Source organism: Bufo gargarizans, chromosome 1 (genome assembly GCF_014858855.1).
Source record: "Bufo gargarizans isolate SCDJY-AF-19 chromosome 1, ASM1485885v1, whole genome shotgun sequence".
Classification (NCBI taxonomy): Eukaryota; Metazoa; Chordata; class Amphibia; order Anura; family Bufonidae; genus Bufo; species Bufo gargarizans.
Genome location: NC_058080.1, coordinates 3,691,303 through 3,835,481, shown reverse-complemented (window position 1 = coordinate 3,835,481; position 144,179 = coordinate 3,691,303). Strand labels below are relative to the sequence as shown.

The following is a 144,179-nucleotide window of genomic DNA, read 5'->3' as shown; positions in this document are numbered from 1 at the left end:
GGCAGGAGGGGTGGCCAGAAAATTAATGCAGGGGGCGGGGAGGGGGCGGACCGCATGCCAATCAGGGCAGGAGGAAGGACATGAGCGCCGGCTGGGAACAGATCAGCGAGGCACAGATCGGGGTAGGGGGGGGACCACAGAGGGGCACCAAAGGCTTGAAGGATCGGGGGGGGGGGGGGGCATGAGGAACACTATCGGCTTTCAGGCTCTGATCTGCAGAGCGCAGATCAGAGTCTGAAACCGGCATTTTTTCACTGCCGCGATCCGATTGGTTAGTCTGCACAGACTAACCAATCGGATCGATTGCCGGCAAGGGGCCACTCCGATTGGTCCCTTGCCGGCATTACTACACTGTATGCTGTCCGTGACAGCATACAGGGCAGGGGCAGAAGCTTTAATCCAAGCGCTTTGCAGCGCTTGGATTAAAGAGCTGCCAGAACGTATATATACGTGGTAGCTGCACGGGGTATGTGCAGCTATCACGTATATATACAGATTGCGGTCGTGAAAGGGTTAAACTAATAACACACAAAGAATTAAATGTTACCATGTTTTTATTGAACACACCATGTAAACATTCACAGTGCAGGTGGAAAAAGTATGTGAACCCTTGGATTTAATAACTGGTTGAACCTCCTTTGGCAGCAATAACTTATACCAAACGTTTCCTGTAGTTGCAGATCAGACGTGCACAACTGTCAGGAGTAATTCTTGACCATTCCTCTTTACAGAACTGTTTCAGTTCAGCAATATTCTTGGGATGTCTGGTGTGAATCGCTTTCTTGAGGTCATGCCACAGCATCTCAATCGGGTTGAGGTCAGGACTCTGACTGGGCCACTCCAACAGGCGTATTTTCTTCTGTTTATGCCATTCTGTTGATTTACTTCAATGCTTTGGGTCATTGTCCTGTTGCAAAATCCATCTTCTGTTGAGCTTCAGCTGGTGGACAGATGGCCTTAAGTTCTCCTGCAAAATGTCTTGATAAACTTGGGAATTCATTTTTCCTTCCATGATAGCAATCCGTCCAGGCCCTGACGCAGCAAAGCAGCTGCAAACCATGATACCTCCACCACCATACTTCACAGTTGGGATGAGGTTTTGATATTGGTGTGCTGTGCCTCTTTTTCTCCACACATAGGGCCAGATTTATCATTAGCTCAAGTCAGAATAATGGAGTGAAAAAGTCGCGAATTTTTGCGCAATCGCTTAAACTGCGCAAAAATTTGCGACTTTTTTCTGCTCTGCACTATGCTCGTCAGTTTTCTGAAAGTGGGCGTGTTTTCTTATGTAAATTAATCTCTAGACAGATTTACTATTGGGACTATTTAAAAAGTCGCAAAAAAGTTGCAATTTCACTCCAGTGAGGACCATGCTTATCTTATGAGACTTTTTAATAGAACATGTGACTTTTTCATAAAAACGTGTGACTTTTTCATAAAAACGTGCGACTTTTGTAAAGCTGCTTACTGACGGATAAACTGCTACCGCCAAACCACATTTATTACAGTCTTAAAGGGCCGATCATAAATCTGGCTTGGCTAAAACTGACTTTAGCCATATGTTAAAGTGAAGTGAGCTGTCAGAGTCGTGATAAATCTGGCCCATAGTGTTGTGTGTTTCTTCCAAACAACTCAACTTTGGTTTCATCTGTCCACAGAATATTTTGCCAGTACTGTTGTGGAACATCCAAGTTCTCTTGTGCAAACTGTAAACGTGCAGCAATTTTTTTTGGGACAGCAGTGGCTTCTTCAGTGTTAGCCTCCCATGAAATCCATTCTTGTTTAGTGTTTTACGCATCGTAGATTCGCTAACAGGGATGTTAGCATATGCCAGATACTTTTGTAAGTCTTTAGCTGACAGTCTAGGATTCTTCTTCACCTCATTGAGCAGTCTGTGCTCATCTTTACAGGACGGCCACTCCTAGGGAGAGTAGCAGCAGTGCTGAAATTTCTCTATTTATAGACAATTTGTCTTACCGTGGACTGATGAACAGCAAGGCTTTTGGAGATACCTTTATAACCCTTTCCAGCTTTATGCAAGTCAACAATTCTTAATCATAGGTCTTCTGAGAGCTTTTGTGCGAGGCATCATTCACATCAGGCAATGCGTCTTGTGAAAAGCAAACCCAGAACTGGTGTGTGTTCTTTATAGGGCAGGGCAGCTTTAACCAACACCTCCAATCTCATCTCATTGATTGGACTCCAGTTGGCTGACACCTTACTCCAATTAGCTCTTGGAGATGTCATTAGTCTAGGGGTTCACATACTTTTTCCACCTGCACTGTGAATGTTTACATGGTGTGTTCAATAAAAACATGGTAACATTTATTTCTTTGTGTGTTATTAGTTTAAGCAGACTGTGATTGTCTATTGTTGTGACTTAGATGAAGATCAGATCACATTTTATGACCAACTTGTGCAGAAATCCATATAATTCCAAAGGGTTCACATACTTTTTCTTGCAACTGTATATAGAAAAGAAATTAATCGCACATCCAGCTGCTATGCTGTGATCTCATCCCGGCTACTTTTAGCAGAAAACAGCACTTTATAGCGCATGTGTACTGCCTCCTATGCTACATGCTAAATGAGGCATTGGTGTACATTTTGATCAAAAGGCATAAGCTCACTCACCACGCCAAAGTTGCCTCTATAAGTGGGTCCTACTCTAAAATTGGTGCGGCGCTGCACGGCGACCACCGACGCTGTGGCGCCAATCCAGCAGGTGGTGGGACCCAGCAGTCAAACAGCACCCCTACTGCCCAATTATGCCATACCTAGCACTGGGCCCCACCAACCCACCAGAAAAACTGCACAGTGGCCCCCGTGCAGTACCGCACCATGTGAACAGTTGTCAAAGCTCACCTTACCTGAAGCTCTCAGGAACTCCAACTGACAGCATGGTAGGTTAATTTAATCCTCATGCAAAATACCTTGCTAATTAAAATCACCAGGCCGAGTGGAAGGAGTGCTGATCCAGGGACGGAATCTCTATCTCTATGTATATATATTAAAAATAAGAGAATCGCTCATCCAGCTGCTATGCTTTGATCTAATCCCTGCTACTTTTAGCAGAATACAGCACTAAATAGCGCATGTGTACCGCCTCCTATGCTACATGCTAAATGAGGCATTAGTGTACATTTTGATCAAAAGGCACAGCGTCGGTGGTCGCCGTGCAGGACACACTCATAGAAGCAACCTTGGCGTGGTGAGTGGGCTTATGCCTTTTGATTAAAATGTACACTAATGCCTCATTTAGCATGTAGCATAGGGGGCGGTACACATGCGCTATTTAGTGCTGTTTTCTGCCAAATTAGCAGGGATTATATCATAGCATAGCAGCTGGATGTGCGATTCTTTTGTTTTCTTTTTTGTATATTCTTATGGCTCTATGTTATGCCATTTCTTTATTATTTCTACTAGAAGTTATGGGCTCTTTCACACTTGCGTTCTTTTCTTCCGGCATAGAGTTCCGTCGTCGGGGCTCTATGCCGGAAGAATCCTGATCAGTTTTATCCTAATGCATTCTGAATGGAGAGAAATCCATTCCGGAACGGAACGTTTTTTGGCCGGAGAAAATACCGCAGCATGCTGCGCTTTTTGCTCCGGCCCAAAATCCTGAACACTTGCCGCAAGGCCAGATCCGGAATTAATGCCCATTAATCCGGATCCGGCCTTATCTGTAACTTGTAAAGCAATTGTGTGTTTGTTTATCCTAGTTTCTCCATGATTTCCTTATTGTTTTTCAAAGACTATGGGCAAGATTTATGATTAGCTCAAGTCAGAATAATGGAGTGAAAAAGTCTCAAATAAATGCGCAAACGCTAAAACTGCGCACAAATTTGCAACTTTTTTCTGCTTTGCACTATGCTCGCTAGTTTTCTGAAAGTGGGCGTGTTTTCTTATGTAAATGAATCTCTAGACAGATTTACTATTGGGACTATTTAACCGCCTCTGGACCGCCTAACGCAGATCTGCGGTCCGGAGGCGGCAGCTGTGCGCTCAACGACGCATATACGCGTCATCTCGCGAGACGCGAGATTTCCTGTGAACGCGCGCACACAGGCGCGCGCGTTCACAGGATCGGAAGGTAAGCGAGTGGATCTCCAGCCTACCAGCGGCGATCATTCGCTGGCAGGCTGGAGATGCGATTTTTTTAACCCCTAACAGGTATATTAGACGCTGTTTTGATAACAGCGTCTAATATACCTGCTACCTGGTCCTCTGGTGGTCCCTTTTGTTTGGATCGACCACCAGAGGACACAGGTAGCTGTGTAAAGTACCACAAAACACCACTACACTACACTACACTACACCCCCCCCGTCACTTATTAACCCCTTATGAACCCCTGATCACCCATGATCACCCCTTATAAACTCCCTGATCACCCCCCTGTCATTGATCACCCCCCCTGTAAGGCTCCATTCAGACGTCCGTATGAATTTTACGGATCCATGGATACATGGATCGGATCCGCAAAACACATACGGACGTCTGAATGGAGCCTTACAGGGGGGTGATCAATGACAAGGGGGTGATCACGCATATAGACTTCCTGATCACTTCCCTGTCATTGATCACCCCCCTGTAAGGCTCCATTCAGACGTCCGTATGATTTTTACGGATCCAGGGATACATGGATCGGATCCGCAAAACACATACGGACGTCTGAATGGAGCCTTACAGGGGGGTGATCAATGACAAGGGGGTGATCACGCATATAGACTTCCTGATCACTTCCCTGTCATTGATCACCCCCCTGTAAGGCTCCATTCAGACGTCCGTATGATTTTTACGGATCCACGGATACATGGATCGGATCCGCAAAACACATACGGACGTCTGAATGGAGCCTTACAGGGGGGTGATCAATGACAAGGGGGTGATCACCCATATAGACTTCCTGATAACCCCCCTGTCATTGATAACCCCCCTGTCATTGATCACCCCCCTGTCATGCTCCATTCAGACGTCCGTATGCGTTTTGCGGATCCGATCCATGTATCCGTGGATCCGTAAAAATCATACAGACGTCTGAATGGAGCCTTACAGGGGGGTGATCAATGACAGGGGGGTGATCACCCCATATAGACTCCCTGATCACCCCCCTGTCATTGATCACCCCCTGTAAGGCTCCATTCAGACATTTTTTTTGGCCCAAGTTAGCGGAAATTGTCTTTTTTTCTTTCTTACCAAGTCTCATATTGCACTAACTTGTGTCAAAAAATAAAATCTCACATGAACTCACCATACCCCTCACGGAATCCAAATGCGTAAAAATTTTTAGACATTTATATTCCAGACTTCTTCTCACGCTTTAGGGCCCCTAAAAGGCCAGGGCAGTATAAATACCCCACATGTGACCCCATTTCGGAAAGAAGACACCCCAAGGTATTCCGTGAGGGGCATATTGAGTCCATGAAAGATTGAAATTTTTGTCCCAAGTTAGCGGAAAGGGAGACTTTGTGAGAAAATACAAAAAAAATCAATTTCCGCTAACTTGTGCCAAAAAAAATAAATTCTATGAACTCGCCATGCCCTTCATTGAATACCTTGGGGTGTCTTCTTTCCAAAATGGGGTCACATGTGGGGTATTTATACTGCCCTGGAATTTTAGGGGCCCGAAAGTGTGAGAAGAAGTCTGGGATCGAAATGTCTAAAAATGCCCTCCTAAAAGGAATTTGGGCCGCTTTGCGCATCTAGGCTGCAAAAAAGTGTCACACATGTGGTATCGCCGTACTCAGGAGAAGTTGGGCAATGTGTTTTGGGGTGTCATTTTACATATACCCATGCTGGGTGAGATAAATATCTTGGTCAAATGCCAACTTTGTAAAAAAAAATGGGAAAAGTTGTCTTTTGGCAAGATATTTCTCTCACCCAGCATGGGTATATGTAAAATGACACCCCAAAATACATTCCCCAACTTCTCCTGAGTACGGTGATACCACATGTGTGACACTTTTTTGCCGCCTAGGTGGGCAAAGGGGCACACATTCCAAAGAGCACCTTTAGGATTTCACAGGTAATTTTTTACACATTTTTATTTCAAACTACTTTGCACACATTAGGGCCCCTAGAATGCCAGGGCAGTATAAATACCCCACAAGTGACCCCATTTTGGAAAGAAGACACCCCAAGGTATTCCGTGAGGGGCATGGCGAGTTCCTCGAATTTTTTATTTTTTGTCACAAGTTAGCGGAAAATTATGATTTTTTTTTTTCTAACAAAGTCTCATATTCCACTAACTTGTGACAAAAAATTAAAAATTCTAGGAACTCGCCATGCCCCTCACAGAATACCTTGGGGTGTCTTCTTTCCAAAATGGGGGCACTTGTGGGGTGGTTATACCGCCCTGGCATTCTAGGGGCCCTAATGTGTGCGAAGTAGTTTGAAATCAAAATCTGTAAAAAATGGCCGGTGAAATCCTAAAGGTGCTCTTTGGAATGTGTGCCCCTTTGCCCACCTAAGCTGCAGAAAAGTGTCACACATCTGGTATTGCCGTACTCAGGAGAAGTTGGGCAATGTGTTTTGGGGTGTCATTTTACATATACCCATGCTGGGTGAGATAAATATCTTGGTCAAATGCCAACTTTGTATAAAAAAAAATGGGAAAAGTTGTCTTTTGCCAAGATATTTCTCTCACCCAGCATGGGTATATGTAAAATGACACCCCAAAACACATTCCTCAACTTCTCCTGAGTACGGCGATACCAGATGTGTGACACTTTTTTGCAGCCTAGGTGGGCAAAGGGGCACACATTCCAAAGAGCACCTTTCGGATTTCACCGGTCATTTTTTACACATTTTGATTTCAAACTACTTACCACACATTAGGGCCCCTAGAATGCCAGGGCAGTATAACTACCCCACAAGTGACCCCATTTTGGAAAGAAGACACCCCAAGGTTTTTTGTGATGGGCATAGTGAGTTCATGGAAGTTTTTATTTTTTGTCACAAGTTAGTGGAATATGAGACTTTGTGAGAAAAAAAAAGAAAAAAAATCATAATTTTCCACTAACTTGTGACAAAAAATAAAAAGTTCTATGAACTCACTATGCCCATCAGTGAATACCTTAGGGTGTCTACTTTCCGAAATGGGGTCATTTGTGGGGTGTTTGTAGAACCTCAGGAAACATGACAGGTGCTCAGAAAGTCAGAGCTGCTTCAAAAAGCGGAAATTCACATTTTTTGTACCATAGTTTGTAAACGCTATGGGCCAGATTTATCATTAGCTCAAGTCAGAATAATGGAGTGAAAAAGTCGCAAATTTTTGCGCAATCACTAAAACTGCGCAAAAATTTGAGACTTTTTTCTGCTCTGCACTATGCTCGCCAGTTTTCTGAAAGTGGGCGTGTTTTCTTATGTAAATTAATCTCTAGACAGATTTACTATTGAGACTATTTAAAAAGTCGCAAAAAATTGCGAGATTTCACTCCAGTGAGGACCATGCTTATCTTATGAGACTTTTTAATAGAACATGCGACTTTTTCGGAAAGATGTGCGACTTTTGTAAAGCTGCTTACTGACGGATAAACTGCTACCGTCAAACCACATTTATTACAGTCTTAAAGGGCCGTTCATAAATCTGACTTGGCTAAAACTGACTTTAGCCATATGTGAAAGTGGAGTGAGCTGTCAGAGTCATGATAAATCTGGCTTTAAATGAGTTTTTCAGAGACAGCACACCAATGTAGTTTGCAATTCAATCTTTATTTACCAGTGGTATATTCTCAAGTTATTTAATGACATTTATTGCTGTCTGCAACGTTTCGGGCCCATTTGGTGCCCTTTGTCAAGCTGATTGACCGGTCCTCATGTTTCCACGGCGTGCGGTCGTGGAAACATGAGGACCGGTCAATCAGCTTGACAAAGGGCACCAAATGGGCCCGAAACGTTGCAGACAGCAATAAATGTCATTAAATAACTTGAGAATATACCACTGGTAAATAAAGATTGAATTGCAAACTACATTGGTGTGCTGTCTCTGAAAAACTCATTTAAAGCTATAATCTCACTCCGCGGGTGGAAGGAGGTAACAGGAGACGTGCACCCACAAAAGCCATTCAAGACGTGTGCTGAGGTGTCAGTACGACTAACATGATAAATCTGGCCCTATAACTTTTACCCAAACCATTTTTTTTTACCCAAACATTTTTTTTTTTATCAAAGACATGTAGAACAATAAATTTAGCGAAAAATTTATATATGGATGTAGTTTTTTTTTGCAAAATTTTACAACTGAAAGTGAAAAATGTCATTTTTTTGCAAAAAAATCGTTAAATTTCGATTAATAACAAAAAAAGTAAAAATGTCAGCAGCAATGAAATACCACCAAATGAAAGCTCTATTAGTGAGAAGAAAAGGAGGTAAAATTCATTTGGGTGGTAAGTTGCATGACCGAGCAATAAACAGTGAAAGTAGTGTAGTGCAGAAGTGTAAAAAGTGGCCTGGTCATTAAAGGGGTTTCAGCTAGCGAGGTTGAAGTGGGTAAAAAGTCGCAAAAAAATGCGCAATTTCACTCCAGTGAGGACCATGCTTATCTTATGAGACTTTTTAATAGAACATGCGACTTTTTCATAAAAACGTGCGACTTTTTCGTAAAGATGTGCGACTTTTGCAAAGCTGCTTACTGACGGATAAACTGCTATCGTCAAACCACATTTATTAGTCCTAAAGGGCCGATCATAAATCTGACTTGGCTAAAACTGATTTTAGCCATATGTGAAAGTGGAGTGAGCTGTCAGAGTAATGATAAATCTGGCCCTATATGTCTCTCCTTGGCAGCCTGGAAAATACATTTTTGAATTAGGCTAATCACCCAAGAATAGCCGATTATCAGATTGCCAGAGCCACTAGAATATCAAAAAGTGAGCTCCTATAATACAGACCAAAACAAGAAAATCCTTGGTTGACTTTGGTCATCACCTACTGTTCACATCTGAAGATGCTGAGGCAAGCTGCATGGAAAATTAAAAAAAGATGACCATTTAAAATATGCACATCCAAACCCCCTCTTCTGTGTTACAGGCACCTCCTAATTGGAGAAACAGTCAGGAGCTCACTGCCCTCTCCAACAATAACAGGAACATTTCCCTCCAACAAAAAAAGATGTCCATACATAATGACGACAGATGAGATAAAGATTCCCAAGACACATCAGGACTACAAGATCCCAGCTACTTTCACCTGCACCACAACAAATGTGGTCTATGCATGATCTGTACAAAATGTCCTGCTGGAGGCCAGGGTCAAACTGGGGTTCCTTGGGCCCACCAATGGAAATTATTTTTGAGGCCCAAGCCCCAAATGATCAATACAGTCTAATAGGTCTAGATTTAAAGAAATAGATCCTAGTTGCAAGTTATTGGCTTCAAAGGCAGCTCCAAGTTATTTTTTTCTCCTGGACCTTTAAGATCCACAGTAGTAACAGAGCCTGGGCCCACCAGAGGATCCTCTAATGGGCCAATTCAATCCTGTTGAGGCCTTTATGTACTGTAGGTCAAATAGGACAGGAGCTTAGGCTACTTTCACACTTGCGTTCGGAGCGGATCCGTCTGGTATTTATACAGACGGATCCGCTCCTATAATGCAAACGATGGTATCCGTTCAGACGGAACCGTCTGCATTATATTTTACTAAAAAAGTCTAGGTACAATTTGTATTCAGACGGATCCGTCCAGACTTTACATTGAAAGTCAATGGGGGGCGGATCCGTTTGAAAAATGCACCATATTGTGTCACCTTCAAACGGATCCGCCCCCATTGACTTCCATTGTGACTCTGGACGGATCCGTTTGCCTCCGCACGGCCAGGCGGACACAGCGTTCGGGTGTCTGCCTGCTGAGCGGAGTGGAGGACAGACGGTGCCAGACTGATGCATTCTGTTCGGGGCCGCTTGTGAGAGCCTTCAAACGGAACTCACAAGCGGAACCCCGAACGCTAGTGTGAAAGTAGCCCAAGAACAAGAATGAATGCTCATAATCATACAATAAAATAACCTATGCCAAAACATTTTGTAGCCCTGACTAAAACAGTACACACATTAAAGTTTTAGTAGAAAAGGGTCATTTCAAATCTCTGAGACTGGAGGGTCTAGGATTACAAATAAATGATCTCCCTCAGAAAAGGGATGAATGTTATGCATGGATTTATGTCTTTCAACATCACTTAAGGCATATACCCCTCAGACCTGCTGGGGGCATCACAACTGTAGGCCAGATCTCAATCAAAGGGGAATTAAACTTCACACTCCTGTGACACAGCGAGAGGTTGTGTCTGGCAAGGCAGGTATTTTCCTCCCAGCCTGTGCGGCTGGGCTGGTTTCCAGCCAGGTGAGGTCAAATACCAGACCGGAGTTTAAGTACCGTTCCGGGTTTTGGCAGCATCTGGCTGTCCTTAAATAGGCAGCTGGACTCAGCAGAGAGGTCTCTGTTTTGGGGATCTGAGGCTTTGTGCCGTGCTGGAGGGCTGAGAGCTGCACGCTGGAGTAACAGGCCCCCTAAAGGCTGCTGTGGACTACTGGGGGCAGAACTGCTAGCAAGGTGACTTGTGTTATATGAACTTTCCATTGTGTGTGAATTAACAGTAAGACTGCAAAGTTACGTGCTGTTTTGTGCAATTGCCTCAAGTGTGAATAAACACTGTTTTGAGTTAAGAACTTGTATTTTGCCTCTGTACTGCGCCCACTTACCCTATCTACCAGAGCAAAACCCCGCACTCCTTATCTATGACCTGCTCAAATATTTACTGCTACAAATGTGTACTCCTCATACTCATAGTTCTGTATCATCACTTGTGTAACAGCGGCTGCTGTATGCCGCTGTTCTCCCGCTTATCGCCGTGCTCCAGGGCGCCGCGCTCAGATGTGACCTGTGGCCGGTGCTTTCCATTTCACCGCTGAGGTCTGGGTTATGTTCTGTAGGTGTCATTGCTTTTGAGGATTCCGCTCCTCAGCTTCTACTCTGCCCTGGACACAGCTGGAGTTCGGCTGGTTTCATCTTACACTGCTCTAAGGGCCGAGCACATCACTCCCTGGGCTGTGTGAGTTAGGTCAGGTGACCTCGCTGACCAACCCTGGCTCTCCTGCAGGTATTTAAGTGGCTCAGCCCCCTTCCCAGCTTACTCAGTGTCAAGGTCCTGGTGTTTGGTTCCTGATACTCTCGTGTGCTCATCTATACTTCGTCCCTGGACTCTGCTTATCGTCTGAGCCCTGCCTGATTGCTTGCTTTTGACTCTCCTGTTGTCGATCTGGATTTCCTGACGTACCTGTGCCGCCTGCCCTAACTAACTGCCTGTCTGACCACGTCTCTGCCTCATCATTCGGTCCTGCACCATTGCTCCTGGTAACCTCTCTGCCCACCTGACTACACTTGTACTTCTGATACTTACTCAGGTACCTCCTGGACCGCCTGGAGCAGCTGCCACTGACTCGGGATTGCTCTGGAGTAGCCCCTGGCAACTACCCTAACGGCTCAAGTCTATCCTCCCCATCAGAGGCTCTAGTGAAAACCAGGTAGTCGGCGGCGGTTATATGTGATGAAAGCGTTTAGTGGCCTATTTCAGTACAAACATAAAAATGCATTCTCAGTTCACATCGGCGGTGGTTATGTGTTGATAGCATGGCTGGGATTCAGCATGGTGGCAACAGTGGGAGGTCGGGAGCTAAACATACCCGGGGTAGAGTAAACGCAGGGAGAGAAGAAAGCACGGCGGCACTGCCTCCACTATTGTAGCTAAAGGTATCCGAATCAGCGTGCTTGCGGTGTATAAATATCCAATCGGTGGTGCTCAGCAGAAGTAGCCAACAAGCAGGAATGCACGAGAGGGAGAGAAGAAAGCAACAAAGTTGCGGCACTCACCAGGATACAAAAAGCCAGTCTTTATTGAAGCTTCCTTAGAAGTGGATACATCGGGGGTCCAGGGGCGGACACAGTGTTGCAGCGGCGACGGCCGTTTCGCGCGCAAGATCGCGCTTCCTCAGGCCGCTCAATACGTCATGACGCCAAGGCGTCCTTTTATAGGGGCGGGCAGAGGACGGCCGACGCCGTCACCCACAGCTGCGCGCTCCTGGATACAAATGACATATTTAAAAACATGCGTACAGCGATAATCAGGTGCGAATATAATCAGCTAAAGGTACAAAAATTAAAACATGCAATAGTTCATATCATGCATGATCATGGATAAACGGTATGGACATTATTAGAGGATAATGTGTACAAAATTCTATGAATGACAAAATAGTACATGATGTTGGGACTGCAGCCGGTTATTGAGTACATATAGGCACGTTTTGTTAAATCAGAAACGGTTGGCCTGTCTGAATCGTAGCGAGATGTGAATAAACCGGGACTAACGGACACCTGTCCTATTTCGTGCAGCGCTTGTCAACATGTATCAAATTGCGCTAGACAGGCATCAATCACAGGAAGACAGACATGTCATTCCTGTCATTCATGCCTGCTGGGCCCATGGCGTCCGTCTGCATGATCCACCTTGCCTCCCTCTGCAGGAGTAGGCGATGCCGGTCACCCCCGCGAGCGATGGGACCGACATGCTCCACCCCGGCAAAGGAGAGGCACCGAGGATGTGCACCGTGGGCATTGCGGACATGGTCCATGAGGCGCGGACTGCCTCTGCCCGAGCGTATGGAGCCAACATGCTCACGAATACGCTCAAACAGAGGACGAATCGTCTTACCTATATAAAAACGCCCACAGGGACAAAAAACCACGTACACTACATACGATGTGCGGCAGTTGATGAACTCCCGCACTGTGTGTGTTACCCCCCCCCCCCCCAGGAGTAGATGTTTGCTACAAGTGTTAAGTGAACAGAAAGAGCAGTGACCGCATCTAAAGTTGCCCTTGGGCTTCCCTAGCCAGGTCTCGCCCTTGGGTGTCGAAAAGACACTCCTGACGAGTTTATTTTTGAGTGTAGGGCATCTCCTGAATGCGATCAGAGGTCTTTCGTCCGTTATACTGTTAAGAGAAGGATCTCCTCTTAGGAGGTCCCAATTTTGGTTGATCACCTGTTTGACTGTGTCTGCGGCAGTGCTATAAAGGAAAGAGAATGCAAATCGTGATTGCGTGGTGTTTGTATCTTTCTCTCTGAGTAGAGAGGTACGATTGAGTTTAGCGGCTTTACGAAAGGCCGCTGAAACACCATTCGACGGATAACCCCTATCCAAAAGCCTGTTGCGAAGTTCTCCAGCCTGCCTAAAGAAACCTTCATCGGTGTCATTAATTCTGCGGAGTCGGACAAACTGTCCGTAAGGAACCGCACGCTTCACTGAGGGTGGATGAAAGCTGGTCTGGTGGAGGAGGGAGTTAGTTGCAGTGGGTTTACGATGGCCACTGGTGTGTATCCTGCCTTCTTTTACGTCGACCCGCACATCCAGGAAGTCCAGAGACTCACCACCAAAATTGATGGTGAACCTCATGTTCATCTGGTTATGTGCGTTAAGATGGTCGACAAATGCGTGACACAACTCCTCACTCCCCCGCCAGACCAGAAAGATATCATCCACATACCTCAGGAATGAATGAATGTGGCATAGATAGGGGTTATCCGTCGAAAAGATGTAGGTCTCCTTGAATACCGCCAGGTACAGGTTTGCAAATGTGCACGAAACGGGAGTGCCCATTGCAGTACCTAGTACCTGGCGGTACCAGAGACCATCAAATTGGAAGACATTGTTGCTGAGTACCAGGTCCAGGGCCTCAACAACAAAGTCGATAAACGCAACACTCTTGTTGGTTTTGCGCAGCACCGTCTTGATAGCGCGGAGACCCAAATCATGGGGGATGCGAGTATATAAGCTCTCGACATCCAAGGAAACCAGGTGAAACCCCTCCTGCCATTCAAGGTCATTGAGCGCACTAAGGAAATCACCCGTGTCCTTCAGATAAGTCGGAGTGCTGCGCAACAGAGGTCTGAGGAGCCAATCTATATAGCCGAACAGGGGCTCTGTCACTAGGATGGCCTGGGGGACGGGTCAGTGATTTATGAACTTTTGGTACAAAGTACCACGTGGGAATTTTGGGAAAGGAAGGAATGAGTCGTTCTTTCATATTGTTTGGTAAAAAGCCGCTAAAAATATAGCGGTTAATTAACGCAAACAATTTGGATGATATACCAGGTATGGGATCCCCTCTAAGCCTAGAGTATACCATGTTATCTCCCAATTGCCGATGTGCCTCTTCCAAGTAGTACTTCCTGGGCATCAGGACCACGTTCCCTCCCTTGTCGGCCGGCTTAATGACCATATTGGTCTGCTTACTCAACCACGAAAGAGCTCGAGATTCCTCCGGCGTTAAGCTGGAAGGTGCTGCAGGATATACCAGCGCACGGATTTCTCTTAGCACTCGTTTGTGGAAGAGATCTATAGCAGATCCGGCCGGCATGGGAGGAAGGAAGGTGGACCTGATGCCCCCCGTGTACCTCTTTACAGAATCAACTGCGGCCGCGGGCTCCTCTGGTTCTGTGTTAGACAAGTGTACGTATGTAGTGTACGTGGTTTTTTGTCGCTGTGGGCGTTTTTATATAGGTAAGACGATTCGTCCTCTGTTTGAGCGTATTCGTGAGCATGTTGGCTCCATACGCTCGGGCAGAGGCAGTCCGCGCCTCATGGATCATGTCCGCAATGCCCACGGTGCACATCCTCGGTGCCTCTCCTTTGCCGGGGTGGAGCATGTCGGTCCCATCGCTCGCGGGGGTGACCGGCATCGCCTACTCCTGCAGAGGGAGGCAAGGTGGATCATGCAGACGGACGCCATGGGCCCAGCAGGCATGAATGACAGGAATGACATGTCTGTCTTCCTGTGATTGATGCCTGTCTAGCGCAATTTGATACATGTTGACAAGCGCTGCACGAAATAGGACAGGTGTCCGTTAGTCCCGGTTTATTCACATCTCGCTACGATTCAGACAGGCCAACCGTTTCTGATTTAACAAAACGTGCCTATATGTACTCAATAACCGGCTGCAGTCCCAACATCATGTACTATTTTGTCATTCATAGAATTTTGTACACATTATCCTCTAATAATGTCCATACCGTTTATCCATGATCATGCATGATATGAACTATTGCATGTTTTAATTTTTGTACCTTTAGCTGATTATATTCGCACCTGATTATCGCTGTACGCATGTTTTTAAATATGTCATTTGTATCCAGGAGCGCGCAGCTGTGGGTGACGGCGTCGGCCGTCCTCTGCCCGCCCCTATAAAAGGACGCCTTGGCGTCATGACGTATTGAGCGGCCTGAGGAAGCGCGATCTTGCACGCGAAACGGCCGTCGCCGCTGCAACACTGTGTCCGCCCCTGGACCCCCGATGTATCCACTTCTAAGGAAGCTTCAATAAAGACTGGCTTTTTGTATCCTGGTGAGTGCCGCAACTTTGTTGCTTTCTTCTCTCCCTCTCATACCCGGGGTAGAGCACCTGCTTCGCAGCAGCCTACCTACCCGGGAAGTAGTGGTGCAGGGGTTCACAGAAGTAGCGGTGGTAGCAGTCAGTGTGGGGGTTATGTGGTAAAATCTTTATTGAAATATTTAGGTCGAAAAACTAAATGTATTCAGCAGTCAGCGATGCGGTGGTTAAACCTCCATGATAAATCTGCAGCGTGGAGGCCCCGTGTGGCTTCTACACACTTTCAAAATAATCCTTCAGCGGATCAAATAGATGCCGGATGACCGGGACACTCCATGACCTTCCCAGGAGCTCCTGTCTGGAGCAGCGGTTTATTTCTGAGACGTCCGTATAGTGCTGGGGGAATCCGAAGACCGTTTCCATCTACTTGCTCTATTATATGTGGTAAAATCTTTATTGAAGTATTTTGGTGTGTGAGGAATATGGATTAATATTTACTGTCAGCCATGTCCTCACACCCCCATTTGCTGACAGATAGCAGAGGTAGTGAACTCCACAGGAGGGCCCTGGTTCAAAGCCCCAGCCCTGATTGTCATTTGATTCATCTTTTGGCATGTTCATCAGTGTACATGCAAAATAAGTTCCCACCCCCCCCCCCCAGCCATCTGATTATCAGCTGGCAAGGAAGAAAGCCCCAGGTGTCCAGGCTTCAAGGAGGCCCCAGGTGGAGAAGGTCACACCTTAATCAACCAGTTTGGAGTCAAGCTAAATCCTGCAGGAAAAGCCCCCAGCAGGAGGAATCAGCCCTTGCCAGGATCAAGGATACCTTCCAGACATGTTGGCACCTAAATTTCATAAGGAGTTATGAATCGCCCGGCTATCGCAGGCGCAAACCGGATACATATTTGTGTCCTGGTGGCCACGATGTACGTGCTCATGGGCTTTGTTTGATGGGGGCATGCCAGGGAAAGAAGATATCCATATCTCCCCACAGAAACCAAATACTGGTACCATGTTTTGGACTCTAGTTGTAGCTGGAACCCAGGCGGATCAATTGGGCCCTGAACCATCTTCCTGCAACATTCTGGTCTAGGGCTATGAGCCCTATGGGTCATTTGCTCCCAGCACCAGAGAAGGAGGGATCTCCCTGCACTTACTATTATCCCTGGGCGCCGCTCCGGTCTCTTCATATGTTCGGCTCAACTGGGTGGAGCCTGCCGGCGTCTCCTTCTACCAGGCTGGAGAGCTGGCCAATCGCAGCGCTCAGCTCATAGCCTGAGAGGTTTTATTCTCTCTCAGGCTATGAGCTGAGCGCTGCGATTGGCCAGCGCTCCAGCTTGGGAGAAGGAGACGCCGACAGGCTCCACTCAGTTGAGCCGAACATATGAAGATACCGGAGCCTATACTGGGAGAACAGAGCGGCGCTCAGGGATAATAGTAAGTGCAGGGAGATCCCTGGGCACCGCTCTCCATGTCTGTATACTTAGTTTAGATTTTTTATTCTAGTGAAAGGTCCTCTTTAAGGAGAGGATTGTGGAACATCTAAAATCCCATGGATTGAAAGAAGAAAAACAGCATGGGTTTACTTCAGGGAGATAATGTCAAACTAATATTATAGATTTTTTTTTTGATTGGGTGACTAAAATAATAGATGGTGGAGGTGAAGTAGACATCGCTTATCTGGACCTTAGTAAGGCTTTTGACACTGTCCCACATAGAAGGCTTATCAATAAATTGCAGTCTTTGCGCGTGGGCTCCCATATTGTTGAATGGATTAGGCAGTGGCTGACGGACAGACAACAGAGGGTTGTAGTTAATGGAGTATATTCAGACCATGGTCTTGTTACCAGTGGGGTACCTCAGGGATCTGTTCTGGGACCCATATTGTTTAATATCTTTATCTTATCAGCGAAATTGCAGAAGGCCTCGATGGTAAGGTGTGTCTTTTTGCTGATGACACAAAGATTTGTAACAGGGTTGATGTTTCTGGAGGATTTAGGAAAACTAGAGGAATGGTCAAAAATCTGGCAACTAAAATGTAATGTTGATAAGTAGAGATGAGCGAACTTCTGTTTTAAGTTCGGCGTCTAAAGTTCGGGTTTGGATTAGCGGAGAATCCCGATCTGGAACCGGATATGGATTCCGACTTCCGTTGTGGTCCGTGGTAGCGGAATCAATAATCGGCCATTATTGATTCCGCTACCACGGACCACAACGGAAGTCGGAATCCATATCCGGTTCCAGATCGGGATTCTCCGCTAATCCAAACCCGAACTTTAGACGCCGAACTTAAAACAGAGGTTCGCTCATCTCTATTGATAAGTGCAAGATAATGCACCTGGGGCGTAAAAAAACAAAACAAGAGCAGAATATAAAATCAGTGATACAATCCTAACCTCAGTATCTGAGGAAAGGGATTTAGGGGTCATTATTTCAGAAGACTTAAAGGTAGGCAGACAATGTCATAGAGCAGCAGGAAATGCTAGCAGAATGCTTGGATGTATAGGGAGAGGCATTACCAGTAGAAAGAGGGAGGTGCTCATGCCTCTCTACAGAGCACTAGTGAGACCTCATTTGGAGTATTGTGCGCAGTACTGGAGACCATATCTCCAGAAGGATATTGATACTTTGGCGAGAGTTCTGAGAAGAGCTACTAAACTGGTACATGGATTGCAGGATAAAACTTACCAGGAAAGATTAAAGGACCTTAACATGTATAGCTTGGAAGAAAGACGAGACAAAGGGGATATGATAGAAACTGCTAAATACATAAAGGGAATCAACAAGGTAAAAGAGGAGAGAATATTTAAAAGAAGAAAAACTGCTACAAGAGGACATAGTTTTAAATTAGAGGGGGAAAGGTTTAAAAGTAATATCAGGAAGTATTACTTTACTGAGAGAGTAGTGGATGCATGGAATAGCCTTCCTGCAGAAGTGGTAGCTGCAAATACAGTGGAGGAGTTTAAGCATGCATGGGATAGGCATAAGGCCATCCTTCATATAAGATAGGGCCAGGGGCTATTCATAGTATTCAGTATATTGGGCAGACTAGATGGGCCAAATGGTTCTTATCTGCTGACACATTCTATGTTTCTATGTGCAGTTATATAAGCAAAAGATCGCTATATGCTAATAGTACTAAAAAATCAACATCCGTTGACTGTGGCACATGTGACCGTTGCAGCCAATCACGGTGACCTGCTCCTCCTGCGTCGTATCTGGTGCACATGGGGGGTGGAACTGTAGGATTCAGCGGTGGGGATCATGTAAGCATCGCCCCCACCCTGGGTCGGGCCGGTCTGGGCCACTATTTTAGTATTGGATAACTCCTTTAATAAAAGAAAATGACTTTTATTCAGGTTCAGACTCCTCTTTCCCCTGCCTCCTGCACTGATCACTCAATCTGAATTCATTTGTAAAATCCATCTTGAGAGAAGCCGAGAGGAGCTTGATTTCAGATGCTGCCTATAGAGACCTAAGAAGTGGGGAGCAGATTCAGAGGTATATACAGAGACGTTGCAGCAGTTTCTACTGTTTTAGTATGTCACCTTAGTGCTGGGTTCACAGCTATGCTGATCGGTGATGCTGCTGCTTTATCTGACTGTGTCATACGGAGACCCAGGGGAGCACGATTTCCTCTTCCACGCGTGCTGTTTATGGGAGACATCACAGCAGCTAGTCTCCTCCCGCAAAGTCAGGAAAAACTGACAATTAGAGACGGAGCCTGCAGAGGGGAGAACGGGTAATAAATGTAGAATACATATAAGAAAGTGTTATTCTTTATGTATTCACACAACACAGCTTATTCTGACCAGTCACCTTAAAGGGACTGTGCAGCCAGTACATACTGATGATCTATCCTCAGGATAGGTCATCAATATCAGATCTGACTCCGATGACCCCCACCAATTAGCTGTTTGAAGAGTAGTGCTGTGGCCTCTTCACATCTAAATCGTAGCAGCGGTGCAGTGTAACTACAACTGGTGGACCCTTTCAAGCGAATGGGAAGATCAGTTGTATTACACTGCACCGTCACACAAGCAATGAGGCCTCTTCAAACAGCTGACTGGCGTGGCTCCCAGATATCAGACCCCCACCAATCTACAATGCATAGAAAAAAAAAGGTGTTAATTGGGGGTTGGGTGGGGTTAGCTGAAAACGGTGGGTTCGGTGGGGAGTCTAAGGTGGATTTAGCAATTGTCCCATTGGAGGGTAAGAGTAGGGAGTGCCAACACAGCCATGAGCAATACTCTCTCCGAGCACAAGGCCGGAACAAGTCAGGTCAGGTGGGGACAGCTCAATTAGTGGGGTCAGCAGTACCACAGTGCAGCACACAATACCAACCCAGCAGAACCAAATACCACAGTACAACACAAAATACCAACCCAGCAGAACCAAATACCACAGTGCAGCACACAATACCACCCCAGCAGAACCAAATACCACAGTGCAGCACACAATACCAGTCCAGCAGAACCAAATACAGTACAGCACACAATACCAATCCAGCAAGACCAAATACCACAATGCTGCACACAACACCAACCCAGCAGAACCAAATAACATAGTGCAGCACACATTCAGTCCGTCACAATACTGTAAAAAACAATTTCCCAAACCCTGGTTCGGTTCCAAGTGGTACCTTGGAACCGAACCAGAGTTCAGGAAATGTTTTTTACAGTGTAAATCAATTTCTGAAGTTATGCGAAGTCTCGCGAGACTTCGCAAAGTAATAACTTCGGCTCACCAGGAGCCAATACATTCTAATACTGTACGGAGCGCTCGTTCTGTACAGTATTAAAACAAAGTTTTATGTGACTCGACTTCGGATGTTTCATCGGAAGTCGATTCGCTCATCCCTATTAATATCTCAGAACACCCCTTTAACCCCTTCCCAACATCAGAGTTATGTTTTTATTATTTTTTTAACCCTCAATTGACATTATACTTAGCATTCTCTATTGAAAAATGCTATTATTTTCCATTATAACCATGTTATAATGGAAAATAATAAAATCTACAGAACACCAAACCCAAACTTCAGTAAAGAAGTCTGGGTGCCACATTCAGTTTTTACTCATGCGCATGCAAAACGCATTGCACTCGCGCGGAAAAAACTGAACATCGGAACGCAATCGCAGACAAAACTGACTGCAATTGCGTGCCTACTTGCGCAAGTTTTCTGCTATGCACCCTGAAGGCATCTGGCCCTCACCCGCGATGCCCGTGTGAAGGGGCCTTAGTGTATTACTCTGTGTAATACACTAACAGGCAATGCATTACAATACAGATGTTGCAGAGGGCATTACAGCATTGCAGAGGGGATCAGACCTTCAAAAGTTGAAGTCCCAGAGTGGAACAGAAATAAAGTAAAAAAAAAATGTGTTTTTAATAAAAAAAAATAAAGTTTCAAGTAAAAAAAGAAAAAAAATGCCCTTTCCCGTGAAAAAACGCGTCAGTAACGACCGGCTCTATAAATATATCACATGATCCAACCCATCCGATAAACACTATAAAAAAAATTAAGTGCAACACCAAGTGATCAAAAAGGCATATGTCCCACAAAAAGATACCAATAAAACAGTCACCTCATCCCGCAAAAATTAGCCCCTACATAAGAAAACCGCTCAAAAAATAACTATAGCTCTCAGAACATGGAGACATTAAAACATTTTTTAGTTTCAAAAATGCTATTATTGTGTTAAAGTGAAATAAATAAAAAATTTGACATATTAGGCATCGCCGCGTCTGTAACAACCAGCTCTATGAAAATATCACATGACCTAACCCCTCAGCTGAACACCGTAAAAAAAATTAAAAATAGTGCCAAAAAAGCAATTTTTTGTCACCTAACATCACATAAAGTGCAACACCAAGCGATCAAAAAGGTGTACGGCCCCCAAAATAGTACCAATTAGTCACCTCATCCCTCAAAAAAATGAGGCCCTACCTAAGACAATCGGTCAAAAAATTTAAAAAAGCTCTCAGACTATAGAGACAAAAATGCTATTATTGTGTAAAACTTTAATAAATAAGAAAAAGTATACATATTAGGTATTGCCACGTCCGTAACAATCTGCTCTATAAAAATATCACCTGGCCTAACCCCTCAGGTAAACGCTGTAAAAATAAATAAATTAAAACTGTGCCAAAATTACCAATGTTTTGTGTTATAATGAATGATCAAAAAAATCATATGTACCCCAAAATAGTACCAATAAAACTGGCCCCTTATCCCCTAGTTTTCAAAATGGGGTCACTTTTTTGGGAGTTTATACTTTAAGGGTGCATCAGGGGGGCTTCAAATGGGACATGTTGTCTAAAAACCAGTCCAGAAAAATCTGCCTTCTGCGTCCTGCCGTGTGCCCTTAGATCAGTTTACGACCACATATGGGGTGTTTCTGTAAACTGCAGAATCAGGGTAATAAATATTATGTTTTGTTTTGCTGTTAACTCTAAATGTGTTAAAGAAAAAAAAATTATAAAATGGAAAATCTGCCAAAAAAGTGCAATTTAGAAATTTAATCTCCATTTTCCTTTAATTCTTGTGGAACGCCTAAAGGGTTAACAAAGTTTGTAAAATCAGTTTTGCGTAACTTGAGGGGTGTAGTTTCTACAATGGGGTCATTTATGGGGGGTTTCCACTATGTAAGCCCTACAAAGTGACTTCAGACCTGAACTGGTCCTTAAAAAGTGGGTTTTGGAAATTTTCTTAAAAATTTTAAGAATTGCTTCTAAACTTCTAAGCCTTCTAACGTCATAAAATTACATTTCAAAAATGATGCCAACATAAAGTAGACATATGGGGAATGTTAAGTAATGAATATTTTATTAGGTATGACTCTCTGTTCTAAAAGCAGAGAAATTTAAATTTTGAAAATTGGCAATTTTTCCAAATTTTGGGTAAATTTGGGATTTTTTCATAAAGAAAGGTGAAATATATTGATTCAAATTTATGACTACCATGAAGTACAATGTGTCAGGAGAAAACAATCTCTGAATGGCTTTGATAAATAAAAGTGTTCCAAAGTTATTACCACGTAAAGTGACGCATGTCAGACTTGCAAAATTAGGCCTGGGCTGGAGGGCGAAAACTGGCCCGGGGTAGAAGGGGTTAATTAACGCTTGGAGCATCAGATGGCTATGTACCTGGCTGGCGACTGATCAGGGCTCGGGTGGCCCCCTGCACATCGGCCCACCCGGATCTTTCCCTGTAGGGTCTATGGCCAGGCTGCTCCCGGCTGTCTGATACACACTGATGGTATTTTGACACAGTGCGAATGAGCAAATAGGCAAAATATAAGTAAAATTACAAAACAAATGAAAATACTTATCCATGTGTACCTGACGTCATGACTACATGGTCACAGGCCGCGTCGTAGCCGTAACTCCCCATATGTGTCACAAACCGGAGCAATGAAATTTACATGGAGAGATTACCGTACACAGAAGTCTTTATTTTGCTCATGTTTTTGCCAAAAATATTTTTAAAAATTGTTTAACCACTTCAACCCCGCTAGCTGAAACCCCCTTAATGACCAGGCCACTTTTTACACTTCTGCACTACACTACTTTCACCGTTTATTGCTCGGTCATGCAACTTACCACCCAAATGAATTTTACCTCCTTTTCACTTTCACTTTCAGCTGTAAAATTTTGCAAAAAAAATGACATCCATATATAAATTTTTCGCTAAATTTATTGTTCTACATGTCTTTGATAAAAAAAAAATGTTTGGACAAAAAAGATGATAATTACTCTTACCGGTAATTGGATTTTCCGCATAGCCTCCACAACGGCACTTCAGCAGGAGGGTACCCCGCCCCCAGGGACAGGAAACGACGTAGAAAGCAGAAGTTTAAATGCCTCCTCCCCATTACCTTCTCCAGTAAATACCAAAGGAACCAGGATGATGCTGAAGAAGTAACCTTTTATTTGTAGGGAGATATACATCAAGTTATAATAGACAAAAAAAAAAGTAAAGACATTAATGGGTGGGAAAAAACCCAGTGCCGTTGTGGAGGCTATACAGAAAATGCAATTACCGGTAAGAGTAATTATCATCTTTTACGTACGCCTCCCACAACAGGCACTTTCAGCAGGAGGAATAACAAAGGAATCCATTAGGGGAGGGACTGCCGCTGACAGGACTTTACGTCCGAACGACAAATCCGAATTGGACTGAACGTCCAACCTATAGTGGTTAAAAAAGGTGGAAGGATTTGCCCATGTAGCAGGCCTGGCAGATCTGTGACAAGGAGGCAGGAGGCAGATTCTGCCTAGGAGGTAGGAGATCTGCTCTGGTTGAATGGGCTGTTAGACCCCTCTGGAGGAGTAAGACCCTTAACTGTATAGGCCATTGCAATGGTCATTCTTATCCAGCGGGCTATAGTAATTTTTTAATGCTGCCTGCCCCCTATTTTGGCCTGCATACTGGACCAGAAGACGGTCGGACTTTCGCAGTCCCTTGGTGGCTTCCAGATAGCCAAGAATACATCTACGTACATCTAGATGGTGGAAACATTCTTCCCTCGAGACTTCGCCCCTGCGCAGAAGGAAGGTAAGGAAATCTCCTGTTGGCAGTGGAATTTAGAGAAAACATTCGGTAAGAAGGAGGGTTCATGTCTCAAAACAATCCTATCATCAAGGATGGTTAGATATGGAGGTCTGTATGATAGAGCGTGGATCTCCCCCACTCTCCTGGCTGATGTGATAGCTATGAGAAAAGCGGATTTAAAGGACAGCAACCTGAGGGGGATTGACTCAAGAGGTTCAAAGGGATGGTCCATAAGGACGGAAAGGACCAAATTAAGGTCCCAAGGCGGAATCGTAGATCTAATAACTGGGTGAAGTCTGCTGGCTCCCTTTATGAACCTCTTGACCACATCCAAATCCGCCAATCTCATATCCAAGAAGGCACTAAGGGCTGAAATCTGGACTTTAATTGTACTGACACGAAGACCTTTCCCTAGCCCTTTCTGAAGGAAGTCCAGGATTACCCTCATATCTGGGGGAAGAGTGGGATTCCAGGATTCCTTGGCAAATGAAAGGAAGGCTCTCCAAGTTCTCCAGTAGATATTGGAAGTTACTTGCTTCCTGCTAGAGAGCAATGTAGAAATAACTGCATCCGAGAAGCCCTTGGACTTCATAAATGGAGCGCTCAAATTCCAAGCTGTCAATTTTAGTTGACTGATTGCTGGATGCCAGGCTGGGCCCTGATGGAGGAGGTCCGGAGACTGAGGAAGGGTCCAGAAGTCCCCCTTGGAGAGGTTCAGAAGGAGGGAGAACCAAGGCCTTTTGGGCCAGTATGGAGCCACTAGGATGACATGGGCTCGTTCCTCTATTATCTTTGCCAGAACCTTTGGTATAAGCTGGAAAGGAGGGAACGCATATAGCAGACCCAAAGGCCATGGACCCGCTAAGGCATCCACTCTCACCGGATGGTCCCTCGCCGAAAGGGAATAGAAAAGGTCCACCTGTTTGTTCTTCTGGGAAGCAAAGAGGTCTATTCTTGGGACTCCCCATCTGCTGCAGACGTTCTGGAACACTGCTTTTTTGAGGCTCCATTCCCCTGGCCAAATTCTCTTCCTGCTCAGGAAGTCTGCTAGTGTGTTCTCGCCCCCCTTTAGATGGACCGCGGTTATAGACTGAATGTTTTCCTCTGCCCAAAAAAAGATCCGAGATGCTATCCGACAAAGGGAACTGCTTCTTGTGCCCCCCTGCTTGTTGAGATATACCACCGTGGTGGAGTTGTCGGAGAGGACTTTTACATTTTGTCCGCGGATGATTGGAGCCAGGGCTTTTAGGGCCAGAAATACAGTCAGAAGTTCTTTGGCGTTTGAAGAAAGGGGAAGGGTCTCTGCGTCCCAGGATCCCTGCAACAACTGACCCTGACAATGGGCTCCCCAGCCTCCCCCGCTTGCGTCTGTTGTTACTACAGTTTGATTGAAGAGTCTCCAAGGGACCCCCTTGACTAGGTTTCTCTCGTTCAGCCACCACTGCAAGGAGAGTCTGACCCTTGGAGGTAAGGTAACTCTTTTTTCTAGGGAGAAGACGCTTTTGTTCCACTTTTTTAGTAGGAATTCCTGAAGAAGTCTCCCGTGAGCCTGGGCCCATCTCACCGCGGGAATCGTCGATGTCATGAGTCCCAGAATCTTCATAATCCTCCGGAACGTGACTTTCGTCTGGCTTGAAAAGACAGAAATTCTTAACCTGATGTCCCGGACTTTTTGTTCTGGAAAAAAAAAGGTCATTTGGGTGGAATCCAGAAGAATACCCAAAAAGATAATCTTTTGGCTGGGTGATAGATTTGACTTTTCTAGATTTAGTTTCCAACCTAGCGACGTTAAGGTCTCCAGGACGAACTTCACCTGTAGCTGCAGTTGAGTCAGGGAGGCTGCTGTAATGAGAAAATCGTCCAAATAGGGTATGAAGCTTATCCCCTTCTGGTGAAAAAAGGCTGAAATTTCTGCAATGATCTTTGTGAACACTCTGGGTGCAGAGGCCAGGCCAAAGGGTAACACCTGAAACTGGAGATGGCGCAGACGCTCCCCTTGAAAAATGGTGAAACGCAGTTATTTTTGATGTTTCTGACGAATCGGAACATGGTAATATGCGTCCGCCAGGTCGAGCGCTACCATGGAGCAGCCCTGGGTTAAAAGGTTCACTGTAGATTTTACTGTCTCCATCTTGAACCTTTTGTATTTTATGTATTTGTTGAGGCACTTTAGATTGATAATTGCTCTGAACGAGCCATTGGGTTTTTTTATGAGAAAAATTGGGGAATAGAATCCCCTTCTTTCCTGGTCTGCTGGAACTGGAACCACTGCTCTTTTTTCTAACAAAAGGGAAATCTGAGACTCTAAAAGATTGTGATCTGATTTTAACCTTTTGTTCAAAACAAATCTGTCTGGGGGGAGAGTGCAAAATTCCAGCTGGTATCCCTGACGGATTACATCTAGGACCCAGGCTGAATTTGAGATTTTTTCCCAAACAAGGACAAACTCCTTCAATCTCCCCCCCACCGGACTGCTGGCGTCATTGGGAGGACTGTTTTGTAGATTTATCCTGATTAAAGAGGAAATTTCTACCTCTCCCCTTTGAGGACTGCCAAGAGCTAGAGGGATCCTTTTTCCTACGGTCCTGTCTACCCTTTCTTTGGGGGCGAAAGGAACGACGCTGTTGGAAGAACCTGGACTCTGGTGGAAAGCCCTTTTTTCTATCAGAGGCCTTTTCCAGAATGTCATCTAAGACAGAACCGAAAAGACGATCTCCTTCACAAGGGATACTGCAGAGTTTATTTTTAGAAGCAGTATCACCTGACCAAGAGCGTAACCAGACTGATCTCCTTGCCGTATTAGAAAGAGCCGCTGACCTAGCTGATAACTTTACCAGGTCGGCAGAAGCGTCTGCCAGGAAATTAGAGGCCTGTTTCAAAATCGGCAAGGAGGCCAGGAGATCCTCTCTGGGGGTGTCAGAGACAAGGTGTTCCTCCAGCTGGGAGAGCCACAGAGACAGAGATCTAGCAGTATAGGTAGCAGCTATGCTAGGCCTCAACATGGCGGTATTGGATTCCCAAGCCTTTTTAAGTACGGATTCAAATTTTTTATCCATAGTGTCCTTTAATAAGCCGACGTCTTCAAAGGGTAAGGCTGCCTTTTTAGAAATTCGGGCAACAGGGGCGTCAACCCTTGGAGTTTTATCCCAAAGAGCCGAATCTTCCTCGCTAAAGGGATATTTTCTTTTAAAGATTTTTGAAGTACCAGCCCTTTTCTCTGGGTCCTTCCATTCATCCCGTATAAACTTACGGATCCTGTCATGGATCGGGAACACTCTCCTCTTCCTATCACCCAGCCCTTTGAAGATCTGATTTTGGACCGACTGTGACTGTCTAGTTTCTTCAATATTAAGAGTTAATCTTATTGCTTTCAAGAGGGCGTCAGAGTCCTCTACTGAGCATAACGGACCACTGACTTCTTCATCAGAGGAGGATCCTGAGGCAGACGAATCATTAATATCGTCGTCCTCCATATCCCATTCTATCTGGGGCTCCGAAACCATTTTAGAGGTGGAGGGTTTTTGGGAAAGGGATGCCATTTTTGATTCCACTGCTGAGCTCACTTCTTCTCTTATAATGGATCGTAAATTCTCCACAAGAGAAGGGGATTCCTCAATCATTATTTTGTCCGTACATTTCTGGCAGATACGTTTTTTACTCTGTGCTGCCAGAAGCTTTTTGCAAATAGCACATTTTCTTTTCTGTGCAGATTCCCCACTCCTTCCGGATTCTCTATTCTGAAAGAACAAAGAAAAGAGCAGGGGCTCCTTTTTATTATAGGGGAAGGAGTGGGGCAACCGTCACCAGGATAAACCCTCAGGTGATAGAGTAAAATAAAATCACTCCGGAGGAGGAGGCTTACTGGACTGGGGGCCTTAGGGGCATCAGAAGGCTTCTCCTGCTCCACTGCTGCTCTGCTGCCGCTAATTTGAATCATTTCCTGGTCACCTGACCTGCCGGCGCGTCACATGGCCCAGCCGGGGTCACGTGACCGGATCTCGCGAGATCTCGGCCCAGAGATCCCACGCGCCTTCTGGCCCTGCAAGCGGCTTCTTCCTGAGCCGGTGTACCGTCCGGGGCTGCCTAAAGTGAGGACTTATGCCGGAAGCAAGCGGTGGGAGCCGTATCTCGCACCCAGCGTCCGCCGCTCTGCCACAGCCCTCCTGCAAAGCAGGGAATACTCACCGCAGGCTGGGCGCATGGAACTTCGGCAGGAGGGAGCCTGCCCGCTTTCCACTCATCCCAAGGGACAGGAAACGACTGGAGAAGGTAATGGGGAGGAGGCATTTAAACTTCTGCTTTCTACGTCGTTTCCTGTCCCTGGGGGCGGGGTACCCTCCTGCTGAAGTGCCGTTGTGGGAGGCGTACGGAAAAAAATGGTTTGGGTAAAAGTTATAGCGTTTACAAACTATGGTACAAAAATGAATTTCCGCTTTTTGAAACAGCTCTGACTTTCTGAGCACCTGTCATGATTCCTGAGGTTCTACAATGCCCAAACAGTAGAAAAACCCCACAAATGACCCCATTTCGGAAAGTAGACACCCTAAGGTATTCGCTGATGGGCATAGTAAGTTCATAGAACTTTTTAATGATGATTTTTTATATATTTTTTTTCCTTACAAAGTCTCATATTCCACTAACTTGCGACAAAAAATAAAAAATTCTAGGAACTCGCCATGCCCCTCACGGAATACCTTGGGGTGTCTTCTTTCCAAAATGGGGTCACTTGTGGCGTAGTTATACTGCCCTGGCAATTTAGGGGCCCATATGTATGAGAAGTAGTTTGCAATCGAAATCTGTAAAAAATGACCGGTGAAATCCAAAAGGTGCACTTTGGAATGTGGGTCCCTTTGCCCACCTAGGCTGCAAAAAAGTGTCACACATCTGGTATCGCCGTACTCAGGAGAAGTTGGGCAATGTGTTTTGGGGTGTCATTTTACATATACCCATGCTGGGTGAGAGAAATATCTTGGTCAAATGCCAACTTTGTATAAAAATTTTTTTATACAAAGTTGTCATTTGCCAAGATATTTTTTCTCACCCAGCATGGGTATATGTAAAATGACACCCCAAAACACATTCCCCAACTTCTCATGAGTACGGCGATACCAGATGTGTGACACTTTTTTGCAGCCAAGGTGGGCAAAGAGGCACATATTCCAAAGTGCACCTTTCGGATTTCGCAGGACCATTTTTTACACATTTTGATTGCAAAGTACTTCTCACACATTTGGGCCCCTAAATTGCCAGGGCAGTATAACTACGCCACAAGTGACCCCATTTTGGAAAGAATACACCCCAAGGTATTCCGTGAGGGGCATAGGCGAGTTCCTAGAATTTTTTATTTTTTGTCACAAGTTAGCGGAAAATGATTTATTTATTTTATTTTTTTTCCTTACAAAGTCTCATATTCCACTAACTTGCGACAAAAAAAAAAAATTCTAGGAACTCGCCGTGCCCCTCACGGAATACCTTGGGGTGTCTTCTTTCCAAAATGGGGTCACTTGTGGCGTAGTTATACTGCCCTGGCAATTTAGGGGCCCAAATGTGTGAGAAGTACTTTGCAATCAAAATGTGTAAAAATTGCCTGCGAAATCCGAAAGGTGCACTTTGGAATATGTGCCCCTTTGCCCACCTTGGCTGCAAAAAAGTGTCACACATCTGGTATCGCTGTACTCAGGAGAAGTTGGAGAATGTGTTTTGGGGTGTCATTTTACATATACCCATGCTGGGTGAGAGAAATATCTTGGCAAAAGACAACTTTTCCAATTTTTTTTATACAAAGTTGGCATTTGACCAAGATATTTATCTCACCCAGCATGGGTATATGTAAAATGACACCCCAAAACACATTCCCCAACTTCTCCTGAGTACGGCGATACCAGATGTGTGACACTTTTGCGCATCTAGGCTGCAAAGTGCCCAAATTACCTTTTAGGAGGGCATTTTTAGACATTTGGATCCCAGACTTCTTCTCACGCTTTAGGGCCCCTAAAAAGCCAGGGCAGTATAAATACCCCACATGTGACCCCACTTTGGAAAGAAGACACCCCAAGGTATTCAATGAGGGGCATGGCGAGTTCATAGAAATGTATTTTTTTGGCATAAGTTAGCGGAAATTATTTTTTTTTTTTTTTTCTCACAAAGTCTCACTTTCCTGCTAACTTAGGACAAAAATGTAAATCTTTCATGGACTCAATATGCCCCTCAGCGAATACCTTGGGGTGTCTTCTTTCCAAAATGGGGTCAGTTGTGGGGTGTCTGTACTGCCCTGGCATTTGAGGGTCTCCGCAATCATTACATGTATGGCCAGCATTAGGAGTTTCTGCTATTCTCCTTATATTGAGCATACAGGTAATGAGATTTTTTTTTTCCGTTCAGCCTCTGGGCTGAAAGAAAAAAATGAACGGCACAGATTTCTTCATTCGCATCGATCAATGTGGATGAAAAAATCTCTGTCCAAAAAAAAAAAGGAGGGGAAAGGCGTCTGCCAGGACATAGGAGCTCCGCCCAACATCCATACCCACTTAGCTCGTATGCCCTGGCAAACCAGATTTCTCCATTCACATCAATCGATGTGGATGAATAAATCATTGCCGGGATTTTTTTTTTGTACATACAAAATGTTTGCCAAAGCATAGGAATGCCGCCTCATCCTCAGCTCGTATGCCTCGGCAAACGTATCTGTTACTGCAGAGTAGAAATCTCGTCTTGCAGCGCCGCATACACCGACTTGCGTGTAATCTGACAGCAGCGCAATGCTTCTGTCAGAATGCACATCAGTGCTGCAGCTAGTCGATCGGTTGGTCCACCTGGAAGGTAAAAAAAAAAAAAAAAAGAAAAAGAAAAAACCAGGCCACAACACAATAATTTTATTAACTTTGGAACAGAACATATAAACTTTAACTTTTTGAACTGAACATTAACCTTTTTGCTTACTGGTGTTTTTTTGTTTTTTTTTACCTTTATAGGACAAACCTCTCCTTCCCCATGGGACAATGTGCAAAGCGCAAATCGCCCAAAGATGTGGCAAAGTACATTATGCACTTTATCCCAGGTGAAAGGAGACGTTTGCAGCAGCTGTATGTGAATGGGCCCTAATAGCCCTGTGTGCCTGTCCTGGTGAGATGTGATCCCTATGCTAAGTGTACCTGTGTGTGGTACTTCCGGAAACACTCTCCAAAGCATAGGGCAGGGTGGTCAGGACAGTCAGGACAGAAATAGCGGGTGTCACGCCTTATTCCACTCCTGCTACAGACGCGACATCTTTTTTGGGGTGACGGTCGGTTTGAAGTACCAGGAACGACATTGGGGAAATGTGTAGACGGCTAACTACACTGGTGGATGGGGCCACGGAACCTCCTGGATACAGGAGGTTCTCGATGATCTCTTCCTGAAATTTGAGGAAGGATCCAGTTCTCCCAGCCTACTGTAGAGAACAAAACTATTATATACAGCCAATTGAATTAAATATACAGACACCTTCTTATACCAGCGTCTGGTTCTGCGGGAAACTAAATACGGAGACAACATCTCGTCATTGAAGTCCACCCCTCCCATGTGAAGGTTATAGTCGTGGACTGAGAGGGGCTTTTCAATGACACGGGTTGCTCGCTCAATTTGTATTGTCGTGTCTGCGTGAATGGAGGAGAGCATGTAAACGTCACGCTTGTCTCTCCATTTCACCGTGAGCAGTTCTTCGTTACACAGTGCGGCCCTCTGCCCCCTTGCAAGATGGGTGCTAACGAGCCGTTGGGGGAAGCCCGTGTGACTAGTTCGCGCGGTACCACAGGCGCCAATCCGTTCTAGAAACAAATGCCTAAAGAGGGCCACACTTGTGTAGAAATTGTCCACATAAAGATGGTACCCCTTGCCGAATAAGGGTGACACCAAGTCCCAGACTATCTTCCCACTGCTCCCCAGGTAGTCAGGGCAACCGACCGGCTCCAGGGTCTGATCTTTTCCCTCATAGACATGAAATTTGTGGGTATAGCCTGTGGCCCTTTCACAGAGCTTATACAATTTGACCACATACCGGGCGCGCTTGCTTGGGATGTATTGTTTGAAGCCAAGGCGCCCGGTAAAATGTATCAGGGACTTGTCTACGCAGATGTTTTGCTCTGGGGTATACAAATCTGCAAATTTCAGCTTGAAATGGTCTATGAGGGGCCGAATTTTGTGGAGCCGGTCAAAAGCAGGGTGGCCTCTGGGACGGGAGGTGCTGTTATCAATAAAGTGCAGGAAACGCAGGATGGTCCTCAAATCGTGTCCTGGACATAGCAGCAGAGAACATGGGCATGTGATGAATTGGGTTCGTGGACCAATATGATTGCAATTCATGCTTTTTAGTTAGACCCATGTTGAGGAGAAGGCCCAAAAAAATTTAATTTTGGAAACTTGGACTGGTTTCCACCGGAAAGGCTGGGCATAAAGCTTCCCGGGTTAGCGGTTATAAATTGTGTGGCATACCGGTTTGTTCTCTGCCACAACTAAGTCTAAGAGCTCCGCAGTCAAGAACAGCTCAAAAAATCCCAGGGCCGAACCGATCTGAGCTGTCTCAACCCGAACTCCAGACTGGGCGGTGAAAGGGAAAACTACAGGTGCGGCTGAAGTTGGGGACTGCCAATCAGGGTTTGCCAGCACCTCTGGGATTCTAGGGCCTCCCATTCCTCATCCGACTGGGTCAGAAGCCTGTAGGCCTCTTCAGAAGAATACCCCCTGTTTGACATTTGGGCAACTAAATTTAGGAGTATTCCCTGAGACTACCCAAGAAAAAAAGCAAGCCTGTCTTACAAATGGGAGGCTAGCGAAGTACCGGAGGCCGCTGCGGTTGATAAAAAATAGTTGATTGTGCAGTGATCAAAAAAAATAAAAAATGTTGTCACTGCGGCGGGGCGGGCGTGGGTGAACGCATGTGTGGGCGACCGATCAGGCCTGATCGGGCAAACACTGCGTTTTTGGGTGGAGGGTGAGCTAAGATGACACTAATACTATTATAGATCTGACCGTGATCAGTTTTGATCACTTACAGATACTATAAAAGTACAAATGCTGATTAGCGATACGCTAATCAGCGAATCAGTGACTGCGGTGCGGTAGGCTGGGCGCTAACCGATCCCTAAACTACCTAACCAAGGGGCCTAAACTATCCCTAAAACCTAACAGTCAATACCAGTGAAAAAAAAAAAGTGACAGTTTACACTGATCACTTTTTTCACTTTCACTAGTGATTGACAGGGGCGATCAAAGGGTTAATTGGGGTGCAGGGGGGTGATCTGGGGCTAGTATGAGGTGTTTGGTGTACTCACTGTGATGCCTGCTCCTCTGCTGGATCCAACAGACGAAAAGGACCAGCAGAGGAGCAGGCAGCCATATAACAGATCATATTTACTAATATGATCTGTTATCTGGCTTCTCATTGGATTTTTTAAAAATCAGCAACCTGCCAGCAACGATCATTGGCTGGCAGGTTGCTGACGTGACCCCCTTTAACTTTTGCCGGCCCGCGATGCGCAAGAGCGGGCCGGAAAAGCGCGTCAGCTCGCGTCTCGCGAGATGACGCGTATATGTGTGACTCTGTGCAGCGCTGCCACCTCCGGAACGCGAATCTGCGTTAGGCGGTCCGGAGGTGGTTAAAGTTGACAGAAGCAGACAGGGGTGCTCCTCCAATGAGGCCATCGCCTGGGGCAGCAGAAGGGCCATGGGCTGAAGGGGTTGGTTATGAAACTGGCATTGGGGAGGGAGGGCGCCATTTCGGTTTTCTCCTCAGGCAGCTGAAAGACTAGGTGCACCCATGGAGGCAGGTACTTGAAGGGGCGAACACAGTGGTACACAGGTTGTCACACAAAGTCTATCCTCTGCATGACTGAACTCAGTGCAGTTTACTGTCCAGCCTACATAGTAATAAGCAGAGCTCATATTTACAATGGTAACAAGCAGCGCACTTTGTCGCCCCCTCCGACCACGCTGCTGGTGACAGCTCGACCTGCCAATCACGCGTGAGCCCGCCCCCCCAGGAAGAAGCCCGTGTCAATCAGCGCCGCTGGCCACGCCCCTCCCCCGTGTGCCTGTGCGAGGAGTGAATTGTAAGTGACGAGCGGTGACGTCAGACGCAGATGGGAAAAGGGAACCGACAGAATGGCTGCCCAGTGCCGGAGCCCTCGGTGCACGGCGGAGAAGAAGGGATTCCGGCGGGAACTCGACTCCTGGCGGCACCGGCTGATTCACTGTGTAGGTGAGGGACATGTGTGCGTGTGGCTGCGCGTATTGTGTGCCTGACAGCGGCAGGGGCGGGCCGCTGAGGAGTGACAGGGGCACTGACAGGAGCGAACAAACCTCTTAGTTGTGGCCTGTGGCCGTGCGCTGGTAGTCACCCCGCGGCGGGCTGTGCCTGGAGGGCGGCTGCGGGGTGACAGGCGTGTGGCCGGCAGGCAGGACGGCGCTGCTGCTATTGTCAGGGGATAATCTCCTGTCCTCCCCCTCACTAAGTACACTGCAGGAGAGCGTCCGGTGCTCCCCCCGGGGGATGGAACGGTCCTGCGAGACCGTTGCTGTACATGGCTCCATAAGTTGTACTCCTGGCCAGTACCACGGTCAGCGGGAGGGCGCCCGCCGCTCCCCTCAGGTGCGGGGCAGCGCTGTCCGGTCACACTTGCCGTATATTCTGAACCCTGTACCGGAAGAAAGCGCCCAGTGCCGAACTCGCCCCCCTCCTCCTCACAGGGGGTTGGCACGGTCCAGTCAGGCCGTTACTGTATGTTCCTGCTGTAACTTCCGCGCTGCGAGCTGCTTCCTGCAACTTCTGCCCCGCAGCCCCAGCCTGGAGGTGAGGAGGAGCACGAGGTCTGGAGGAGGCTGTATGCACCTGTGCCCCCTACCGGTGATAATATATCGTACCTGTGCCTCAGCATTATACCCGTACCCCTCCCCGGAGTAATATATCACACCTGTGCCCCCCCGAGTAATATATCATACCTGTGCTGCGCCCCCCCCCTCCCGGAGAAATATATCACACCTGTGCACCCCCTCCTCCCTGGAGTAATATATCACACCTGTGCCTCCCCCCCAGTAATATCATACCTGTGCCTCCTGCTGGTGATACAATATTGTAGCTGTGACCCCCCCACCCACGTAGTAATGTATCATACCTGTGCCGCCCCCCCCCTGTGGTAATATATCACACCTGTAAAGCCCCCCCCACAGTAATATATCATATGTACCCCCTGGAGTAATATATCATACCTGTGCTTGTGCTTAGATACAGTTGTATCCCTCTGCTGAGCCGGCCCTGTCATGTGGAGGAGTCGTGTTCATTATTAGAGGGATTGTCAGGCTACTTTGTCTTTCATTATCCTATGTACATAGGTAAATACGTGACGGGTGTGGGATATGCGCCTCCTGTAATGTGGGATGAGCTCCTCCTCTTATCCAGGATCCTGTGTGGGATGAGCGCCTCCTCTTATCCAGGATCCTGTGTGGGATGAGCGCCTCCTCTTATCCAGGGTCCTCTCCACGGTTGGGATGAGCGCCTCCTCTTATCCAGGGTCCTGTGTGGGATGAGCGCCTCCTCTTATCCAGGGTCCTGTGTGGGATGAGCGCCTCCTCTTATCCAGGGTCCTGTGTGGGATGAGCGCCTCCTCTTATCCAGGGTCCTGTGTGGGATGAGCGCCTCCTCTTATCCAGGGTCCTGTGTGGGATGAGCGCCTCCTCTTATCCAGGGTCCTGTGTGGGATGAGCGCCTCCTCTTATCCAGGGTCCTCTCCACGGTTGGGATGAGCGCCTCCTCTTATCCAGGGTCCTCTCCGGGGTGTGTAGTCAGAATTGTCCAGCATGTGGTCCCTACAATACCCACAGTAGACCGTCGCTGCCTTCTACTACATCCGATAGTCCTACGAGTCTGAAATATTGTCCCAGGACATAAGATGCGTCCCGTGTGACCAGGGTCACCTGCGTGTTTACAGGGTTTGTACAGAATCTCCGTCTGCCTCCAGGATTACCACAGCTGATGGTGACCCCCCCCTCCCCGTCCTGTGTCCATGCCCCATATGTAGGCCTAGAACCTGTACCTCTCTAATTTAGGCCTTATGCACAGAACCGTTTTCGGGTCCGCATCCGAGCCGCAGTTTTTGCTGCTCAGGTGCGGACCCATTCACTTCAATGGGGCCACAAAAGATGCGGACAGCACTCTGTGTGCTGTCCGCATCCGTTGCTCCGTTCCGTGGCCCCGCAAAATTTCTTCTTGCAGATCCGCGGTTTGTGGACTGCAAAAAACCTAACGGTCGTGTGCATGAGGCCTTAGTGTGTATCTTGTAGCTTTGGTACGGGGTGTTCTTTATGTATGTGCTGGTCCATAGTCTGCCCCTGCGAAGCACAGTCCTCATCCCGGGGATCTCTGGTGCAGATGATATACCACATGTTGCACCTTCGTGATGTTTTTGTCAGAGGCGACCTGTGTCCCGGATCTGGAAATATTACGACCCCACCCAGTGTAATAATAGCAGGGAGGTAGTGGAAGACGCTTGGAAGTAGTAGAACGTGTTGATTCTGAGGCACGCTGCCTCGCAGCTGGCTCTATGCCCGCTCTGTCATCGGGCACGCCACTCCGTTGTGTATAAGCTTTTTGACTTGTCACTGGGGGATTGGGGTTATTGCGTTAAATTCTTAATTGCTCTGAACGGTTGCATCATCTCGCGTCTCGGAGCTTAGATGGACATGTACTTTAAGTGTAGAGAAGACACACCTCCCCCTGTTAAGCCTTCGGTTACCAGCAGCAGCAGCTCTCCATTGCGTCTGCAGGAGGAGGGGGGTATAGGTCGGGGACCCCCTCTGGCGGCTGAACTAGCCCATGCTTAACCCCTTGTATACTGCTTCGGTGCAATCACCCCTTTTTTTTTTTATTTATTTTTTTCCCCTGTGCCGCATGCCTTTGGAGAAGGGAGCATCTAAGCACTTTCCGAGCCTCGTCTCACATGTGAGTAAGGAGCCTTGCTCTAACGTTGCAGATTCCTCCTCGTTAATCCGCATACCTTGGGACTGCTGAACGAGTCCCTCGCAGGCGCGTGGCTAGAAGATAATTAAACATAGGAGAATCCATTTATTTATTATTTTTTGGACGGGGGAGGGGAGTCCCATTGTTTCTTCAGCTCTCTGCCTGCCATAAAAGACAGACCGGTTCGGGGATGACTGATGTCACTGATCCTGTCGAAATGATATTGACGCTTGGAACAGATCATAGGAAATGGTTTAATTGCAATGATAGGGTCGTTGCTGTAAGGGCTTAGACTGTGCCGCAGGTACTGGCCCCCCCGTGACCCGGTCCTGTAGAACGCACTAATAAACTCGCATCCGTGTGGCTCGCATAGTTTTAGGTGACGGAGCTCCGTGCGTCAAGGGGTTAACAGTTCATGGTTAATGACAGGAGAGTCCTGGAATAACCTTATAAGGACTCTAATCATCTCTTAATGGACTAAAATAGTCCTCCTTTAGTCCCAATGTTTCTCGGTAGCTTATACAATTAGGCCGTATGTGGCTTTGACTCTCCTCTGCCAGAGTTCTGAGTGCAAATGATCTCAAGTCTTGTGCAAGAAAGCATCGAGTACGAAGAGGAAGTAAGTAGTCTGAAAGTAGTGGCATGCAGCACTGGGGTCCTAGGTTGGGGTCCGACCAAGGACAACATCCTCATGGAGTTTGTATGTTGTCCCCTCCTGGACATCCCCTTCAATGTCCACTTTTGGACATCACTCTGTGATCTCGGCAACGGTCACATGGATGATAGATCTTCTCAGTGCTTCCGTGTGAGTGCACAGACCGAGGGGAGATGTACCTGGGCTAACACGGGACCTCACTTCTTTTCCTTTTGACAGCCATGCCAGTGTTACTCTGTGCTGGTCGTTACTCACAGAAAGTTCTCTTCTTTCATGTCCAAAGCAAAATGCAGAACTTGTTGGTTTTCAGTTACAGGAGAGCAGTGCATTGTGGGGTCCAGAGGTCGCGCTACATTTTTTTCCAGAAGCGTAAAAATACTCCCCTTGCCATATTTGAAAGTTGAAGTAATTTTAAATGCATAACACGTAGCCTGCACTTGTTCACATCTGCGTTTGGAGCCTCCGTCACAGATTTAGTTTAAAAGACTGGACATAAAAATCCTTACATGCAGGACTTTTTTAGTCTGGTAAAAAGAGGATCCCATACAGAAACTGAACGGATCCCATCGTAGTCATTGGAGTCTGTTCAGCTCGGTTGCTGTCAGTTAGGCCGGGTTCACATCATGTTTTGCTCATATGTTTAACGTACTTGAAAAAACTTGTACTATAACAGATGCCATAGAGTTCCAGTGTACTTGTAAATGTATTTAATTTTTTTTTGGGGGGGGGGGGGGGCTTTACAGAATGGGAAGATGATTTCCCATCCTGCAAAAAAGTCTACATTAGCATATGTGTGTGTGTGTGTTTGTTTTGTTTTACAATGCAACTCTATGGTGATGAGTACCACTGTGTGGCATTTGTCTGAGGTGTCCAGAACAACAGAAATAAATAGTGGTGGTGTGAATGGGGCCTAAGAGGTGGGTATGCAGGGAACCATTACTGGTCTAATATGAAGCAATTATGGCGAAGTGATAAAGTCCAGTCCAATATGGTGGATCTTCCCTGTACTTTATCACTTGGCTATAATAGCCTGCTGTGCATACATCACACGCTGGGCTACATACATCACACATATGGATACACTGCTGCACTTTCACCTTGTGGTGCGGGTCAGACTGGATGTCCGAGCTCCCCTGCAGTGGTCCAGCACTCCATTCCTCTTTAGCTCCACTCCATGTTTGCTGGTGCAGCGCTGCCCCTGCTCTCCTCATACATCGGGAGCCGGCCCCTCCTCCTTTCAGCTCCCGCCGGCTTCCCCTTCTGCCAGTCTCTGTATCGCTCCGGCGCCCCGCCCAAATTTACCAATAGCAAAGCTCCTTACTGTATGGAGCTTTGCTATTGGTTATTTCAGGCACAGGCAGCATCGCTGCGCTGCCTGTGCCGTTCCCTGTGCTGCTGAATGTAGGGGAAAAGTCTCTAAGGCGTATTGGTACGCCTAAGAGTACTTTCACACTTGTGGCAAAGGATTCCGGCAGGCAGTTCCGTAGTCAATCCGGACGCAAATGCATGCATTTGTGAGACGGATGCGGATCCATCTCACAAATGCATTGCAATACCGGATCATTCTGGTTGTCATCTGGAAAAACTGATCCGGTATTTATTACTTTCTAATTTTTAAAGGTCTGCGCATGCGCAGACTGCAAAACCGGAACACTTGGGGCAGGATCCGGCATTAATGCATTTCAATGGAAATTAATGCTGGATCCGGCATTCCGGCAAGTGTTCAGGATTTTTGGCTGGAGAGAAAACTGCAGCATGCTGCGGTATTTTCTCCGGCCAAAAAACGTAAGGGGGACTGAACTGATGCATCCTGAACGGTGGCAGAGGATTCCGAAGTGCTGCCCTACACACAGTCTGCTCCGCACTGTGCTGCCGTGGCTGAGCGCAGGAGGTGCGATGACGTCACTATATCCCGCCTACTTGTGCTGAACTTGGGACAGCAAAAAAAAATAGTGAAGCAGGGATCTGGCGTCTCTCTGCTTCATATTCAACTGTATCTGTGCCCTGGGGGACAGATCCATTTTCAGTTGCACCATATTGTCAGTGAAAAACGGATCCGTCCCCATTGACTTGCATTGTAAGTCTAGACGGATCTGTTAGGCTCCGCATAGTCAGAATGTCACCAAAACGCTGCAAGTTGCGTTTTAGTGACCGTCTAAAAAACGCAACGGAGACCAAACGCAGCCAAATCGATGCATTCTGAACGGATCCTTATCCATTCAGAATGCATTGGGGCTTAGCTGATCGGTTTTGGGCCGCTTGTGGAAGCCCTGAAAACAGATCTCACAAGTGGACCCAGAAACACCAGTGTGAAAGTAGCCTTATTTGTTTGGGCGCCTCACCTCCCCAAAATATGTAATAAAAATCTGAAAGTCTTGTGTAGCCCAAAATGGTACCTATTAAAGCTTCAGCTCACTGTGCTAAAACAAACCCGCAGTATCTTTCTCCAAAACTCTGTATCACCGTGATACTACTGGCCCACAGAATAAAATGAACATGGCGAATGCAGTCAAAACAATGGAAGAATTGCCCCAACCCACACACACATTCCACGCACAAATAATTTTTAACAGTTTCTTAATCTTAATTATGTGGGATATTAAATGGTGCATTAAAAATATCTGGCCACTTGTCAGTCCATCAACTCACACAGCCTGTGTCGACAGCAAAATAAATAAGTGATGTCATTTTGCAGAACATGTCAGTGATTTCCATAAGTAATTGTGAGCTCGTACCAGGTGCGGCTCTAAACACAGAACAGGAGCACATGTTTCCGTTATTCCTTCTCTATGTAGCCTCCTCTCCTGGCTTTGGCTCACAGTCACTGATCAAGCACGGATGTTGAATTCGGCGATCGCTCGGTATGCAGTAAGCCCCCTCTAGTGGAGGTGTATTTGCCGCAGGGCTCCAGGCTAAAAAAAGAATCATTTTGTCACCTTTTGACTCCTGATATTTTCAGTCACGTTTACAACGATTTTAGTCATACTCTAAAGCCTTAGGGGGTATAAATGTGATAATATGGAGTCCACACTGAAGACTACCCCCCCCTCTCTCTTTTACCCAGAGTAGAGCGTAGAATATCTAGCGGGTTAGTGGTCGCCTATTTACTTAAATAGTGTAATCATACAGTACTGGAGGGATGTGTCTGATCATGGCTTCCCCTAGCAAATGGGTTAAAATAGCTGAAAGCCCTAATTGTCCCTCCCGTGGAATGTATAAAGCGTGCCGCTAAAAGCCTCCTTTACTGCACAGTAAATCCTGGAAATCTTCATGTAAAAGTTCCTGGAAAAGAGAAATTGTGCTTATTTTTACATCCGAGCCATTGTCCGTGACTCACTCTGTTATCCAAAATAGATTCTGACCCATTGCAAGCATAGGGGGTCGTTAAAGGGGTTATCCCATGACTAATGGGAAAAATGAAAATCGGACATTATATAGTATATGGCAACTTCTTTCTAAGAAACATAGAACCAGCTAGGGTTGGGCAATATCAAAAATATGCCCACGATAACCATATTAAGAAATGTATCACAATAACAATATTTATCGCAATAAATACCTATTTAGAAGAAAAAAAAACACTTGGAGCCACAAGGGGACGTTATATACTGTATGGGGGGGCAGCCCCAAGGGGACGTTGTATACTGTATGGGGGGGCAGCCGCAAGGGGACGTTGTATACTGTATAGGGTGGGGCAGCCGCAAGGGGACGTTGTATACTGTATGGGGGGGGGGGGGCAGCCGCAAGGGGACGTTGTATACTGTATAGGGGGGGGGGGCAGCCGCAAGGGGACGTTGTATACTGTATAGGGGGGCAGCCGCAAGGGGACGTTGTATACTGTATGGGGGGGCAGCCGCAAGGGGACGTTGTATACTGTATGGGGGGGCAGCCGCAAGGGGACGTTGTATACTGTATGGGGGGGCAGCCGCAAGGGGACGTTGTATACTGTATGGGGGGAGGGGGGGCAGCCGCAAGGGGAAGTTGTATACTGTATGGGGGGAGGGGGGGCAGCCGCAAGGGGAAGTTGTATACTGTATGGGGGGAGGGGGGGCAGCCGCAAGGGGACGTTGTATACTGTATGGGGGGAGGGGGGGCAGCCGCAAGGGGACGTTGTATACTGTATGGGGACACCAGGAGACATTATACTGTCTGGACTTAGGAACTATACTGTAAGGGGGCCACAAGGTGACATTATACTGTGTGGGACAACAATTTGTAACCCCTCTGCCATCAGTATATCGTCTTGTGGCCCCATACAGTAATGTCGTCTTGTTGCTCCTGTATGGGGGCAACAGGGAGACATTATAGTTTATCAAGTGCCATCACCATGTGCAGGGCAAGGGCCGCTGATGACATGGACAGTACAACCTTTATTTCTGACACCTGGGCCGTTAGGGTCTCTCACTCCTCTTCCCCCACCTTGGCTTGGACACGGACTGCTGACTGACTTCGCGCGCCACGCTCCTGAGCTCGGCTGGTGAGCGGAGACTTGAATATTGGAGCAAGTAATATGTACGGTACGCATATGCACAATGCAGGGGCGGGCTGACAGATTTAGGAGCATATGACCTCTCCTATGACGTCACAAAATACTGTGGTTATTTGGAAACAGCGGTATCGCCATATCGCTGTTTCTTAATACGGCGGTATATCGTTGACACTGGTTTACCGCTCAACCCTAGAACTAGCCCTGTACCTCGCATGGATCCAGAGATCTCCCCATTCATTGCTCTGCTAGATTTATATCAAGCTGACAGCTCAAGAGCAGTGTTCCCTGTAAGCTGCGCGGGCGCGCGGCCGCGCAGCTTCCTTTATGCCTCCGCTCAGCACCTCTGCTGGCCCGCTCACTGCTGCTGCCCGGACTTTATGTAAGGGGCTCGGGGCCTGTCTGTGCAATTTATTTTTATAACGCCTACAGTGCGATTGGCCGGCTGCGCTACCGGCCCAGTGCGCACATTAAGTAACCCATACCCTCTCCGGTGCTGCGCCTGCGCCACCAGCTGTGACTCGGCACTGAGGTCACAGGTCTCGCAGGATCACGCGGGATGACTGAATGGCGGGATGACTGAATGGCGCGGCGCCGGAGAGGGTATGACGGGATTGTTCTGACAGATGAGTGGAGCAGAGTAGGTATTTTTATTTATGTATGCACACACACCGGCTTCATAGGGAGGGGGGGGGGGGGGCACGCCGCACTTGAATTCAGAAAAGGGAGCCCACGCCGGCCATATGAGGGCAGGCCCACTGGCAGCAAATCCTTCATTATCATGGAATATATACAGAGATGGAGAGAGGGGCAAAATAATGAAATATATACAGAGAGGTGCAGTGTAGGGACACCGTGTAGGGCATGGATGTCAAACTCATGGCCCTCCAGATGTTGCAAAACTACAACTCCCATCATTCCCTGATAGCTGTAGTATGCCCAGGCATGATGGGAGTTGTAGTTTTGCAACAACTGGAGGGCCACGAGTTTGACATCCCTGGTGTAGGGGTTATACTGTTTATTGTACAGCATGGCACAGGGGTTATATTGTCATTTGCTGTACAGTATACTGTACATTATAATCCCTGTACCATGCCGTACAATATACAGTATAGTTCATACACCGTGCCGTACAATATACAGTATAGTTCATACACTATACCGTACAATATACAGTATAGCTCATACACTATGCCGTACAATATACAGTATACCACCTACACTGGGGGATTATTGTGTATATTGTACGGCATGGTGTATGAATTATAATGTATATTATACGTCATGGTGTATGGATTATATTGTGCAGCACGGTGTATGAACTAATGAACTATACTGTTCATTATCATGATTAAGGACCAGCATGTAAATGTCCGAAATGCATAGATTTGACTGCCCTGCATATGTGGAAGTTTTAATACCGCTGTGAATAAAGTATTCCCTGCTATCAAGAGCTGGATTTTCTCTCTTTTCTTCATGAACTATACTGTATATTGTACGGCATGGTGTATGGATTATAACGTACATCGTACAGCATGGTGTAGGGATTATAACGTACATCGTACAGCATGGTGTAGGGATTATAATGTACATCATATTGCATGGTTTTGGGGTTATATTGTATATTGTACAGCATGGTGCATGAACTATACTGTATATTGTACGGCACTGTGTATGAACTATACTATATATTGTACGGCATGGTGCAGCGGTTACACTGTATTGTACGGCATGGTGCAGCGGTTACACTGTATTGTACGGCATGGTGCAGAGGTTACACTGTATTGTACGGCATGGTGCAGAGGTTACACTGTATGCTCTTTGATGTGACACTTATCTTAGGTTTTCCTAGCGCCCACCTTTGATGGCGCTGTGCCCAGCTCTGAGCCGACCCCGCTCAGCAGCTGCCAAGGCTTAGAGGGAACACTGCTCAAGAGGAGTGTCTGTTCTGCTGCAGCTCAGGGGGCGTGCCCATGTTCCACCTATCGCAGCTCAGGGGGCGTGCCCATGTTCCACCTATCGCAGCTCAGGGGGCGTGCCCATGTTCCACCTATCACGGCTCAGGGGGCGTGCCCATGTTCCACCTATCACGGCTCAGGGGGCGTGCCCATGTTCCACCTATCACGGCTCAGGGGGCGTGCCCATGTTCCACCTATCACGGCTCAGGGGGCGTGCCCATGTTCCACCTATCACGGCTCAGGGGGCGTGCCCATGTTCCACCTATCACGGCTCAGGGGGCGTGCCCATGTTCCACCTATCACGGCTCAGGGGGCGTGCCCATGTTCCACCTATCACGGCTCAGGGGGCGTGCCCATGTTCCACCTATCACGGCTCAGGGGGCGTGCCCATGTTCCACCTATCACGGCTCAGGAGGCAGTTGAAGGATGAATTAGAAAACAAAAAACGACCCCGGTATCCCAAAGGGAAGCAGGACAGTGCCCGCACAATGTGACCACAAGGGGCACCCGTGGAAAGTAACTCGGTACAAGCTCCCGAGTACAATGGCAGAAGAACAGAAAAAATGGAGCTCAAAGTACCAAAGAATAAAAATATTTTATTGAAGCATGATTAAAAATACACATAAATATGATGCTGTAAACAGGATACATGAGAGCAAATGGAAAGGAAAAATGCGCCACCCTGGGAGGGCACACAGGTCACAAGTACATAAATATATGACAGTCATAGAGAAGTACTTGGTACCATGACCGATCTATGAGTGACGTACATACAAGAAATAATAAGTAAAGCGGTGAGTGAAGGTCAGTTAGGGACCAACCACGGCAGACAACCTGGTGTGTTGAACAAAAAGCTGCAGAGTAATGGATGGAAAGTAATCGAACAGCCAAAATAAAGTAATATAATTGAAGACCAGGTGGAGTAAATCACCAGGGTCAAAAGGCCGCGGAGGTATGCCCTAAAACCAGAACTCGCCTAAAGCGGACAGTGTGTGAAACAACCCAGGATGGCGCTATCCCAACGCGCGTTTCGGCGTGCCTTCGTCAGGGGGTGAGTTGAAGGATGAAACTGAGCATGTGCGGCAATCTCAGTGAGCAGGACAAAGAAATAAGAAAACAAACAGCAGGTGGTGCTATACAGATACATTTTATTTAATTACATGCAATTACAAAATAATTCAGATCCAAGTGCTGCTTTTAAGGCCTCATGCACACAACTGTGCAGTTTTTTGCGGTCTGCAAACCGCGGATCCACAAAAATGCCTTCCGCAATTTGTGGAACGGGCGACCCATTGTAGAAATGCCTATTCTTATCCGCAAAATGGACAAGAATAGGACATGCTATATTTTTTTTAATTTTTTTTTGTGGGGCCACGGAACGGTGCAACGGATGTGGACAGCACACGGAGTGTTTTGTGGCCCCATTGATGTGAATAAGTTAGCACCTGAGCCGCAAAAAAAGGGGCTCTGATGCGGACCGCAACAACGGTCGTGTGCATGAGGCCTAAAACTGCAAAAGGGACAACCCCTTTAATCAAACTGGTGTAAAGTAGAAGTGGCTTAGTTGCCCATAGCAACCAGATTCCACCACTTTTTTTTTTTTTCCAAAGGAGCTGTCTAAAATGAAAGGATGAATCTGATTGGTTGCTATGGGTAACTAAGCCACTTCTGCTTTGCACCAGTTTGATAAATCACCCCCATGGTCCTTTAATACGTTCCTTATCTGTGAGATAGGTGCCCCAGGATACGGATTAAAATGTCTTTTTAAATTGGTGTCGTGAATGTAGAAAACAGATTTACCCATCATCTATTCAAATTATTAAAAAATGTCCTTTAAGGCTAGGGTACAACTACACTGCCGTTTTTTATAATGACAGTCAATGGTGTCGCACTGCGATGCAACAGTCACACAAATCCAACTTGGATGGATTTTTTGTGGCTGTCGTGTCGCATCATGTCAGTGTGACACCATTGACTCATTATAGAAAATGTTGCACGACCTTTCTGCAACACGTGTCACCGTGTAGCCCTAGCTTAAAGGATATAATGTAGAGAAACCTTTGCACTGAGTTAATTTTTATTTTATTTTATTGCCGATTTGCTTCTGAAATGTGAAGTGGCTTTCTAAATAGACTTCATGAAAATGTATGTCATCAGAGCTTCATTAAGACTTGGATTTTTTTGTTTCTTCTCATATAAGGAGATGTTTTGGGCAAGGTTTTGTGGAGCCCGGACAAGACCGTGACTTCTGTGTTAAGGTCCTTTTTCACAGACTGATTATCTGACACCTGATGGGAAAGGAAGCAGAGGCTCCCCGTGGCAATCCTCTGCGCTGTGTGGGGACAAGCGAACGAATCAGCGATCGCTTGTCTCCATAGAAAATCATGGTTCCTGGACAGCGGATTGCTGTTCATATACTGCGATCTGCTGTATATATTCATCCGTGTAATATGACCCTTAGAGGAAACGGCAGGGAAGGAGAGGATGTTGTAGTGTGGGGCTGGATTACCCCCTTAATTCCGCACATGTACGGCATTATACGCCTGCAGTTGCATGGAGCAGATTGCTGCTGTGAGCCCGCTGTATTCAACCTCTGATACCACGTTCAATGCTGATTGCGGCATCTGTGAGGAAAAGCAGAGGGATTCAGATCCCTCTGCCTTCCAGTTGGAGCCTCGCAGTGAAATCACGGGGCTACGATCGGTTACCATGCTAGCCTGGACGCTTCTGAATCCTTCCAGGACTGCCGTGGTAAGCTCCCTGCTGCGCTGTGCACAAGACCAAGCTTAGCAAGGAGCATGTCAGAATCCTATTCGCAGTAATAGATCTCTATTAGGGTAAGTGGGACAAAGGATAAACAGATTCTAGCCTGCTAAGGGGGCTAATGGTTAAAGGGGTTCTCCAAGAGTATAAAATGTCCCCTCATGTGCCGGGCACCCCACATGGAATATCCTTACTCCAGTCTCCGCGCCGCTCCTGGTCCCCGCACCGCCGCTGCTGCTTCTCCCTGCACATATATTCCTGTGAGGTGCCCGGCACATGATGGGACATTTTACTCCTGGAGAACCCGTTTAATAAATAAAAAGTAAAAAAAAAAAAGCCAAAATATTAAGTTTAAATCAATTTTACATACAAAAATATATAAACAATAAAAAAATAAACCTATTAGGTATCGCCACGTCCGAAAATGTCTGAGCTATTAAAATTAAAATTTAAATTTGTGCGGTGAATGCCATAACGAAAAAAAAATAAAAAAACGCTCAATTTATATACAGGTCCTTTTCAAAAAATTAGCATATTGTGATAAAGTTCATTATTTTCTGTAATGTACTGATAAACATTAGACTTTCATATATTTTAGATTCATTACACACCAACTGAAGTAGTTCAAGCCTTTTATTGTTTTAATATTGATGATTTTGGCATACAGCTCATGAAAACCCAAAATTCCTATCTCAAAAAATTAGCATATCATGAAAAGGTTCTCTAAACGAGCTATTAACCTAATCATCTGAATCAACTTATTAACTCTAAACACCTGCAAAAGATTCCTGAGGCTTTTAAAAACTCCCAGCCTGGTTCATTACTCAAAACCGCAATCATGGGTAAGACTGCCGACCTGACTGCTGTCCAGAAGGCCATCATTGACACCCTCAAGCAAGAGGGTAAGACACAGAAAGAAATTTCTGAACGAATAGGCTGTTCCCAGAGTGCTGTATCAAGGCACCTCAGTGGGAAGTCTGTGGGAAGGAAAAAGTGTGGCAGAAAACGCTGCACAACGAGAAGAGGTGACCGGACCCTGAGGAAGATTGTGGAGAAGGACCGATTCCAGACCTTGGGGGACCTGCGGAAACAGTGGACTGAGTCTGGAGTAGAAACATCCAGAGCCACCGTGTACAGGCGTGTGCAGGAAATGGGCTACAGGTGCCGCATTCCCTAGGTCAAGCCACTTTTGAACCAGAAACAGCGGCAGAAGCGCCTGACCTGGGCTACAGAGAAGCAGCACTGGACTGTTGCATGTCATTCGGAAATCAAGGTGCCAGAGTCTGGAGGAAGACTGGGGAGAGGGAAATGCCAAAATGCCTGAAGTCCAGTGTCAAGTCCCCACAGTCAGTGATGGTCTGGGGTGTCATGTCAGCTGCTGGTGTTGGTCCACTGTGTTTTATCAAGGGCAGGGTCAATGCAGCTAGCTATCAGGAGATTTTGGAGCACTTCATGCTTCCATCTGCTGAAAAGCTTTATGGAGATGAAGATTTCATTTTTTAGCACGACCTGGCACCTGCTCACAGTGCCAAAACCACTGGTAAATGGTTTACTGACCATGGTATTACTGTGCTCAATTGGCCTGCCAACTCTCCTGACCTGAACCCCATAGAGAATCTGTGGGATATTGGGAAGAGAAAGTTGAGAGACGCAAGACCCAACACTCTGGATGAGCTTAAGGCCGCTATCGAAGCATCCTGGGCCTCCATAACACCTCAGCAGTGCCACAGGCTGATTGCCTCCATGCCACGCCGCATTGAAGCAGTCATTTCTGCAAAAGGATTCCCGACCAAGTATTGAGTGCATAACTGAACATAATTATTTGAAGGTTGACTTTTTTTGTATTAAAAACACTTTTCTTTTATTGGTCGGATGAAATATGCTAATTTTTTGAGATAGGAGATTTGGGTTTTCATGAGCTGTATGCCAAAATCATCAATATTAAAACAATAAAAGGCTTGAACTACTTCAGTTGGTGTGTAATGAATCTAAAATATATGAAAGTCTAATGTTTATCAGTACATTACAGAAAATAATGAACTTTATCACAATATGCTAATTTTTTTAAAAGGACCTGTATAGGATAGGTCCTCAGTATCTGATTGGTGGGGGTCTGACACCAGGGACCCCTGCTGGTTGAGAAAGCAGCGGCACTCCTTCTCCCTGCTCACTAAGCACAGCACCGTACATTGTATAGCAGCAGTGCTTGGTATCCCACTCGGCCCCATTCACTTCTATGGAGCTGAGCTGCACCTAGGCCATGTGAATGATTACCATGTTTTCACTGGCCTCAGAAAATCTGCAAGAAGGCCATGGTGCTCACAGGAGCTCCAGTGCCTTCTCAAACAGCTGATCAGCGGGGGTCCCGGGTGTCAGACCCCCACTGATCAGATCCAGAGGATAGGTCATCAGTATTAAAATCTCGGAAAATCCCTTTAAGCATCCAAACCTTCATGGAGGCAGATCAGGATTGAAGCTGTGCTGATACATGAGAGCTAGTGAAGCCACCAGCATTCTGGAAGCAGACCTCACATCAGAGTGAAAAGTGCAATGCGTTTGGTTGCATTTTTGCTAAGACCTGTTAATTTCATTGCAAAAAGTAGAACATTTTATATTCTGCAGCGCAATCTTGTGTTAAAAATACAGCCATTTAAAAAAAAAAATCATTATTTCCTCTACACCTGTTTTTGGCATGGAAAATTTTCAAATCCATGGAATTTGCAACTTTGAGTTGCAATTGGCATTTTACACCGCCCTTGCCAATTTTACAAAAAAGGGGCATGGCAAGGGTGGAACGTGGGAGAGGCCATCAACCCCAGCTCATTAATCGTTACGCCAAAAACATTTCAGCCCTGAGCTGCCATAGATTTTTTTCCAGTGTGCGGAAGATGCAAATGAGCCTCTAGGAGCGATGGGGGGGCCTTGCTGTTATACCTGGAGGCCCGGCTCTCTGCAACTCCTGCACCCTCTCCACTTTGACAGGGGCAGACATGTTTACACTGCCTGGTCAATCAAAGAGGAGAGGGGGTAGGGCGTCAGCAGAGCTTCTAGGTGTAACGGTAACGCCCCTGTTGCTCCTAAAAGAGGGTCCTTTGCATACGGTATATTAAAAGCACATTTTTCTTAGCAATGCGGGCACATACGAATATTACTGGCGCAATATGTCCTTAAAAATCATGCGGGCATAAAGGGATCCATAAGATTTCGGGATATAGAACATGTACGGATGTCCCCAATAGGACGGGACATTGATAATCTGCTGATACGTAGAGGAGCGCAGTGGATGTTCACGCTCCAATCTGTCAAGCCCCTAGGACTTAATGATTACATCTCCTATACCTGCTTTCTATGGATCATCATGTGTGTAAAAACAGGCCCCTCTTGATGATCCTTATTGAATATGATCTCTCACTATTTTAAATACCTTTTATATTGTGACACTTCATAGGAGTGTCTTATTAAGTAAGAGAAGCGGGATCTTTCTTTTTTGAAAAAGGGCTTGCTGTACTGATTTCACTTCCCGAGGAGGCTGAATAAGAAACTGTGTTGCCCAGGATATGACAATAATTAAAACCGCCTTTGATCACTATGTAAACGCACAACGCAGGGTATATGTTGCTATAGAAGAGGCGGCGGTGTGGGAGGAGGGCAGACGCGCCTCCACTACGATAGGATGACTGCCATAGAGGCCAGGCCCAGGGGGTGGCATGAGGCGGTTGCGTCACGGCTGACATAGGGCCATAGGCTCTAGCTGCACGCACGCCATCGGAGGCGTGCAGCGTTCAAGCTACTTTTTGTTATTTTGATGATGAGCATCTTTAGCTTAAAGTGCTCCTGAGGAAACGCGGGTGTGATCCTGTAGTAGAAACACGTCGAGCCAAAGCAATTAATATGCATTAGGAGGGTAGGACATGGGGCATGTGGAGGGTGTATATTTAAGGAACCTTCTGTCTATTTATGTTTGTGAACGGCGATTCCCCCACTGTATTCAAAAGTGCCTGTAACAGTGAGCGGAGTTTGAGGCTCACCAGGCACGAGGGTGCAGTTCCGCTTCCAATGCCGGTGTAACAGGGGGAGCACTGTCTCGTATAGAAAGGTCTGCACAGCTGAGCGAGACTCTATGCTCATTAGATCTATTAGAAGGTTGCCCAGGCTCACCTGCATTGGGATTAGAAATGTCCCTATAGATGCACAACCCAGCTCTATCTTTAAAATGATGGTCGAAAAATACGGTTTTGAGCAACCATTTATTTGTTGCACATCAGCAAACATCTTAGGCCCCTTTCACACAAGAGAGTATTCCTTTTGGGTGCAATGCTTGATGCAAACGCATTGTGCCCGCACTGAATCCGGACCCATTCAGTTTATATTAACCCCCACATATAAAAATTAGACTTAAGCCTCATGCACACGTCCGTGGAACACGGACCGTGTGATACCGGCCTGGATTTCTTCTGAGTGCAGGAGCGCACGGCGTCATTGGTTGATATGACGCCGTGCGCTCCTGCACTCAGAAAAAAATCTAGGCCGGTATCACACGGTCTGTGTTCCACGGACGTGTGCATGAGGCTTTAGGCTGCATGCACACGACCGTTGTGTGTTTTGCGGTCCAATTGCAGATTTGCAAAACGTGGATAGCGTCCGTGTGCGTTCCGCAATTTGCCGCCCTATTGAAGTGAATGGGTCTGCATCCGATCCGCCAAAACTGCGGCTCGGATGCAGACCAAAACGGCCATGTGCATGAGGCCTAACACAGACTTCTTCAAGTGCACATGTAACAGGTTAGCCAGTTTCATAGGCACAAATCTGCTGATGGATGCCTTTTAACCTGTTGGGGACACATGACGTACCGGTACGTCATGTGTATTTCTGATCGCCGCAACCAGCGGTGATCGGAACTGGGTGTCTGCTGGGTGACACTATGGTAATGGATCATGTGATGAGCGCAGTGACGTCACCACAGGTCCTTTTCCTCACAGATGAAGGCAGAAGAGAAGCCGGGCTCCGCAAACAATTGGATTAGGTGAGTTAAATTATTTTTTATTTTCTTTTTTTAACCCCTCCAGCTAGGGTTGGACGATATCCAAAATATTCCCACGATAACGATATTAAGAAATTTATCGTGATAACGATGTATATCGCGATAAATGCCCATTTAGAAGAAAAAAACACTTGGGGCCACAAGGAGACGTTATACTGTATGGGGGCAGCCACAAGGAGACGTTATACTGTATGGGGGCAGCCACAAGGAGACGTTATACTGTATGGGGGCAGCCACAAGGAGACGTTATACTGTATGGGGGCAGCCACAAGGAGACGTTATACTGTATGGGGGCAGCCACAAGGAGACGTTATACTGTATGGGGGCAGCCACAAGGAGACGTTATACTGTATGGGGGCAGCTAGGCAGCCACAGGGTCCCCCTCCCCCTCCCATCATTGGTGGCAGTGGGGCCCCCCTCCCTCCCCAGTATTAATCATTGGAGGCCACAGGGTCGTCCCCCCATTATTGGTGCCAGTGGGCTCCTCCCTCCCCAGTATTAATCATTGGAGGCCACAGGGTCGTCCCCCATCATTGGTGGCAGCAGCAGTTCTGATCGTAGTCCCATCAGTGTAATGCTGGGGCTCCGATCGGTTACCATGGCAGCCAGGAAGCTACTGAAGCCCTGGCTGCCATGGTATGTTAGTGAGCAGCATTATACTCACGTGGGCCGTGGCCGCTGGGCGCTCCTTCTTCTCATAGGTCTGTGCGGTGCATTGCTAATGCTTATACCATTAGCAATGCACCGCACAGACCTATGAGAAGGAGCGCCCAGCGGCCATGGCGCACGTGAGTATAATGCTGCTCACTGACATACCATGGCAGCCAGGGCTTCAGTAGCTTCCTGGCTGCCATGGTAACCGATCGGAGCCCCAGCATTACACTGCTGGGACTACGATCAGAACTGCCCACTGCCACCAATGCAGAGACTTAAGAACATTCCCGGCACCCGACCTCTGAGAGGACGCTGTGATCACCTGAGGGGTTAATTGCGCGGATCACAGCGTCCTCTGAGGTCGGGTGCCCGGAATGCGAGTCACAGAATTCCTTCCCTCCCTCACGCTGGCTGAATTGTAAATGTGCTGTACGGTTCATGCTGGGGCGGGCGGACGCAGATTTAGAAGCGGTCAGCGCACATGACCGCTTCTATGACGTCACAAAATACCGCGGTATTTAGGAAACGGCGATATCGCCATATCGCCGTTTTTTTAATACCGCGGTATATCGTGATACCGGTATATCGCCCAACCCTACCTCCAGCCCTATTTTACTAAAAAAAACTTAAAAAAAACTGACTCTTAAACTATAGAGATACTAAAATGTTTTTCTTTTTTCTTTTTTTTCTTTCTTTCAAAAAGGATAATAGTGTAAAACCGAAAAAAATTTACAAAAGTTGAATCTGCTCTATAAAAATACCCCATGACCTAACCCCTCAGATGAACACTGTAAAAAAAAAAAAAAAAAAAAACTGTGCCAAAACAGCTATTTTCTGGCAAGTTTTCCATTTGAATCCGTTATTTCCAGTAACAAAGCAAGGGTTTACATCCAAACAAAACTTAATATTTATTACCCTGATTCTGCAGTTTACTGAAACACCCCATATGTGGTCGTAAACTGCTGTTATGACCAAACGGCAGGGTGCAGAAGGAAAGGAACGCCGTATGGTTTCTGAAAGGCAGATTTTGATGGCCCTTTTTTTTGGCACCATGTCCCATTAGAAGAACCCCTGATGCCCCCCTAGAGTAGAAACTCCATAAAAGTGACCCTATCTAAGAAACTATACCCCTCAAGGTATTCAAAACTGGTGTTCCTCACAGTTTATGGCAAATGGAGATGAATTTTCAGAATTTCTATTTTTGGTAACCTTTCCTCACAAAAATGTAATATTGAGCAACCAAAAATCATATGTACCCTAAAAATTGTCCCAACAAAACTGCCACCTTACCCCGTAGTTTCCAAAATGGGGTCACTTTTATGGAGTTTTACTCTAGGGGTGCATCAGGGGGGCTTTAAATGGGACATGGTGTAAATAAACCAGTCCAGCAAAATCTGCCTTCCAAAAACCACACGGCGCACCTTTCCCTCTACGCCCTACTGTGTGCCCGCAAACTACAGAATCTGCAAACTACAGAATATGGGCAATAAATAGTTTTGTTTGGCTGTTAACCCTTGCGTTGTTACTGGAAAAATGAATTAAAATTCCCCAAACAATCGAAATTCTGAAATGTTATCTCCGTTGCCATTAACTCTTGTGGAACACCTAAACGGTTAATGACATTTGTAAAATCACTTTTGAATATCTTGAGGGGTGTAGTTTCTAGAATTGGGTCATTTTTGGGTGGTTTCTATTATGCAAGCCTCACAAAGTGACTTCAGGACTGAACTAGTCCTTAAAGTGGGTTTTTGAAAATTTCAAGATTTGCTTCTAAACTTCTAAGCCTTGTAACTTCCCCAAAAAATGTCATTCCCAAAATGGTCCAAACATATGGCGAATGTAAAGTAATAACTATTTTTGGAGGTATTATAGAAGTAGAGAACTAGAAACTTGGAAATTTGGTAAATTTTGAATATATATATATATATATATATATATATATATATATATATATATATATATATATATATATATATATTTTTATAAACAAAAAATAATTTTTTTTTAATTCCCTTTTACCAGTGTTGTGAAGTACAACATGTGACGAAAAAACATCTCAGAATGGCCTGGATAATTAAAAGCGTTTTAAATATATTCACACATAAAGTGACATTGGTCAGATTTGCAAAAAATGGCCTGGTCAGTAAGGTGAAATATGGCCGTGTCCTTAACCCTGGTTTCACACCTAAGCGTTTTGCAAACGCGCGTTTTTATGCGTGATTTTGTAGCGCGTTTTTATGCACGTTTTTTGTAATAGTAAACGCGCGTTTGACGCGCGTTTGGGTGATTGACAGCAGTGTTGTCCAAAGAGTCTATGGCCCAAACGCGCGTCAAACGCGCCAAAAAAAGCTCCTGTACTTGTTTGAGCGTCGGGCGTTTTACAGCGCGTTCAAACGCGCTGTAAAACGCGAAAATGTGAACCAGCCCCATAGGGAAGCATTGGTTTTCATGTGTTGCGCGTTTTACAGCGCGTAGGAACGCGCTGTAAAACGCTCAAGTGTGAACTTACGCTGGGTTCACACCTAGGCATTTCTCAAACGCGCGTTTCTATGCGCGTTTTTGTCGCGCGTTTTATGCGCGTTTTTTTTTAATAGTGAACGCGCGTTTGACGCGCGTTTGGGTGATTGACAGCAGTGTTGTCCAAAGAGTCTATGGCCCAAACGCGCCAAAAAAATCTCCTGTACTTGTTTGAGCGTCGGGCGTTTTACAGCGCGATCGTACGCGCTGTAAAACGCCCAGGTGTGAACCCTTCCCATAGGGAATCATTGGTTCTTGCCTGTTGTGCGTTTTACAGCGCGTAGGAACGCGCTGTAAAACGCTCAGGTGTGAACCCAGCGTTAGGGTAACGCTGGGTTCACACCTAGGCGTTTCTCAAACGCGCGTTTCTATGCGCGTTTTTGTCGCGCGTTTTTATGCGCGTTTTTTTTAAATAGTGAACGCGCGTTTGGGTGATTGACAGCAGTGTTGTCCAAAGAGTCTATGGCCCAAACGCGCGTCAAACGCGCCAAAAAAAGCTCCTGTACTTGTTTGAGCGTCGGGCGTTTTACAGCGCGATCGTACGCGCTGTAAAACGCCCAGGTGTGAACCATTCCCATAGGGAATCATTGGTTTCTCTGTGTTGAGCGTTTTACAGCGCGTAGGAACGCGCTGTAAAACGCTCAGGTGTGAACCCAGCGTTAGGGATTAAATGGTGCTGTTTTAAAATTTAAAAAAATACCACTCATCCTGCAAAAAATAAGTCCTCATATGGCTATCTGCTCAGAAAAAAAGTTATGGCTTTTGGAATGTTTCCCATGTCTGAGACCAGGATGGAGGAGTAAAGGGTTAGAAAACGGATAAGTGGGAGAGCAGATGGAGACAAGTGATTGGGTTTAACGCCTGTATTATACGGTTTGAACTCCAGTCCTATACATGTGTTGGATATACTCTAAGTTATGTTTGGGTATAAATATACAGTACGTGTGGATATAGATTTGGTTTGTATTTATTGTAAGGGGTTGTAATGTTTTTTTTTTTTTGTTTTTTTTATCATGATGCATGTTTTTCTAATAATTTGTCCAAACACTTTTTTTTTTTTTTTTTTAATACCAGTTAGGAGGGTGGTATATTTGTTCAGTTAGCACATAACATGGGATCCTTCCATAGGCCGTACCATCGAACTCACAGAAGGAAGCAGCATTTTTCACTGGACCGTATATTAGAGAATTGTGTAGCTTCCTGTTCTATAAATGGATGGAAAAAAGGAAGCACCTTGATGCAGAAAATGACACACATGCTCTGATGAGGTTCACTTTACCATATCTTTTGCACATTTGCCGACTAGATGACTTTTTAAGAAAGCCTAATACCAAGCCAAAAACCTATCTTCATGTGAAAAAATAAAAATAAGAGCAAATTGAAAACCGAAGTAGCCAAATGGGTATCTTTATTTTGCGCTCATCTTGGTACTTTCAAACTAGCGTTTTTCTTTTCTGGCACTGAGTTCCGTCAAAAAGGCTCAATGCCGGAAAACTGATTGGGTGTATCCCCATGAATTCTGAATGGAGAGCAATCTGTTCAGTCATTTTGACTGATCAGGCAAAATATGAAACCGCAGCATGCTACTGTTTTCTCTCTGGCCAAAAAAACTGAAGACTTGCTTGAATGCCAGATCCTGCATTTTTTTTTCCATAGGAATGTATTAGTGCTGGATCCGGTATTCAAAATGCCGGATCCGTCCTTCTCGCAGACCAAAAAAAGGTGAAAAAAATAAATGCTGGATGACACCGGAAAGACGGATCTGGCATTTCAATGCATTTTTATGACTGATCAGAATCCTGATCAGTCTTACAAATGCCATCAGTTGGCATACGTTTTGCCAGATCCAGGCAGTTCTGGCAACGGAACTGCTTGCCGGATCACTCTGCCGCAAGTGTGAAAGTAGCCTTAGTTTAGTCCCTATGTCAGCTGTGTCCCCTGTGGAGGGCTGGTTAAGGCAGATATTTGGTACTAAAATGGTTTAATCAAGGTGGCGCCCCCGAAAACGTTTGAAAATAAATGGTTTTAACCACTTTACTGTTCTGCCCCAGCTGAGCTTAGGGAGAAAGTGGAGGGGGGAGGGCTGCTTTAGCTGCTGATATCAGAAATGACAGCTAAAGTCCAAGCTAAACAGGAGATATTATTGTTAGAAGTGGGGAATAATTGCGGGTAAAACCTGATTTTACTTTCACTTTCAGATGCATTTACAGCATCCTGATTTCTAACAGTGACATCTTCCCCTGTACTGAAGATATTGCTGTGAAATAATACAAAGCCCATATCTCTAGCTGGTAGCAAACCAGAGATCTGGGCAGATAAAGCAACCCCTCCCTGTCTGGAGGACGGAGCAGTTGCAGAGCTGACAGGCTGCAGTAGGAAAAGAAAAATAGTAAAAAAAAAAAAAATATATACAGAAATGTGAAATTTGAATCAATGTAACGAACCACATAATTACTTCTACCACACAGTGAACACCATAAAAAAATTCCACAAAATAATGTAAAAATTGCAGTTTTTTTTTACTTTCCCCCTAAAAATAAAAAGTTATTTAATACACTATATATCCCAAAAATGGTTCCTAAAAAAAAAAAAACGAAAAAAAACAACTAATCTTGCAAAATATTTTTTTTTTTAAATTAAAAAGGTATGACTGCTATCGCTATGGGATTAAAATGCAATAGTGTCCTTTTTGAGTTGTGTGCCAACAAGATTTACTGCAGACACACATTAAAAATCTACAATAAAAGTGATATTTTTGGTAGGGTTTTTCCAATTTTAAAGAGGACCTGTCACCTCTCCTAACATGCCTGTTTTATTAGCTTCATGCATTTCCCATGTAATAATGATTCTATAGCATCTATTCTACGGCTCTATTGTGCAATTCCTTTATTATTTCTACTAGAAGTTATGAATGAATTGCTAGCAGTCTGCAGTAAGGGTACAGAGGGGAGGTAACCAGTAGGGGGTGCGTACCTGCACCGACTCGCTCTATACAGTCAGTGCTGCCATTGTCAGACTGCAGGTACACCCGTGCCCCCCCCCCCCTCAACTTGTTACCACCTCTCTGTACCCTTACTGCAGACTGCTAGCAATTAATTCATGCCTTCTAGTAGAAATAATAAAGGGATGGCACAACATAGAGCCATAAGAATAGATGCTCCAGAATTTTTATTACTTTGTGAATGCAGGAAGCTATTACAACAGAAATGTCAGGAGCGGCAACCTGTGGAGATGGATCCGGCACTGCCGGATGCTAACTGATACCCGCCAGCCCTATTGATTTACTTTTTGCAGTTTCTGAAATGGAACAATGGAGTGGTTAACGTGTTACTGCAAGGTAATTTCTGACTAAAGCCCATATTTATTTTGAGGGGGGTTATTAAAGGACCGGAAGATACAGTTAAGAAGTGTAAACCTACAGAGGAAATGGTGTCAGAAATATAAGGGAAGAACAAAAAAAAATAAAAAATAAGCTTCCTTAAAGGAAAGGATTACAAAGTGATGGCATGCTGACCTACACAGAAGTGCAGAGAACCAGAATAGGACCAATAAGATAAAACTGCACCAATCGGGAGGGGTGGCTTCTGCGTATTTTTAAGTAACTTTGGGGGAGGCCTCATATTGTGAAGTAGAACTGGCTTAGTTGATCACACCAACCAATCAGATTGCACCTTTCATTTTAAAAGGAGTGTTGAAAGGTGGAATCTGATTGTGGTGTTTTTTGTTTACTCTTTGCATCATTGTTGACCTTTTTTTTTTTTTTTAATAAATCTGTTTCTTTTCAAAAAGAATAATGAATTTTTTTTTTAAAGAGTTTTCAAATTTCAAATCACCTTCTCTATAGAGAAAACGCCCTAAAGCTACATGCACACGAACGTTGTTGGTTTCCGTGTCCGTTTTTTGTTTTGTTTTATTTTTTTGCGGATGGGATGCGGACCTATTCATTTCAATAAATACTCAAATATTATTTTAGAATAAAATACCTTTTATTACTTTAGAATGGCTTGTTTTGTCTATGGAGCAATCAGTAGGAGAAATAAAAACCTGTCTTAGGGTCCATTCACACGTCCGCAATTTCGTTCCGCATTTTGCAGAACGGAATTGCGGACCTGTTAATTTCTATGGGGCAGCACGATGTGCTGACCGGATCCGGAATTGTGGATCCGCTCTTCCGGGTCCGCAATTCCGTTACCGAAAAAAAATAGAACATGTCCTATTCTTGTCCGCAATTGCAAAATACAGAATTGCAGACAAGAATAGGCATTTTCTATTAAGTGCTGGCGATGTGTGGTCTGCAAAATGTGGAACGCACATCGCAGATGTCCGTGTTTTGTGGATCCGCAAAACACACACTGATGTGTGAATGGACCCTTAATCACATAGGAGGACAAGTTACTTCACCACAATGGGCCATAGTGCTGCCTCATCCTCCTCTCTGCTCTGCTTGTCAGGAATCATGATCCTGAATACAGGTGAATCTCTGTGGGAATGGAGATGAGGAGATATGAGAGGAGGGCGAGGTGTGGCTAATGAGCAGCCGCACTTGTATGCAGTCTCCATTACCACAGTCTGTCTTGTCCGTCCTCTCTGTACTTCATGTCTCCTCATTAACTAAATTCAGCTAGTTCTTATCTGTATTCAGGATTATAATGCATGACAAGTAGAGAGGAGGATGAGGCAGCTCTTTACCTCAGTGTTGTAAAGTAACTCATGTGTGATCAGGACAGGTTTTGTGTGAACTAATAGGACAGGGGCCATTTTGTTTCCCCTGATTGCTCCCCAGGCAAAAAAATAAAATCAATTCTGATGCTGTTTCTGCCTGACCCTGATTCTACTGTACCCACATAATTACAGGGCAGAAATGCACAGCATCATAAATGATTATGGTGCTTTGAGCTCACATACAGGAGCAGTGTTTAGTCCGGGAAATAGAGCCATCAGGTAGAGCGTGTTTCCCGGACTAAAAATGCTTCTGTGAAGTTGGCCTAATGCTGGTTTTACACCAGCAAGTGTCAGGCTCCAGATTTGCAGTGTGAGTATGCAGCAGCTCCCGTCCTGACCTTCCAGCACTGCCGTGGTCTACGCATTATATTGATATATCATGGTATGTAACCCTTAGGCCCCTTTCACATGGGCGAGTTTTACGGTGCAATGCGTGAGTTGAATGCATTGCACCCACACTGAATCAGGACCCATTCATTTCTATGGGGCTGTTCACATGAGCAGTGATTTTCACGCATCGCTTGTGCGTTGCGTGAAAATCGCAGCAAGCTGTATTTTGTGCGTTTTTCACGCAACGCAGGCCCCTTAGAAGTGAATGGGGCTGCTTGAAAATCGCAAGCATCGGCAAGCAAGTGCGGATGCGGTGAGATTTTCACGCATGGTTGCTAGGAGACTATCGGGATGGGGACCCGATCTTTATTTTCCCTTATAACATGTTTATAAGGGAAAATAATAGCATTCTGAATACAGAATGCATAGTAAATAGCACTGGAGGGGTTAAAAAAAATAATCTTTTACCATGGTGATGGATCATGTGACGGACCATGTGATGATGACTGGAGTGACATCACCACAGGTCCTTTTCCTGTACACGGCACAGAAGAGAAGCCGGGCTGCGCTAGCAAGTGGATTAAGGGGAGTTAAATTATTATATTTTTTTTAACCCCTCCAGTGCTATTGTACTATGCATTCTGTATTCAGAATGCTATTATTTTCCCTTATAACCATGTTATAAGGGAAAATAATCTACAGAACACCGATCCCAAGCCCGAACTTCTGTGAAGAAGTTCGGATTTGGGTACCAAACATGCCGATTTTTCTGACGAGAGTGCAAAACATTGTATCGCGCATGTTCCTGCAGTGCCCATGTGAAAGAGGCCTTACAGTTCTGGAATGTATTCCATAACACTTACATAATGCTGTTAATGTTATCCAATACAGTCCAGAACCCTAAGGGTTACATAGCATCATAAATCAATATAATTCTATGCAACCCTGGCTGTGCTGGAAGGTCAGGACAGGAGCTGCTGCATACTTGCGCTGCGAGTCCGGAGCCTGACACTCGCTGTTGTGAAACCAGCCTTATGTTTGTTTTTGATTTTTATTGGTTGTGTATGAGGTATGTACGGTATATATTGAGGTTAAATTTCTTTGAATTACTTCTATTTTTTTATATATATAAAAAATTATATATTTTTTGCATTCAAACAGCTGTAATTTTTGTACATGTAATGATTCATTAAAGCCAGCTGTTTAGCTAAAACTCCCTTTGATTACATCAGTAAAAAGGCGTATTAGTGGTCACTAAGGGGTTAAAGACTAGCTGTCTCCTCCCCTGAAATGCCTGTTTTACCAACTACTTCCATGGCCCATGTAAAAATTCTAGAGCATCTATTCTTATGACTCGTGTTCTGTCATTCCTTTATTAATCCTGCTAGAGGTCGTGAATGAATTGCTATAAGCTTGCATTGAAGGTCCAGATGGGTGTTTATTGCAAACTGCTAGTTATTTATCCATAACTTACAGTTTTCAACAGAGAACAGTTAAAAAGAAACCCATAAAACTATGGTGGTATTGCGTTTTTTTTTTTTTTTTTGACCAGTTCTGAGAATTTTGGAATTGTTTTTCCCATTTCACACTAAATAATAAAAAGTACAACTTGTCCCACAAAAAAGTACAGTTTTTGGTTGTCTTTTTATCATGCTCAGTTTGTGCTTTGAGTCTTACATCTGATATTAAAACCTCACTAGATGTTTCCTGTTTTTTTATTTTTATTTTTTCACCTGGTTGTGTCTTTTTTCCATCGGTGAGGCTGTGTAATGGACACCAAGCACGACTTCGGTGAAGGAGATGGCTCAGCTTTTAGTACTGTAGTAAAGCGTTATTTGGACTGTAGCTCGTGTTTGTGAATTGGGTGAAAGAAGGCACCCTCAGTCCCTTGTGGTGCTTTGTCTGGCAGCATCGTGCCTATTGAAATAAACGCACGGCGGCTCAGTGGTTAGCACTGGTTCCTTGCGGCGCTGGGGTCCTAGGCTCGAATAAAATCAAGGACAACATCTACTTGGAGTTTGTACGTTCTCCCTGTGTTTGTGTGCGTTTCCTCCGGGTTCTCCGATTCCTCCCACACTCCAAAGACAGTATGTATGGGGAACTGAGATTGTGAGCCCCACTGGGGACAGCGTGATGTCTGTAAAGTGCTGCCGAATATGTCAGCGCTATAGAAGTGTGTACAATAAATGAGTACATACACAGTTGAGGGGAGCTTGCTGTGGTAATGTTTTCCGCCAGCTTTATTTTCTTTGTGGTGGAATTTATCATGAGGTGAACTTTTTTGAAGTCCGTTTTCCAGGAGTTTGCATTTTCTGTAGATTATCTAATGTTGCGCAATGTCTGATAAGTGTGTACTGCTGTGGTAGGTCTTGGAGAAGCTGCACGACTAGGGCGACTTGTACCTGCTGTCACGTGACTATTTTAGAACTACAAAGCTGCGGGCAAGTTGCAGGTTGTGTGCGGTTTGCGTTGTGATCTATGATGGCAAAGTCGCCTGTCACTTGCGACAGAAAATCCACATTTTTGTGACTGGCACATTAGTTTTAGCATGTGACATCTCACACTGTGACACCATTGACAATCGGATGCCATGTTGTTCAATTTTCATCTTGCATTGCATGTCGCCATGTAGCCCCAGCCTAACTGTTCTGTCTTAAAGGGGTTATCTGCTTTTTACTATTCATGAGCTATCCTCAGATCTGCGGGGGTCTGACGCCCGGCACCCCCACCAATCAGCTGTTTGAAGAGAGCGCAGTGCTGCCTTCTCTGCTCTGTTTACCTGCAGCAATTGCAGTGGTGACAAGGTGTAATTACAAGTATGGCGTCCACATTCACTTCTATGGGATGGCTCTGTCTGTTCGATAATCTGGGAATTAATATTGATGACCTATCCTCAGGATAGGTCATCAATATTGGATGGGGGTCTGACACTGGGGACCCCCACCAATCAGCTGTTAGACGTTGCAGAGCGCCCAGTGAGTTCCGTGGCCTCTTCCTAAGCCAAGTGACATCGTGCATTAGTCACATGACCTAGTCGCAGCTCAGCCCCATTCAAGTCAATGGGTCTGTGCAGCAATATCAAGCACTGCCGCTATGCGATGTACAGTGCTTGGCAAGCGCCCAGGAGGCTGCCATGCTCACCAGAGTTCCAGTGAGCGCCATAGCCTATCATAACAGCTGATCTGTGGAAGTGCTGGCATTCAGTTCCCTTCCAATGTGATATGTCATCAGTATTTCCTGGATAACCCCTTTAAATCAGCTAGTCATGTCCCCTTTTGCTGGAGTGAGTTGTGTAAAAAGCAGAATGTCGCAGTTTTTTCACAGAAAATCGCCAAGCTTTATTTTGCAACTTTCCGAAGCCAGAACTCTGGATTGCAGGGCTTGGTGAATTCCCCACTAGACCTCTTTATATGGTTATTCACCACAGGACTCCGGAGAGGTTTGGTATGTTTTTTACCCTTTAGGCTACTTTCACACTTTCTGGTATTGAGATCTGTCCTAGGGGCTGAATACCAGAAAAAAACGCTTCAGTTTTGTCCCCATTCCTTGTCAGAGGGGGGAAAAAGCTGCACAGATCAGAAGACAATGCATTCCGTTCCGTTTAGTTGCGTTTTCATACCGGAGAGCAAACCGCAACATGTTGTACTTTGCTTTCCGTCCTGGGATGCAGAGCAAAACGGATCTGGCATTACCCCCAATGCAAGTCAATGGGGACGGATCCGTTTTCTCTGCCAAAATAGAAAACTGATCCGTCCTCCATTGACTTTCAATGGAGTTAAAGATCCGTCTTGGGTATGTTAAAGATAATACAACAGGATCCGTTCATAACGGATGCAGATGTTTGCATTATCAGTAACGGAAGTTTTTTTTGCTGAACCCTTCCGGATCCAGCAAAAACGCTAGTGTGAAAGTAGCCTAAGTCTGGCTTATGTTTTTTTCTATCATATTTTTTTTATTTTTATAAATTACAGCATTGGTATTAGGCAGGTTTGCTGCAAATTGTCTATTTATACCGGTGACCGATGGGAGGGCTTGGTACATAAACGAACTGGTTTCCCAGACAGAGCCATGGAGAAAGGACAGTACTGCGCTCCCCCTACACCCATGGCAGCACCAGAGAGCGGGAGGATCTACTCCCCAAAAACAGGAAACCTACAGATACATGTGTGCGCTGTCCTGTCAGAGGCCTACGGACCCTGCTGAAGGATCAGTGCTAGCTGGCAGAGGGTACAGTCGTCAGGCCCTTCTGGGGGGTTTAATAACATTTATTGCTTTTCACCCTTTGCATTGCAATATGGGTTGTAAGAGAGAAGGCTAAATGTTACTTGTATGTGTTTTAAATATTAGCCATGTAGACAGAGTGAAACGAGACGTTTATCACAATGGCTTGCTAAATTTAGTGCATGGCTAGACCCGTTTGTCTAACTTTACACAACCTGTTGCTTTGCCTTTTTTTGCTTGTGCAATTTCGGCACACAGTGGCACAAGTTAAGCCCCTCCTACTTCCAATAAGCCACTCCCTGTTCCTGCTACTCCACTCCAACTTGCTAAGCAAAGTGCAAAAAGTGTGTTGGACACGTGCGCCAGAATTCTGGATCAGTTTGAGCCCGTTGGTTGGGCAAGACCATTTTCATATGCATTTTTCAGTGTCCCATGGGGGGAATGTAGCGGTGGGCGATATAGATATGCGATATAAACAATATAAATTTGGCCAACGATAGAGATTTGTTTGTTTATATCGCCATATCGCGGTAGAACATGGCATGCGCAGCTCTCTGCACGCACCATGTTCTCCTGAGCCGGCACGGTGGAGAAGGAGGGAGTCCTTCCCTCCCCACTGTGTGTGGCTGCTGCTGACCACCAATGAGAACAGAGTAGGAGGAGGAGGGACTGTGGCCACTGCGCCACCAATGAATATAGTTAATATGCCTGAATGGCATATGGCTTTTATTCAAAATCTGCTGAATGTGTAGTTTGCGAACCTTGGCTCATGGCAGAGGATCTAAAAGTACTGTTACATTGTGAGATTTTCCGTACGTGTACAGTTTACAAGAGGCCAGTGCGTCCGGTGGTCCCTACTGTAGCTTTATTAATTGGGGAAGTTTGCTGCCGGCCACGTTTCACTGCAGGGGTAGTGTCCTATCACTCTTTACTGCTCTTCACTCTTAGGCCTCATGCACACGACCGTATTTCGCATCAGTGTCCACTGTGCAGTTTTTGCGGATTGCACACGGAACACATTCATTTCTGTGGGTCCGGATGTCATTTGTGTGCTGTCCGCATCCATATGCCCCTTCCACAAATTATAGAGCATGTCCTATTCAGATGAGAATAGCCATTTCTATTGATGCGAGATAGAAAAAAGTGTAAGGCACAGAAGGTATTTGTATTTAGTGCATCTGTAAGTTGCAGACCGAAGTAGAGATCTGGTCGCGTGCATGATTCCTTATATAGAGGATTCCTTCTCTATCCCTTGGTAATATAGCTTATGGGGGCATATGGAAAGGGGTCATATTCTTGGGAGAACTCCTTCTAAGAGGAGCGGTATGCTACACTGTTCTGTCCAATAAAAAAAAAAGAACCTAAACAGTGACTAATCAAGTCAAAAGTATGCACTTTAACTACATTCGCCCCATTACTCTTTACAAACGTATACGCCAGGAAGTCCATGGGGCTGGTTTCACTTTTATTTTTTTATTTTTTTTCTGTAAAGGCCAACGGAAAAAGAGCTTCTAAATATTGAGCAGATGGAAGAATCGCTTAATGATCATGAATAAAATATTTTTGAGTGTTTTATGTTGTAGCCTCTGTTTTGGCCCTGAGTAATGTTTCTCCAGTGTCTGGCCTTCTGTTAGGGAACTTTATACAAATAATTTTTTTTTTTTTTTTTTGGGGGGGCTCTTGATATTGATGAACTATGCGCAAGATGCTATCTATCAGTATCCGATCGGTGAGGGTCCTATGCCTGGCACCCCCACCGATCAGCTGTTTTTTCTGCAGTCTCCAGCACGGACGCTAGCACTCTGCGGGGAGCGGGGCCCCTCCAAAGTGTAGAGTCTGGGCCGGCTTACTGCAGCTCCTATTCAAGTAGGTATCGGGAGCCTGGAAGACCCTTTTGATTAGGGTGAAAGGTAAAAATCCAAATATACTTGAGGATTGGTACAAACTACATTTATTGTTGGTACCAGCTACTTATAAAGCTTTGTATTTTACAGGTAGGCCTTTTTGGCATGGAAGTGTATTTTAAAAATAAATTAAAGGGAATGTGGTAAATAAATGATAAAGATACTTGAATGCTGCAGTTCCTGCTGTAGACTCTGATCCCTATTGGGGTCCATTCACACGTCCGTTGTTTCTTTCCGGATCCGTTCAGTTTTTTGCGGAACGGATCCGGACCAGTTGGTTACCCATTCATTTTCAATGGGTCCTGAAAAAAATTGGACCGCACAATGTGTGCTGTCCGTTTCCGTTGTTCCGTTCGGCATGTCTGATAAAATATAAAACTTGTCCTATTATTATCCGCAAAAATCGGTTCCTGGTACAATACAAAGTCAAAGGTTCCGCAAAAAACTGATGACATACGGAAACATTTTCAGGAACAACGGATCCGCAAAAAACGGGCCGAAATTCGGGATATAGAAAAATACTGACGTGTGAATGGACCCTTAGTGTGGGCACAGAAATCAGAACCCGCTAGGTAGGGAAGAAGTATTATATAGAGCCATTTAAAATCGGGGTGTTTAGTACATGGTCAGAGGGCGCCCACCAGAGCTGCAGTAAGTGTCTTGCCCTCTTCATTGTTTACCAGGTACGGCACCATACATTTTGTAGTGGCTGTGTGTGGTACTGCAGCTCTACAGCCATGACTAGGACTGAGAGGTAATACCAGGCACAACAACAGTCCAGTGTATAGCGATGAAGGGGCCATTGTGCTCATCAGTAAGACCCTCACTCATCTGATTAGGTAAAAGTCCTAGAAAACCCCTTTTAGGGCTCTTTCACACCTGCGTTCTTTTCTTCCGGCATAGAGTTCCGTCGTCGGGGCTCTATGCCGGAAGAATCCTGATCAGTTTTATCCTAATGCATTCTGAATGGTGTGAAATCCGTTCAGGATGCATCAGGATGTCTTCAGTTCAGGACCGGAACGTTTTTTGGCTGGAGAAAATACCGCAGCATGCTGCGCTTTTTGCTCCGGCCAAAAATCCTGAACACTTGCCGCAAGGCCGGATCCGGAATTAATGTCCACTGAAAGGCATTAATCCGGATCCGGCCTTAAGCTAAACGTCGTTTCGGGGCATTGCCGGATCCGACGTTTAGCGTTTTCTGAATGGTTACCATGGCTGCCGGGACGCTAAAGTCCTGGCAGCCATGGTAAAGTGTAGCGGGGAGCGGGGGAGCAGCATACTTACCATCCGTGCGGCTCCCGGGGCGCTCCAGAATGACGTCAGGGCCCCCCAGGCGCATGTATGACGTGATCGCATGGCACGTCATCCATGCGCATGGGGCGCTCTGACGTCATTCTGGAGCGCCCCGGGAGCCGCACGGACTAAGCATACCGCTCCCACTACTACTATGGCAACCAGGACTTTAATAGCGTCCTGGCTGCCATAGTAACACTGAACGCATTTTGAAGACTGATCCGTCATCAAATGCTTTCAGTTCACTTGCGTTTTTCCAGATCCGGCGTGTAATTCCGGCAAATGGAGTACACGCTGGATCCGGACAACGCAAGTGTGAAAGAGGCCTAAATCTTACATGTCAGCAAATGAGAACAAACAAAATGAAAACTGTAGAAACTACATGGCTTTATAGGGGCGATTAAGCTTGGGATACAGCTAACCATTTTATGGAGAGGTAGGGGGTGCAGCTTTATGAAGGCTTTTTTTTTTTTGTTTTTGTTTTTTTGTTCAGTTTAGAAAACTTTAGTTCTTTATGGGGAGATGTAGCCACTGAAAACATCGCCCTCATCCACATCAACATTTCATGCATCTTTTATTCCTTTGTATTTCATAAATTGACACAAGGTAATTTTAATCTTCTGTATGTATAGAGGTATTAAGAAATTTCCCGATTCCATGGAAACGGTGTTTGTGTCGTATACATTATTCATCAGTTCCTATGGAAACGATAAGTGGTCAGTTGCTTACAGGTTTAATGGAGCAGCACATAAAATCAAGTCTGTAACAGTCAAGTCTGTACCTGGCCCTTAATTCAGAAGAAATTTCCAGGCATGTGTCAGTAATAGGCATCCGATGTATCAGTATCTGCTCCTCATCCTCTGTCATTACTTAGTTCATTCATGTAAGGATCAAAAAAAGGAAAGTGACAGTGTTTGTGTCAGTATTTTAGTGGATCTTTACTTTTTGTGGCATCTGTCAGCAGATTTGTACCTATGACACTGGCTGGTCCTTTTTCCCAGCAATGCAGACACATATGAAGTTTTAATAAAGTGAGTTTCTAGGTGCAACGGGGGCGTTGTTGTTACACCTAGAGGCTCCGCTCTCGTTGCAACTGCTGCGCCCTCTGCACTTTGTATGACGGGGCCAGGCATTGAGAATTTCACTGTCTGGCCCTGTTAAAGTGCAGAGGGCGTGGTAGTTGCAGAGAGCAGAGCCTTCAGGTGTAACGTTAACGCCCCCGTTGCTCCGAGTCTCATTTGCATATAATAAAACATCATTTTTCTCAGCAATGCGGACACATATGAACATGGGACTAACAGATGTCTTCAGCTGCCAAGCGCACATGTAACAGGTCAGCCAGTGTCAGGTACAAATCTGCCGACAGATGCCCTTTAACAGTCATAGATTTATGTTCCATATATTCTAGTGATATGTATATGGGACCAAATCATTTACGGAGTTGCAGATGGTGATTACAGTAGCTTGGTATGATTAAAGAAGTATATATCTATGATCCCCTTTAGGATTGTTGAGGGTATTGAAATTTTGATACCCAATCGATACTTTTGTCCCGGTATCGATACGATACCGGGATTTCCATTTTTTTTATCTCTGAACATGAGCGCGCTGCTGTTGGCGCGCTCATGTTCCCTCAGCAGCAGGGGGATAAGGAAGCAGTCCGCCCCCCCCCCCTGTGCTGCTGCCACCAATGAGAAGAGAGGGGCGGAGGAGGGGTGGGCGCACTGTGCCACCAATGATCCGACTTTTCCTACACAGAGCGGCGCCCAGCGATGTCCCAGCACTCACCATTATTCCTGGGCGCTGCTCCGTTCTCCCGCTGTGCCCCATTACGGTCTCCTCTCCTGCTCCACATGCTGATTACTATCTGAGTGATGGGGAGGAGACATCCGCTTCTCTAGTGGGCGTTCCTTCTCCCTGCGCTGCGCTTGGACAGCGCTACAGCCAGGGGGAAGGAACGCCCACTAGAGAAGCAGATGTCTCCTCCCCATTGCTCCGATAGTAATTAGCATATGGAGCAGGAGAGGAGACAGTAATGGGGCACAGCGGGGGGACGGAGCGGCGCCCAGGACTAATAGTAATTGCTGGGACATCTCTGGGCGCCGCTCTGTGTAGCCTAATACTTAAAGTCTGGACCCAGGAAAAGTAGACTTTAACACATAATACAGGAGGCGGGTGCCGGCAGCAGAATCGCATTGCCGGCACCCTGCCGCTGACAGGGAGCTGCGATCAGCGGCAGTTAACCCCTCAGGTGTGGCACCTGAGGGGTTAATTACCGCTGGTCTGCCAGTACCCGCCTCCTGTATTAAGGGGTAATTATCATTGGTGGTGCAGTGTGCCCCCCTTCCCCTCAAACCCCCCCATCCCATTAAAATCATTGGTGGCACAGTGCGCCGGCCCCTCTCAACCCCACAGTATTAAAATCATTGGTGGCAGTGGCCACAGGGACCTCTCCCCTCCCCCTCATTGGTGGTGCAGTGGCAGCTTCTGATCAGAGCCCCAGCTGTGTAAGCCTGGGGCTCCGATCTGTTACCATGGCAGCCAGGACGCAACTGAAGCCCTGGCTGCCATGGTAACATCCCTGATGCTGTGTGCACAGAGCAGCAGGGACAGTGTGAGGTCTTATTCACCCTGATAGAGCTCTATCAGGGTGAATAGGACAAGGGACGAAGGATCCCAGGTTCTGGCCCCTAAAGGGGGAAATGGTTATTAAATAAAAAGTGTAAAAAAAAAAAAAAAAAAAAAAGGAAACCCCCCCCCACCAAAATATTACGTATGAATCACCCCCTTTTCCCAATTTCACATATAAAATGTATAAATAATAAACATATATTACATATTGCCACGTCAGAAAAGTCCAAACTATTAAAATATTTTTAAAAAAATCTTTGCGGTGAACACCGGAACAGAAAAAATAAATAAAAACTGTGCGATTAGCCATTTTTACTTGTGAGAGCCCTGAAACGGATCTCGCAAGCGGACCCAGAAACACCAGTGTGAAAGTAGCCTAACATTAAACTGAAATGACAGTCATGTTTTAATTTTAATATAATGTAGGGACAAGGATGTTAACATTTTTGTAATATACTTTATTAATGAAAGAGATTTCTTTTTACTAGAAGCCATGGTGTAAAGAGTCTCCTTGGCAACATTATGGAGCATTGCTAAGAGTCTGTCTTCAGCGTCTGTGGAACATACAGTGGTGGGCTTCTCAGCCTGCCTCTTATCTCACTTTCCCAAGACCCTGGCTCCCTATTTGTACCTTCTGCCTGTCCCTGTCTGTGTGACCTGTTGCCACTTTTTTTTTTTTTCTCTCCTGTACTTCTTTGTTAGGAAAGTGAGAATTGATTTTCAGTACTTAAAGGGAACCTTTCATCAACTTTATGCTGACGGGCAGCATAAAATGGTGACAGAAATTCTGATTTCAGCGGAGTCACTCCATGAGCTAAAAGTGGTTGCTGAGAACCAGCATCATAATCATTTCAGCCCGATCCTTTAAAAACAGTCAAATCTACCTGAGAAGAGTTATGGTTATTATAATCTCCTGCTCTCCCGCCCACCTGCTGATGATTGGCAGTTCTCTGCTAGAGAGAAGAGGAGGAAACTAGGTAGAAGACGGTCAGCCATCAGCAGGTGGGTGGGAGAGCAGGAAGTCATGAATAACCAGGACTCTTCTCAGGTGCCCTGACTCTTTTCCAGGCCCAGTCTACAATGATTGTGATGTTGGTTATCGGCAACCACTTACTTTTAACTTACAAATGATGCCGCTAAAATCACCTCACCTGTCTCTACTCAAGGCCTCATGCACACAACAGCAGTTTTTTGCGTGAGCAAAAAAATAAATAAAATAAAACCACGGATGCGGCATGTAATAAATCCCTATCCTTGTCTGCAAATGTGAAAAAAGTAGGACATGCACTATTTTTGTTGCTGAAGGGAAACACTGACAACGGACACGAAACACAAACGGATGAACTATCAGCATTTTTTTGCTGACCCATTGAAATGAACGGGTCCCCATCCTATCCGCAAAAAATATGGAACGGAGGCTGAGAAAAACTGTCGTGTGCATGAGGCCTTATTTTGCTGTTAGTATGGGCAGCATAAAGTTGATGACAGGTTCCCTTTAATGCTCGCAGTAAGCCTACTATATTTCTGTATATACCTACTGTCAGCGCCAGCAGTCCTGTTCTCTGCTCTTCCTGCGTTCAATTAACAGGAAAGAGAGGAGAACAGGACCGATTTTTATAAAATGTAAAAAATATATATTGCTTGAATAAGATAAAGTCGCTTTATGTGGGTTTTGCCATTTATTTGAGGCTGAAAATACCCGCCACGCTTTCCCTCAGGCTTGGACATCTTGTAATGTTTCCTGAGACAGATACTTGGCATATTAATATATATATTTTTTTTTTTTTTCCCCATAGGTTTTGAGAGCATTCTAGAAGGGCTGTATGGACCAGGATTACGTAAAGACCTCAGTTTATTTGATGGTAAGTAATTACAGTTGGACAGATGTATATCCAGGCTTGCCTTTCTTAATCACTGTTAATGCATTTACTTAAAGTGGTTAAGCACAAATACCAACATCTGGATCTGAATACTTTTATAATTGCATGTAACCAAAAAATTGAGCATAGCCAGTGAGTTATTCAATAGTAACAGTTTATAAGGCTGAAAAAAGACATCTGTCCATCCAGTTCAGCCTGTTGTCCAATAGAATGTATCTGTATATCGCCACCTGCTGTTTGTTTATTTCTTCATGGATGCACATGCTCAGTTCCATCCTTCAACTGCCACCAGGCCCCCCCAGAGCTGTGATAAGGCGAGTGATGCAGCAGAAGGGACAGGGGTAATTATTCACAATGGCCACCAGCAATTGGTGAATTGTCCTGTCAGGCTGGTCAGCCATGATGGCATAACATGGGCAGGATCACATCATTACCATCTATTGTAGAGCAATGTAGTGTGTAGTGTGTAGTGAGGCTCTGCCCCCTCAACCCCCCTAGGCAGCTCGGCAAGTGCAGGTAACCAGTCCTGCTCACGTTCTAGGACAGCTTGGTGGCAGTTTTTAAATCATTTCCCAGACAGCACCTTTAAGGGTTTGCCTTTATGCTGGGCTGGTTCAGTGGTGCGGCTCTGCATTGGCTGTGCTGCTGGGTCTTCTCCTCCCTGAATGTCCGTCCTGTCCTCCGTGTGTTCCCTGCAGACCACAGAACACTGCATGGTCTTGCAAGATGAGATATATCTTGAGATCATTCTGTGCTTACCACTGTTGCTGTCTATGCTGATTGGTAAAGAGTGCTCCCACTTGAGAACACTGGAGAATCAGAGGGGTGGTGGCAATACCTGGAGGTAGGCAGGTTTACAATTTAAAACAAGTGGCATGTCCTCTTTAAAGAGCTTGTCTGTATTTGGTTGAGACTCGGACGTAGGCTGGCTTCGCCTCACCATTTTTTTTAGCTTTTCTGTCTTCTGATCCGTCAGAAAAACAGGAAAATAAATCTCATTTTCAGCATCAGTTTACAAATGGCGAGAAGACTTTTTAGTCTTGTCGCCATTTGCGACTAGACCCGCCGCCGCAGCTCTGCCGTTGAACAGCGGCGGGCACAGGAGCTGATAGTTCTCTGCCCCGCAGCCGATGTTCTTCTCAGCAGCGCAGTGGAGGAGTCTCTCCCTCCCCCCTGTGCTGCTGCCTCCGCCAATTAGAAGAGACAGGAGGAGGGGAGGGGCTGATCTGTTAATACAAATACAGTAGGCGAGTGCCGGAATCAAATTGCCGGCACCCGACCTTTGTGACAGGGAGCTGCGATCAGCGGCAGTTGAGTTAACCCTTCAGGTGCGGTACCTGAAACTGCCGCTCCCTGTCAGAGGTCGGGTGCCAGCAATTTGATTTCGGCACCCGCCTCCTGTATTTGTATTAACAGGTCAGTTTTCTTCATTGGTGGCTCGGTGGGAAGTGCACATGAAGGTTAAAAAAAATAATAAAAAAAAATTAACTCACCTCCTCCAGTTGATCGCGTAGCTGCCGGTCTCCTGTTCTTTCTTCAGGACCTGTGGTGATGTCACTGAGCTCATCACATGGTCCATTACCATGGTGATGAATCATGTGATGAGCACAGTGATGTCACCACATGTCCTTTGACAGGTCCTGAAGAAAGAACAGGAGACTATCAATTGGAGGAGGTGAGTTATTTTTTTATTTTTTAACCCTCATTGGCACTGCCCACTGCGCCACCAATGTTTATTATATTGGGGGGGTGGCACACTGCGCTACCAATGTTTATTATATTGACCTTCTACTATGCATTCTGTATTCAGAATGCTATTATTTTCACTTATAACCATGTTATAAGGGAAAATAATACAGTGAATAGACTTTCATCCTAGCAACCATGCGTGAAAATCGCACCGCATCCGCACTTGCTTGCGATTTTCACGCACCTCATTCACTTCTATGGGGCCTGCGTTGCGTGAAAAACGCACAACATAGAGCATGCTGCGATTTTCACGCAACGCACAAGTGATGTGTGAAAATCACCGCTCATGTGCACAGCCCCATAGAAGTGAATGGGTCCAGATTTAGTGCGGGTCCATTCCAGTATTTTGAATGCTGGATCCGGCACGAATACATTCCTATGGGGAAAAATGCTGGATCCGACATTCAGGCAGGTCTTCAGTTTTTTCCGCCGGAGATAAAACCATAGCATGCTGCGGTTTTATCTTTTGTCTGATCAGTCAAAATGACTGCACTGAAGACATCCTGATGCATCCTGAACGGATTGCTCTCCATTCAGAATGCATGGGGATATGCCTGATCAGTTCTTTTTTGATATAGAGCCCCTGTGACGGAACTCAGCGCCGGAAAAGAAAACCACTTACACATATTAGGTTTAAATCCCCCCCTTTCCCAATTTTACATATAAAAATATATAAACAATAAATAAATACATATTACATAGCGCTGTCCAAACTATTAAATTATTAAAAAATATCTCCTATGCGGTGAGCATTCGCCATTTTTTTAGTCACCGTGTCACCGCAAAAAATAGGATAGGACTGTTCTATTAGGCTGGGTTCACACCTGAGCGTTTTACAGCGCGTTCCTACGCGCTGTAAAACGCTCAACAAGGAGAAACCAATGATTCCCTATGGGAATGGTTCACACTTGGGCGTTTTACAGCGCGTACGATCGCGCTGTAAAACGCCCGACGCTCCAAAAAGTACATGAGCGACTTTTGGGGCGTTTGTGGCCATAGGACACTGTAGTGAATCACACAAACGCGCGTCAAACGCGCGTTTACTATTACAAAAACGCGCATAAAAATGCGCGTCAAAAACGCGCGTAAAACGCGCGTTTGCGCAACGCTCAAGTGTGAACCCAGCCTTATGGGCTGAACGTTTCATAAAATGCGAAATGCATGCGGCTTTTTTTGTTGGTGTTTTTTTGCGCGGTATTGAGTATCGCAATACTTTTTTATGGTGACGAAAGCGAATCAAAATTTTTGTATCAAAACAACCCTACGCCGATCTGATCGGCGTAGCGTTGTCACGATACCAAAATTTTGATTCGGTTTCGATTTGGCTCCTAAATTTTTCCGTTCAGGAGCCAATGGCTACTAGGTATTTTTTTTTAGTCTGGAGCACTGCCTATGTTAGCAGGGTCTCGGGATGGGAACTGTCCCATGACAGTGAGAGGAGCGCACTACCACCACATTCTCATGACCAATGGGGGTTCCAGCGTTCAGACCTCCAGTCATACATTTATCACCTATTACCTTACTACATACTTTAATCTCTGTCCAGCTGGGTGTCTATAAGATTTTGATTCCTGACCATCCGTTGTGACTATATGTAAGGGTACTTTCACACTAACGTTTTTCTTTTCCGGCGCTGAGTTCCGTCCTAGGGGCTCAAATCCGGAAAAGAACCGATCAGTTTTATCCTAATGCATTCTGAATGGAGAGTAAGGGCTCTTTCACACTTGCGTTGTCCGGATCCGTCGTGTACTCCATTTGCCGGAATTACACTCCGGATACGGAAAAACACGCAAGAACGCATAATTTTTTCTTTCCGGATGCGTCTTTCCGGCTTTTTTTGGTAAGATACTGATCCGGAAATCCTGAAGCCAACATCGTCGTCCGGATCCGTCGTGTACTGATGAGCGGATCCGGTATGTAAATTAGTTATCAGAAAATTTCTAGTTTGTTTTACAACTAATAAAATATGCAAGGGACAAACACACACAATACTCACCTCCAGGAGCTTCTTTCACGCCCTGTCTTCTCTAGTGGAAGTTATCGCGCCAGCCAAGCCCTTCCTACTTCCTGGCGCAGGCCCAACTTCCGTATCATCGCGTCGTAACAACTGAAGATGTTAGGACGGATCCGGAATAATACATTTCAATGGGCTATTATTCCGGATCCGTCGATGCGGCAAGTGTTCAGGATTTTTGACCGAAGCAAAAAGCGCAGCATGCTGCGGTATTTTCTCCGGCCAAAAAACGTACCGGTCCTGAACTGAAGACATCCTGATGCATCCTGAACGGATTTCTCTCCATTCAGAATGCATTGGGATAATCCTGTTCAGGATTTTTCCGGCATAGAGCCCCGACGACGGAAAGCGCAAGTGTGAAAGAGCCCTAATCCGTTCAGGATGTCTTCAGTTCAGTCTTTTTGACTGATCAGGCTTTTCAGAAAACCGTAGCATGTTGTATTTTTACCTCCAGCCAAAAATCCTGAACACTTTGACTGACTGAACACTGGATCAGGCCTTTTTCCCATTGACTTGTATTAACACCGGATCCGGCTTTTGCATGTTAAACCAGAAAAATTTGAAAATAAGTAAGTCTATAAATGGCGGATCCGTTTTTTCCAATGCATTTTTTTTATTGTGATCAAAATCCTGATCAGGATTCAAATGTAATCTGTTTTCACACGTTTTTCCGGATCCGGCGGGCAGTTCCGGTGTCGGAATTGAACGCCGGATTTAAACAACGCTAGTGTGAAAGTAGCCTAATGATTGTAGAACAAGCCTATATAAAACAACAAAACAGGGCACTCAGTAATTGACGTGCTCAGCCTTCACTGCTCTCCCTCTTTGGCTTGGAATGTCTTTTGTCTTTAAGACACCTGAAGTACATGCAGTATACAGTATTGTAGCGTTGTCAAAGCCTTGGTCCACCCCTCCTGAGATTTGGTTCATGGCCATGTGATGGACGAGGCGCGGTATGTGTAGTTTTATATCCTTTTTCCGGAAATGCTGCCCGAACTGCAGATCCCATGAAGTACCTACAGGCTTCCTCATTATAAAGATATGCTTTACTTTGAAATGCTGTAGCTTTTCAGAGAAAACATAGGGGGTCATTTATCAAACTGGTGTAAAGTAGAACTGGCTTAGTTGTCCATAGCAACCAATCAGATTCCACTTTCATTTTGGACAGCTCCTTTGGAAAGAGGGAATCTGATTGGTTGCTATGGGCAGCTAAGCCATTTCCACTTTACACCAGTTTGATAAATGACCCAATAATTTTAAATAGAGCGAGGCACAGGGTCTGGCTTTTAAAGTCCCCACTACCATCTCTGATTGACCGGTCTTTGACTATAGTGTGTGGACAGAAGCCAGAGGAGAATCGCCCAGCGGACACTCTCAAAGCCCATATGAGTGGGGGTCACAGGTCGTACTGCAATATGCCATCACTTTCTAGTATCCAGCGGGTTTGTTTATACATGGCTCAGAGAGGGTTAAAAAAACAAAACAAAAAAAAATTGACTCGCCCTCACAGATTCTCCAATGCTCATCAGTCCCTACTGCTTGCCACTTCTTGGTCCCGGCTTGACATGCTGGAGGTGCCTGCTCCGCCAAGTCCTGGCTAATGGAGGCCACAGCTAGTCGGAGCATTGGGGAGTGGTAAGTGTCAGAATGGCAGCCGCTCAGAATAGGTCCTGATCATACCCAAATGATGTGACGTAGGTGTGCAATTTATAGTCTTGCCAAAAGTAATGTCCAAATGGGAACATATTTTTGTCTGATGGTTGTAAGTTATTATCCCTGCAATAAAAAAAATAAAAAATTTCCATTATTTTTTTTTTTCTCTCTCCATAGACTGTGAACCAGAAGAGCTGGTTGATTGGTGTGTGGATGATAAATGCTCATTATGTAACCTCCGCAGGGACTCAGATGTAAGTATTTGTGTTGTTTCTCCCCCCGTGGTCCCTTATACAGTCAGAGCTGACAGAGTAAGGTGATGCTATACTGTATTTCCTTGCTAGGATTACACACCGTCAGGTGGTTCTGCACAGTCAACACCTACAGGGGAACTGATATCTCAGGGCCAGTTCAACACAGAGAAAACTGAATGCCAAGCTGAAAATTATTTAAATGCACTCTTTCAAAAGAAAGGTATGTATTTTTCTAAATGGCTTGTGACATTCACCCAAAATGTGTCTCCTGGAAGGGCTTGTACATTCATTTGAGTAGAGCTTACTCACAAGACCAGACGCAGTCTGACAAAAAGCGACCCAATTTCTGGAGAAAAACAACCCAAAGGATTCAAAGATATGTTATTTGATATTTGAGACCCTTATACATAATAAAGGGGGTTACAGCAGCTAGAAGGGTCTAATCATTAACAGCATATGCACCTATCAGAGAATAGGTAGTCAATGTATGATTGCTGGGGTCATGAGAACATATTCCATGTGTGACTGGGGCGATGTGTGACCATCACTTCTGGGGGACTGCCGGAGGTGGTCTCTGAGGTGAGTAGAGAAGTAGTCACAAATCGTACCACTGCTCCGTTCACACAAGGGATTCGGGGTCCCAACAGTCATCACTTATCCTGTTCATAGGTGAACAGTGTTCATGGGAAAACCCTTTTATGGTCTCTCTCTTTTTTTGGGGGGCATTCGGAGACCCTTAACTCTGAAATGCTGACACAGCATTTCAGCTTGGGACCTCCAGTTGTGTCATTTTCTGAAATCTGTCTGACAAGGATTCCGGGGAAAATTGATACCCGGCAGCCGAAAATACATCAATAATAAAGCTCTCAGTATACTTACCTTTTTTAAGTATTATCCTGTATACCACTGTCTGAGTACCCTGCTGGGACCCCTTTTTACCCACTAGCTACAGATCATGTAAAGGCGGCAGATGATCACACTAGATACCAAAAGTTTGATTCGATTTCCATGGCAAGAAAGAGTATTGCAATACTCAATACCATTCAATACCACACAAAGAAAAAAACACCCACACGTTAACCTCATGTTGCCAAGCAACATGAGGTTAATATGTGTGTGTGTGTGTGTGTGTGTGTATTTATTTTTATGTCCAAGTATCGATTGCTCTCTGCAGATGATGGACAACATGGGGTTAATCTGAGGTACATGATGGGGTTACTTATTGTTAATATGGGACACGTGGTTTTATCAATTTGGACCTCTATGTGCCTTACATTAATAGTAAGTAACCCCACCATGTACCTCACATTAACCCCATGTTGCCCATTATGTGAAGAGGTAGTTGACTGGGTTACTATTATTGTGAGGCATATGGCGTTATTAATTTGGACCTCACATTAATGGTTAGTGACAGTATCATTAACCCATGTTGCCCTTTATATGAGGTACATGTTGGGGTCACTGTTGGGGTGCATTCACACAACTGTATGTACTTTACAGTCCGCAAAACATGCAGTTTCTTTGCAGACCTACTGTAACAATACCTATTGTCTGCAAAACGGACAAGAATAGGACATGTTCTATGTTTTTTGCAGGGCTGCGGAGTGGACATACAGATGCCATCCCCATTTTTAGAACCTTATTTTTGGTCCTCCTCGGATCCGCATTTTTTACGATTTTGATGCGGAGCCATTCATTTAATTGGGGCTGCAAAAAATCCTGACAGCATCCGTATGTCCGTTCCACAGCCATGCCGAAAAGATCAAAGATGTGCTAGTCTTGTCCGTTTTGCGACACTGTTATTAATTTTTAAAACTCCATGTGCCTCCTATTAATGTTGGCACCATTATTAACCCCCTGTTGCCTGTTATGAGGACATGATGTGGTCACTGTTCCTATTAATGTGAGGCACATGGTGGTACTATTGTAATAAGACCATGTACCTCACATTAATACAGGCATACAGCATAGAACTGTAAAATCTGCAGGAAACTCCTGCAGCAGATTCTTTATGTAGAAGGATCAAGGACTTTTGGTCTCATCGCCATGTGACCTGTAATAAGTGGATGTTACTGGTCACATGACGAGGATCATCAACGGGCAGCAAGGCGAGTTTTTATCTGCTCTTCCTCCCTAACACTCCACCATCAGCCCCTCAGCTTTTTGATTGGTGGCACTGGCCTGTGGCGTCGCAGTGAATTGGGAGGGACCCTCTTCCTTCTCCATTGTGTGGCCGATGAGGAGAACGTGTCGTCCACTGCACTCACGCGTCCTGTTCTCTAATGAGAAAAGATACTAAGCTGTGCAAATCGGGTGAAAAAGTATTGAATAAATATGGAACATTCGACACCCGGTGCAACCCTAGATCACACCCTGCTGCCATGATGTGTCGTCTAGAGTAGCATCTTGATGACCGATTTGTGATTGAATCTTCATTTACGTAGAATACTTGTAAAGGTAAGCATATTGAGACTTTTACTCTTGTGTTTAACACTGCCTGGCATCAATCTTATGTTCCTGCAACACTCTCTAAAGCTATAAGCCGTTCGCTCGGCACATATTTAAAAACCTTTTTATTATGCTTTAATTTTTTTCTGAAACACGTAAGTATGACTACTTGTTGGGTACTTGCATGTAAAACCAGCCTTTTTCTTCTGCCAGATCTTCCTCAGAACTGTGATCCCAACATTCCACTTGTAGCTCAGGAACTAATGAAGAAAATGATACGTCAGTTTGCCATTGAATATATTTCAAAAAGCCGAAAAATGTATCAAGATAGTAATGGAACAATAGCAGATGATTCTTTTGGTTGTAATGGCATTCAGAAAAAATATACAGATAGCCTACTTCTTGATGAGCAGGACGGTCCTCTCGACCTCACCGTTACAAGGATTCAAGAGCAAACTTATCAGGATGGTAAGAGCTGTGTGTGAATATGAATGTTTCCAAGCTTCAGATTTTAAATGCAGTTTTATGATGGCTGCCGTCATAAAAAAAATAAAACACACCAAGAACATCTTCAATCTCCCACCAATCCACCACTGCAAGTCTTTGTTTACATGTAGCCAGAGATGATGTGCCATACCAGCGCGTGACCACTGGAACCTTTCAGTGGCCTCAGCAGTCAGATACTATAGTTGCTGGCATTAACCAAATGGTGTAACCATTAGTACGGCACATGACCACCCAAGACACTGATCGACTGCAGTAGTCATGTGTAGCTATGGCACATTATCACTGCCAACTTGTAAACAAAGACCTTGGTGAGGGGCAGGGATTTAGGAAGTGTATTTTTTGTGTTCTGCAACATTTAGGGCTCATGCACACGACCGATCCGTGTTTTGCAATCCACAAATTGCGGATTCACACAACAGATGCCGCCCATGTGCGTTCCGGAATTAACGGAACGGGCCACCCATAGTAGAAATGCCTATTCTTGTTTGCAAAACGGACAAGAATAGGATTTTCTCTTTTGTTTTTTTGCGGCACCACGGAGCAACGGATGCATCGTTTGCTGCCCCATTGAAGTGAATGGGGCCGCATCCGAGCCGCAAAAAAATGTGGCTTAGATGTGGAACCAAATCACGTTTGTGTGTGCGTGAGCCTTTATGGCATTTAATGTTTTCCAAACATTTTGACAACCCCTTTAAATGTGTTGTCGCTACATGGCAACCCCCCTCCCCCCATATCTAATTCTAATTCAGAGCGTATGGATGCCAGAGAGGTTTCACCACGCTTGGGCCTCCTCCTGTTAGCCAGAGTAGAGGTGCTAACTAGGATTGGCTGAAATGAAATGGCGCTGGCTGCCGCTTCCTCAGGGTGGACCAGCGGGCAGTTACAATTTTGCGATATACTCATGTATACCGGTATGAACTGAAGAATTCACTTTATTGCCTCCCAAAATTTTAATATTGCTAATACACTAATATTTTTCTTATAGGAGTTTTAGATCTCTCTTTTAAAAGAAATGGTAAAACATGTGAGGAGAACGCCAAAACCAGAAATTCAAAAAATGGGTAAGTGTGTTCATGTGATTGAACCCATTTGTTTGTTTGATTAAATATTAATAGTTTAACCCAAAAAAATTTGTAGCTGTCGTTAAAGGGGTTGTACCATCTCGTTGTTACTAAGGCGAGATCGGACTTAGTGATGACCACCAGGTGGCTGGGGAACAGCAGAGCAGGCAGGCATGGGTTCTATGGAAACAGTGCAGATCGCCAGCAGTGAGATGGGACAACCCCTTTAAGGATATTTCATAGTAATCATCCTCACCATTATACAATTGTTTAATTTTCATTAAAGTGTATTACATTTTTGCTGTTTCCATAAAATTCTCATCCGGTCTTTCATGTTTGTTGAAAAGATGAACATAAACCTGCAGTATTGCAAAATTAGAAACACCTTTTTTGCGAATATGTAGATATGGTTCTAATGTCGGTCTTTAGCATGCAATATAAAATTGATTAAAAAAAGTAAACCTATCTCTATACATTTATATAATGTCTAGCTTCCTTAGGGCTCATTCAGATGGCCGTATGCTGTCTGCAAAAATGCGGATCCGTTTTTTTGCAGATTAGATGCTGACTCATTCACTTCAATGGGGCCCCTTTTCTTCCATTCCACGGCTCCGCAAAACAAATGAAACATGTCCTATAGTAGTCAGTAAAAATCAGGACATGGCCCCATTGGTCTATGGGTCAGCAAAAACACGGAATGCTATCCACATCAGCATTTTTACGGGCAACATAGAGCCGTCTGAAAGGGCCCTTTCATTGTCCAAGAAATTATCAGCCATTTTAATGCCTTAAAGAGACTGTCCATTCTGGAGTCAAACATGATTCATCAGTACCTATAGGTGATGATTACCTGCTAAGTATTTTTCTCAGTGCTTGCTGCTTGACAGCTTTTTAGCTAGGACAGAGCTATGACCTGTGACTACAGCTTAGCTGCAGGGCTTGCAGTTAGTCTGAGACACGCCCCCTGTCTCATGATTGGTTCAGGCTGATGCTCTGTCCCTCCCCCTGCAGCTGCCCCCTTAGCTGTCTATAAGCTCAAGTCTATCACATGCTTGTTAGGAATTAAGTTCATGGGGAGCTGCTTTCCAATACAGCAAGGGAAGAAAAATAATAAAGCACAGATTGCTAAAGAGATAATTATCAGGTAAGAGCCACACACATACTGAGCCTTAGAAAGGTTGAGCCTGAACGATCACTTTAATGTTAAAATATATTGTACTTGACACTCACTATAGCTTAACGATGATCATTGTACTTATTGTACTGTTTATACCTTAGCTAGTGATTTTTTTTTAACAACCATTCTGTGAACTTGCCATGGATGTTATTGAACGTTCTCATTTATGTGTGTGTGTTTGCAAGCTTGCTGCAGTTCATTGAAAGCGTAATCTAATTGTGCCATATGTGAGGTGGTTTTGTCGATGCAAATCTTTAAAGGGGGTTTACTCTTTTATTACTTGTTTAGCGGTAACGTCACATTTCTACTAACAAAAAAAATCTAATCTCAAGGGCTTACTAATTGCTTAAGTTAAAATAATTAATAACAGTTTGGCTCTGCAAGCAACTGTCAGACGGAGTAGCACGTACTAGGGAAATGAGCAAAATTTTGCCAGATGCTTTTGAAATCTTGACTGGGTTTCTATAGAAGCCATCGTATGGTTGACACAGTGTCCAAGCAGAACTGTAAAGTATTTCTAGAACTTTCTAAATTCCACCCGTGAATAATATCTTTGTCAGAATCGGTGATGTTACCTAAGCAAGGAGTTTAATAAAGGAGTGGACCATCCCCTTCCATACCTGTGTGCACGTCTCTTACATCCGTTGACCATCGTTTCATTCCATTCATCCAGGAGACATCAGAGAGACGGAGAAGACTATTTGGATCGGAGTCCCGAATTTGCAAACGGTTTGCTTTCGAAAGCATTGAAAGATATTCAGTTGGGAACACTGGATGTTAACAAAGCAGCCATACTTTATGGCATACCTCAGAAAACTTTGCTACTTCACTTAAAAGCCTTATCGGCAGGCAAGCCTGCACATCTTAAGAACGCAGCTCAAAATTGTATCGATGGGTATTTGTACAAAGACAGTACAGAGACAAGTGCTGTCCTCCAGAAAGTAGCCCTGTGGGCAAGGGCTCAGGCGGAGCATACAGAAAAAAATAAACTCAGTCTACTTGAAACCTCGGAACTGAAACTCCCAACAGCTTCCAGTTACCTCCATCAGTTAACTCTACAGAGAATGGTTGCTCAGTTCAAAGAAAAAAAGGAAGGTTTGCATTGCGAATCTTCAGTTCCCATTGTACAGCTGAAAATTCCTCAGGTACGCGTGAGCTCTGTGACGAAACAGCCCGATTCCTCTGGTCTTCTGGATGTTATGTACCAGGTTACCAAAACGTCTGCAGTCATAGAAAGTTCTTCTCTTCAGAAACTGAAAAACATACTTCCTCAGCAAAGCAAAGTTGAATGTTCCGGAAGTATAACTCGCTCAAATGTCGATTCTTACGTTCCTCACAGGGACCTTTCTCCTTTATGTCTTAATGCAAAGAATGGAGCCGGCGACGCATCCTCTGACAACCTGGACGATGGAAAGGATAAACAGCCAAGGAAAAAACGTGGACGTTACAGACAATATGATCACGAAATTCTGGAAGAAGCTATAGGCATGGTGTTGAGCGGGAAAATGAGTGTTTCCAAAGCACAAGGGATCTACGGCGTACCTCACAGCACTTTAGAATACAAGGTTAAAGAAAGGTCTGGAACACTGAAGAACCCTCCGAAAAAAAAACTTCGCTTGGCAGACGCTCAGATATACAATGTTGTTAATTCAGGGACTGGTATCTCCAGAAATAGTAGCAAGTCTGTGTAGATGCATTGTGTATTTATTACTTTGTGTGTATATTACTACACACGTCTTTCTACTCTACACACAGTTGAGTATGGCATAACATACTCCGATGAAACGATACGGTTATTTACCACTTACATGCCTTTTTATAATAGATTCTTCAGGGTTTTCACTGTGGACAGATTGATTTTGTTGCGCACTTCTGATAACATGTACTGGACATACAGGTTGCTTAAATAGATGTGATTCAGGGTTTTTGGTTCATAGTTGACTCCATAAAACTATGACTAACACTCCTTACTACAGTGCTGATGTTTTTACATCGGAACTTCCAGTCCTTACATTTTGACATTACATTATATCTCCTACTCCAGTGGGACTTTTTTCTACTCATGGATTTGATATCCTAGTGGACCACCTTTTTAGATTGAGATAAATCACAAGAGGCAACGTTTGTGGATGCATGCAGTATTACTTTACTTAAAATAACAGCACTCCTAAGCATCCATGTGTACTCGACTAAGTTCGGGGTGGGGAAGAAAAATATTTATTACACGTGTATAATACAAATTTAAACTATTGTAAAAAAACTTTTTAAAAAACTAAAAATTACTTGGGTTTTAAGTTCAGCATTTATCAATGGACTGACACTAATGAAACTCCATCTCGCATTCTAGAACTTGTAGAAAATCTTGATTCTTGACTTTAAATGAACTACAGTATAAAATGTAACTTTATGAAGATTATTTATTCTAAACCATTTTTTTGAAAAACAAAGACTTTTACACTAAGATGAGAATCTTGGAATGCAGGTTAAAGCATGCTCATAAAGTGCACAAGATAAGCTTAAGACTTGGGCTCAATGTTCTGGTTAGATGATTTTACCATTTTGATATATATATTTTTTCAAAGGTTGTCACACTCCTGCTATTGATGGACCTCAATGTAACTGTTTTATGTATTTGCTGCTGCCGCATTTTGGAAACCACTTCTGGATGGTTATAGGTTAATTTACACTGACCAGTTTTTATTAACTTTAATTTTGATTTGTTTTGTTTCTTTTTCTTTTTGCTAATAACCAAACTTGCAATTTGTTCAGGGTTTTTGAAATGTACTTTAGTTTCCAAGGTATTTCTTTTAATTTTTTTATCCTTTTTATTATTAAAGGGTACAAATTGAAAAATGGGGGGGAAAAAAGAAAACTCAGATGTTTTTGATTGGTGGGCATCCAGGTGCTGAGACCCCCCACTGATTGCTAAAATGAGGGGGCAGAAGCACTCGGCTGAGTGATGTGCCCCTTCATTTGTGATCGGCTCTCGTTTGGGGAGAGGAGGGAACAGTGTACAGATCCATAGTCTATAGACCTTCTTAGGACTTCTGCTCTCTGAGGAGACCCCCACTGATCAAAACTTCACTATGATAGGTCTATTTTTTTTATTTGCCCTTCAACACCTTCTATTAGTAGGACTTTTTTTATTTAGTTTTGTTTTTGCTTCTATAATTTGTAAAACTACCTTTACAAAACCATTCCCTTTACCGGTATGGTGGTTGTTAGGCATTACACTGTTTTTCCTTACCTCTAAAATGTAGAATGCTATTTTCATACATGAAATTTTTATTCCAGTAGGTCTTTATATGTAAAGTACTCTTACCAGACAACATTACTTTGCACATATGCACTTGAATTTACTTTTTGTATGTTATAACTTGCATTGAGTTTTTAATTATTACTCCTACTGCAAATGGTCAACACTGTTTCCCTTACTGTGAAAAGCTGACCTTGTTTGGTTTTCAGTTAAATATGTCTACATACAAAACGCACGTTTAGTTCAGGCAATAGCAACCTCATTTTGATGTGTATTATCTGCCATTTTGGTAAAGAAAGGTGCAACTTCTGCTTGTTGACAGTGATCCTACCATCAGGGACAGTCTTGGTAACAGCCTTCACTACTTTTCTACACTTACAGTTTGTACTAGTATTGGATTTTAATTTTCTAGTGATATCTAATCTATTTTCGAGTCCGGTTATTATAAAGACTACATACAGTTGTAAATGGGTTGGTTTATATTTTCAGTCCTTCACATAGTTATATAGTCTTTATTTTATGTTATTTAACCTATGCCTTTCAGTAAAACAATCAAATGGTATTTGCTACCCACTACTTAAAGTGAAGGCAAAAGTAAGCCCTTCAATTATTTGATTATTTGAATGTTTCTGAATATTTTATAATTGGGGGGAGGGGGGTGAAATAGAAAAAAAAACACACAAAAAATGTGCCTCTGTTTTTAAGAATACTGATCGGTAAAGTTGTTAATCAATTTCTTGTAAAGTCTGACTTTTCTTTTTTTTTTTTTTATGATGTATATTGAACTACTTAAAATGATTAGTTGTTTACAGTAATATACCGGCTTGTGTATATTATTTTTTTTTTTCTTTCAGCATTTCCATTGTCACTTTCATTTCACATTAATTTGGTTAACTGCAGTATGTGGCTGCCTTCATTTGCAAAAGATTTTTAATTTAAACGTCTTTTTAGGCAGTGATTTCTATTTATGCATAAATCAATTGCACTATAATTCATGAATTATTTATTACAATATTTTCTAATTTCCTGTATCTGTTGTGTGATGTAAATGTACTGTAATTCAGGTTTTTTTTTCCCTTGTGTTTATAAAAGCTAATCTGATTGTATGGAGTTAATTGTTTGGTTAATGTATTCTTAAATTATAATTTATTGTAAGCGCTTCAAAGCTTTCCACATAATTAAAAAAAAAAACTGATTATTGATCTAAGAATATTCATCTAATAGTTATGGCATAAGAAAACATGACATTTACATATATATATTTTTTATTTAATTTTTTTTGTAGTTTTGACTGTATCATTTACCATTTGTCATAATTATAACTGATATTGCCAACATACTTCAGGTGACATTTCTCATCTTGATACATATGTCCTGGTTGCCGATGAGCACAAGTTGAGAAACTTGTTCTTAAAGCTCTCATTCTTGACCAACGGCACTGTACTCCTTTCAGAGTACTTTTCCTCTGACCTCAGCATTGTACAGTATATTAAATGTTTTTATTTACATATTTCCAGTTGACGTCATATTTTTTCTGTGTCTAAGATGTATGCTTTGTTAAATATTTACAGTAACTACAAATCAAGTTTTTACAGAAAATAAATTTTATTAAAATTCCATGCTGCTAATGTATATTTGTGTATATAAATTATTAAAGTGAAATATATACCGTAACTAGGGGGGAAGAAAGTGCAAAAAAAAAAAAGTTCAACATTTTGACTCTTGATCTCCTTGAGAAGGGCCTCCTGCATAGGAACAGAAAAGTGGAATGCAGGTTAAATAAAGAATATTTAGAGTCCTACCAAATTGTTGACATGGCTGTTGCTAACATTGGCAAGGTGTTGCCTATAAAGTGTATGGGGGACAAGCAGTCATAGTAATGATCCTTCATTGTCCATACAGTATTTCAGTCGGTGTGAAGGCTCTTTAAAATGTACCTGAGTTTTCAAACAAAAGTTTGCATAATTGCTGTGCTTTTTTTGTACAATAACAACTGTGGCAGAATAGTTATGTTTGGGCTTCCCTAATGTTTTTTTTTTTTAGTCTTATTCCATTTTTTAGCTGCATAGCTAGATAAATTTCTGTCAGAAGCAGGGGGCATCTTCCTTTTGTAGAATCTGCCAGCACTGTGCTGTTGTGACATCCTTTCCGTTACCACTGTTTTCAGCTCCAGAGCTTACAGAACAGATGAGGGAGGGATAAATCGCACATACAGACACACAGGAAGCCACTATGCTCTTCAGAAGCGGTTGTTTTATCCGACTCACAATCTCGGCTGACTCTGACACACCCCAATTTCCTCTCGGCCGTCTTCTTAGTCTGTCAGGCAATATCCATCTCTGGCAACAGGCAGTTGACTGCAACTTAGGTCGAAGTGAGACCATTGACTTTACAGCTTTTTTTTTTTTTTTTGTGTGTGTAGATATAGAGATATCATTTCCAAAAAACGAGGCAGCACTTCCAGATTGACATGAAAGGGTGAAGACCCCAAACCTTAATTCCCCAGCAACGTTTCGGCCTACTCAATGAGGCCTTTGTCAAGCTTATAGAGATATAGATATATCTATGTGATTTAGAACTTTGCTATTTAAATTCTGACATTATTCTTGAATGAAATTGTGTGAAGGTAGTGTGACTCTTTAAACAAGTATAGATAAGTGTTATTTCATTGATCAGTGCTCTTATAACCCCACATCAGGTCAGCAAAGGGCCCTTATAGAGCTTACAATGAGGATGGGTTGTTTCCCTTGAATATTAAGTTATGACATATTTAAAGGAGTATTTTGGTTTTAGCAAAAAAGGCTTAATTCACAGTTTTTAGTTTTATTGTGCTTTTAAAGGGAACCTGTCGCCTTGTTTTGGACTACTAAACCACTAGCATGCTATTATGCAGCTGGGGTTTAGGATCCCAATCCTGCCCATACCAAACCATCTGAAATTCAAGAGTCCATGGTTCTTCTCCAGTGGCATCAGGTGCATGTGTACTTCTCCAGTGAAGCTAGAATGGAATGGCTCACTCGCTGTCCATGTGCCCGATATGCAATCATGTGCATTGAAGTGAGGTGTACTATCCTTTGCTTCAGTACAGTTTATATGCACCTGATGCTGCTGAAGAATCAGACTCGTCTCCAGTAATTTGAACCCTTTCCCTGACAAGGACTTCTCATACGTCCTGGCAGGATGGCAGTTCAGTAGCCAAGGACTTATATTGTGCATCATTGCTAGTGATGTCTTGCTCTCATACTGTGTAACCGTTTTAAAGCAGGCAATCTTAAAGGGTTTCTGTCACCAGAGCTGGGGGGGGGGGAGGGGGGGCGGCATGGCTCCTGCTCCTAGAGGCTCTGTTCTCCCACCTCTGTCACCTCCCTCAAAGTGTTGATTGACAGGGTCAGGCAGCGTTCGTATCCTCCTGCTGGCCCTGAGTGCATGGAGAATCTCGTGCCTGCGTCGTGCCGTTCAGGATTCAGCGCAGTAAGGAAGTCGGCAGCCATTGAGCGTCCGTCCTTCAATATGTCTGTGCCGTGCAGTATTACTGCACGGCGCAGGCGCGAGATTTAACATGCACTCATAGCCGGCAGAACAATACGAATGCTGGCCTGGTCCTGTCAATCAAGACTTGGAGGCGACAGAGGTGGGAGAACAGAGCCTCTATGAGCAGGTGCAACGCCCCCCCCCCCCCCTGCTCCTAGAGGCAAATTTGCATATTAGAAGTTACCTTTATGGAGTAACGGGGGCATGGATAAAACTAGGAATAGGCTAGTTAGGGTTAGCTGACATAAGCACATTGCTAATGTCAGCCAGTTTAATGTAGGTATTTCTAGTGACAAAGCCCTTTAAGGCTTTAGCTGCACTGGATTGCAAGTTAGAGCCCTTAGAATTATGTCTTGGTAAAAGCTGAATATACACTACTCACAAAGTTAGGGATATTTTGCTTGTGGAAATTTCAGGATAACCCTAACATGCACTCTAACCTTTACAGGTGAACTTAAAGTGACCTTCTTTAAACTTTTGAATGCACGTCCAACTGTTCTGTGTATTAGTACTTTTTGCGCAACTTGCTGTTCTCTAACAAGGAGCTTAACGGCAAAACAGTTGTTTCATTCATGAATCGCCCAAAAAATTTCCTGATTCTATTAGAATTGGTGTTTAAACAATCCTCTTCATCATGCTGTTCACATTTTGACATGAGACCAAGACGATGCCTAACAATTGATCAACAGTACCTTGCCATTGCGAGGCTTCAAGCAGGATGTTCTCAGACAGAAGTGGCCACTGAGCTTAGAATGTCAGTGTCATCAGCAGGTTGGAAGAGTCACAGAAAGGCATAGAAGTTGACGTCCTTTGGCCACATCCCACACTGATGACCACTTCATTGTTAACAATGCCCTATGGAACTGGATGATGGGTGCCTCAAACCTCCCTTAAATGTGCCTGGAGTTGTGTGGCATTAAAGTGCCACATCAGACCATTCAAAACAGTCTGCTTGCTAGACGACCTGCAAGGGCACTTGACCACAGGTGTTATTATCTTGCATGGGCCAGTGAGCATCTACGCTGGATGAGGGACCAGTGGGCTTCAGTGCTGTTCAATGATAAGTCAAGTCAATTTAAACTGAGCAGAAATGAAGGCGGCCAACAACACTATGGAGAGCGCTATGTATCAGCCACTGCTGTCATTAGATGAGCCTTTGGTGGTTGTGTTTAGTGTGGGCAGGTGTCTAGTCAATACAGAACTGCCCTACACTTTGTGAATGGTACAGTGATAATCCCATACTACTTGAATAAAGCGATTAATCCAGTCATAGTGCCTCTGCAAGAATAACACAGGCCTAATTTCATATTCATGGATGACCAATGCGCTAGCTCATTGAGGTCGCGTCATTGGGGAACGGCTGCTGGAGACTGGGGTGATTCAAATGGAGTGGTCTCCAGGCCTGAATCCGATTGAAAATCTAATAGTCACAGTTTAGAGCCTCGTAACTCTGTACCCCAGAACCTCAATGACCTGAGGGCTGCCCTTCAAGAAGAGTGGGATGCCATGCCCCAGCAAACAATAAGTCGACTTGTGAACAGCATGAAATGTCGTCTAGCTGTAATTGATGCTCAGGGCCACATGACGGAAGTTATTGAGACAGCCCTTTTGTGGGGGTATACCCACCACTGTTGGCTTTTGTTTCAAAAAAATATTTGAAATGAGGTAATCACCATTGCTGCTTCTACGTAAATGCCTTACTTTCATGATATAATATCACTTTAGCATGAACATTTTCCATAAATTTCACCCGAAAGCCAAATATCACTAACTTTTTGTGAGTAGTGTACCTGCAGCTTTCATTCCTGACCCAATTTCGAAGTACATTGCAGCTAGAGCCTCAAATTTTATCTTCTTTTAAAGCAACTATTAGTTTAAAACAAGACCTGACATGAATTCCTAGCTGTTACAGCTTTTTTTTTTTTTTTTCAGAAAAGATGAGTGCTAGCTTATCTAATCACTTCACTGCGCCTAACTAGGTTGTCTGTCGCCATGATCCAGCTGTTTACCAGCGTCCGGATGACAGCAGCAAATCTGCACCAAACACATTCCAAACATACAAACCTCAAAGTTTACATTTTACACTGCAGTAATAGCGATTTGCTATTATCACTAGAGAGGAATGCTTAATGTATATTTCATCGGGTTCCGCTTATTGTGTCCATAATACAGGAGTAATAAAGAACCCATATTATGCCTGTCTGAAAGTGACCTTTAGGTTCAGGGATTTCACTGTTAATGAGTATTAAGGTTTCTATAGCGGGATGGAAAATTATGTAGTATATAATTCCCAATACTTGCATGCAAAAAAGTTGGTCGCATTCCTGAGGTTTTTGCATCTCTAGCATGAACTGCTCACATCTTAGTTTTTTGCAGACTATATTTTATCACATATGCAGGTTGTAGGGGTGCACTTCTTTTTAAGGAGTGTATCCCTGTTTTTTGTTACCTACTTTTAAAAAAACTTTCCAACTTAAACCATATTTTTGGTCTTTCCAGTTCCAATTTCCAGTGGTATGTGTGAACTCTACACATTTATTTTTAGGTGTGCTGCATATAACTTTCTGCTTGGATTACTTTTACCCACGAATATACATTTTTATGAAAAATTTACACTTTGATGCAAAGTTGCATGAAGGTGTTTGTGTATATAAACTGCTGAGTGGCATTCAATGTGCCGGGTGTCTTTTAGAAAATATATGCCTATGGGTAGTTGGCGTGAACTATTATTTTGAAAAAAGTTTTTGTAGCTTAGGTTTACATTTAGTTTTGTACATGTCCAAACTCTGAAAATGATCTTGGCTGCTGGGCATGCAAAATATCCAAACCCTTCTGACAGGAAAAGGGTTCAATTTTATGTACTTTATTTTGTGGGGGCTGGTGAGTTTGCTGTGGCATGGCCCCCAAAACCAGGTGACTGGTTTCTATTAAAGATGTTTTATGGCTGTTACAAGTTATCCCCTGTCCTCAGGAGCTCTGGAGATGGCTGAGTACAGCGCTCCATTACCTCTGGAACTCCCATAGAAATGAATAGAGTGGGCCGCGCGCACGTGCAACCAGCTGCTCTGTTCTTCTCAGCGGTACTGGGTCCCCATTCTCATGATCAGTTCTGGACCCAGAGTTAGGACCCCCCACCGATCTAATAGTTATTCCCTATCCTGTAACAACCGTAATTCCCCTTTAAGACCTTGAGAGCTTTGATTTACTGTAAGGGCATGCTCATACGGCTTATATTTCATGCACATTCGGACCCGTTCCCACATCGAAACACGTGTATTTAGAGCCCCATCATTTTTTATGGGAATGAGTTAGTGTGGGTTTTTTCTGCTGCAAGCAAGAAATCTGCATTGCAGAAAAAGTGGTGTCACAAAATCTACATGGAAACTGCAGCTGAGAAGCTACATGGTTCATAACTGTTGCATTGTGTAGATCTGCAGCAGACAACAGTGACTGGTTCCTCTGATTACAACACATGTACATGCATTTCAAATGTGTAAATATAACCAAACTGTAATGACCCAATCACCTCTGTCCACACATGACCAGGACAGCTATTCATCCACTGAAAGTACACAATGCGTTTTATTGTTAGAAAAATGTCTTGTTTTTATACAATCCTTTATTTCCTGAATTGGGAATTTACCTTTTATTTGCTAGAGCCTTGTGACTATGTAGTGCAGTTTCAAGAAGAGCAATTTGACCTTTTAAGTACAGTAGTTTTGAGCTTGAGGTTATGGATCAAACTTATCTGACACCAAGACAAATTGTTGCATACAAAGTTGAATAGCTTTGTCTAAATGTGTTAAAGGGGCTTTCCAGGATAGTCAGTCCTACAAATTTATAGTTAAATACACATAACTAACCTGTAGAAGAAAGTTTGTAATATGCTTACTGTCCCGAAGTCTCGTGGATTGGCTGCTTGTGAACCTGGTCACAAAACACTCCTCTCCTTTCATAGTAAAACCTCTCCAAAAGAACGCCTGTTTGACCACCCCAGTTCCAGAATACATTAGTCATACTGACTGTGACCTCCAAATAACCCCCCCCCCCCCCTCCTACTCTGTTGGGGCAAAACCCCCTTCTATAATTGTGGGGGTCCCAATTGAAGTGTCCTTATGAGCGCTCAGAGCTGACAGACTGCTGAATTGGATTCTCTCTACTTTATTCCACCCACGTATACATCTTTATAACACTACAGATAATCATAGGCAAATCTTGCCCACCACCAATAGGGTGGAAATCGAAACTAATGATTTGATTCGTTATTCATAAAAGGCAATACTTCTGCACTATACTAACAGAATGCTAGTAATTTAAAGTTTCTGCAGCATCTTATCTCAAAGTTGTCATTCTTCAGCAGTACATCCCAAAACTGAGAAAACAAAACATAACTTTCTTCGACATCAAACTCTGATGAGGGGAGCAAGGGAGCTGCTTATCTTGGCCTTTTAGCTAGAACATTTGGTTTATTCACATTTTTTTACAGCAAAGGAAGGTTCATTCCTGAAGATTTTCATTTTAAAATAATGAAGCTTTCTACTCCAGAAGTGCAGCTGCTTAATTACATATGATTTTTCTTCCTGCTCGGATCCCTGCATTCATGTCATCAGGGTCTGGTGTCTGCCTGAGCTGCTGAGTCTTAGCAGACCCAGATCAGCTATACAGTGAGGTTGTACAGCCCTGTGCACCTTCTATGAGGGCTGTATTCCCCTGTAACTGGGGCTAATATGTTAATGTTACATTTTATTTTTTTTTGGAGATTGGCCACTTGTTACTTTTGACCAATATGTTTGTAAGATGTCGATAGGGAACTTGATAAAGCCTTTGACATTCTGTGCCATTTTCTATGTTTTGTAAGGTATACCCCCTTGTTTGCCATACCTTTTTGTGCTGTCCACACAGAGGTCCTGTCCATAAAACATGGAGGATTGTGACCAGGCAGATCACCGCCATGTGATATCATTCATATGCACTGCACCTGCCATCTGCACTTGCACTGTTGAAAGTTTAATAGAGTGTTTGTTTGGATAGAGGAGATGTAAAGACCATCCTTCAGCAGCAATCTTGTGGACAGGCCCTTGATGCAGATAGCGCAGAAGATTTGCCTAACAAGGGGACATAACTCAGTAGCATTTGCCATATAGTCATCTTACATACACTTTGGTTACAAGTAGCCAGATAGTGGCCAACCTCTTTAAATTTCTCACAACTGTCTTGTATGACCTTATGGGGCCACAAAGTGAAAAAAAAGAAATCTAATAAGAAACCACAGGCTATACTGTAACTTCTAGCCCCATACCCTGGCAACCATTACCCATATATCCTTTACAGAAAAGGGAAATGATAAAATAAAAAAAAGTTTTAGTTGCATGTTTTGCTATTAACGGAAAAATTTAAAAAATTTCTCCCTCTTTTAACATATTCCTGGTTTATAAAAAGTAAATACAAAAAAAAATAAAAGCCTCCATCTATGCAGTCGAGTCACATTATTATGGCCACTTCCTACTTTCAATGTTTGCAGTGTGCAACTCATGAAGGAGGTCAAGGGTAGTGAGCCGGCTTGGTAGGTGTATAGAGTGTGCAAAAGGCTGTCTACACCCATATCCCTCGTTGCTGTTGAGTGTAAAATGGGCGATTTTATCAGAGTTGCAAAAAGGGATGATTTTAGTATTTCTGAAACTGCGGTTTATGAACTGTTCTGGTAAAAGTGTATTGAGTGGACAAATGGCAGCATTGTGAATAAGCGTTGTGGAAACTGCAGTGCACCACGTGCCATTGATGTGAGGTGAACGTCCACTACAAAGGTGTGCGGGGGCAGACTGAAACACTACTGTGGGGCAGCTCACTGCCAAGATGAACCAGGAGCCTGCTAGACCTGTCTAAAACAGTTCGGTGAACCCTACTGTGTAAGGGGCTCCGAAGCAGATGGATGTTCACTGCACCTCTGCTAATGAAGAAAAGACTTCAAATGTCACGCCAGTTTTTAATTAGACCTCAGCTGATTGTTCTGTGATGTTTCTTGCCTGATATACCAAACATCCTGCAACCATTGCTGGAAGAACACAATCTGGTGCTGGCAGTGTTTGGTCTGGGAAATGGTTTTGTGGCATTCGATGGGCCTACTAATCCATATGGAAGGTATTCTCTACCGATTTGGGTATGAATCTATCCCTGCAGATCACATACACCCATGTTTGCTGATGGGATAGGTGGATGGGACCTGTAATTCACTGAAAAAAGGTGCACCACAATAATATGCGACTGACCATACTGGCTAGATCTTCACTCTGATGTTAAAAGCTGAGACTTTAGCCAATCGATTCCAGTCAGGAACATATTTGAGCCCTGCGCACCCAAGGTGTCTGTGTGGCATGGGTCCTACCGCTAAAAACTACCTATCGTGTGTGAACAGTCTGAAAGGTGCTAAGGACCAACTCGCAGCCAAACTCCTACTTACCTCCATAGTAAGATCACTAATACGATGGGAGGGGGAGGAGGAGGCTTTGAGCCCCACCTATAACAGGCCATGTGACACAGGCTACCAGGTGCACCAAAATGTTGCCAATGACGAGCATTAGTACATTCAATACATGTAAAGAAAAATTGTGGTGCATGTGGTCCGCCGCCGGCATCCTCCATTGTATGCATTTTTGCTGGGGATTGCTCCCCTGATTATAAACACGCTACAATGTTGGGGTTGAGCATTTCCTCCCATTTAGGCCACTTTACTCCAGTGATTTTTATGTGACCTGTAACACTTATTTAGAAATGTCTGACATTGGTTGGTAAAACATTTATCAAGACTTCTAAGTACTACCCTGGCCCCCTTATTCCCCAGGCTTGAACCCAATTGAGCATCTGTGGAAGCACCTCAATCGTCATGTTCGCTCTATGAATCCTCCTTGACGCATCCTCTAGCTGTGGGATGCACTGCAGTCAGCATGGCTCCCGATTACTGTGACAACCTACCAGGACCTTATTTAATCACTTCCAGTCTTCCTATCTGCTGTCCATGTTGCACATGACTGTTACTCTGGATATTAGCTGGTAGTCATAATAATGGCACTCTACCATGCATCACCTAAAATGGTGCAAAGATTTACATAACTGAAACTGCTTTCAAAGATGCATGTACTAAAAAAAATAATATATGCATCTGGTCTAGAAGGGTTAAAGGGGTGTTTTTGGCTTCATCCTCCTGGAACCTCCTCCTAACAGTTGTTTGAAAGGGCCATGGTGCTCATGCAAGCACTGCATCCTCTTCCGTGTTTACCTGGGTACCATCAGGGAAATATTGAAGAGGATGCAGCTCTCATCAGTGCCCCACCCCTTAAAACAGCTGATTGGCAGTGGTGCCAGGAATTAGTACCCCACTCATATATATTGCTGAGGATATGTAATCAATATCATCTAACTGGAATACTGCTTTAAGAATTTATTTTTGTTCAAAGAAACTTGGGGTGCTTACACATAGCTGTTGCAAAACATGAGGGAGGAACAATCACTCTTGCGATCGTTCATCCCCATTCACTTTGCATACTGTCGGCCGCACACATCCCCTCTACATACAGTATGTGCTGCGGACATATGACTATTTTAGTTGTGGCATGATAGAGGTAATTTTCCTACAAACGAGCATCTTGCTTGCTTGCTTGTTGGGTGATCGCTGGCACCTCTACATGGAACAATTATCTGGAACATGCATTTGTACCAGATATTTGGCCCAACCCTTGGCCAGTGTAAAAGGGCCTTTAGTGTCTGTTAACATTTGGACACCCATCAATTTATAGATTGGCTATTGCCTACATAATCTGTTGGCGTTGAGCTTCAGGATTGCTAATGGCCTGGAACGTTGTTTATTCCTCTGCAAGATTTTGTTACTAATCTTAGCTTCTATTATACAGTATTTCCAGACTTTTTTTTTTATATATTTTTTTAAAAAATCGGGTGATTGTACTGCTTCTCATATGGAAATTACACCTGCCAAAATAGAAAACCCCAATGCAAACTATGAATCATTGAACTTTCCTTAGATGAAACTAGTTGACCAGATACCACCTTGTGGCAAAAGTAGACACAAGTGTCACTTATGAAGTAGAAAATTAAAATATAATTAGGATACCAAAAACCAGCCCCTCATTTCCCTTGTGTGGTTTGTACAGGTGTAATACTTATTGGACTTCATTCATCAAAATGAACAGTGAAGCGGTCTTTGTTGCTCATAGCAATCAAAGCTCGGCCTTTATTTTATCAGAGCAGTTTAAGAAATGCACGAGGTCTATTGTATACTTCCCAGCCAGTTCAGTGGTACTCTGCAGAGGGCAGTAATGGTGCACATGTGCCAACATGCCATATTCATTTCAACAAAGTCTTGTGAGAAGAGGGGCCTATGCCTAGGATTATTCAAAGGAAAACTGGAATCTTTTGCAGGTCAATTTCTGGACCTTCCCATTTAAAGCAAAAAGCAGCATACATGGTTTGGCACTGAAGTGGCGTAACACAGGATACGTGTCCGATACAAACAAATAAAAATAGACCATGTGTTCGAACACGTCTTTTTTGTAGACCTCCAGGAGAGGATTATAAGATACAGAAATCTGTACAAAAATGTTCCCAGCAGAACAACATGAAATAAACTGAAATTGCTGCATGTGAAGTCATAAAGAATGTCAGCTGTGCAAGAATTAAAGGGGGATAACCGGAAGCATGTAGAGTATTGCAACTACATGTAATTACCGGATATGAGCTTAGACAGACATATGGACCTGTTGCAATACATAATCTCCGATTTGAAGTATGGTTCCATCTAACAGAGTGTGTTATTCACAAAACAGTAGGTACTGGCACATAGAAAATTCATTAAACCTGTACCAAAAAATCTGTGTTTGCATTTTAAATCAAAGAATATTGGGCCCGCAATCCACATACCCACAGCCTTGAACCAAACACAGATGAGCAGTTCTGTGCATGTCTAGAATATGGAACGTGTGGTATTGCAGGTATTTCTGAACATAAGATGGGCACAACTTTGCATAGTCATTGGCGGAAACCACTTCCAGCTCCTTCTATAACTGGTAAGTACGCCATTCCTCCATTATCCTGTGCAAAACAGACAAGGGAAACGGGGTTCTTCATGGTTTTTCATGGCCCACCTTGTATAACCAATAAGTGCCCTAACTATTCTTTCTTTAACTTATTACAATTAGTCAGCTATTTACTAGTTGCCTTCTTTTAACATATGTTAATGTATAAAACATACTTTTAGTGACCAATAATAAGTTATCTTCTTGGACCATTATTGGTAATATTAAAACTCAGTTGTGTTCCCTCTGTTAGTATTTTACATCACTGTGATACTATGTTGCTACTGATGTATATTGGGAGGCTAGTAGCTGCACGCTAGCTCTAGACTCTTCCCTCTGAACTTGTGTATCAGCACTACTCATTCCATATTTAGTGGTAACATAGAGCTCACTCCTGAATCTAAAACCACTTAAAACACTGATCCCCCCCCCCGACATGTTTCACCAGCTAACCTGGCGTCTTCAGGGGATTGGGTAGTAACTATTCTTTCCACAGGTAATTCAGATTTATGATTTGTTTCAAGGGTTTATCCATGCCAAATAGTTATTTGACTTGGGCTGGGTTCACACGGGCGCTGCGAGTGACGTGCAGGAAAAGATGCGGGTGCATTGCAGGAAAATGCACAATTTTTCCCCGCGAGTGCAAAGAGTTTTAATGCGCTTTGCACGCGTGTGAGAAAAATCGGCATGTTTGGTACCCGGACTTCTTCCCAGAAGTTTGGGTTTGGGTTAGCGGTTGTGTAGATTTTATTATTTTCCCTTATAACATGGTTATAAGGGAAAATAATAGCATTCTTAATACAGAATGCTTAGTAAAATAGAGATGGAGGGGTTAAAAAAATAAAATAAAAAATAATAATTTAACTCGCCTCATCCACTTGTTCGCGCAGCCCGGCTTCTCTTCTGTCTTCTTTGATGACCAGGGGGAAAAGGACCTGTGGTGATGTCACTGTGCTCATCACATGGTCCGTCACCATGGTGATGGATCATGTGACGGACCATGTGATGAGCGCAGTGACATCACCACAGGTCCTTTTCCCGCTGGTCCTCAAAGAGGAAGACAGAAGAGAAGCCGGGCTGTGCGAACAAGTGGATGAGGTGAGTTAAATTATTATTTTTTATTTATCCCGATCATCTCCTAGCAACCATGCGTGAAAATCGCACCGTGCAGATGCTTGAGATTTTCTCGCAGCCCCATTAACTTCTATGGAGCCTGCATTGTGTGAAAAACGCACAATTATAGAGCATGCTGCGATTTTTCACGCAACGCACAAGTGATGCGTGAAAATCACCGCTCATGTGCACAGCCCTATAGAAATGAATGGGTCCGGATTCAGTGGGGGTGCAATGCGTTCACCTCACGCATTGCACCCGCACACAAATCTCGACCGTGTGAAAGAGGCCTTAGGGGTTATTTCACTTTATATAATCTCTTTACACATGTTTTTTCTCCGTACTCGACATTAAAAACTATAGAAGAAAATATTTACAATACAATAGATTGGTATACTCTGTTAGATACTATTCTCTGTATTAGAAGCATTCTGCAATCATATGATAATTATATTCTACCATATCTGACCGTGATTTTCTTCCAGAAACTTATACTGCAACTGCCCTGAATTTTATCAGTGTGTCTTAACAAAACGGCAGATAACTATTCATAGGGAATTCCACCCTCCAAAATGCAGATTGGGACTAGAAGAGCCGCAAATCCAGTGGATTTGCAACTTTTCTTTGCCAAAAAAAGGGGCTAATGGTAAAGATAAATTCCCCCTTTTATCTGCAAATTAATTTCATAAATATTGGGTATCCAGTTGTTGTGCCATTAGATACTTTTACATGTCCACACATTCACAAGTCGCCTATAGATTATTTATTTCCCCCTCTGAAGAATTTTTAATTTTGTCAAACTTTTCCTGCCACAGGACTTTTACTTTCACATTTAGAATTTGTTCAATTTTTTTATTTATTTTTTCAAACCTAGATTTTTGAGGACTTTTGATTATTGCAACTGAATTAAAGGAGTTGTCTCACTTAAGCAAATGTCATTTATCTCGTAGAGAAAGTTTATACAAGGCACTTACTAATGTATTCTGCTTTGTCCATATTGCTTCCTTTGCTGGCTTCATTCATTTTTTCATCACATTATACACTGCTTATTTCCAGGGGTTCCTATGCCTGCAATCCTATGCATGCCTCCAAGATCCCGACCACCAGAGAGGCCGATGCTTTTTTTTTTTTTCTTTTAGTGCGCAAGACCAGTCACCGATGCTAGTTTGCGGTGCTGGCCATAACCCCTGAAAACAAGCCGTGTGTAATCCGATAGTTAAATAAACTAAGCCAGCAAAGGAGGCAATATGGACAATCACAATACATTAGTAAGTTCCTTGTAGTAACTGTCTGCATGATAAATGCCATTTGTTGAAGTGAGACAACCCCCTTTACTCTTCCTTAGGAATGGAATAGACATATTAGTATGGACTTGTAATATAAAAGTAAGCATTAAGGGGGTCATTTACTGTCTATTAATACCCCTATATTAGACGTATTTCTGGCGCAGATTGCGGCGCAAGGGTTATTTGCTTACATTCAGACTGGCGCAGGATACACCAAAGTTATGTAGAGGCTGGCTATAGGTGTTAAGACCAGTGTTTTTGACGTTGGTCTTAATAACCCCTATAGCCGCCACTACATAACTTCAGCATATCCTACAGCAGTCTAAACGTAAGCTCCTAAGAATATTCCATTCTTCAGATTGGATAGAGTAACTGCTATATGCCCTTTTGTACGTTGTCTTAACATTTTGTTGCATTGCTAATTATTGTTCATCATTCTTATTTTACAGTGTCACGAATGGCTACTTTTTAAGAAAGATGAAAAAATCGACAAAGCTACTTAAGGAAAACACAGCTTTATTTAAAGTCTTAGCTTCATGGTGTTCATACCACCAGCAACAAATAATGGGTATGCTGAAATTCTTAAAAGGGGAACAAGAGTTCTGTTTACAATCTTGTCATAACAATGCACAAAGTCATTCAGCAGAACAGTTATCCAGAAGACCATACACCTCACGTGGTACTTGTAGAATATGTACAAACCAAAAATCTAGGAGCATCAAGGTAAATGAGGAAACACAACTAGCAAATGTTCCATACCTCACGGTTTGTCTAAAGGATTTACGATTCACATGGCCTAACTTGAATTTAGGAACTGTTAAACTGAACCCAATTAAAAAGGAAGAAGTTAATTTAAGTGATCAACTTTTGCACTGCATTAATACACGTTCGAAAAAGAAGAAACAATCGGTATATTTTGACTGTTTAAATTCCCACCATTCCACAACTCAAAAAAAATCACCCTTTTCTTCATCTTTGCTGAAGTTAAAAGTACAGAGGACTGCGACTGGTTTGGAAAGTAACATGATAAAACCTGGCTTACAATGTAGATGTACTCAACCACAATGTCGACTGAAACTAAGCAAGTGTTGTCAAACAGATGCATCAGATAGACATTATATGACTGTAATAAAAAATGTAACATTTAAAGAGTCATGTACTAATAAAAAGCTAAATAGACTGAAGCCTTATGGCAAGAACATACAAAAAAACTCCTCTGACTCATCCACATCTAGCTGTGTAAATTTTGGAAATCTGATAAAGCACTTTCTTAATAATGAAACAAATGGTTTTGCTGAGCTGCTTACCCAAAAAGAAAATTGTTCCAAGAACAATGTTGAAACGAGGTATCATAGAAATAATGAAAAAATGTTGATATTTGATGACTCCTTATCTGAGGGTAAAACAGTTGACTTTGCCAGGGAATTTAATAATCTGTCAGATACTTTTCTTAGGGAAAATAATGATTTTGTGAAGAATTCACCAAATACCTTAACAATTGCTGTAGAAGAACATGCTCATGATGTTTTAGTCCTAGAAGATTGCGAAAGCCCTAACAGAGAGAGTAAATTTCAGAAGATAACAGATCTACCTCATTGTACACTGAAAATACCATCTAAAAATGTGAACTGTATGAAAAACGGTCAGCTTGGTTTACCTTACAGAATAAAACATTCTGTGCCACAAAGGATAGTAATTGAGAAACGGAGGGAGAATAAGAGGCATGCTGATCAGGATGTACAGATTGAAAGTACTATTCCGTCCAAAAGATATTCTAGAAATATACTGGGAAGATGTAAATTATGTGACCTGTCCCATGGACTATGTGCTTTCCAAAATAACAGTAACTTATTTTGCAAATGTACAATCCAAAAAAACTCAGGTATTTTAAACAATTTTAAAGCAGAAGATGTGAAGTTTAGAAATCCTGAAAAAAATAGAAATGCTCATTTAAAAGTTGTAGTACAACGTCTAGAAGATTCCAAACTTTCAGATAATGGTGCAATAAACAGCAAGGACATATGTAAATCAAACATAAACCTATGCAACAGTAAAGTTAAAGCAAGTCCTTGTGTGTTAAAAATGCCACGAAAAACACTGAACAATGTGGAGCAAAGCAACTGTCTCAATTCAGCATTGGTAGCACAGACAAACACTTCAGGTCTTGAGGAGAGTCATAAGCCTGTAAGCAGGGCATCAATCCCAACGACTTCATCAGATAATTCATACTTCAGCCCAATAAAGCTTATGTTTGTGTCTAAAGTTGAAAGTGAAGATGGAGTGAAATACACTTTAAGCTCTGAATATACTCCAATGACTAACCATCAAAATGTCAAGCTTTCTGACAGTGTGGTAAAGGCAAGCCATACTTGGAAACTTAACGGCATTCAGGATAGGTTTCTTAAAACTATGGTGCCTCCAAATCTACCTGAAAGTAAAGATCCTGGACAAAATCTTGCAAAAATGTCCAATTGCCCTGATCAAAGTCATTTTGAAAGGAACAGACGCAAAAAGCGCTTATGTCAGATTTCTAAGAACATTGCCATTGAAAGCCAACACAAAAAGTGTTCCCAAAAGACACTTGCTAATGCAGGAAGTGACACTGCCATCTTTCCCAATGAAACTGGCAAAAATAACAAACACTCTTCTTCAAAATTGGGTAAGTCAAGGATTGCCAAAACGTATGTTGTTCAAAATAAAGGGTCAGACACCCAGTTAAGGATCAAAAAAGTGGAAAGGTGCCTGAGATCTTCTGAAAGAAATCTACCCATAAATGAAGCTAAATCTCCAAATATCCAAAGAATTTCTAAACGACTTAAGAAACTTAGAAAGCAGTCTAATTTCACAGGTATTTGTAGGACCAATGACTCCATTTCACAGAAAGGAGGGAAAGCCTTTCTATCACCTTTACAGGAAGAAAATATACAGTACAGTAAAAAAGAAGAAATTGATGGAGCAGAACAAGACCAAAACCCTCAGACAACCTTGGAACAGAAATGGACTCCGGGCTCTTTAAAGATTAGAAGACTGAAATGTTCAAGTTATAACACCAGATCTAGAAAGCACTTGGCATCATCTTTTAGTTCTGTTCCATCTTCTAATTTTTCAGTTCTGAGTGCCTCCTGTCATAAATCAAGAAAGTTACATCTTAGCAACTGTAGAGCCTATAAAATGAGATTAAGAAGTTATAAACAGTCACATAAACTACCTTTACTAGATACAAAATACACTGAAAACCAAGAACATTGTACTGCAAATATAGATGTACAACCCAGTAATGTTCTTAAGTGGTGGTCTGCATCCACTTCCAAAGAATCGTTGTTAAAAGATTTAGAAAAAAAGTACGAACAAATAGCAAATACATGGCTTGATGAGAATGAGGAAAAAGATAATGAAGCACAATCTTTGTCAACCTTGAAATTTTGCAGGTCAGAAATAAGGTCACCTGTGCAGGAGCTGTTTACAAAAAAATGTGACATGGGTGACCTTGCTGCCTGGTTTATGCAAACAACAGAAACACAACCCCTTTCAATAGTGAGAAAAGCTAATGCTCGAAGCCCTGTTAAGAAAATTAATAGGAAGGAACCTACAATAAAAGCAAAGAAATCCAGCATTAATATGTGCAGTTATAAAAAACACTTTAAAAAATGTGCTGGGTCCACTTCATCAGAAACATTAACAGAACGGCACAATGTTTCAAAAATTATTAAAGGAAAATGTAAAGTTGGCCAGGATTCAAACATTGTAAAAAGTGTGACTGATCAGAGTCAAGATGTCTGTGTAAAATTTGCCTGTCCTGAAAAAAATATAGATGTGACCAAAGCCCAATCATCCGACGTTGGTGTAGGAAATGCTGCTTGCGAAGATGCTGCTACTATATCAAATTCCAGAAGACCTAATTCATTGGGCTCTTATAAAAAACAAAAAATGTCAGTGCAAAATAAGTCAAATCCAAATACCATGTATATTTGTTATAGCAGCAAGCAAAACATTCGAGATTGTAAAGTTTTTCTAACAAAACTTGGTGACGTTGAAAGTAAGAGGTCCTGTGCCTATAGAGAGTCCTACTCTGGATCTGTTATTACAGGGAACAAAGCCAAATATAAACCAGAATGGAAATTGAAAAGAAATTTTGATGCAAAGTATTGTCTTCAAATGAACAAGTCTCATGTCAGATCTCCACGTAATTCTACCAGTCAAAAAAACTACTTTGGAATGTGCCTTCGAAAATCAAAAGCTCCAGGTGCAATTTATAACAGTCATTCCAAATCATTGATACTTGAAAGACCGAAACGGCTTTCTAAAATGACTTTGTATGTGGAAACAAACACAAAGAGATCTAAACCACAGATTTCTAATGTGGGAAAGACGCAGAGTGAATGGCCAAACTTCCAATTAGGTAAGACCATTTGACCTTTTCTAATTTATGGTGCAGTAAAAAGTTTTATGTGGACTCTATGAATATAATACATGTGATCTTTAAATATCATAGTAAATGAGAATAACAAAACCTGTGACACATTAACTTTCACAAACCCCCAAAATTATGCATTGTGCATCACTCACCTGCTAGAGGAATTACTTTGCTTGCAGCAGGAGACTAAATCAAAATGGGTCCATAGACTTTCTATTGTGTCCTACAGTGAGGATAGAGAGTGTGATATGCTCCTACTTCTCTCCTCGTTCTAGTGATCAGTTGGGGTCTCAACACTGAGATCCCCAGCGATCAAAAAGTTTGTGAAAGCTAAGTGACCCTTTAAATAAAACTATCCTAACTGGCTGACTGCTGTAACTTTGAGACATCTGTCAGTATCAGGATTAAAGTTTGTGGATGAGGTTTGGAGGGTAGATTCCCTGTCCAGCAAATAGACCATCAATGGCTTTGGTGGGAATTGCCTTTAATGACATTTAAGGGGATTCTCTAGAAATTATTTAAGATGGCCACTAGCAACCTCTCCTAGAATGTGAGCAGGATTGGTTGCCTACTCCTTGCAGAGCTGCGTAGGAGGGTGAGAGGACATGGCCTCCCTACACTGCTGTACAATAGATGGCAATAATGCAATCCTGCCTACGATATACCATCATAGCTGAGCATCCTGACAGGAATACACACCAATGTGTAGTATATGCATGTGCCCAAGCGTAGTGTGTAGTGTGGCCCCGTCCTCACCACCCCCTAGGCAGCTCTGCAAGTGGAGGCAACCAGTCTTGCCCACATTATAGGACATATAGCTAGCGGACATATTAAATCATTCCCGGAGAACGCCTGTAAGCAGTAGACACAAACAGATGTGTTTTTAAATGTTCTGAGAGCTTAAACTGAGTTGGTCAGTGGTTTTGTTGGTGCAAAACTGCTGACATGTAGTATGTAAAGGGATAGTTGGTAATGCATATCGCTGTATCTGCCTTTTATCAGTGGAGCGCTTTAAAAATGAAAGTTGAATACCAGACAGCCTTCACCCCATAAGTAGCACGCTGCAGTGCATTAGGCTTGGCGTATGAGCACCTCCACAACCCCTACCTGCTGTAGTGGTCTCCTGGTTGGATGCTACAGCTGTCACAGCAAAGGAGAGGGGCTATGGAGCTGCTCATACATTGAGCCTAAAGGCTGCCCTTGGTGCACTTGTAGGAGCGATAGTCAACATTCATTTCTACAGCACTCCATTTATCTGAAAGCGGGGACAGAGGTATGTTAACTCCTGTCCATTACCCTTGCCTATATCTCCCAGCAGTTTTGCATCAACAAAACTGCTGACAGACTGAGTTTAAAAAAAAATAACAGGATTAAGTCGTTTTTTTTTTTTTTGTGAGTCAGTGCTGTTGCAATGCATCTATCCAAGCTGGATTTTCTTGCAACTCTCACATGCAGCATGTCGCATTGCAACTATTATAAAAAAAAGTTGCATGTCGCCTTGTAGCCAGACCCTAAATTTGTTTCCTGCAGAGGTAGTTTATCATCTTTTCACAATAGAAGGTGTCATCTGACAAAGGTTGTCCCAACATTTGCCTAAGGCCTCATGCACACGACCGTTGTGTGCACCCGTGGCCGTTGTGCCGTTTTCCGTTTTTTTCTGCGGCTCCATTGACTTTCAATGGGGCCGTAGAAAACTCGGCTTGTGCACCGTTTTTACACCGCGCCCGTGACCCGTGTTTCGAGGCCGTGAAAAAAATATAACCTGTCCTATTTTTTTCACGGCCAACGGTTCACGGGCCCATTCAAGTCAATGGGTCCGTGAAAGAACACGGATGCACACAAGATTGGCATCCGTGTCCGTGATCCGTGGCCGTAGGTTGCTTTCATACAGACGGATCCGAAGATCCGTCTGCATCAAAGCTTTTTCTGATCTAAGTTTTCACTTCGTGAAAACTCATTTCCGACAGTATATTCTAACACAGAAGCGTTCCCATGGTGATGGGGACGCTTCAGGTTAGAATATACTGAAAAACTGTGTACATGACTGCCCCCTGCTGCCTGGCAGGTGCTGCCAGGCAGCAGGGGGCAGACCCCCCCCCCCCCCTGTTTTTAACTCATTTGTGGCCAGTGCGGCCGCCCCCCCCCCCCCTCCCTCCCCTGTAGTTAACTTCTTGGTAGCCAGCCCCCCCTCCCTCCCCTGTAGTTAACTAATTGGTGTCCAGTGGGCCCCCCCTCCGTCCGCTATAGATAACTCATTGGTGTCCAGTGGGCCCCCCCTCCGTCCGCTATAGATAACTCATTGGTGGCCAGTGGGCCCCCCCTCCGTCCGCTATAGATAACTCATTGGTGGCCAGTGGGCCCCCCCTCCGTCCGCTATAGATAACTCATTGGTGGCCAGTGGGCCCCCCCTCCGTCCGCTATAGATAACTCATTGGTGGCCAGTGGGCCCCCCCTCCGTCCGCTATAGATAACTCATTGGTGGCCAGTGGGCCCCCCCTCCGTCCGCTATAGATAACTCATTGGTGGCCAGTGGGCCCCCCCTCCGTCCGCTATAGATAACTCATTGGTGGCCAGTGGGCCCCCCCTCCGTCCGCTATAGATAACTCATTGGTGGCCAGTGGGCCCCCCCTCCGTCCGCTATAGATAACTCATTGGTGGCCAGTGGGCCCCCCCCCCTCCGTCCGCTATAGATAACTCATTGGTGGCCAGTGGGCCCCCCCCCCTCCGTCCGCTATAGATAACTCATTGGTGGCCAGTGGGCCCCCCCCCCCCTCCCTCCCCTGTAGTAAACTCGTTGGTGTCCAGTGGGCCCCCCCTCCCTCCCCTGTAGTTAACTCGTTGGTGGCCAGTGGGCCCTCTCCCCTCCCACCCCCTCCTAATTAAAATCGCCCCCCTATCATTGGTGGCAGTGGTGAGTACCGATCGGAGTCCCAGTGTAATCGCTGGGGCTCCGATCGGTAACCATGGCAACCGGGACGCTACTGCAGTCCCGGTTGCCATGGTAGCTTAGCAATTTGTAGAAGCTTTATACTTACCTGAAGAGCAGCGATGTCTGTGACCGGCCGGGAGCTCCTCCTACTGGTAAGTGACAGGTCTGTGCTATAAGCAATGCGCCGCACAGACCTTTCACTTACCAGTAGGAGGAGCTCCCGGCCGGTCACAGACATCGCAGCTCTTCAGGTAAGTATGAAGCTTCTACAAATTGCTAAGCTACCATGGCAACCGGGACTGCAGTAGCGTCCCGGTTGCCATGGTTACCGATCGGAGCCCCAGCGATTACACTGGGACTCCGATCGGTACTCACCACTGCCACCAATGATAGGGGGGCGATTTTAATTAGGAGGGGGAGGGAGGGGAGAGGGCCCACTGGCCACCAACGAGTTATCTACAGCGGAGGGAGGGGGGGCCCACTGGACACCAATGAGTTATCTATAGCGGACGGAGGGGGGGCCCACTGGCCACCAACGAGTTAACTACAGGGGAGGGAGGGGGGGCCCACTGGACACCAACGAGTTTACTACAGGGGAGGGAGGGGGGGTGCGGCCGCACAGGGGAGGGAGGGGGGGGGGGGGGGCGGCCGCACTGGCCACCAATGAGTTAACTACAGGGGAGGGAGGGGGGGCGGCCGCACTGGCCACCAATGAGTTAAAAACGGGGGGGGGGGGTCTGCCCCCTGCTGCCTGGGAGCACCTGCCAGGCAGCAGGGGGCAGTCATGTACACAGTTTTTCAGTATATTCTAACCTGAAGCGTCCCCATCACCATGGGAACGCCTCTGTGTTAGAATATACTGTCGGATCTGATTTTCACGATGTAGCTCATATCCGACAGTATATTCTAACATAGAGGCGTTCCCATGGTGATGGGGACGCTTCAAGTTAAAATATACCATCGGATTGGAGAAAACTCCAATCCGATGGTATAAAAGAACTCCAGACTTTACATTGAAAGTCAATGGGGACGGATCCGTTTGAAATGGCACCATATTGTGTCAACTTCAAACGGATCCGTCCCTATTGACTTGCATTGTAATTCAGGACGGATCCGTTTGGCTCCGCACGGCCAGGCGGACGCCAAAACGACTTTTTTTTCATGTCCGTGGATCCTCCAAAAATCAAGGAAGACCCACGGACGAAAAAACGGTCACGGATCACGGACCCACGGACCCAGTTTTTGCGGGCCGTGAAAAAAAACTGTCGTGTGCATGAGGCCTTATACTGTATTTTCTATAGGACAATTGGGTTGAATTCAAATTCTGTGTAACTGTCCCTGTTGCAGGCAGTGGGTGTGGACCCAGTATACCAAGTAATCAATTTGACTTTGGGTTAACTCTAAGATTGTTACACTGGTATTCCCCTAGTTTTCACCCTTTAACCTCAATACAGGGATCTGGTCTTCGCTGCAGGGAAGCCACCAGGTTGCGACCTCTTGAGATAGTCCAAGTGTAGTTGGCGGCTGACCCATGGGAAGGCCAGAGACACCGGTGCTAATGACTGAGGGGTCAGGTAATATACATAGTCCAGTAGCAGACTGAGGTCATGGCAGACGGCGTACAATGAATCTGAGAATCAAGTCAGAGGGCAGGTGGCAATTGGGCAATATGAGAAACTAGCTCGGGTCAGGTGGCAGGCTTGAGTTCGGTACACAGGTAGTCAGACAGAAAATAACTTTGCTTGTAACTAGAGTAGGCAAACTCTACTGGGTAGAGCGCCTTAAATACAGAAGTATATCCAGCTAACGGCTGGGCAAGGAATTGGATGTACTCAACGGCCCATTACAAGGCCAAAAGTTAGTGTGGTTGTGCCCTAAAGAAAATACTTAAGGACTAGATGGGCAGGCCGGACAGTAGTGGCACAGGGCCTTGCCTGCAGGAAGAAGCGATAGGCAAGGGCGCCAGTGCAACACTCCCCAAACTTTATTATTGATCTATAGGCTACGATCAGAGTATGTTGGTGGAATGCCATTCATAGACCATAGACGGGCATAAATCCAGGGTTCGCACAGAACCTGAACATTTGTAAATAGACTTGTGTAAGTACACAAAAAAAATGTGTTTTGTTGTGCAACTAATTATAATGCACCAATCAACCATAACATTAAATATCATATGGGTCCTCCTTGTGACCGACGGGATTCTGGAGTTTCTGGCACCAAAAGGCTAGCAGCAGATTCTTTGAGTACTAGAAGCTGTGAAATAGGGCCTCATAGAGCAAACCTTTTTTTCCAGCATATCCCACTGTTGCTTGATTGAATTAAAATCTGGGGAATTTGGAGGCCAAGTTAACTCCTTGAACTCCTCTGCCATGGAGGGATGTAACAGTATTTAGGTAGTGGGTATGTGTTAAAGTAATGTCCACGTGAATGTCTTCGTCCCATAGTGTATCCTGGTCCCATCTCTTTCACAGGTAAGTAACGCGCACTCACTTGGACGTATGATGTAAAAGAAAATGTTAATTAATTATTTGTACCAGGCTACTTACCTCTATTGCTCCATTGTACAGTTCTGATTCTCGTGCCCATTGCACACACTTTTTGTGGGGGGCAGGGGATAGCATGGGCACTCCAACCAATCTGTGGCTACTCAACCCCATACTCTTCAAAATGTGAAGCACTGACATCTTTTTATTATAGCCAGTATTAACTGGAACAATCTAAATGGATCACTTATGACCCTGATGCTGGTTCACCATGGACTCACTTTTTGTACATACTAACCACCACATGTTGGGAACATCCCACAAGACCTGCCATTTTTGATATGCTGTGAAACAAGTCTTCATAATTTTACGCTGGTCAAAGTCACTAAGATCCTTTCATGCCCCTTTTTTATTTTATTGCTTCTAACACATCAACTGCAAAAACAGTAGTTTAGTCTCCAGTGTGTTTCACAGTCATTAGGGGTGTGGTTGTCTAATCAGAAGAGGTTAAATATCCAGTGTTCAGGCTAGCTCAGTCCTTTTGAATCCAGAGGAAGGAAATCAGCAGTCTGGTTTGACATTGTCTGAAAGCAGCACCTAATATAAGCAGACAAAAATTGGGAGTTTTGGCGTGTTTGATTTTGAAGTGTATGTTTGTATCAAGTGTGTGATTTAAGATTGAGTTGTATTATTGTGTTTTTTTTATTTCTCTTGTGTAATCCCCATTAAAAAGTATGTGTTCCACTACTGACAGTGCAGTCTAGTGCACATCTTGTCAAATGTATGCAGTCTTGGAACAGCCATTTGATGCATATCTTTGTTTAAAATGTAAGCAAATTGTGCGTTTGGAATCGCACGTCCTGTCAGAAATAATGGAATTGTCGAACATCGCGTTGCTTTCCTGGCACTCGAGTGCAAAATATCGCAGATCGGGTTGATAGATTACTGGGAGGGGCTGGTGAAGACCCAGCGGTCATGGTCCACATTGGAACCAATGACTAAGTTACACATAGGTGGAGGGTCCTTAAATTATTTCAGGGATTTAGGTCACGAGCTCAGGGCAAGGACCTCAAAGGTAGTATATATTTTTTTTAAATGCTACTTGTACCATGAGCCACACCAGAAAGGCAGTGAGAGATTAACACGTGGCTCAAAAACTTGTGTAGGAAAGAGAGGTTTGGGTTCCTGGAGAACTGGGTAGACTTCTCTGTTGGCTACAGGCTCTATCATAGGGATGGACTGCACCTCAATGGAAAAGATGCAGCTGTTTTGGAGGAGAAGATGGCTTGAAGGTTGGATGAGTGTTTAAGCTAGGGACTGGGAAAGGGTAATTACATTATAGATGGCGAAGATGGTGCTGGTAGAGATCTGGGGCTAGGTAATGGAACTGAGAGAGGAATGGAGGGAGGGACTAAAACAGTTAGGGTACTTTCACACTTGCGGCAGAGAGATCCAGCAAGCAGTTTCCTTCGCCGGAACTGCCTGTCGGATCAGGCAAAACGTATGCAAACTGATGGCATTAGTAAGACTGATCAGAATCCTGATCAGTCGAAAAAATGCATTGAAATGCCGGATCAGTCTTTCCGGTGTCATCCGGCAAAACGGATCCAGCATTTATTTTTTTCACCTTTTTTTTTTTTTCTTCAGTCTGCGCATGCGCAGACCGGTAGGACGGATCCGGCATTCCAGTATTCTGAATGCCGGATCCGGCACTAATACATTCATATGGGAAAAAATGCCGGATCTGGCATTCAGGCAAGTCTTCAGTTTTTTTCGCCGGAGATAAAACCGTAGCATGCTATGGTTTTATCTTTTGCCTGATCAGTCAAAACGACTGAACTGAAGACATCCTGATGCAAACTGAACGGATTACTCTCCATTCAGAATGCATGGGGATATGCCTGATCAGTTATTTTCCGGTATAGAGCCCCTGTGACGGAACTCTATGCCGGAAAAGAAAAACCCAAATGTGAAAGTACCCTTAACAAGGTAAGGTGTAGGGTAAAAAATGTACAAAAACCTTTCAATTTGTATGTCTACTAATGCTAGAAGTCTTACTAATTCCAGTTGACCATTTTTATTAGTCATGTCTGAGGAGGACTATGACATAGTGGGAGTAACTGAGACATGGCTGGGATAATATCTATGACTGTGCAGTTAACATACAATGTTAGTCTGCTTAGAAAATATTGTAAAAACTGCAGAGGGGGAGGTGTTTACATAAAAGGCAAAGTCCTGTCTAAAGCCCACACTGCAGGAAGACATAAGTGAGGGAAATCAACATGTGGCGTCAATATGAATAGAAATAAATGGAGGCAAAAACAATAGTAAAATACTGATGAGTTTGCCATAAGCCACCTAATGTAACAGTCAACAGAAAATCTACTACTAAGGGAAATAGATGAGGTGGCAAATGAGGTCTTTATTATGGGGTATTTTGGCTTCCCCGATATAGATTGGGAAACTAAAACCTGTAGATCTTGTAAAGGAAACAGGTTCTTGGCAATAACCATAGAAAATTACCTTGCCCAACTGGTTCAGGATATGACTAGAGGGATAACTGGACTTAGTATTAATCAACAGACCTGACAAACAGCAGATGTGCAGGTTGGGGGGACACCTGGGAAATAGTGACCATACAATAATAACCTTCCAATTGTCATTTAAGAGTGTTTCTTCAGAGAGGATCAAAAATGCCAAACTTCAAAAAAGCTAAATTTGAACAGCTAAGTGATGCCATTGTCCTCCCTAGGGACAAAATCCCCCAAAATAAAAAAGGCAGCCACAAAATTGGATATTTTTTAAAGCATCCTATACTCTAATTGGGAGACCTACATACCTTTATAGCTGTGATGGCTAACCTCAGGCACTCCAGCTGTGGTAAAACTACAACTCCCAAGATACACACTTGCTTGTCTGTTCTCAGAACTCCACAGAAATTAATAGAGCATGCTAGGAGTCGTAGTTTCACCACAGCTGGAGTGCCAGAGGTTAGCCATCTCTGCCTTATAGGAATAAAATGGTAAGGAACAAGAACAAACCAATGTGGATAAATAGAAATGTTAAGAAAGCAGTACGTGACAAAAAGAAAGCATTTACATCACTAAAACAGGAAGGTACTGAGGAGAACTTGGAAAAAAATAGGATATTTAAAAAAACAAATAAAAGCAGCCAAGCTGGAGACAGAGACTCATGGCCAAAGAGAGCAAAACTAACCCTAAAATGTTCTTCGATTATATAAATGGTACAAAAGTTTAACCCTAAAAGTGTTGGCCCTTTACAGAGTGATGAGGGAGAAGTTGTAGAGTGCAATGTGGAGAAAGTGAATCTATTAAAAAAAAAAATTTCTGAACTGTATTCACTGAGGAAAATAAACTGTCAGATGAAATGCAGAGGGTCAAAGTAAACTCCCTATTAAAAGTGGCCTGTCTCACCCAGGAAGAAATACAGTGGTGTCTTAAAAAAAATATTAAAATTGACAAATCGCCGGACCTGATGGCATACACCTGAGAATAAAATAATAGACTCTTATTTCTGATATTTAAGGACTCTATATTGACAGTGTTCCACAGGATTGACACTTAGCAAATGTGGTATCGGTATTCAAAAAGGGGTCAAAAGCAGAGCCCGGAAACTATAGGCCAGTAAGTTTACCATCTGTCATGGGTAAACTGTTTGAAGGTTTTCTAATAGATGCTGTCTTGGAGTACCTAAACGAAAATAGTGTGTAACACCATATCTTTATTGCTTTATGAGGAATTGGTCATGTCAAACTAATTTAATCAGTTTCTATGAGGAGGTAAGTTCTAGACTTGACTGGAGTGAGTCAAAGGATTGACTTCTCCAAAGCATTTTATACTGTGCCACATAAAAGCTTAGTATATGAATTGAGACTGCTTGGACTGGGAGAAAATGTGTGTATGTGGGTAAGTAACTCGCTCAGTGATAGAAAAGAGGGTGGTTATTAACGGTACACACTCAGATTGGGTCACCGTCATTAGTGGGGTATAACAGGGTCAGTATTGGGCCCTATTCTCCAATATATTTATTAATGATCTTGTAGAAGGCTCGCACAGTAAAATATCGATTTTTGCGGATGACCCTAAACTATGTAAAGTAATTTACACAAAAGAGGACCGTATACTGCTACAGATGGATCTGGATAGATTAGAGGCTTGGGCAGAGAAGGGGCAGAGAAGTGGCAGATGAGGATTAACACTGACACAAATGTAAGGTTATACACATGGGAAGGAATAATGCAAGTCACCAGTACATACTAAATGTTAAAACACTGGGTAACTTTGACATGAAAAAGGACCTAGGAATTTTAGTGAACAGCAAACTAAGGCTACTTTCACACTTGCGTTCGGAGCGGATCCGTCTGGTGTCTGCACTGACAGATCCGCTCCTATAATGCAAACAATGGGATCCGTTCAGAACGGATCCGTCTGGTGTCTGCACAGACGGATCCGCTCCTATAATGCAAACGATTGGATCCGTTCAGAACGGATCAGTCTGCGTTATCTTTCAGAAAAAATTCTAAGTCTGAAAGTTAGTCAGACGGATCCGTCCAGACTTTGCATTGAAAGTCAATGGGGAACGGATCCGTTTGAAATTGCACCATATTGTGTCAACTTCAAACGGATCCGTCCCCATTGACTTACATTGCAAGTCTGGACGGATCTGTTTGGGTCCGCACGGCCAGGCGGACACCCGAACGCTGCAAGCTGCATTCGGGTGTCCGCCTGCTGAGCGGAACGGAGGTCAAACGGTGCCATACTGATGCTTTGAGCGGATCCGCATCCACTCAGAATCCGTTCGGGGCCGCTTGTGAGAGCCTTCAAACGGAACTCACAAGCGGAACCCAGAACGCAAGTGTGAAAGTAGCCTAAGCTGTAGAAACCAGTGTCAGGCAGCTGCCAAGGCCAATAAGATAGTGGGTTAGCATCAAAAGAAGCATAGATGCCCGTGAAGCGAACATACTGTAGTCCTGCCACTTTACAAATCACTAGTCAAACCACACAGAGTACTGTGTACAGTTCTGGGCTCCTGTGAACAAGGCAGACGTATCAGAGCTGGAGAGGGATCATAAAAGGGTAACTAAAGTGATAACTGTAATGAGTGGACTACAGTACCCAGAATATTACATAAATAATATCACAGGTTATAGTTACAAAATTTCCAGAGAAGGGTCATTGATCCTGGGAGTTATTCTGATTGTAGTCGGGAAGGAATTTTTTTTACACTTTAGATGAGGAAAATTGGCTTCTACCTCTTCTTCTTTTTTTTTTTTTTTTGCCTTCCCCTGGATCAACTTGCAGGATAATAGGCTGAACTGGATGGACAGGTGTCTTTGTTCAGCCTAACAAACTGTTACTAGTGCCCACCCTGCAGGGGTGGATTAAGTGCATGTCTACCCCACACGTGCCCCTACCTCCATTTTGGGGTCCATTTACACATCCGTGTGTGTTTTGCAGGTCCGCGGATTCGCAAAACACGGACACCGGCAATGTGCGTTCCCCAATTTGCAGACCGCACATCGCCGGCACTATTATAGAATATGCCTAATCTTGTCCGCAATTGCGGACAAGAATAGGACAAGTTCTTTTTCGGGAATGGAAATGCGGACCCGGAAGTGCGGATCCGGGCAGCACATCGTGCGGCCCCATAGAAATGAATGGGTCCGCAATTCCGTTCCACAAAATGCGGAACAGAATTGCGGACGTGTAAATGGACCCTTGGTTTGATTTTTTTTTTCTGTATGAAGAGGCTGCGGTGCTTCAGTCTCGTGAGCGTCAGTCTCTTCCTAGGCCATATGACATCTTATTCATCGTTCACGTCGTCTAGGTGCAGCTCAGTCCCATCCATGTGATTGGGTCTGAGCTGCAATACCAAGCACAGTGCTATCAAATGGACAGAGCTGTGCTTGGTAACAAGCAAAGAGTCTGCAGCGCTCACTGGAACATTGTGGTCTCCTCAAACAGTTGATTGTCGGGGGTGCCAGGAGTCAGACCCCCACCAATCTCCTAACTCTGTATACAGTTGTCATAGATGTTGTGTTATGTGGGGTGTTACATAGGACTGCAGAGAACATCTACTACATTATCTGCACACAGAAAGTTAGCACTGTTATATGGGTTGTTACATAGGACTGCAGGTGACATCTACAAATTAAAATCTTAGCCCGCTCTACATATAGGAGAATACAGCACCACATACCTCTTACTTCCAGTGATATATCCTGTCATGTAGACCTTCTCTTTCCTCTTCTCCTCCGTTTGAGCCATACTTCGCTCCCATGAAATAATTTGCCCCACACTGCACCCCCATGAAGTAATTTGCCCCCACGCTGCGCCCCCTGAAGTAATTTGCCCCAAGTAATAATCTGCCCCCACACTGCCTCACATAAAGTGATTTGCCCCCATTTAATAATCTGCCCCCCCCCCCCCGAACTGATTTGCTACCACACTGCCCCATGTCCTCCTCTGCTCCCACGAAGTTGGCACAGAGAAAAAAACAAAACAAAAACAATTAAAAGCTAATACTTGCCTGTGTCCGGCATGGTGAGGCAGACACGCATTCTTCATTGTCCTGCATCCCTCCCGACACAGGCGCACGATGACATCATCACGCACGCCTGCGCCTACATTTCACTACCGCATAGGCCTCAGACCTACTAGGCCTGAAGCCTATGGCGGTGATCGGTGGCGGGGCAGGGAACTATATGCTCCCGTGCCCCGCCGCAGTATGTGGGCGTTCGGGTCGGCGTTGGGGCCCCCCCGGGATGCTGGGCCCGGGGCTACCGACCTGAACGTCCCTATTATAATCCGCCACTGCCGCCCTGTAGTCCCCTGAAGAAAGGATGTCCTTAAAGGGCTTTCTGTCACCCCACTAAAGTGTTTTTTTTTTTTTTTTTGGGCTAGTGAAATTAGTTATATTGCGATATATGACAATATAATTGTGTTACTTACTTTGATCCAGCAGTTTCTGCAAAAAACGAAGTTTTATAATATGTAAATTCGGTCTCTACCAGCAAGTAGGGTGGCTACTTGCTGGTAGCTGCTGCAGAAATCCGCCCCCTCGTCGTGTTGATTGACAGGGCCAGCCGGGATCTCCTCCTCCGGCCAGCCCTGTCGGCATTTCAAAAATCGCGCGCCTGTGTTGATTCGGCGCAGGCGCTCTGAGATGAGGAGGCTCGTCTCCTCAGCACTCCCTCAGTGCGCCTGCGCCGATGACATCACCGAAATAGAAGACATCTGCGCAGGCGCACTGAGGGAGAAACTGCTGGATCAGAGTAAGTAACACAATTATATTGTCATATATCGCAATATAACTAATTTCACTAGCCCAAAAAAAAAAAATCACTTTAGTGGGGTGACAGAAGCCCTTTAATCAAAAGCAGAACATGCACGATGCAGAAATATCAGTGCGCAGGAGAATCCTAGTGACGTCACTAAAGTTCCTTAAGCGGAATATAATGTGATCCTGTGGTGCATGCACAATATGCCTCTCATGCATCTACAGGACCTAGCCCGTGTAGGTGGCATCATTGATGATGATCTGTATATTAGGGGTTGTACTTGGAGTGGACTGAGACGCGTTACTAATGTACAGTGTGTGATTCCCAAGCATACAGATGAAAGGCCTGCCGGTTTGCAAGCCCGACTTATCTAATCAGGGGTTCCATTGTTTTCCGAACGTATCTAAAGTACCCCTTTTCAAATACACAAATGCAAAAATGTTATCCATACTAATCAGTTCTTTAAATCCCAGTGGGGCAGGTTAAAGCCAGTGCTTAGCAATGACTTGTAGAGCACTTCAGTCTGCTATGTCATACTATCTGTCTGTATATCCCCCACATATCCCAAAAGCCACACCAGTGGACTCCTCTGCATTTTCACTGCATATACTGCTTCCAAAAGATAAAATACTGTACCTCTGACTATAGCATGTTAAAAGGGTTTTCTGAGATTTTAATACTGATGACTAGTGTTGAGAGAAGCATTCAAAGCAGAATTTAGTACTAAGTTTAGCAAAACTTCGATTCACAACTAATCCGAATTTTTATTATTTTATCATTTATTCCTACATTTATTCCTACATTTACTTATTCCTACAAGAACGGTAAACTAAGATGTGTAATTCAATACCAATAAGATGGAAACCAATCAAACCTCATACCAACAGCCCCTGAAGAAAGACTATACAGTGCGATCTTCATTATTAAATAAAAGGCAGCTGCGGGCTAATTGGCCACACGGTTCCTCACCGCAGCATGGCCGCACTCCACCTGCAGCATGGTTGCTTCATGTAGCTGTACCCTAAGGCAGAGTGGCCTGGGCATACCTGATTTATAGTGATTTGTGACAAATTATTTTGGAACAAATTGTATTTCTTGGCTAACTTCGGCAAAGTTGCCGAATCAAGTTTTTAAAAACCTAGGTCATCAGTATGTGATTGGTGGGTGCCCGAACCCCGTGACGCCCACTAATCATCTATTTGCGAAGGTGCCAGTGCTCCTGTGAGTCCCAGTGGCCTTCTCACAGCTTAACAGAGCGGCATACATGTATAGTGGCCGTGCTTAGTATCTCAGCCCAGCCCTATTTATTTTTATGTGGCTGAGCTGGGCCTAGGCCAGTGACCGATGAACGTGTTGTCAATGACTTAGGGAAAAATGTGAGAATGCCTAGGGCAGTGGTGGCGAACCTATGGCACTGGTGCCAGAGGTGGCACTCAGAGCCCTCTCTGTGGGCACCCGCACCCTGGAAAAAGTCTATAGTGTACCAATATGCCATTCATCAGCGCAGGGCACACTATGAACGGCATAGGCAGCGCACTGAATGCAGGCAGGCTATTATAGCTAAATGATAAAGTACATGGAAGATATACTGTATTGGGCTGTAGTATTCAGGTTACATTGCCGCGTTGGCACTTTGCGATAAAGTTGTGGGATTTAGGGTTACACTTTTGGCACTCGGTCTGTAAAAGGTTCACCATCACTGGCCTAGGGTCTACTGCGAGCACCTCTGCCTTATCAAACATCTGATTGGCGTGGTCCAGAGTGTCTGACCTCCGCAATCACATAATGATGACCTATCCAGAGGATGGGTTATCGGTATTTAAAATTTCGGAAAACCTCTTTTAAGTCTGTCTCCTCAGCTGGACATTTAGCGTTAGCAATCGCCAAAAAAAAAAACTAAACGCATGAATAATAAATTAATATATCTTTATTATTACAAATCCATTTATTGAAATATATAAGCAGCAATGTTAGAGATACTGATCCACAGAGGTGAGTCTCCAATATACTACCAGTCTCAAAAAAAATGACATAACCAAGAGACCGTAGGCAATGGTAAAAATCTTTATCAATTTACATATTACTGTACACATTATTGTGTAATATGTAAATTGATATCAAGATTTACCATTGCCTACGGTCTCTTGGTTATGTCATTTTTTGGGGACTGGGAGTGTTTTGGAGACGCACCTCTGTGGATCAGTATCTCTAATAGGGCTGCAGCTAACGATTATTTGAATAATCGATTAGTTGCCGATTAATTTCTACGATTAATTGGGAAAAACGACAAAATTACAAAACAGAGAGGTTTATATGATCTTACTTGAAAAATTATGTTCAAAGGCCATATTAAAACAAATTGTGGACGACACTATTATGGGGGATCTGTGGACGACACTATTATGGGGGATCTGTGGACGACACTATTATGGGGGATCTGTGGACGACACTATTATGGGGGATCTGTGGACGACACTATTATGGGGGATCTGTGGACGACACTATTATGGGGGATCTGTGGACGACACTATTATGGGGGATCTGTGGACGACACTATTATGGGGGATCTGTGGACGACACTATTATGGGGGATCTGTGGACGACACTATTATGGGGGATCTGTGGACGACACTATTATGGGGGATCTGTGGACGACACTATTATGGGGGATCTGTGGACGACACTATTATGGGGGATCTGTGGACGACACTATTATGGGGGATCTGTGGACGACACTATTATGGGGGATCTGTGGACGGCGCAGTTATGGGGGATCTGTGGACGGCGCAGTTATGGGGGATCTGTGGACGGCGCAGTTATGGAGAGGGGGATCTGTGGACGGCGCAGTTATGGAGAGGGGGATCTGTGGACGGCGCAGTTATGGAGAGGGGGATCTGTGGACGGCGCAGTTATGGAGAGGGGGATCTGTGGACGGCGCAGTTATGGAGAGGGGGATCTGTGGGCGGCGCAGTTATGGAGAGGGGGATCTGTGGGCGGCAGCAGTTATGGAGAGGGGGATCTGTGGGCGCATATGGAGAGGGATCTGTGGGCGGCGCAGTTATGGAGAGGGGGATCTGTGGGCGGCACAGTTATGGAGAGGGGGATCTGTGGGTGGCGCTGTTATGGAGAGGGGGATACGTGCACTGTTATGGGCATAACAGTGCACAGATCCCTTTCCTCATAACAGTGCACAGATCCCCCTTCCCATAGCAGTGCCATACACAGACCCCCCCCCCCTCCTCCCCATAGCAGTGCTATACACAGACCCCCCTCCCCATAGCAGTGCCATAGACAGATCCTCCCCCCTCCCCATAGCAGTGCTATACACAGACCCCCCTCCCCATAGCAGTGCCATAGACAGATCCTCCCCCCTCCCCATAACAGCCCCGGCCCCGGCCCCGATGCTTATAAGTCGGACTAATCACTGCATCTTTATTTTACCTTTTTACAATGACGCTCCTGTAACAGCCAGGCAGAGCGGACGGCGGCGTAACGTCACTCACTCACGTGACGCACCTGCTCCGCCCACTTCATGAATGAAGGAGGCGGAGCAGGCGTGTCACGTGAGTGAGTGACGTTACGCCGCCGTCCGCTCTGCCTGGCTGTTACAGGAGCGTCATTGTAAAAAGGTAAAATAAAGATGCAGCGACCGACCGCCCGCCCGCATAGCAACGAATCGGCGATTATTCGATAACTGGATTCGTCGACAACGAATCCAGTTATCGAATATAATCGATTACATCGATTAATCGTTGCAGCCCTAATCTCTAACATTGCTGCTTATATATTTTAATAAATGGATTTGTAATAAAGATATATTAATTTATTGTTCATGTGTGTTTAGTTTTTTGGGTGATTGAGTGTGTGCTACACTGCATTAAACTTGGTAGTTTGTCTACTTTCTTAGTTTTACATTTAGGTGTCCTATAGGTTGGAAGAAATAATTGTGGTCTACATTGTGCCACGCATAAAGAAAAGTGACGTGTAAATATAACAGTATCCCTGCATTGGAACCCTTAAAGGGAACCTGTCACCTCTACTATGCTACCCTCACTGAGCGTTTCTAAATGTTCATTGTGTTACCCTAAACATATAAATTACACTTTTATTTTCATATGCATTTTTGTACTTCCCACCTTTTATGCAAATTAACATAAGAGTCACATCTTACTTGTGTGACCAGAGAGGAGTCATATTTTCAAGCTCTCAGGGTAATTTGCATATGTATCAAATCGGTTTTTTTTACACAATAAAAGCACACAGAGCTATGGGGACTGGGTATTGCGGATGTGCTAGCGGCCATCTAGCAGCCCATGTCCTCAGCTCTATACCCAAAATCCAGGTGACAGGTTCCCTTTAAGCACTTCTGTAATGAGGAGTTAAATGTAACAGAGGAACAAGCTACTATATGCAGAGGATTGAATAGTATGCACCTCTTTACTGTACATAGTCATATGATCCCGGCATTGCACATCATGTCTGAGTTGTAGATGTTGATTAAAACAAACTATTGTATATGCTGTAGGCAGAGCTCAGCCTGGAGTTGTTGAAGGGAATTAAGCACTTCATTATTATGAAGTTAGTATACATACTTTATCACTATTTGATCCCACTATTCAGATCCTTCTAAACTATATCATTCCCAAAGAAATGCACCAGTGATCTCTTACATCTCCCTGGCCTTCCACCAGATCTTGTGAATATGCACCCGAGTAGGCATACTAGGGTACATTTATTACAATCTATGAGCTTCTAAGGAGCTTAAGATCCTTTGCCTATTTAAAAGATATTGTAGCACTGATCCAATTCCCATCCCTGCATATGTTGTAGTTGTGAGGCCAGAAAATAGACCCATTGATTCGGTATTGCTGTCCCTCCCCTATCCTATTAGTTTCTCCAGTTTAATGAAGTGTACCTTTTTCCAAATTAAATCCCCCAAAATACTGTACCATTTGCACAATTAAACAGATTAAATTGGAATCTGCTATATATAATACACATGTATATACTTCTGCCTGATTCCCAGATTCTGACCCACTGCTGTCTGACCTGACTTGTGGCTGATCTCCTTTTTGCCTTTGTTTTGCCTGATCTCTGGGTTTTGCATCTGTGCCTGGCTTCTGTTGGTCAGCAGTCAACCACACTGGGACCAGTCCAGGAAGTAGTGGCCTGGTGGCTCCCCTGCATTGAAGTCCAGATCCCTATATAGGGGTTAAATGGTGTATACAAGGGAACTGCCAGGATAACACCTTTTAGGATTAGCCCAAAATCAAACTGGTTGGTTGACGCAGTAGTTCTACACACACTGTATGTAACATTAAAACTGTTTATAATGACCATAACATTATAAAGTGATGTTTTCAGATTACCTACAATAAGCACAAGATGATCTGCAATCTGCAATTCTCCATTGTTCCATAGCTAAAGCCCACTAGATCAGGTGGAACTCTTAGATTTTCCCGCCAGCGGTTCAATTGCCACTGCAAACAGCCATGGTGAGAGGGGGCATGATGACTAGTTTCTCACCCCAAAGAAAAGACATGAGGCATTGCATTATTTGCACCTACTCTGGCCTTTGGGGCTACATACAGAAGTTCTATTCATTTAATGAAAGTTGAACCAAACCCAATTTCTCCAGGGCAGGCCGCAGGTAACACCACTCAACACTATCAAATTATTTGGCAGCAGCGAACGATAAGACAGCCTTGTTGAGTGATCCACCTGGGACCCTTTGAAGGTTAATTGAGATGCCAGGAGATGATTTTGTCGGTATAAAGCCTGATTGATCAGGGTGTACTACAGAGGTAACCCCTGCAAATCTGTACTAAATATGTTAGCTTAAGTCTTTACATCTGTCGTAAGGAGACAGATCTGCCTGCAAAAGTGAAAGAAAATCTAAATCTTTCCCTGTCTTTAGAAACACTGCAACAGTAGTTTCATAGAAATATGTAGATATGTGTCCTCTAGGATATGCACCAGTATAAACACCCAACAATGTAGGAAGATGATCATCCCCTGGCAATTTATACAGCTCCTCTGGTAGACCATCAAGGCCTGGAGTTTTTTCTTTTGACATCTTACTAACCACTTGCTGGGGTACCTGCAACGTAATAGGAGACTCAAGCTGAACTCTCCTCTCAGATGACAGGAAGATTCACAAGTGGCAAAATAGGATTGCAACTCACTATGCTCAAATGTCACTTTAGTTTTATATAAGTCAGAATAAAAGAGAGAGAATCTGCAAAATGTCAGGGTGCACCTGCCCATCATTCCCTCTGATCTGGTGAACAAAACTATATCCCTGCTGTGCCCTAGCAATAGTCAGCAACAAGTGTCCTGTCCTCTTGCTGCCTCAAGAACACATTTTTATTATCTGCTTGCTCAGCAGTGTATGAATTGCCTTTTTGTTTCTTCCAGGTTTTGAAAGTAGTGGCAGTGGAGGAAGTCACATGCGCCCCCTTAATAGTTGTCAAATGGATTTTAACCTCTTCCGCCAATTGTTATTATTTATTATTAAAGCACCATCCATTCCATAGGGCTGTACATATGAAATTGGGTATACATACATAATACAGACAAGTGCACTAAGCATGAACAAGAAGAGTTACAAACTGGTACAGAAGGAGAGAGGACCCTGCCCGTAAGGGCTTACAATCTACGTGGTATGGGAGAAAGACACAGTAGGTGAGGGTGAAGCTGGTCATGGCAGTATAGAGGCAGAAGGGTCACTGGTTGTAGGCTTGTCTGAAGAGGTGGGTTTTCAGGTTTCTTTTGAAGGATTCCACTGTAGGTGAGAGTCTGATATCAGTTGGGGCAGCGAGTTCCAGAGTGTGGGGGATGCACGGGAGAAATCTTGGAGGCGATTTGTGGGAAGAGGTGATAGGAGAGAAGGAGATTGTGAGGATTGGGTATTACGTGTGGGGATGTATCGGGAAAGTAGCTCAGATGTAGGGAGAGGACAGGTTGTGGACGGCTTTATAAGTATTTGTTAGTATTTTGAACTGAATTTTCTGGGCAATGGGGAGCCAGTGAAGGGATTGGCAGAGGAGTAACAGGATGAGAGGTGGATTGGTCGGGCAGCAGAGTTGAGGATAGATTGCAGGATTGTGAGAGTGCTAGATGGAAGGCCGCAGAGGAGAATGTTGCAATAGTCTAGGCGGGAGATGAAGAGGGCATCTACAAGCATTTTCGCCGTCTCAAAGTTGAGGAAAGCGCAGATGCTGGAGATGTTTTTGAGTTGGAGGCGGCAGGTGGTGGAAAGGGCTTGGATATGTGGTCGGAAGGAGAGGGCAGAATCCAAGGTCACTCCAAAGCAGCGGACTTGGTTGACCAGGGAGAGTGTGAAGCCATGATTGTGATTGGTCTTTTGGGGGGGTTGAGCAAGATGGGGAGAAAAATGATGAATTCTGTTTTATCCATGTTAAGTTTTAGAAGGTGAGAGGAGAAGGCGGATATGGAAGATGGGCATTGTGGGCTTATGTATAGTAAGGAGGTGATGTCTGGACCAGAGAGGTAGGTTTGTGCCGTCAGCATAAGTGATACTGAAAGCCTTGGGACTCTATGAGCTGTCCCAGGCCGAGGGTGTAGATAAAGAGCAGGGGTCCTAGGACAGAGCTTTGCGGGACACCAACAGAGAGGGAATGAGACGAGGAGGTGGTGTGAGTGGGAGAGGCTAAATGTATGGTCTGTGAGGTATGATGTGATCCAGGAGAGGGCCAGGTCAGTGATGCAAAGAGATGAGTTTGTAACAGAAGGAAGTGGTCGACCGTGTCAAAGGCAGAGGACCGGTCAAGGAGAAGGAGGACAGAGTAATGTTTTTTGGTTTTGGCTGTTAGTAGGTCATTGGTGACTTTGGTAAGGGCAGTCTCGGTTGAGTGGTGGGGTCGGAAGCCAGATTGTAGGCGGTCAAAGAGGGAGCAGGAGGAGAGGTGAGAGGACAGTTTAGAATGGACATGTTGCTCAAGTAGCTTTGAGGCATATGGAAGAAGTGATATGGGGCAATAACTGGACAAAGAAGATGGGCCAAGTGAAGGCTTTTTGAGGGTGGGTGTAATGGTAGCACGTTTAAAACAAGAGGGGAACACACCAGAGGTTAGTGATAGGTTGAAGAGATAAGTTAGGGCTGGGATAAACACTGTGGTGAGGTTAGGGATGAGGTGGGATGGGATTGGGTTAAGTGCACAGGTGGTAAGATGTGATCTGAAGAGTAAAGTGGAGAGTTTTTCTTCTGTAATGGTGGAGAAGCAGGTTTTGGGAGAAGAGAACTGAACAGTTGTGTAAAGGGTCTTTGGAGACTGTGCACTAAAGCTTTCTCTAATGTTGATCTTTTGTTTAAAGTATGTGTCAAAGTCCTCAGCTGAGAGGAGAGGGTGGGGGCGCTGGGGGATGGAGAATGGAGTTAAGTGTTAAAAAGAATTATTTGCTATAAGCCTTAACAAAGCTGATATCCCTAATCTACACACCCTCAAGGCTTGCATACAGTCCGATATAATACCTGGAGTAGTGGAGCCTACACTGAAACAAAATAATTCCTTCACTTGGTTAGGAATATCAGTTTTATCTAGCGGTTTCAACCAGAAAGGATTAGGCAATCATCTCAAATACTTCTAAGGACCTCAATTGTCACCCAATTGGGTGACAAACATGAATTTTCTGATACAGATTTAGGATAGGATTTCCACCTGTGACATAGGGTAGCATAGTGTTATTACTGAGCACCAGGTCAATACTAGCCACAAATTAGCCACAAATTCTAATGCTAGAGTCAAGACAACATAGCATATGGTGGAGATATAGATCCCAATAATCATACATTCCATGGATAATGGCTTACAATGCACACAAAGGTTTAATATACTGAAATGTTATATATTTATGGATAGCTCATTAATCTTGTCTGTAACCATTGCAATGTGTCAGATGTCTTATGGATCTCTTGTAGACCTATAATAGAAGGCTGCTGTTTAACAAACCCAAATATGGCAAACCTTTTTAGTGTGGGTTTACATCCCCCCACCCTGACATTCAAGGACAGCAGTCTTCTAATATCTGCCATACTGAAAGCATTACCATTGGATATCACTCAGTGTATATGAAATATATATTACATAGCTATACACCACTATTCCATAATACATAGTGACTGCACAAGGTTAACCCACCCCCTTCCCAACAAACTATACCAAAACATACATCTATATATTCTTCCCTCGAAAGAGAGATGAGGCAATAACAGAGCTGGTCTTAATGGGCCCAATGCGCTGCCAGTGGAGGTATGTAATTTATGAAGAGGTGCGGGACTCCTCATAAATGATGTCTTCTCCACCAGTCTGTGCTCCAGCCTGAAATCTACTCCAGCTTGTAGCCAGCGTAGATTTCAGTCATTACTTATGCCGGTTGCTGATGTAAAACTGATGAATGTGCTGGGGCCTATGGCGAGGGTGCCATAAAAATGCCAGTTGTGACTACAAACATCCCAAAACCAGGGTTTTGCGCCATTTTAACACCAAAAATTGATAGTTGAATATTATGGGAGAAATATAATTCCAAACATACAGTAACTGAAAACCAATGGCATATTATATGCAATGCTAGAAGTACTGAGGTCAGTTCCATAAATGAAACAGGAATCCATGGTTCCCTGTAAGGGTACTTTCACACTAGCGTTTTTCTTTTCCGGCATAGAGTTCCGTCACAGGGGCTCTATACCGGAAAAGAACTGATCAGGCATATCCCCATGCATTCTGAATGGAGAGTAATCCGTTCAGTTTGCATCAGGATGTCTTCAGTTCAGTCGTTTTGACTGATCAGGCAAAAGAGAAAACCGTAGCATGCTACGGTTTTTTCTCCGGCGAAAAAAACTGAAGACATGCCTGAACGCCGGATCCGGCATTTTTTCCCATAGGAATGTATTAGCCCCGGATCCGGCATTCAGAATACCGGAATGCCGGAGCCGTCGTTCCGGCATGCGCATATCGGTAAAAATGCGAAAAATGTACAAGACGGATCCGTCGGTCCGCATGAGAAGCGGAGAGACGGATCCGTCCTTGCAATGCATTTGTGAGACGGATCCGCATCCGGATCCGTCTCACAAATGCTTTCAGGCAGCAGCAGATCGGCGGATCCGGCGGCCAGTTCCGACGACGGAACTGCCCGCCGGATCACACTGCCGCAAGTGTGAAAGTAGCCTAAGAAAAACAAGCGTTCCCAGCCACAACAACATAGTATAATAAAATTCCAGTAATCCTAGTAATATGTCTCACAGAATATTATGACATACGGAGTTGAGCACTTTAACTGAATACAAGTTCCCTCCTCATATAATTCACCATCAAACATAACCACAGCATCACTACTTATAGTGCATAGCACCGCTTTAACAAATTTCCTCTTGGCAAATCAGTGCCTCATAGGTATCCAGCCGTCTTAAAACATCTTCCAGCGAATCCAAAAAGGTGGTTGTTCCCAGTTCAAGTTACAGCTTGGCCGGTTCCACCATAGAATACTGAATTTGTAGCTGATGCAATTGTTTCTTTATGTTCAAGAATAGGGCCCTCTTTTTGTGAACTTTCACCAAATACTTCAGAAAACCAGGTACCAGGTAAACATTTTTGACGAGCTTTCACCAAAATATTTGGTCCTTTTATAATACAACACTTTTTTGCCTACGTTGAGCGAGGTGGTCTGCCCAGTAGCCCCACACAGGGAAGGACATTGGGTGCCCCCTCTACAGCAACTGTTTGTAGCAAACGGTTCTCAAAAAGATGAGTCGGGATTCAACCCTTCAATTTGTTCAGGCATTTCCACCAAAAATACATTATTACGCCAGAGCCCGTTTTCCAGATTATCTGCCTTTGCTAACAGTGTAATTTTTGTAATGGGGGTTTAATGTCACTCGCACCTTTTGAAGATCGAGCCTGTTAATGGACACATTCTCTGTAATCCTACCTATATGCCAAGTCAGGGTGGGCCTTATTGCCTTGTTTTATGGCCGCAAATACATCCACAATAGTAGGTTCTTGTGTGGAGGCTCTGCCTCCAGGTTTTCTGATTTTGTCCCTTGCCCATTTCCTTACCACAATGGTTAGGCTGCATCTTAGGTGTATAAGAAGTGTTTTGCACTGCTTTTAGCATAGTTCTAGTAGATCTAGCAGGGGTTGTCCAGGATTAGAAAAACATGGCTGTTTTCTTCCAGAAATGGCACCCCATCTGTTCATGGTGTGTCTGGTATTCCTTCTCAGCTCCATTGATGTGAAAGGGGCTGAGCTACAATACTATACAACCTGTGGACACATGTGGTGCTGTTTTTGGAAGAAAGCAGCCATATTTTTCCGATCCCGGACAACCCCTTTAATGTAAAGTATATGCTGGGAACTTTTTCTAGCTTATACGACACACACGCACAATGTGCACAGAGCTTAATAGAAGGATTCTTATCTCTGTTATTTGTAAGTACAGAAGCCATGCCTTTAGTATTTAAATATATGAAAGTGTCTCCACAGGCGCTTCCCTCACCATCTCCAGAGTGTAGTAAACAGCAAGCACGTCAAAGCACATCTGTAACTTATTGTGTCATGTACAGCACAGTCTGCAGAGCCCGATACATAGCCTGTGTGTGATACTGCCTGCTGAGCTGTGTATCTAATCCCATCTTGTACAATACTGTCTGGTGTGCAGTGCATCTATCATGTCCATATTGCTCCCGGTGCCTCTGTATCTGTCAGTTGTTAGTTTTCTATTCCTGTATCAAAGATTTTCATGTACTGTATGATGCTGCCTGCTGAGCTGTGTACCTAAGGCCTCATGAACATGACCGTATCTGCAAATCGCAGATCTGTAAAATAAGGATACCATCGTTGACGTCAGTGAGTTTGTGGTCGGCTTTTTGATGTCCTAAATAGGACATGTTCTTGTGGAAAAGACATAGATGTTGAAAGCACACAGATGGTGCAGGTCTGTGATTTGCAAGCCGCAAAACTGATATGGCCATATGCATGAGGACTAATCCTATATTTTTTGCTACTGCCTGCTAGCCTATCATGTGTGGTACTATCTGAACAGCTTCTGTATCTAAGGGCTCATGACCATAATTAGCCCAGGAAACACGGTCCATGTCCCAGCTGCAATTTATTATGGTCAGTTTGTGTCTGACCACGGGGCATATGATGGTGCGAGTACACTGCCATAGCCCCGCAATCAGAGACCGACTGTATCAGAAATTACATAGTCATGACAGTGACATCCACAGTGCGGTAATAACAGCGACAGTTCCCGAAAGTGACATCTCCACACTAACAACCATACTGCCCCACAGTGACCTCAGGGATATCCATACTACCCAAAGGTGACATCCACAATGCCTCACATTGACTGCCTCCATGCCGTCATAACAGTGAATGCTGCAGTGCCCCAGTGACGTCCACAGCACAGAGGCTAATCACTATGTTCTGACTCATGAACAGTAGTAACATCGTTCTGAGCATGAGTTAGTAAATCACAGTCTTCACACAGAAGCCTGTACTTTGACATGACCAGACAGCCGGCTGTCAGACGGCCAGAGGTCCCGGCTCATGAGCAGCAGTCAGGAAACAAGGAAGGCTTGCAGGAGGCTGTGACGTCAGTGATGATGCGCCGTCTCCTGCTAAAGAGAGAGAGAAGACTAGCTTGGACCGGAAATGCCGCCACTGTTGGGGGTAAGTATGGCTCTCCCAATCTTCTCTTCCCAGGTTAGATTCAGGCCACATTTTTCTTGTTAGGGCTGGAGAACCCCTTTAAGGACAAAATTCTCTAGGCTGCATGACCCAGACACTGAATGTTTATGAAATTATAATGTTGCTGATCTTGGTCAAAGCTGAATACACAGCGGAGGCATTAAAGATTTATTTCTACAGATTAATGCGATTATATAGTGTATGAGAAATTTGTGGCAAAGCCATGTATAAATTCTGGAACATGTGACTTTTATAACCATGAGGTTTTACCATCATTTTCAGGTCCTATTAAGCCCATTGGAATTCCTGCTATTAGAGGGCTTTCAAGTAAAAGTGGCACTTACTCTCTCACCCCAATTCGTATCCCCCTCCAGTAAGGGGTATATATGCCGCTATTATGGTAAGAAGTTTATTTATATTTTTTGGTTTTGTATTGTCACAAGGCTTTACATATTTGTGAGACAACCGAAAATTCTGAATGGTCTACAGGGAGTGCAGAATTATTAGGCAAGTTGTATTTTTGAGGATTAATTTTATTATTGAACAACAACCATGTTCTCAATGAACCCAAAAAACTCATTAATATCAAAGCTGAATATTTTTGGAAGTAGTTTTTAGTTTGTTTTTAGTTTTAGCTATTTTAGGGGGATATCTGTGTGTGCAGGTGACTATTACTGTGCATAATTATTAGGCAACTTAACAAAAAACAAATATATACCAATTTCAATTATTTATTTTTACCAGTGAAACCAATATAACATCTCAACATTCACAAATATACATTTCTGACATTCAAAAACAAAACAAAAACGAATCAGTGACCAATATAGCCACCTTTCTTTGCAAGGACACTCAAAAGCCTGCCATCCATGGATTCTGTCAGTGTTTTGATCTGTTCACCATCAACATTGCGTGCAGCAGCAACCACAGCCTCCCAGACACTGTTCAGAGAGGTGTACTGTTTTCCCTCCTTGTAAATCTCACATTTGATGATGGACCACAGGTTCTCAATGGGGTTCAGATCAGGTGAACAAGGAGGCCATGTCATTAGATTTTCTTCTTTTATACCCTTTCTTGCCAGCCACGCTGTGGAGTACTTGGACGCGTGTGATGGAGCATTGTCCTGCATGAAAATCATGTTTTTCTTGAAGGATGCAGACTTCTTCCTGTACCACTGCTTGAAGAAGGTGTCTTCCAGAAACTGGCAGTAGGACTGGGAGTTGAGCTTGACTCCATCCTCAACCCGAAAAGGCCCCACAAGCTCATCTTTGATACCAGCCCAAACCAGTACTCCACCTCCACCTTGCTGGCGTCTGAGTCGGACTGGAGCTCTCTGCCCTTTACCAATCCAGCCACGGGCCCATCCATCTGGCCCATCAAGACTCACTCTCATTTCATCAGTCCATAAAACCTTAGAAAAATCAGTCTTGAGATATTTCTTGGCCCAGTCTTGACGTTTCAGCTTGTGTGTCTTGTTCAGTGGTGGTCGTCTTTCAGCCTTTCTTACCTTGGCCATGTCTCTGAGTATTGCACACCTTGTGCTTTTGGGCACTCCAGTGATGTTGCAGCTCTGAAATATGGCCAAACTGGTGGCAAGTGGCATCTTGGCAGCTGCACGCTTGACTTTTCTCAGTTCATGGGCAGTTATTTTGCGCCTTGGTTTTTCCACACGCTTCTTGCGACCCTGTTGACTATTTTGAATGAAACGCTTGATTGTTCGATGATCACGCTTCAGAAGCTTTGCAATTTTAAGAGTGCTGCATCCCTCTGCAAGATATCTCACTATTGTTGACTTTTCTGAGCCTGTCAAGTCCTTCTTTTGACCCATTTTGCCAAAGGAAAGGAAGTTGCCTAATAATTATGCACACCTGATATAGGGTGTTGTCATTAGACCACACCCCTTCTCATTACAGAGATGCACATCACCTAATATGCTTAATTGGTAGTAGGCTTTCAAGCCTATACAGCTTGGAGTAAGACAACATGCATAAAGAGGATGATGTGGTCAAAATACTCATTTGCCTAATAATTCTGCACTCCCTGTATGTAAATGGTCATGTAAATCCTCTAGCTAGGCCATTGGGATATCCATCATTTAAAGTATTCCACATGAGTAAAGAAGGGGGCGGCACAGCTACACCAACAATCCGCACTGTAGCGAGACGATTATCTGGGCTGATAAGGATCTACACACTGCCGGTGGTGCACAGCTGGTAGTAGTAGGTAAGGTACATATGATCACGATGTGGAAGAAGTAATATACAGCGGCACTCGCCAGTGTGTTTTTTGTATCAAAACGGTGCTTTTATTCCATGTATAAGATGTAGCAGGGGGCAGACAATTCTTATTTGCGCATCAAACAGCGACGGCCGTTTCGCGCACAGCCTGAGGAAGCGCTTGTAGCGCAATTAAGAATTGTCTGCCCCCTGCTACATCTTATACATGGAATAAAAGCACCGTTTTGATACAACACACTGGTGAGTGCCGCTGTATATTACTTCTCTCACATCATGATCATCATTTAAAGTATGTTCAGTAGAAATGTCAATGGATCGTACACAGATGATTAAATTGCTAGTGACATCGATAATACACTGCTGCCTGCCTGTTTTTTTTTAGCTATTGTCTCCTTAGGGGTCCCTACACATAGCACTGCCATGTGCATGGGTGCTATATGGAGGTACATGGAGTCCTTATAGGTGTGTATTCATAGCTTGTATGCTTCTGTTTGCTTCTTCTATAGAGGCACTGTTTCCTTCCCTAAATGACACAATCAATTTTATATGGAGGAAAACAGTGGTACATTATATGTACCAATTCTGGATCCTTAATACAGCCATGTGCATAAGTCTCTACTTAAATGGTCACTGTACTTTCACACGACTTTGCATAAATGAATATAGGTGAATATAAGAAGTTTTGTAAAATATCTTACCAAAGAAAGTTTTTTTTTTTCTCCCTATTAGCTAATCCCCATTCTTCTCTAAACTAATATTCATTAGATTTTCTTCTAATACCGTCTTGTGAGACTTTCAGCTCACTGAAGGATCAAATTACATCATCCCATAGAAATCTATGGAGGGTGAGGAGGAGTGAGCTGCAGTAAGAGAGACAGACACACAGGCTGCTTCAGCTAATAGTAATGTCATCTCACCACAAGTGCTTTATTACTGTTCAGCACATCTCAATAATGTTATTTTTGGTGCTTTCGAGTGTGAGAAAGTTAAAGGGTTTCTCCAGGCTTTTAATATTGATGACCTATCCTCAGTGCACACTTGCCATCTCCCGTATCTCGCTCTCTTCACTGCTGCTGTCTATGGCAAAGCAGCAGGAAGAGAGAAGGGAGACAACACTGCGCGCGCCATCTCATACAGCTGATCGGCGGGGGTGCCGGGTGTCAGACCCCCGCCAATCTGATATTGATGACGTATCCTAAGGATAGGTCAATCAATATTAAAAGCCTGAATAGCCCGTTTAAGGAGCAGAATCTCCAGTTTGCTCCATTTGCAGTCTATGGGAGACAACAGCTAGCAGTCATTCACTAGCAGGATAATGCAGGATCCGTGTCAAATAATGGATACATATAGTGTTATTCCTCATGTATGCACACATGGCAGCTTATTCGGCAAATGTATTTGTGTACCTGTGCTTTAAAGTATATTCTGCGTTCGTTAGTTTATTTTTATTTTTATAAAAGTTACTAAATTTTCTGTTTGCTGCCATTTAATATGAAATTACATGGTTCATTTAAAAATGTGTCCTGTTAGAGGAGGACACACAGGTGAATGGCTCATTACAAGATGCAGCCCTGATCACTGTACTTTAACAAGGTCTTTAACTGCGTGTACATTATGTAATCACGGCAGATTTATATCTGCAGGGGTATAACACTGAATGCCAGAGATATTGAATGCCGTGAGCAAATACCTTAGAACATTGTATAACTTTAATTACAGAAAAAGTAGTAAGTAAGTTGACAGCGCAGCGGTGAGCAGGTGTAATTGCAAGAAGTCCCATTCATTTCAATGGGACAGCTCCTTCCTATTCACTTGGATGGAAAGCAGCATCTATTGAAATGAATGAGACAACTTGTAGTTACACCTGTCGACAGCAAGCAGGTAAACAAACCAGGGATGGCAGTGCTTGCATGGAGAGCGGCCTTCCCTTCAACCAGCTGATCAGCAGGGGTGTCAGACTACCGTCGATCTGATATTGATGACCTATCCTGAAGATAGGTCATCGTTATTAAAATCTCCAAAAAACCCTTTGAAGCTGCTCTTTTAGTTTAATATAGTGCTATATGTAAGGGCGGTATATTTCAGCTGCAGGACCACACTTTTTATTAGCCAAACTGCACAGCATGTTGATATGCCATATTAGCTGACAGGAGCCCCAAGAGAATACCCCCGAAACATAGCTTTTGAATCTGGTGCATTCATGACCACAGTGCTCTCCCCACCCTTTGAACGTTGATAGGCTTCTGTGTATGCACATACAGGTGAAACTCGAAAAATTAGAATATCGTGCAAAGTTCATTTATTTCAGTAATGCAACGTAAAAGGTGAAACTAATGAGATATCTCACTTTGCATGTAATGAGCCTATTTCAAGCCTTTATTTGGTATAATTTGGATGATTATGGCTTACATCTTATTAAAAAAAAACAGTCACAATTTTGAGGTACCCTTTGCTCAGGGGGTATGGATTAATTACCGTATTTTTCGCCCTATAAGACGCACCTAGGTTTTTGAGGAGGAAAATAAGAAAAACATTTTTTAACCAAAAGGTGTGCTTTTGGTGGGTTTTGAATTAATAGTGGTCTGTGCATGACACTATTATCGGGGATCTGTGGATCATGCATTGTCATGTGGGGACCTGTGGATGGCACTGTTATGGGGTGGGAGATCTGTGGATGGCACTGTTATGGGGTGGGGGATCTGTGGATGGCATTGTTATGGGGTGGGGGGGGGGGGGGGATCTGTGGATGACATTGTTATGGGGTGGGGGATCTGTGGGTGACACTGCTATGTCTTCTACAGATCCCTCTCATAAGTGTCCCCCAATACACCGGGCCGGCCGCTCACCGAAGTATTTATAAACATGAATCCTTATGCTGTTGTTAAGTTTAACTAACGCTGCGCTCTATGTTCCCCTGTATCCCCACAGCACTTACGAACAAGCTTCCATAGGAGGCAGAGCGGACGGCAGCAGTAAAGTCACTCACTGACGTTGAGCGCCTGCTTCATTCATAAAGTGGGCGGACAAGGCGCTCAACGTCAGTGAGTGACGTTACGGCTGCCGTCCGCTCTGCCTGCTATGGAAGCTTGTTTGTAAGTGCTGTGAGGATACAGGGGAACATGGGAACATGGGAGAGCGCAGCGTTAGTTAAACTTAATAACAGGATAAGGATTCATGTTTATAAATACTTTGCTGAGCGGCGGGGCCCGGTGTAAGAGTACAGTGACTGCATCGGGGCCCGCCCCTAGTTCCGGACTCCAGCCCCTCCTCTCTCCCTGCTCATATGGAAGCATTCACCCCATAAGACACGGGGGCATTTCCCCCCCACTTTTGGGGGGAAAAAGTGCGTCTTATGGGGAGAAAAATACGGTAGCTGACTAGAGTGTGACACTTTCAGCCTAGAATATTGAACTTTTTCACAATATTCTAATTTTAAGCTGCATTAATGCAATTCCTTTTAAGTTGTATTACTGAAATAAATGAACTTTCGAGTTTCACCTGTATACCCAGCAGCATCAATGTACTGAGGGTTGGGGGTGGAGCGCTTTGGCCAGGAAAACAGCAGACTCATGAACTAGGATTCTGTGTATTCTTTCAGGGAGCCTATTAGCTAGCCGGCACAATTTTTGTTGTTTTGGCTACTAGTAGAATGGACATGTAGCTGTATAATGCTGCTGTTACAGTACATAGGGCTCAAACTAAGCGAAACTGATCTGCTTTAGGGCTCATGCACACGTGCCATGCATTAGGGACTGCAAATTGTGGTCCCTAATGCACGTGCAGCCTCTGTGTGGCTGGCGCTGAATGGGTCCGCAATCCGTCCGCACCGCAAAAAAAATGGAGCATTTTCTATTTTTTGGGCATTGCGGAATCAGGGAACAAAAAGTAGTGCTTCCATGGCCTTCCGCTCCATGCCTCCACACCCTATCGTCCGGACTGTGAACCCACTACGGGCCCAGTTGGCACACGTTCGTGTTCTTGAGCCCTTATGCTTTATTTCAGTTTCTTTATATGCTCTTAGTAATGCTTATAACTGGCTACTATTCTTTTTTTCTACTTTCAGAAGAACCGTCGAAACATCTCTTATTTGGCAGCTGGTGTCAAGTGTCATATATGACAAACCAATTTGTTCTCCACTTTGTCATGGTACATGCTCACTCATTAGTGATAGAAAAAAAATACCAATGTGCCTTCCTGAGTTCTTTTGTCCATTATGGTGCTCTAAAGAAACCTCAGCGGTTGGAATGTGCTGCATTATACACATTGCACTAATGTATATATTATTTTACTTGCATCTCAGAATGTCTCCTACCGTTGCGTCTGTTTAACGTTATAAGAATTTGAATTTCTATTATGTATGTGGCTGGGGTGTTAAAGGGTTTGTCTCATGACAAAGACTTACCCCTAACTACAGGATAAGGGATAAGTGGCTGATCAGCAGGGGTCTGACTGCTGGGACACCCAGCTGATAATGAGAGCAGGGGTCCCCATGTACCTCACGTTTGAGTGGAGCGGCGGTCACGCACACTGCCGCTCCAACCATATGGAACTGCTAGAGGTAGCTGAACACTTGTCTGTCAGTCCCATAGAGTTGTGTGGTGCGTCAGCACCCAGGTGTAACTGAAGCTTCACTCAAACAGGGGAAAACTAAGCCACTATTCTCATGATTGTCGGGGGGCCCCAGTGGTCGGACACTTATCTCCTACCCGGTAGATAGGGGATAAGTCTTTGTCATTAGAAATGCCTTTAAGGCTGGTTTCACACGGGCGTTGCGGAAAAAGATGCGGGTGCGTTGCGGGAACATGCGTGATTTTTCCGCGAGAGTGCAAAACATTGTAATGCGTTTTGCATACGCGTGAAAAAAATCGGCATGTTTGGTACCCGAACTTCTTCACAGAGGGATCGGTGTTGTGTAGATTGTATTATTTTCCCTTATAACATGGTTATAAGGGAAAATAGCATTCTTAATACAGAATGCATAGTACAATAGGACTGGAGGGGTTAAAAAAATAAATAATAATTTAACTCGCCTTAATCCACTTGTTCATGCAGCCCGGCTTCTCTTTTGTCTTCTTTGAGGAATAGAACCTTTTGATGACGTCACTGCGCTCATCACATGGTGCGTCACACGATATTTTACCATGATGATGGATCATGTGACGGACCATGTGATAAGCGCAGTGACGTCACCACAGGTCCTTTTCCTGTGCACTTCAAAGAAGAAGACAGAAGAGAAGCCTGGCTGCGCGAACAAGTGGATTAAGGTGAGTTAAATTATTTGTAAAAAAAAATTTTAACCCCTCCAGCCCTACTGTACTATGCATTCTTTATTAAGAATGCTATCATTTTCCCTTATACCATGTTATAAGGGAAAATAATAATGATCGGGTCTCCATCCCGATAGTCTCCTAGCAACCGTGCGTGAAAATCGCACCGTATCCGCACTTGCTTGCGGATGCTTGTGATTTTCACGCAGCCCCATTCACTTCTATGGGGCCTGTGTTGCGTGATAAACGCACAATATAGAGCATGCTGCGATTTTCACGCAACGCACAAGTGATGCGTGAAAATCACCGCTCATGTGCACAGCCCCATAGAAATGAATGGGTCCGGATACAGTGCGGGTGCAATGCGTTCACCTTGCGCATTGCACCCGCGCGGAAATCTCGCCCGTGTGAAAGGGGCCTAAGTGGTAAGGGTGGGGTAATAAAGGTGATGGGGTTAGACCAGTATACAGGCAGTTTGGCCAGAAGCTTTCTTTTCATATTTTATATTACAGATAAGATAAAAACCAGTTTAGTGCATTAAAGTTCTAAAATAAATGTTGATCTGTAGGGCTATTGATCCAGGCCAGTGTGCAATCTGATATGTAATGTTACAGTAACTGCAGGTAGCCATAATCACTGTGATATTGTATACTGGACATCAAGTGAAAAATTTTGCAACTTTATAAAATAAACGGATATGCCCTTGGCTCCTTGTCCTCTATATGCGATTTTCTGACTGCAGGACACATGCAAAATGGGAAGGATTTCTAATCCTATAGACAGGATAAATGTATTACAGACCTGCACCAAATATATTACAGTGGCTCATACTGGACAGTAAATGTGTTGCAGGTCTAGACTTTTTTTTTTTTTTTTCTAACTTTATACCAACTATTGGTTGGCTTAGGCTTGTTTCACATTACCATTTCATTTTCCGTTCTTCTGATCCATCAGAAGAACAGATAAAAAAAAAAAAACGGATCCTGTTGCATCCATGTTATACACATTTTTCATCTGTTTTAACCATTTCCATCTGAGATCCATTTTGAAGGGATTCTGTCACCTCGTTTTCGGTTATAGAGCTGCGGACATGCACAGCTAGATCGCCTATAAGGCTCTGTCCTTTATATTTTGTTTAAAAAATGATTTTAGAGATATGTAAATTAGCCTTGTAAGGTGCCCAAGGGGCTATACAAACCTTCCTGGTGCCCAGCCACACACCCCTGTGAAGGAGCCCAGCACCGCCTGTGTCCTCCGAATCTCCTCCTTTCGTCACAGTTAGATTGCTTGAATACACATGCCCCCCATGCCTTTCTTGTTAATGCCTTATTCGGTTTGGCACATTTTCTCTAAACCTTGATGCTCTATTTTGTGCCACATACTTACACAATTGGTGCCAAAATGTAGGTGTGGGCCACTGACTTTCCACTAGTTATTTCAGGATTTTACTATTAATGGCCTATATTTTCAGGTTAGGCCATTAATATTTGATTAGTGGCTAATGCCCCACTCCCTCACCAATCAGCTGATCCAGAGTCGCTCTTTACGGGGTCAAAAGTGACCTCCTAATTATTGTATTTCAGCTACACCCATTGCATACACTTACATAAAATCAAGCACACAGCCATACAAACTCCATAGACAAAAAGTAGTGGCATTAATCTTATTGTAGAGACATGGTCTTGGGTCTAGTTCATATGTCATTGTTTGGTAACGTGTTTTTTATTTTTTTATAGCCAAAACTGAGCATAATGACCTGTTGTTCTTGAGTTGATGTACAAAAGTACATTCATCAATACGAGACATGATGGGTCTCCTTCCTGAACAGTATATAACTGTGTGGTTCCATGGTGTTTAAACTTGCATATCATTATTTGAACAGATGAATGTGGTACCTTCAGACATTTGGAAATTTCTTCCAAGGATGTACAAGATTTCTTTAGGGGGGGAGGGAGGACTCAGAGTCCGCCATGTCGTAGCACATGGCCGACACCCCATGGTGGTATACCTGACATGGATAACGTTTCAAAATTTAATTTATCCTACCTGGATGATTTTCTTTAATGTAGCGTTAATTAAATGTCTGTATATACCAGGTTTATTCTTTTTAGCCCCTCCTCCAGTGTGCAGCACACATGTCTCTGAGATAACCACTCAGGAATTTGGCTCTCTTAGGGGTTTGTGTATGTTATCTAACTATAATTACACGTACTTGTATAGAAGGTAATATAAAAGGAGACAGAATTATGGTTTTGGCTCACAATCACTGACCAAAACATTGATGTGTGAATGAGGCTTAAAGGGAACCTGTCATGTGGATATTTGATTATAATTAACTAATTGTATACAATTATTAACTACTAAAAAGTACCTTAGATGGATTCACTTACTGGTGTGACAGATGGTTACCTCATAATATACACACAAAGATGCCACATGCTAATGCTGATTGGAGTCCAGCGTGATGTCATTGAGTCCAGCGTATATTTAATTCAGAGCTATAGCCACTCCCCTGCCCACCTGCTGCTGATTCCTATGGAAAATAACTGTCATTCAGCAGCAGGTGGGCGGGATAATCAGGAGGTCATGAATATTCAGGACTCATCATTATCAGCTGGAGCTTTTCAATACAAGATGTTGGCAGATTGACTGGGTCAATTAAAGAATGTGACCCAGCATTTTGCTAAGGGAATCAGTCACTTATTTATGTTGCCCTTAGTTAGGACACCATAAAACTGGTGACAGGTTCCCTTTAAGTGTGTATACAGAGATAGCGGTCAGTCACTGATAGTTGTCAGTGAGGGATGACAAGTTCTCAAAGAGCAGTATAAAATATATATATATAGTGTAAATTACAGGTTTTACTGGATGTTTTTCCAAAAAACTATATATCAATCTGCTCAGCTTCTCCTGCACTATAACATAGTTACGTAGGTTAAAAAAGACAAGAGTCCATTAAGTTCAACCTTTCTCAAATCAAATATGACAATTTTTAAATTATAACTAGGGATGAGCGAATTTCATATTTTGAAGTTCGTGTTGTGGTATTTACTGAATTGCGTTATGGATTCCATTACCCCGGACCATAACGCAATTCCATAATTGAATGCCTTTAGAGGCATTCCGTTATTCATTCCATCATAATAGAAGTCTATGGCCTGCATAACGGATCCGTACGGTTTGTTATGCTGGAGTCCTCTTCTGCATAACTGAAATGGGACGGATCCATTATGCAAGCCATAGACTTCTATTATGACGGAATGAATAACTGAATGCCTCTAAATGCCTTTAGATTATGGAATTGCGTTATGGTCCGGGGTAATGGAATCCATAATGCAATTCAGTAAATACCACAACACGAACCCGCATCTGAACTTCAAAATTTGCTCATCCCTAATTATAACCCTCAATGTAATTTGCTTTTAGATTGCAAAAAAAAAAAGTTAGATGCTTATCATAGTATCTGTCATTACTATCTCTTGGTGGGGCATGCCACGGTTTGACTACTCTAAATGTGAAGAATAATTTCCTCTATTGATGATTAAATTGCCTTTCCTGTACATCCAAAAACTGTTCCTTGGTGGTTTGTAACATGCTGCCTGCAGATTGCACTGAATTATCTGGTCACAGCTTCTCTTTAAGATTTCCCTTTCCTGGGCCTAGGAAAATCCCTGAAGAAAATAAAATGGCATTATTCCTCCTTCACCAAACTTTACAGTTGGCACAATGCAGTCAGGCAGGTCTCGTTCTCTTGGCATACACCAAACCCAGACTCGACCATCAGACGGCCAGATATAGAAGTATGGTATGTCACTACATAGAACACGTTTCCACTGCTCCAGAGCCAGTGGCAGTGTTCTTTACAACACTCCATCCAAGGTTTGGCATTGTTCTTGATGTAAGGCTTGCATGCAGCTACTCAGCCATGGAAACACATGCCATGAAGATCCTGGAACAGTTTTTGTGCTGATATTGATGCCAGATGAGGTGTCAGAGTGTTGATGACCTCTATGCACTATGGCCCTGATTTAGATTTTTTAAGTTTGTCTTCAAATTTGTCTATTTGTGTAAAGGTAACAGTCTGTGTGCCAGATTCATGAAAGTGGCAAACGGCACACGCCAAACATCTGACTTATTTTCACCACAGTTAGGGCAGGTCAGGAGGGAAGAACAGTTGAGAAAATCTATGATAAAATAAGGTCAATGACCACAGAAACAGCAACAAGCAGTTGGATTTCTGAAGTTGATTTAGCAGGAGCCAAAAATAACGTTGGCCTGTTGCAGACTACTGATACATTTGTCTTGCAAGTAAAACGTCAAAAAGGTCTCAATTTACAAAATAAAGACCAAAATCTGTTTAATAAATCTGGGCCTATAATGCCTCAGCACTTGGTGACCCCCTTTAGCTGTAATTTTATAATGTCTGGCTAACTTATTTGGAACCCCTCTCCCCAATAAGTGAATGGGGCTCATTTCCAATACCAAGCACAGCCACTATCAAACTGATGCCGCTGTACTTCGTGAGCAAAATGATGACAAGAAAATTTAAAAGCCTGTTGGGGCAAAAAACCCTACTTCTATGATTGTTGGGGTTCCAATTGATGTGGATGTACGAGTGCTCGGAGAACTGACACAGACACACGTAGCAGCTGAAACAGGTTCTGATTTATTACACACAAGCATACATCTTTATAACACTATAGACAAAAGTAGACACACTACCAAGGAAGGGGGAATTGAAACTAGTGATTTGATTAGTTACTCAAATAAGAATTTTTTATGGTTAAAAACAAGGTTAGCTTTCTTTAGCAGCGCATCCTGAAACGCAGAAAGAACATAACTTTCTTGCATGTCAAACTCTGATAAGGGAGCGGCTACCTTGGCCTTGTGGCTAGAACATTTGGTCTATACACAGAAACACCCCACATCCTTCCAGCTGGCTGAGTAATTTTCAACATATGCACAAGATGGAGGAAATACAGGTAAAACAAAAAAAAATTGAATATTGTGCAAAGTTCATTTATTTCAGTAATGCAACTTAAAAGGTGAAACTAACATGAGACTCATTACATGCGAAGTGAGATATTTCAAGCCTTTTATTTGGTATAATTTTGATGATTATGGCTTATAGCTTATGAGACCCCAAAGTCTAAATTTTGAGGTCCCCTTTGCTCAGGGGGTATGGATTATTAGCTGACTAGAGTCTGACACTTTGAGCCTAGAATATTGAACCTTTTCACAAAATTCTAATTTTAAGCTGCATTAATGCAATTACTTTTAATTTGCATTACTGAAATAAATGGACTTTTGCTCGATATTCAAATTTTTGGAGTTTCACCTGTACTTACACAAAATGGATTCTTATCTCTCACAATTCCTGATCTATTGTTGTAATTATAGTGTTATGGGCCACAGTGCAAATATTTTTACAAAGAACCGGCATATTTTCTTACTAAGGACTCTTTCCGTGCGGGTAATCCGCTGCGTGACTGAGTGCCAAGCCCCATTCTGGACAGCAGAGACACGGAGCAGTAACATGATTGACTGTGATCTTTTTACTACAAAATCACTGTGACAACTTTGTCTCTGTGATTTTGTAGTAAAAAGATCACAGAGAGGCACGGAGCATTACCAATCATGTTAATGCTCCGTGTCTCTGCTGTCCGGAACGGGGCTTGGCTGTCTTTCACGCAGCGGATTACCCGCACGGGATCCGCTTGTGTTAA

At 44.1% G+C, this 144,179-nt stretch overlaps 1 protein-coding gene across 3 annotated transcripts; it reads left to right on the top strand.

Annotated features, from left to right (window-relative positions):
* Positions 1-34,064: 34,064 nt before the first annotated feature.
* LCORL (ligand dependent nuclear receptor corepressor like) lies at positions 34,065-138,057 on the top strand. 3 transcript variants are annotated; one of them, XM_044294187.1, is made up of 9 exons: positions 34,065-34,169; positions 71,895-71,960; positions 77,572-77,648; positions 77,739-77,868; positions 80,310-80,564; positions 81,589-81,664; positions 101,560-105,509; positions 131,232-131,349; positions 137,250-138,057. In XM_044294187.1, exons 1-8 carry the CDS (start codon positions 34,073-34,075, stop codon positions 131,324-131,326), a joined length of 4,746 nt encoding a protein of 1,581 aa, XP_044150122.1. In that variant the 5' UTR covers positions 34,065-34,072; the 3' UTR covers positions 131,327-131,349; positions 137,250-138,057. The 3 variants fall into 3 exon arrangements, with proteins under 3 accessions (XP_044150122.1, XP_044150140.1, XP_044150130.1); XM_044294195.1 differs by having other exon boundaries at positions 34,071-34,165; XM_044294205.1 differs by lacking the exons at positions 101,560-105,509; positions 131,232-131,349; positions 137,250-138,057 and adding an exon at positions 83,515-87,708.
* The last annotated feature ends 6,122 nt before the right edge of the window (positions 138,058-144,179 follow it).

Excerpts from the sequence above, each read along its gene's own strand:
- LCORL (XM_044294187.1), top strand. The coding sequence starts at position 34,073 with ATGGCTGCCCAGTGCCGGAGCCCTCGGTGCACGGCGGAGAAGAAGGGA. Across the intron at positions 34,170-71,894 it reads CCGGCTGATTCACTGTGTAG|GTTTTGAGAGCATTCTAGAA; the intron begins GTGAGGGACATG and ends TTTTCCCCATAG. Across the intron at positions 81,665-101,559 it reads ACCAGAAATTCAAAAAATGG|TGTCACGAATGGCTACTTTT; the intron begins GTAAGTGTGTTC and ends CTTATTTTACAG.